This window comes from Nyctibius grandis, chromosome 2 (assembly GCF_013368605.1).
Source record: "Nyctibius grandis isolate bNycGra1 chromosome 2, bNycGra1.pri, whole genome shotgun sequence".
NCBI lineage: Eukaryota > Metazoa > Chordata > Aves > Nyctibiiformes > Nyctibiidae > Nyctibius > Nyctibius grandis.
In genome coordinates, this window is record NC_090659.1 from 120672984 (window position 1) to 120806689 (window position 133706).

At 40.6% G+C, this 133706-nt stretch overlaps 2 protein-coding genes across 9 annotated transcripts in view; one reads left to right on the plus strand and one right to left on the minus strand.

Moving 5' to 3' along the window:
- The window catches only part of CCDC83 (coiled-coil domain containing 83), a 21153-nt gene extending 20310 nt beyond the window's left edge, over positions 1–843 (plus strand). Inside the window, exon 12 of the mRNA XM_068395339.1 lies at positions 670–843. Coding sequence (XP_068251440.1) covers positions 670–843 — 174 coding nt within the window. The remainder of the gene's footprint in view (positions 1–669) is intronic.
- A 6183-nt stretch (positions 844–7026) lies between these two features.
- Positions 7027–80812, minus strand: PICALM (phosphatidylinositol binding clathrin assembly protein). 8 transcript variants are annotated; one of them, XM_068419914.1, is made up of 23 exons: positions 80520–80812; positions 49272–49414; positions 46970–47045; positions 45623–45725; positions 43005–43098; positions 42371–42482; positions 40939–41045; positions 39691–39732; positions 38889–38974; positions 37501–37624; positions 37014–37150; positions 34528–34628; positions 29480–29629; positions 27481–27561; positions 24728–24835; positions 23659–23790; positions 23539–23569; positions 22674–22773; positions 21106–21129; positions 19029–19088; positions 16748–16852; positions 9578–9680; positions 7027–8516 (listed from the first exon to the last, which is right to left on the minus strand). In XM_068419914.1, the coding sequence occupies exons 1-22, from the start codon at positions 80647–80649 to the stop codon at positions 9588–9590; spliced, it is 2139 nt and encodes a 712-aa protein (XP_068276015.1). In that variant the 5' UTR covers positions 80650–80812; the 3' UTR covers positions 7027–8516; positions 9578–9587. The 8 variants fall into 8 exon arrangements, with proteins under 8 accessions (XP_068276015.1, XP_068276007.1, XP_068276065.1 ...); XM_068419906.1 differs by having other exon boundaries at positions 7027–8642; XM_068419964.1 differs by lacking the exon at positions 80520–80812 and adding an exon at positions 48328–48379 and having other exon boundaries at positions 7027–8642; positions 49272–49315.
- Positions 80813–133706: the final 52894 nt, after the last annotated feature.

Genomic DNA, 133706 nt, shown 5'->3' on the forward strand with positions numbered 1-133706 from the left:
GCTGCTGACGTTCTTGTACTTCGTAACAACGAAGGTCTAGTTGCAAACAGTGGAGTTGCATTGGCAACTACTATGAAAGCATTTATCAAACAGAGGTCATTCAAGAGCTTGCACCGTAGGGTTCCTGCTTCCCTCTCCCCAGCCTTGCCTGTATGGTCCTGCTCCTGCCCTTAGGGAACCTGTAGTGCACATTGGCCTTTTCCGTAGCTGATCCACTCACTAACCCAGCACAAAAACTTGCCTTTTTTTTCCCTCCTGAATTAGTTTTCTGTTGGGTTAGTCAACTGAATTGACTCAGAGGTTTGGAGAAGACCAGAGCCAGCACAGACGTGGTGGAAGCACATGGCTGGACTTGGACCTCTCTTTTGGCAGTAGTGAGCTGTTGGATTAGTTTAATTCTTCTCACAGAACTGAATTTGGGAGCAGAATTTGGCTTGCAGAGAAAGCGTTATTGGTGAAAACACACGGGAAAAGAAGAGGGCAGCAGGGCTGCAGCCTCCTAAGATGAGCTGGCTTATAAACCAAGGCCATTAACACTGACATTACCAAACATCGCAACCCCAGGGCAGCAGCTTTACAGTTGCTTTTAAAAGGAAAGTTGCTGGTTTTTTTTGAAGAATGACTGCTTTTCGATTTAATTGAAGAAGAATAATATTCTCTTTTCTTAAGGAATACTCAAAACTGAGTTCTCTAATGCGTGTGGTTGGAAGAGCCATGCCTATTCATAAACAACCAGAAGAAATGCCAAGCAGGAGCCACAAAGAAGATGGTGTTAGTGGTAAATCAGATGGGCGCATCACAGCTCGGATGATCAAGGCATTATGTAAAGAAAAGGTTGGTTAAAAATTGCCAAGCTGTGCTGTTAACATAGAAATGTAACATTCTCAGTTCATTAAATATTTGCTCTGTTCTTCAAGGAGTGTGTGGCACTGGGCTTTGTGGAAACTTAGTTTTGAGTAGCCGAATCATAGAATCATTTTGGTTGGAAAGGACCTTTAAGATCATCAAGTCCAACCATTAACCCAGCACTGCCAAGCCCATCACTAAACCATGTCCCTCAGCACCACATCTACACGGCTTTTAAATCCCTCCAGGGATGGTGACTCCACCACTTCCCTGGGCAGCCTGTTCCAGTGCTTGACAACCCCTTTGGTGAAGACATTTTCCCTGATCTCCAATCTAAACCTCCCCTGGCACAACTTGAGGCTGTTTCCTCTCGTCCTATCACTTGTTACTTGGGAGAAGAGACCAACATCCACCTGACTACAGCCTCCTTTCAGGTAGTTGCAGAGAGCGATAAGGTCTCCCCTCAGCCTCCTTTTCTCCAGACTAAACAACCCCAGCTCCCTCAGCTGCTCCTCATCACACTTGTTCTCCAGACCCTTCACCAGCTTCGTTGCCCTTCTCTGGACTCACTCCAGCACCTCAATGTCTTTCTTGTAGTGAGGGGCCCAAAACTGAACACAGGATTCATGATTTACACATACAAGTTTAATGAGAGCTATGTCTGTGTGCAGGTGGCTAACTGAAGGGTTGCTTTCCTTAGTGCCGTGAGAACTCTTGTGCACTTCTGGGGCTTCTCAATAATAAAGGATATGAGTTAATATTTTGGTTTTGTGGTCCTCACTTGCAGTCTGCCTGATGTGGAATTCCCTCTTGATCAGACACAGAATGGGTAAATGCAGGCTGCCATAAAATCTAGACCTGTTACACAATACTTAATAACCCTGCTAAAGCAGAATCTAATTTATCCAAGTGTAATTCAACTATTGGTAGAAACAGAATGTTTGAATGCATTTTATCTGTCTCCATAAACCCCTACTCCATTATATTGAAATAACAAAAGATTAATTGGAAAAAAAACAGAGCATAAAAATCATCAGAGTCTTTTTTTTTTTTTTAAATCGGCCAAATGTGTTGTGTAACCCTGTACCTTTGGTTTGTGGCCAGTCTCTGTGAACATGTATCTTAGTGCATTGGTTCAGTGGGGTGGTTTTTTCCACTCTCACTGCACATCCTGGACACCCTGTCAGCAGTACACGATGCAGTTACTTCCCACAGGCACCTGCAGACTTCTGACCTATGCATTTCCTATTTGTGAAAGCATTCAATACTCGGATTGAAACCCTTGATATGTTAATCAGCTGTTTGGAATAAAGATTTTTAGAACACTTAAACATTTTAAATAACCTGTATCTATGCAGTGTCTCAGCTTATCCTGTACTTCAGTGCAAACGTTTTTAATTTTTCAAGAGAGCTCAGATACTCCTGCCCAGCAAGTGTATCCTTGAGCTGCAGGTGAGGTGAACTGTTCTCGGGGCTCCACTGACTACAGCTCCTCAGAAACAGGCAGACATGTAAAGGTAGGAGCCTCAATCTCGGACTGAATCTCACTTGCGTTGCCATGTAGTAAACAGTTAAATGAGTTTGGACGTGTCCCTGCCATAACCCAACCGAGTCACTGCGAAGACTGAGGTGACTCCTAGTGCTCGAGTGTGGACCCGTACGTGTGAGGTGGTAATGTTTTCAGCACAACAGACGCCTCCCCTTGGCCACGCTGGCCTTGAGTGAAGCACAAGCCCCGTGAAATGGCTTACTTGAAAGAGAGATTAGTTCTGCTCTGTGATTAGTTTGGCTTTTCATTTAGTCACAGAATTAGAATATGGCTTATGCTGAACAGCTTTTCAGTTAAAGAAAGGCCTCTCCTTCTCACCCCTCCCCAGAGGGCATTTACCTTTCCTAGCGATGTAAACGTAGGGCCCATCTCTAGGTTTCTCTTTGCTCATGCCCACAATGCGCACCACCACGTGTAGGACGTATGGCAGGACAACAGACATTTGTACCTTGGAAAAAAGAAACTTCGCCTCTTGAAGTCCCTGTTTAGCCTTTTACCATAAATGCTTGCGTGGGTGAGAGGGAGTTAAAAAGAAATCTGAGACATGGTAATGAGGGTACAAGCCACAGGCAGCCTGCACAAGCCAGCAGCAACAGCCTGGAGGAAAACATGTTTAGTGAAGTGTCCCAAATCCCCTTGATTTCTATAGGATTAGTATTAAGGCCAGTGTGAGGCTTTTATATGGAGAAAGCCAGGTCTGCAGCACATGAGGCATCTGGATTTGATAATTGTGTTACTGGCAAAATCTCTCAGAAATGAGCAACATTTGGTACAACAGAGGGCTGATCAGTCCACTTCCTGGCAGCACAGCCAATGCTTCTAACTCCTACTTTAACAATGGGAGTCAGGGTTCACTACTCCAGTTAGGACAAAACCTACAGGAGTCACCCTTAAATTCCCAGTGTTATGAAATACCTTTTCTTTACTGTGTTTCTGTTGTGCAAGATAACTCTAGGACACTAGTCAGGCTACAAGATGCAGGAAAGTGGCCATGTGTCCCCACAACTCTAACCCAAGCAAAGCGTCGGGTAAGCTGGAGTTATGGATTTCACTGGCACACAACTCTAAGGAACTTGCAGTGTCTATGGGAAAAACACCTCAGTGTTCACTGGAAATTCAGAGTTAAAAGAAATAAGTTGCATGTAAGTGTGTGGTAATAAAAGCCATTTTAATAGAATTGTAGTCCACGTGGTGGAACTGAGAAACAACAATCCATCAAATGCCTAAAAAGCACACTGGAGTGGGATGTACTGGTAGCCTGTAGCCACTCAAGTGATTAGAGGAGCTGCTGACCTCAGCACACCGCTGGGTTGAATCCTCTGAGCAATTTCCCTGTGGAGTCAAGCAGTTGGATTACATTGCTTTAGAGCCTGGCTGTGCAGCCAGAGCTGCGGGGAATGTAGGTTACTTCACTTTTGGTCCGGGTTTTGAGAGGTTTGCAGCCTCCGCTGCAGTTAGGTTATACAACAAGGCAATCTTTCCACAGGTTCAGACCTGTGTGTTTTGGGAAAGGAGGGTGGGAGACTTGTTCTGCAACATTTGTTCTCGTTTGGCTGCTGAGAGAGAAGTTATTAAACGCTCTGCTTCTGTGGGCTAAAAGGAATTTGCCAGAATAAGGTCAAGGCAGAAGCTAATGGACTGAAAAGTTACACCATAGCGACAAGCAAGGAACAGAGGATCTGATGGTATTAGCGTCTTAAGCCACTGATGTTTTACAGCTGGGTGTTCCTCTTAAAGACTTTCCCTTGGATTTTGAGCCCACTGTACAAGTCAGGATGTTTCTCTGTAACGCTACACTTGAGAGCTCGTGTTCTGCAGCCCAGCACAAACACTATGTTGTTTTAGGATGTAACATGGTAACAAGATGCCAACAACTGTTCCCCTATGTGGCTCATCGAACATCTCCACTGAGCCGTGGAATACTGGGATTTGAGATGGTGCTGGATCTTTTCCTCACTTTTAGCGATTAAAGTGCAGCAAGAGGCTAAAATTGTATCAAATGCTGCTTTTCTAGAAAAACAATCCTTGGGCAGTTGCTGTAGCTGGCACGGGGAAGTTCAGCAGTTACCACCGAGAACAAAGCAAAGATCCATGCTATGAAAATAAACCCGAGCCCTCCGCTCTCCTCGTGTACCGCAGCTGCTGATACCCAGAGCAACACGCTCGCATCCAACACGGTTTCAGTACCATTATCGGCTCACGCAACAGAACTTCTCAGGAAGTTGGCTGTTTGTTCCGAGGCTTTTTGATCTTTGCCTCAGGAAATTTCAGCAGCAGAGAAGCAAGAAATAAGATGTGTTTTACTCAACTCACAGACTGATTTGTCATCTTCGGCAAGTCATCTCCCACGAGTGAAATGGATAAAGTATTTACTCAGCCTTCAGACACAAAAGGGTGCCAGTGAGTGGCAGCAACGTTACACCTTCAGAGGAACCTGCTCAGGGTTCTCTCCTCCTCACTCACGCTCCTGACCTAGCCACGACGTAGTGGACTGATCAGCCAAGACCCTTCATGCTCCAGTTTGACCATGGAAACCACCAGTAACTCACAGATTTTTCTTGTTGGGCAAATTCGACAAAAGATGTCAAGACTGTTTCTGCTCTCCCCACTGCAGTGTGAGCAAACTCAAAAGGTCAAGTCAAAAGCCTGCCAGCAGGCCAAGGAGAAAGCTCTGACTTAGTTTACATATGCTTCCATTAACATCGATTTTTCACCTGTATTCAGCACATTTCTTTGCTACCCCTCACATTATCTTGTCAATCTTCTGCTCCCATCAGCATTTTCTCTCTCTCCCAGTGTTTCTGGCCCCTAATTCTCATTTTTCTGCCACAATCTTTATCTCAATTATGTCACGGCCTTCAAGTTGCAATTCATTTATGTCACTACAAAATTTAGACCAGGCTCTGAAAACAGACATTTTTTTGTCTAATAAAAGATGCAAGGTTTGACCCTGTCCCTTCCTCTTGCTGAAGGGCTGTTCGGCAGCTGGGAGAGTCTGTGCCTTATTCCAGTAGCTGGTTGAATGGACCATCTGATGTCATGTAAATTCATGCAAAGACACTTTTAAAACACTTCCTGAGGTACTGTCAGTGTCAATTTACTGCACCGAACAGTTCAGTTTGTGACTGAAACAAAGAACGGAAGCAGAGACAGAATTTAGATTTGTCTTCAGATGAAGATTCTACGTTTGGGCTTTTAGAAAACACATGAAGTTCCTCGCTGCTCACGTTCTTGTTCTGGCAAGAATAATTGTCTCCAGAGGTAAATCCAGTTGTTTTAATTATACAATTCTCTGACTTTTTAAAAAAATTGAAAGTATCATGATGTTTCTGACACACCAGTTTCCTTCACAACACTCTAATGGGGACCGCAGCCCTCTAACAGAGCACTACTGGCTAGGAGCAGGCAGCTTTCCCAGGCGGAGTTTGCTCTTCTAGATTAAACAGCCTTTGAACTTCATTTTGAAGAGAACTGGGTTTTCACAACCCTCCCAATTATTGAAAATGGCCAGTAATTCAACAGAAACACATCTATGAGCTGTGCTTTTTAAATTAGGCTGCAACTGAGCGTTATTCCAGCGATACTAAAAGCAAACATACTTATTAGGAACAAAGTAAATGGGAAAATAATCCTCAGGAAAATTCTCAAGCCAGTTTGTCTCTGAAGAGCAAACCAAAAGCAAGGTTTACGAGCAAGGCCTCCCACAAGAAAGCTTAACCTGCACAGCAGCTGTGGTAAAGAACACGGAGCAACTATGAGCGAGCAGTAAAGGGTAACAGATGAAGAATTCATCTGCAGAAGAGGTGGTTGGGTTTGTTTGGGGGTTTTTGGCACCTGCCTGATTTTCAACCCCAGGTCCACAGCCCCACAAAGGGGGTCCGAGGTATCAAACAGATCTACAAAAGCAGATTTATCCTCAGTCAATGGCCTCGAAACAGGGATTGAAACCACAGTGCAGAGAGCAGCACAGACCTAAAGAGATGACAAGGTTGGTGTCTGTTTTTATCACAACCCAGCACACTGGGCTATGGGCGAGGAGGAGGAAGGTCTACCTTCATCTTCCCCACAAGCTCTGGCCTGTGTTTCAGAGCAGTTTGTACCCTGGCAGTTACCGATTTCGCTAACAGGACACAAATGTGCACCTCCTTCCCAGCTGACCCCTGCTTCAGACAACTCACAGTGTTGGTACTCAGAGTGCAAGCAAAAACTAAAAAGGTGTTGTTCTCTGGTGGTGCAGTCCCAGAAGGGAGCCTCAGTTGTAGGGAGGTGAAGATTTAAGTAAACTGTATATGAAACTCCCCAGAGCAGTTACTCTAAAAGCAACAGGTTCAGGGTTTTTTTTTATTCATGTTTTCAGAAAGAAATTGTAAATCTATCAACCTGTACTGATCCTTTTATGATGCACATCCTTCAGGACAAGCTCATGCAGTTGAGAAGAGGAAAGTTCCAATTCCATCAAATCTCCTTGTGATGAAAAGTAGTGTCTACTCGTAGGTGATGGTCTCAGCAAACCGTTCACAGCTTCTCCGGCATTACCTTCTGCTGGAAGATTAGGGAAGACACCTAAATAACTTGTTGGGGCACATTTATGCTTCTTTCTCAGTTATAAACAGTACAAGTTTATTGCCATATATTTTGAAAAACTAGAAGATCGTGAAATATATTACGGAATCCAGCTCGTAATGAGTCAACTCATCACAGGGGAACTGAGGCCGTCTACTGTAGCACCACCAGGAAGGTGCTGTACAGATCACGTCATTCACAGACCCACAGTGCTGCACCTCCTCTGATACAATATGCACATATGAAATACATTTGGTATTTTATTAAGTAAACAAAGCAGTGATCAGTGCACATTTTAAGCAGCAAAAAAGAAAAGAAGCACCTCAGACTTTCATACCGTAACAAAAGTTCTGTGGAAGCTGCATTTTATTTGAAAATCCACCCATTTTTGCTAACATACATTTTTTAATATTTTAAACAAAAATAGAATCTGCAGAGACAATGCAGCAAGTATGCTTAATTCATGTACAGAATTGCTTTCATATCAGTGACTATCCTTCCGAAGGCCCCACTCCACCCAAAAGTTATGATGTATTTACACAAAGCACCGATCAACAGTGCGACTTTAATTCTTCATTAACTAAATACCCACTAGACACGTGTAAGGGAACTGCTTCCCCTTTTTGACTTTTAAAAGGTACATGATCATGAACATGGCACTAGCCAAATGAAAAGGCTTTCACCCCCCAACACACACCACCTCACTTGATTTTATTTTTTTTTTACAGAAAAGAAGGAAAGTCTTAAAGTGAAAGCAATTCCTCACATTCATTTTGGAAAGGCCTTATAATGTCAAATGTAAAAATAATGACATGCCAAGCACAAAGCAATAAAGTTCCTTCCCAATGCACTAATGCTGAATTAAAACTGTAGTGCTTCTTCTAGTCAGTTAACTGTTCCCTTGCAAAATCCTAGGCACAGAATTGACTATAAGGATTAATGCATTTTACAGCTCTTCCCTAATTCCCACATACACTGAGAATTCATGAGATTCAGACCTTGAAAATATTTAGTGCTCTGTATGTCAGCTGAAAAGCATTCTGAATCAGATTCATTCCGTGTGGATAAAAATCAGACATACTGTATACATCCATACTCATTTTCATAAGGAGGTTTTTTTTGATACAATATTAATGTTAAATTGATAATCATAAATAAATACAAACAATAATACATAAGGAATGTCTACTGCAAACTGAATATATAATTTTTAAAAAAAGTTAATTTCCATTACTGCTGTGCCTACATTTGTGAGGACTGAAGGAAAGGTAACTGCAGAATTAAGAGTTAGGATTTGACTCTCCCCTACCCAGAGTCTTGTTTCGAGTTACGGTAAAGGACACACCTCCACTCCAGACAGCATTTCCAAACACCAATTTCCAGAATAAAGGCTTCTCTTTGTATGCTACCGATTATGGATATTATTAGAAGCTGAAAGTTAGTCACCAGGACAAAAAATAGATCTTGGTCTTAATCCATGGCTTGTTTGGTATATTGATGTTTTCTGATGGAGTTGTCCCAGGTTCCTTCATCGGTCTTCATCATTTCACTGCATCATCTAATGGAAGAGGAGAGTTTGAGAGACTGAAGTTCATTTTTTCCTGGAAGTGGGGATTTACCGGTGAGCACATCTTTCTGTAAACGTTCCTTTCTCTTCCATCTAACACAGTTACATAAACTGAATCTGGAAAGATTAAAAACCCTCGTGTTAGCATCCAACAGAAGTAGGACTTGACTATAAACCTGTGTTTTCTTCAAAGATTTCTATCCTTCAAATGCCCAAGCTACCCCAAGATATCAAGTTTTGAACAGAAATAAAAATTTTACAAAAATCAGGGCCAGGAAACAACCAAAAGCCATCAGGATGCTTTTCCAGCCACACCAGCCTTTGGAACATCTCTTTGCCTTAAGCTGGTTTGTCCAACAATAAAACACACCTACGTATCCATGCAATATTGTCACCAGCAGCAGCGTAACACAGATCAACAGCATTATGAAGAGAACTCAAGGTCACTTTTTTACGCTGAACCAGAGAACGTGCACAAAGAAAAGCAGACGCTGCATGCAATAAAGCCTACTCTTTCTTTACACAAAGTATTCTTGAATTTTTCGTGTTTTCATGAAAATTAAATGCCTCTGATTGATAAAAAAGAACTCCATCTGTACCAAAATTTAACCCTCGCACACATGAACCCAAGTATCTCCTATGTAAATTGAACTCTTTGCTCACACAATGTGGTGAAGTGCACGAGCAGGCTGCCAGCAGCAGTCAGGTGTTTGCTGCTAACCACGAACACTAAACATTTTCCTGACGAAATGGTAAATGCCAGGTAGTACCAGTTCCTTCTCCCCACTTGCAGCATGTACCACCTGTGCTGGCTTTTGCAGGTCAGAAGGGAACTAGCAAACTGAAACACAATTACTTGATCAGGCCTTTAAACCCCTGCAGTTAAGCACACCGAGTTTCCAAGCCACTTCCACAGTGCTTCCAACTCAACATGACTTGGTTTTTTGTTTTCTTCAGAAACAGTTCTAGTTGTGTTAATAAAACTGGAATTAGAACTTTAATTTTGTTTTATAGCACAAAAACCAGCATCTCCCCAGAATAACGGACAATACCTAAGTTGTTCTACAAGAAATCCTGGAGAGAGAGCTCTGCAAAGGGATCCTTTCCTGAGGCTCTGTGAGGACTCTGACTGGAAGGGCTGGATGCTGCAGACAGCTAGTAGGAAAGACGACAGAGAAAGGGAAAGAAAAAGAAAAAAAGGTCTCAGAATGACAGAATATGAAAGCTGAACGTGTAATGAAAGGACAAGGGGAGGTTAAGAGGCAAGCTTGGCAGAAATCAACTGTTAAAACAAGGTGTTTGGTCATATGGAAAACAGAAAGCGTCTTCCATGGTTGGTGTAATGCAGAAACAAGCTGGACATGACCCTCCAGAAAGGAAACTTCAGCTGGCATTTGCCAAACGAGCAGATAACCTCACACTTCCATCGCGGCTTCCTTCAAAAGAAAATACAAAACATTACGCCTGATGTTCCTGTGAAACACATTAGCACTCTCCCTGCTTTACTGGCAAAATTATGTCCTGGCAGGGAGAGATGAGGCTGGGGTCTGGCCAAGCGTGGCAGCTTTCCAGATGCCTTCACCAGAAGACACAGCTCTCAGCATCTTTTCCTCTCCAAATAGGATGTGTATAAAAAGAGGCTGGAGAGCAGAGAACGGATAATTCTCCATTTGGGGCCTAGAAGGAGAACACGGGATATATTCTGGGAGTAGGAAGGCAAAAAAAAAAAAAGATGAGAGTTCGTCAACTGTTGCCATCTTAGGTGAGAACTGACGACTGAGGCCAATAGCCTACACACTAACAAAAATCACATCCCGTAGCCATGCAGTTAAAGCACCACACTACAAATTCAGCCATATAAAGCCCCTAATTTACAAGCAGGTAATACTGGCGTTCCAGCTGCTGCTGCTGGAAGGGACCGATGATCTGCAGGCTGTCATTGCAGGAGTATCTGCTATCTGATGATTTTTTTAAGCTGTTTTCCTTCTTTGTTAGTGCTTTCCCCGTTCTAAACGGTGCTTTATTAAATTCTCTTTGCCTTCCCCCTCATAGAACTTGCCTGGTTTTGCAGCTACAAATAAAGGTCAGCTTTCTCCATTTCAGGTTCATCACTTTAACAGTTTACTCATAATCGAGTCACTAATCACCCGTGTGTACCTGCACTTCATACCCACTGCAAAAAACATCCTATGAAGACGTATTTCCTTTGGAAATACTGAATGTCTGTGAACCTACACATGAGAGGGAACATGCTTATGGGAACTGCTTGCAGAAGTGCCCAGAGTGTAAATATTGCCATTGCAAATTTAAATTTTCCACGTTAATGCCTATCTCAGAATCCACGTGGGAAGGAGTTCTTTCAGGATCAGTACTCTCCGTCTGGGTTGGAATCTTTACCTCCCTCCCGAAACCCCACTCCCAGTGGGGCACTCGGATCCAGTCCCCATAAACAGGTTATGGAAGAGCCATGAGACAGAATGGGAAGCGCTCGAGAAGCGGTTTCAGGATGTCAGAAGTTCCCCTTCTAAAGGTGGTTCTGCCCTTTGGAAAGCCGTAGCTCACACACCCCACCACTCTCCAGGATTTGAGCCAGATTAATGACAAAGTCCAACAGAGTCAGACCTTGAGCAAGGCACGCCTGCTGCGCCTTGATGTCAGGAGACATTCTTCCTCTTCGTGGTCAAATGGCTTGAAGTCACAGATTAAAAAGTCCTGTTAAACTGAGCTGGCAAACCTCCAACTGATATCAAGTCCAAAGCAATGTCCCAGTTTGAAAGCAGTGTGGAAGACTGGTAGGTTTAGAGCTCTTGGCATTTGTGCAACCATCAGCGTGTCACCAGAAACAGAGCTGAAATTTCAGGAAGCCTGTTCAGGTTAAATACTGGGGAAAAAACTTGACAATGCTACTTCCTAGATGCCCCAGCCAAATTCAGACAAGACACAGAACCTTACAGTAAATACGTATTTTAACAAGACTCCTCTAATTATTAAAAAGGAGGCCTAAAAAATAACTGTGGCAAGTATAGTTAGAGAGTTTCCCACATTGCATCTATCCAGAATACTGCTTATAAATACATCTGAAAACCAAAACCTACCGTAGCAGTTTCTAAGGAGAAGCATTTAAACTCACAGCACTGGCCATCAGTTTCTCTAGCACTAATATGCCCAGAACTGGGGATTTAGCCTCCTCACTGCCCAGCGCTTGTGTGACCTGGAATGCTACGTACTGTGCTGGATCAGACCCAAAGCTCAGCCTCACCTCCAACAGCAGTCGTCACTGCTCGCTGCTTCCAACAAAGACAAAAACTCCCTAGAGTCACAGCAAGACAGAAGAACCCACCCATAAGTGAGTGTTGTGCTGATTCCCATCATTAGCTAGATACTGGTTTCTCATTGAACATGTCTGTCAAGCTGTTTTAGAGTATATTTTAGGATTAATGTGCCAAAAGGAGCACCTGTAAAGTCTACTTTCTGGCATAAGGCTGTCCTGAACTTCATAGCCTGTTCTTCCACAGTTTCAAACAGAAAACCAAAACAAACCCCCCACAACACCAACTTACTCGTTTGCACATTTACCTATTCCTCACCATCACCAGGCGATCGCTACTACAGCTTTTTCTGTACAGTTCAGTGACATTAACAACTGCAGTGCTACAATTCACACAGATGCTGGCAGTAGGCTGAGTAATTTCACAGAATCACAGACTGGTTGGGGTTGGAAGGGACCTCTGGAGATCATCTAGTCCAACCCCCTGCCAAAGCAGGTTCCCCTACAGCACGTTGCACAGGGTCATGTCCAGGCAGGTTTTGAATATCTCCAGAGAAGGAGACTCCACAGCCTCCCTGGGCAGCCTGTGCCAGTACTCTGTCATCCTCAAAGTAAAGAAGTTTTTCCTCATATTGAGATGGAACTTCCCATGTTTCAGTTTGTGCCCATTGCCCCTTGTCCTGTCGCTGGGCACCACTGAGAAGAGTCTGGCCCCATCCTCTTGACATCCACCCCTAAGGTATTTGTAAGTGTTGATAAGATCCCCCTCAGTCTTCTCTCCTCCAGACTAAACTGACCCAGCTCCCTCAGCCTCTCCTCGCAAGAGAGATGCTCCAGTCCTCTGACCATCTTTGTAGCCCTCCGCTGGACTCTCTCCAGTAGTTCCTTGTCTTTCTTGAACTGGGGGGCCCAGAACTGCGCACAGTTACTCCAGGTGTGGCCTCACCAGGGCAGTGTAGAGGGGGAGGAGAACCTGCCTCGACCTGTTGGCCACACTCTTCCCAATGCACCCCAAGACACCATTAGCCTTCTTCTTTATTCTATTTTAAAACTTACAAATTTTCACTACCCAGCTGCTTCCCCTCCTAAGGCCATGTCCTTTTGGTGGGAATCAGGCCAGAATGTGTAACACTTAAAGGCCTACCACCAATTTGTCAGTATTGTACCATTCTATATCAGCCAACATGATATCATTTTTGGTGGTGGTGAACATCCAAGCCCTGCTGCTGCACGTTACGACATTCAGTCCTTACAACAGGTAGTTACATTCCAGTTAACTGTACATCATTCAGATCTGGCTTGTCTGAAGTGCTTTGCATTTGCTGTCCCGTATCACACCTGCCATCACTCTGGCTACTCTTTAACCTTGCTTGCACCACTCATTCAGCCTGTCTCTTCCTCACAGACACCCACTCTCCCCCTCACCAGCTAAAATTTACTCACACAACTCCGACCATTCTCACTGTTCTGGGTAACCCGACATAATGCTTTGCAGTGAAGAAAGCCTGCTGTTTTATCATGATGAAAACTATTATTTTCTTTCTCCAGCAGGAAATACCAGCCCTAATGCAAGATAAGTGATGACAAAGAAAAAAGGAACACACCAGATACAAATATCTTCTGCAGCTAGATTTTCAAAGCTGCAACTGTTCTAGTCTCATTCTCAATTGTTTCAACTTATTTTGCCCTTAAAAATCCAAACTACCCTTGCTTTTGATAGCAACAATTGGAAATACAGTTGCATGCATGTAAACAGAACACTTGAAAGAGAGGCAAAATAGGTATGTCTAGAGGTAGGAAAAGTATATTTATTAAGACAAATCCTTAAGAGTGTCACTTTGGGAATACCAGTTTAAATTATAAAGAAACTGGACAATCCTGGGATGCCTATTTTACCAGTCTGCACACAAAGGAGGAGGAGTTCCCTACACGCTACAACTTGGCAATATAATTTCTCAGCAACAACTTCGTATCTGTCATTATGCTTTTAAGTACCTTCAAGTTTCTTTACCGTAGACAGCAACCAAGATCTATCAGCAAACTAGAGGTAAGTGATATAATCTGGTGCTTTAAATGTAAATATTAAAACCAATTTACTGTTTGGCAGTGACGACACCATGGACAAAACTTGTATTAGAATAATGGTGTTTAGAGTGATCCCCATGGGATGTGGGCAGTTTGAATGGTGTGCCTTTCAGATAACCATTATTAATTCTTTAAGATTTGTTTACTTACCCCAAGAACACACATTTTTATTTCTTTATTTTCTCATTTCTGGTGCAACAGGGGTATGAACTAAACCTAAACAGACAAACACGCTCTCAGAAGAACCTCAAGACTAAGCACACAGTCAATTTAGTGTAACAGAACTGCAATTCCCCTCCGTGGCTACACGTTAGTGAAGGCCATCTCTGCTGTTGTGCTGGTTTTGGCTGGGGTAGCAACTCTTGCGTGCAGCCTTTGTTTCATTTAAATTGCTTTCTTGATGTCAGACTTCTGAAAAACCCAACACCTACAAGCAATGCAGACTGTGTCTCAGGGAAAACCCCTCCTGGTCACACAGCAAACGCTGACTCAAAGGGTGTGTTTTCTATCAAATTAATTCAAACCTGTTGTCAGATAAGCACAATAAACAGAGCTCTACACACCTCACTTGTGACTAATTCCTCTCTCCCCTGTTATGACAGCCAGCTGGGATTCAACCAAGAGGAAGCCCTGCAAAATGTCAAACTAAGCAGAAAGGCTCACCTGGCTACTCAGACCTGCCCACCTATTTCTAACTGAATTAGGCAGGTAGGCAGACTATATATTTTTTTTTAAAGAGACATTTCAAAATGGATGTTTTGGGAATTGCAGAAAAAAACCTTCTTACCCTTGAGGATTCTTTAACTTGTTCTCTATTTAAGAAGTGTCATAAGCACATTTTTCCTCCTTGAAATAGTATAAAACCCACGTGAAAGATACCAAATCACATGTCTGAAGTGACAGTGAGTGTGCAAAGCAGCTCTGAGAAGTCCAAGAGAAAGTAAATTGAAAACTGCATTTCTAGCTAAAATAAATCAACAGCACCCCTTTCAGATAAAGCCCTTAAAAAAAAAAAATCTTAAAAAAAACCTACTTTGCAGAGAAAATGGACATATTGCCTACTGGCAGCACACAAAATAGCCTCTCTCCTGTTAAAGGACCAGGTTCAGGCAGTGGCGAAAGGTTTGAGGCTCTTTTCCTTTCCAACCTACTGCTGAATTCTTTTCCCTCCACACTCCAGTCCCAAAAACACACTTGCACCAACATAAACTTAAGTTATACATGCGTGTTTTTGAACAGTCACCTATAAAGACAAAGCTCTTTATAGTAAGATCAAAATACAGTCCCAATATATTACACTTTTCTATCAGAGTCATGATGCACAGTGTGAACTTTGACAAAGAAACATTAACTCGTAAGTAAAACCACTTAATACTGGAGTTCCAACCTGCCAGCTAAACTTGGCTCTGCCTCTAACTACAGTTCACAAGCACAAAGTCTTAATGATCTCAATATTTTCTGAAAATAGTATGAAGGTGTTCGAGGCTGTCCATCCCCCCCCACCCCCCTATTATTTTTTACTATTTTTCCTACTGCAAAAAACAACCTTCAGATGGCGACTGGGTTAAAAAAAGTGAGTTCAGATAGAAACCTCCCAGTGACAGAAGTTTGCAAAACAATAAAAGGTACATATTTAACTCCAGCATTGATAAAGTCAGTTCTTCTCAACGTTCACAGTAACCCTTCAGCACACTCTTTTATTCCAGTCCGTTAGGTGAGGAATCGATACACAACATAGCATGAGAAGCACAAAAGCAGGCAATTTAAGGAACACTCCATTTAACGTAACACCTTACAGAACCACAGAATGGTTAGTGTTGGAAGGGACCTCTGGAGATCACCCAGTCCAACCCCCTGTCAACACAGGTTCACACAGAGCACGTTGCACAGGGTCGTGTGCAGGCAGGTTTTGAATGTCTCCAGAGAAGGAGACTCCCCACCCTCCCTGGGCTGCCTGTGCCAGTGCTCTGGCACCCTCAAAGTAAAGAAGTTTTTCCTCATATTGAGATGGAACTTCCTGTGTTTCGGTTTGTGCCCGTTGCCCCTTGTCCTGTCACTGGGCACCACTGAGAAGAGTGAATTAACAGGGAAAGGCCAGATAGATCAGTAAAGCTGCTGACTATCTTCACTATGCTGTAAATAGTATCTTCTGCACAGACATGGAGGGATGCAGAGACCTTTGGAGAACACAATGGTTAAAACTAGATGAAAGTGCCATGTGCCTCCCACTGAAAGCGGTCAGTACTGACAACCAGGTGTTGGGTTGAAGTCTCACCAGGTTTGATATCGAGTTCTTTTCAAACCCATCTATAGCATTCATAGACTCAAAAGGCGACATACACCCTGTTTGTCCCCTGCAAAGTGCCATCATATAAGCATGTAGCTCACACTTAAAAAAAAAAAGTTTACAGCTACTGCCAGACTTGGTTACTTTATAATCTAATACTTTTAAGTGTAACAGGTCAAAGAACGGTGCCACATGTACTAGCACAATCTCACAAAGCCACACTTAGAGGTAAAGCAGCAGAGAATGCAACTTTGGGGAAGAAGCCTGTCTTCAGCAAACAGCACAGACATTAAGTATTCTTATCCTTTCACTAAAGCCTTGAGGATAACCTCAATCACATTCCCAGAAAAAACAATGCCTTAAAACACTATCCTCTTTGCTTCTGTAAAGCAAACTTGATGCTGCCAACCTGTATATAAGAAGTTAGGAAGCAATCCTTACACCAGCTACCGGGCTTGTGCAACACGTTTGTCCAACACAAGAAAACATTAAAATACTTTCTTTAAAAGTATTTTTAAAAAGTATTTAAAACTGACCCAGCTGTAATTTGTTTCTAGCACCAATTATTTTGAATATACACACCTGTGCTCCCGGTACAGGGCCAAAAGGGTTTGGTGGTCTCATGACTGGCTGGCTGTATATTAAAGTTGGTTGTGTCATTACTGGTATGCCTCCCATCTGTGATGGCTAAAAAAAAATCCAGACAACATCAAATCACATATAGCATTAACATATTGCAAGTATTTAAGGAGAGAAATGAAAATGGGAAATGGGTGAAAAGTCTTGGTCATATTTGATATGTGTAATCATGTGTAATCTTTCTACAATATTTGCAAATAAAGGTTACTAGAAAGGAACATGAGAGGATTTTTTCAAGGTTACTCTCAATAACAACTGAGCCTATTTAATCTCCTGCTGCAAAGATCTGAAACACTAAAATACTTGTTTAAGCACATTTGTGCTGGTCCTCTCGCTCCCAAAACTGAGGTCTGACAGCACTTCCCTGTCTGCCTTTGAAAGCACGAGAACAGTTTTACAGACATCAATGCAGAGCTGAGAGAGTTCAAGAAAAACTGAAACCTGAGAACTACACGTACAATTAACGTTAAGTCATTATGCAATCAAAGTCTAAAGCGTTACTGACACTCTGCCTGAGCCAAATTAAGGGTTTAACATATATTAATAGCCTTAGAAGTCAGGTTTTATTTAACATAGATGCCCATCTCTGGTTCTTCTTTCGGCACTCCCCTCAGGCTTGGGTTGATACCCAGCCACAATCCTCCTGAAGCAATCCCCATCCAAGCAGCTTTTCCTTGACTAATCCTGGTACTATCATGCCAACCAGCTGCTTGGGCAATCACATGGTGAACCCATTCAAGAAACTGACCCTGATGAAAAGACCCTACAAAGAAGTTAAAGATAACTGCTGGCACAATGAAGCAGCCAGGGAACGCTAAGGTACTAATGAAACTGCCTGTCCCAGTACGCCCTCACCAAGGGAAAAGCCTGCTACTAGACTGCCACTTAGAACCGGCCTCGCTCAGAACTGTGGTACCTACTACAACTTTTAGGAAAAATTAAACACAAGGGTTGTAAAACGGGTCAACATTTCAGACATTCCTAGCAGTAGATGTCCCAAGTAAAGCCAGAACAAGCCAGGACAGTTTTCAGGATGTGTTATAAAGGCTACTGGTCATTGTGTAATGGTCACTGTGTACCCATCTGTTCACACGTTGCACGGTTTTGAACAAGTAACAGCAACTCAGGATAACAGAGTCCTATTAATTCCAGTTTCCATCTGATATTGGCAGTTAAACCACGTGATGAAAACTGCTTTATGAAACATGCGAGATTACTTTCTATATACTAAATGTGTTACCTTCTCCAGCTGCTGAATCAAAATAAGTAAGAAAATGCTTCCAGTACCGTCAGTGCAAAGTTGTGCAGATCAAGTTTGAATCAACGCTAAACGTAGCTCAACCATGACTTTGCACAGAACATACTACAGGAGTTCATGGATGGGTAATGGGGCACATGATACTCTCCTCAAAGACCCTCAAGAACACAGTCGGCCAGTTTTGCAGTTCACTTACTGAGCATATACAAATTATAAATCATTAATCTAATTTGATTATATAATTAAACATTTAGCTTACTTTTGTTACACTAATCTGTGAGCCATTTAACAGTATAATTGTTCTTTCCCCTTTTATTCACCCAGCAAAGCTGTGCTACATCAAAACTATACTAATAAAGAAGAGTTAAGGCATATCATTTCAGAAATACTTTAAAAATTGAGATAAGAACAAATATTTGAACAATTTTTCAGAGCAGCAAGGTCAGGTTTATGTCAAAAGCCTTCGGGTACTGGTGTGTCACTAAGAGATTCAATTCTCAAATGACACCACAACACACAGCAGAGTGACAAACTTGCAGTTTTGTAGCATCGATCATTACAGATACCTTTTGCTGAGGGTTGGGAGCAAGTATTTAATGAATTTAAGGTTTCACTCCACCAATAAAACATTCCTGTTGTGAATGTAGCTATCTATATTCACATGATACACTTATTTCTGTGATACACTTATTTTGACACTAATAAAGCCCACCAAGAATAGACACTCTTAATTTAAAAAAATTTATGGAAAACCAAGTGAGGTAAGAAAGGGCAGACTTAATTTCAGACAAAAACCACTGAAGTAGTTCAGAAAACCAGAACTTAATGATTTGGTGAAGAACAAACCAATAGGAACTGGAATTCAGTCTTCAGTAGAATAATTCAGAAAAACAACTGCTACCAAACTACACGCAACCAAATGATATAGAGCATCTGAGTTCTCGGAGTCGCAGGAGTTTCACTCACCATCCCATAGCCCATCACTCCTGTCGGCGTTGTGGCAGGATATGCCATTACAGGTGGTGCCTGGTGTGAAAAACAGTGGTGAGCTGAGAGGAGAAGAGATCAGCTGCACACTGGTAAGCCATTGTTTTCTAAGGGTCAACTGCAGCACTTAGCTTCTTATGGATATAGCAAAGAATAAATAGGATTTGCAGTCTTGTGTTAAGAGTGTATCCAAATTATTTCAGATAGAATACAATACCTAAGGTAAAGCTTCTAGGCAATCTTGGCAAATCTAGAATTAGCTTCTAACCTGTTAGGATTCTGGCTCACTAAACTAAGCCGCAAGCTACCGTTCTCTCAGCATCCTGTTTAAAGAACACAGTATGAGACACAGAGGAGTTTGAGAGAAAATATTCAGGAAGCAGAAGCATTTTTTTAATCCCATGAAGTATATACTTATATTTCAAAATCAGAAGTAATGGTACACAAGGAGTCTTAAGAGAGAATTTTAAAGACTGGAAGACCAAATTACCATTGCTTCTGCCGACATTACAGAAATTCTCTTCTCTTTAGCCAGGATGTACATGCTACGGGGATTCTCCTACTATGCTTCAGTATAAATTCAGCTCTACCATGAATATCCCACTTGCATTCCCACTCACTCCCTTAGTACAGTGAATTTGAACAGGTTAAAAGTCCTCTTAGTACTTTGCAGATATGTTTATGTTACCCTTAACCTAAGTTAACTTTTATGAAGTTACAGTAAGATTGCTGCCAACAGACAAAGCCTGGGGTGAAGCTACGTTTTGGCAACATGTAGGTAAAAAAACAGCTGATAACTCTTAGAAAGAAAAATGGGTTAAAGTCAGTTCTTCATATTCTTTGTTCTACAGTTTCATTATCCACTTTCTAAATTAGTATTAAGTCTTACAAGGACAAAAAACAGGGTTTTTTTTCAGACTATAAATTGGTGCTTATAAATATTCAGATAACTTGCTATCCACTCAACCTCCCATTAGTCTCTCCTTTAAGAAAAAACAGTCTAATTTTCATGCTGTTGCTGTGGGGATTACTCTTCATGACAAGACAGAGACCATATGCATTTCTTGGTACACAGAGATTATTAACACAGAAAAGAGGAAAGTGACAAAATATTAATAATACTGGATTAATTAAAGCAGATAAATTGTAACATCATGAATAGGACATCAAAGCTGCTTCTGAATTCAGTTCTAAGGTATCAGCTGCCTTTTCATAGAGAGTAGCCAGTGTCACTGGCATTTCAATTGCCATCAGAACAGATTTCCCTGATCAAGAACTACCTGAGCTGTGTACTGTCCATATATTTCACACAGCTGCAAAGCTACCCTGAAAATGACTTTTTTTGTTGTTTTGCTTGTGTATCCACACCTACACACACACAAACATGCTGACTAAATTTATTTTTGTGTGCTCAAGTGTGGACCTACCATCCTTCAGTTACAGGGTTACCCTGCAATAAAAACAGAACACAGGGAAAGACCAATATCACTGCTGACAAAGAAAAACATCCTTTGAAATGAACGACTGCATTCCTCATACAGCAAGCATAGGTTATTGCTTGCCCTTTGTAAACTGTCAGTATGGATTTTCTTTTTTTTTTTTTTCATATGACATTAATGACATATTGGTCTCTCCCCACTAAAAAAAAAAAAAAAAAAAATCAAGATCTACCATAAATGCGGATAAAGTGCCAAGTGTAACAGAAGCCCGTGAGGTTTCATGCAGTTATTCAAACACAAACATTTTTATCTTCATTCAAAATTCACCAAGTGCATTGAAGGCAGCACAGACACACACCCCAGCTCTCTGGCAGCAAATGGTACAGTTTAAAGCAAGGAAAAATAATCTTGGTATTTCCCATGCCATCATTCGAGTCAAGAGCCTGCAGACCACCTATGAAGTTCGTGTATGCTAGGAGAAGCTCAATTTTTGGCACACCAAAGATTTTAAAATGAGAAATGTGTAAATAGCAAGAAGGTTATGAGATTCTGCAACAGCAGTGGTTAATATCAGCATGCCAGTCGATTGCAAAAAGGCTGTGGGTTGTTTCACTTACGTATTGTGGAAAATGCATGCCATTCTGTATTTCCCAGGGAGAACAATTACATAATGCAATAACACTGGATTAGAAGCAAATACTTACACAACGGAATATACACAGATAGCATTTTAGTTCACAAATACATTAAATGTTTACCCCAACACATTCTTGTGATTCAAGTCATTTACGGAGACAACATACACCTGTGATACTGTCACTGTTATTAGGTTTGTAATTGGTTTGCATAGTCCATTTACCTGGTATATGCCTTTTTTCCAAAGACAAGAAAGCCTTATTCTCAAAAGCATATTTATTTAGCAAGCAGCAGCAACTCCACAATAAATAGACCAGCAGAGGAAGACAACTTTTTTTTTCCCCCCTAGATTATTTCTGTTTCAAGATTTTTATGTCAATAGAACAGTTTCACAGGAAGAGAAGTGTCTCAACAGTATCTCTAAATAATAAAAGCTGTTAAGTGTAATGACTTATCACAAGAAGATGTATATACAGGACATGAGTTATTAAACAGATTCAAGCACACAAGTAAACTCAAACCACCAGTCATCAAAGCAGATGAGTAGTTATGGTTTCTTTAGTACCTACACACCTGGTAAGGTCCACAATCATTTCTCCCTACATAAGTGTAGTGAGTTGATAAGGGACACCCAGTAGGGAAGAGGTGGTGGATCCAGGGAGACAAGCTCTCTCTTGTCAAATCCACAATGGTGTATTATTACACTGTGGATTCAACCTCCCCCAGTCAGGTACAGTGAGATGCAAATAAATCCTCGGGGGCGGTTTGTTGCCTGTTCTGTCCATGTACAGTTCTCCAGGTCATTGGTGAAAGGGTAAGTAGGATTCACATGTAAAAATGTTCTGTTAGCATTGTGAAAACTACTCATAGAGACTCTTAACCTCTGGTGTTTTTTGGCTTGTAATTAAGGACCCTCACTCTACATACTACCCCCAAAATCCTTGCCAATACTACCTGCTACAACAGACACTATGAAGTTGATCACCAGAACTGACATGCGTTAAAAACGGTTGCACACCTCGGGGCAGGAAAGCAGTAGTTACACAGATTAAGAAAGCTGTAGCCCACATCACTGCACAGACACCTCTACAAGTAGCAAGAGGATTAATCTCTTGGCCCACTCTCACCCCTGGAGCAGGCCGAGTTGTAATGTTACACATACTTGACATATCAGTGCACCCGAAGAACATACTTTTCACACTTCTACTTTTCTACACTGCAAAGTGGCCCTCCCCCCACCCACACCACTGGAATTCACAGGTTTATGTCAGTTGAGCGAACCATGAAGGCTGTTACCTTGCTATGAGAGAGGCTGGTCAAACACTACTGAAGTTTACATCAAACCTGCACATGTCACACCACAAACTATTTACTAGAACTGCACAGCTAAGAAAAACAAATCCAAGCAGTACACACATCAAACTAGCCACATCTTCAATCTTCTACTACCCTTTTACTGCACCTATAGATCACTTTCAAATGCCTCACACATCAGCCTCCATATCTAAGTTGCAGGGAACTCACTGTTTTAAAATGAGTATTTGCTTACCAATGTTGGAGCATTCCACGCAGTTGTAGGTGCAATCTTGGGTTGCCAGTTGGAACCACCTGTTAGTTTCTTTTCACCTGGCTGAGTCCAGTTTACATCACTTCAAATAAATTTTTTAAAGAATTGTTAGAAAACATTGGATTTTCTTACAAAACTCCCTCAGGTAAACACCGTTTTCTCTTGGAAATGTGGCTTCTTTTGTTACTGATAAGATGTGCAACATGAGCCACCTCAGCTTCATCTAATCTCAGTCAAGTTCTCCAGCGTAGGTAAGTTAGTCTAGCTGACTTTTCCTGGGTCAAGATAGTTTAGTTAGGAACAACTGCACACTAGATTTCTGAATTATTCCAGAGTTGGCACAGATGGTCCCAATAAGGTTGAAATTTACTAATGACATTGTCAGCTTTGCTGCTAGGGCAGATGTTCACTATTCTACAATACAGCCTGCTTCCAAATTCACTTCTCTAAAGGTCAGCCACAAGCCCGAGGCTGTAGTTTCACAATCATTACTACAGCTCTCTGCACACACAGATCACACGAAGTATTTATAAGGTATGCTAAGATTACCTATAACTACAAAGAAACATTTTGATGAACTAATTTCCTAAATAGATACAAAGCCTGACAGGAATCAGAGACAGAAGAACATCTTGCCTGTTGTTATCACTGTCACTACCACTCAGTCTACAGACACCTTCCAACAACTCTCAACAGTTCATTACACCTTGTATGAGAAACAAAGTACAATCTCAAACATGCTCTGAAGGTTAACATTATGTTGTTATGCACAGGTTTGAACCTGTACTTTCATAAAAATTCACTATGAAGGAAATCAAAATGCTCAGCTTTTGATAAGTATACTCACTTTTTAGTAGTTCCATTTCCAATGCCCAAATCTGTTACAAAGTAGAAAAAGATACTATTGAAATTCTATTCATTTAAAAGAATTAAAAACATATTTATATGTTAATGGTTCAATACTTACTGCCTACAAGATTGGCTAATGATGAATCCAGATCATCTGACACTAATTTGTTAGGTGGTACTTTGGCAACTGGAAGACTCTGGTTTTGAGAGGCCACTGTTGGTTTTAGGAGACCACCTAGTTCATCAAAGCCTTGGAATGATAAACATAAAAGAAGTGATTTAAATCACAGGCCTCCCATGAATGTTGTAACATTCAATTAAATAAACAGCAAGTTCAACACAATGGTTAAAATACAAAATTTAACCTAGTGATGCTACACTATACAAGAAGGATAAAACTTATTATGCCTCTTGATAAAGGAGATATTTACTACAGAAAGGAGATGTCACTTTCCTAGTTTAACCTACGTGACATCAATTTTACATGGAATAGATTCACAATGACTGCAAAGCAATCAAAATGCAAAACAAAATAAAGAACAAATATCTGAAGTATTTCAGTCTCATAAAAACGCATATGTATTTGCTTTTAGCGGATCACTGGTTTGCCCAAAAAGAATCCTATGTCAATAGTCCAATGTCAAGAGACCAGGAAGTATTTACTTTCCAGATGCTCAAAAGAGCAGAAAGAGTACAAACTATGACTGCACTCCAAATTAACTGTGTATGTTTTGATAATTTATCATTCTCTGAAATTACCTTAACATCAGAAGGGTAACATGTAGGCAAAGAAGTGCCAAAAATGTCTTGCACAGATACATAAAATTAAGATGCAGCTTTACCTCTTCTGACCACACTCTACAAATACAGACTTAATTTCAGTTGACAGCATGTAAAAATGAAGGCAGTTCAGTGTGTGGAGTTTTAATGCATAAAATATTTAAGTGAAGGAAATCAATGTAAACTTTTCAGCAGGGTGCATGCAGAAATAGCACAAAAATAGGAAAAATTATTTGATTAAGAACGAAAAACTAGATGAAGAATGCTGCTATTGACCTTTTAAAGTCCGCTTTCTTCAGCTGGAACACTGTAACAGCACTATGAGTAAATACAGATTAAGAGATTTATACCTCGAGAATAAAAAAAAGTGAAAGGACATACATCATCTATTTTAGTAAAAGTCTTACCACCAGAATCTAGGACAACATTAGAAGATTTGTTTCCAAACACAGACTCAAAGTCAACATTAAGGCCAGCTGATGGCTGTGGCTGAGCAACAGGAGATGGAGTGAACCCTGGGGTGGGGGAGGAAAGAAAGTAGTTGAATGTTTTTATACAGCATTTCCCATGAATCCATCTTCTTTATGCAAGACAACCCAAATAAATATGTAGATTATTTAAGTACCGCAGACAGACTAGGAATACCTCAAAGGTCCAGATTACACCCTGACACGGACAAGCACGTAAGAGAAAGAGCTAGAAGCAGTTTATTTGAAGTTTATTTGGAATTACTCCTCCAAAGAAAGATTTTGTCTCAAAAACCGGCCAGACAGGCCATAAGAGACACTGCTCCTCCCCCTAGTTGCTATATCTCTGGACTAACTATTCACATCTTCCTTATTATTTTACCAAGTACTTACAATAAAATTATTGAGGAAATAATCACCATGCTTCTCCAGGAAAAGAAGCTGGCTGGGTACAGAATCTGTTTCAAGATTACTTGCCTGAAGATTATTCCCTCCATGTTTTATATTAGTTCAGCAGTTCTCTTAGGCACCTTGGGATGGTTTGGATCTTACTGCAGTTGTGTCTGACTGTAATGCCTTCGATTAGACATTCTTAATACTAATAATTTTTATAGCGCTTACTTAGTTATTTTTGGACACACATTTTGCAGGCGACCATGTTTTGCAAGGTAAGTTTCTAGTAATTATGGCAAGATGTGGGGACTTAAAGCCAAGTTTCAACTCCTATTCCTGTCTGAACTTACTCCATTTGGCTCCTTCCATGTATCTGCAAAGCAGCCTTCTCTAAATACGCCCTTTTTTTTTCAATGCTGTGAAAATTCATTGCAGTACAAAGCATTGTGCATTATGTTTGGCAGTATTAAGTTGCTAGTTCAGTAGTATGGAAGTGAATATTGAATTGTTTATAAAACTGTATTTTTCAATGTTATATATGATCAGGTACACAAGCGTGTACGTACACCATCTTGATACTCAGGCAATTACAGAAGTAATTATTCCTTTATATGAAAAGCACAAAAAAATGCAATGTCATCTTGAAAACTAGCTCTTCTGGTTTCTAACAGAAATTTTGATGATACAGAGAAATAAAAGAAAAGAATCACAAATAGTTCAGCAGTAAAACACCGCAGTGAGCAGAAATAACTGACCAAGAATACTTCTTGGATTTCATTTAGCTTGCTGTGACAGCACCTCATTTCAATCTTACTTTTTTCCTGAAATAAGTCACATTTCACCTAAAAAATTAATAACTATAGCATACCATCCTTGAACACAACCTTCACAGAAATTTGTATTACCTGTTCCTTCCTATTTGTCTTAAAGGCACATACATCTCATAACTCAAAAGCATCCATCTCTTAAGAATTTAAACAGTGTACTTTTCAAAGAAAACAGCATACAGCAAAACACAGGCAGCAGTAATGTGCGAGAAAGATAGGGAGTAAATCAACAGCAAAACAAAATGAGTATCTTTATGACAAGTGTACCGTCATGGTGTAACAAGCCATTTCAGAGACTCTGAACTGCGGACAGGAATTCCTTTGATGGGATGTCCTGCAACTCTTAAAACCGTGCCCGTACCTATAGAAAACTTGACTTACAACAGCTCCTATTTTTCTTTAGAAAACAGCCTTAACTGAAACAAGCCGACTTTCCTGCTTTCACATTTTAGGACATTTCAAGCTGTATGAAGCTAATGAGATGAGACCAGCCAGAAGACAAAACAATACATAGGACTCCTTTGAGTCAGCCTCTGAAAAAGATCAACTCCTACTCCTGGTATCAACCACCAGCCCAGGGCACTTTGTTTAACATGGATGTTTTGAAAGGTGAAAAGGTCAGTATTTTTAACGGAGTTCCTTCGAGAGAATAAACCAACAAGACTGGACAGAAACTAATCGTCCTGCTTTTTGGACATGGAACAAAGGGAACAGAGTCATGCTCACTATTTAACCTTTCGTTGAACAACTCTAGCTAATTCCTATTCAAAGACACTAAACCAAAATGTGACTGTATGGTGCTTTTAAGAACTCACTCTTCCACAAACCATTCATTGAAGGTAACCCTAAACCTTGCGTAGCAACAATGTTAACACTCCCTTGTTAAATCTGGTTTAGATAAGATTATCATCTGTCACAGTCCACAGCCTGTCTAGCTACTGTCAGGATGGTAGTTCAGAACCAGCACCAGTACTGGGTTACTACACAGGTACTACACAGCTGCACACACAACTAGCCAGTAATTTAATGCAGCAGTTACCTACCTTCTTTTCATGTTCTACTGCAAAGCTTTGTACTAGTTTAGTGCACCATTTAAGAGTAATACATCAGCAAAAATGCCATAAGCAGCAAGAACATCCCAATCCTTTTTATCTTAAAAGCAGCGAGGCAGAGTGAGATGAGACGATACTTGTAACATGCAAGTCTTTTGTGTGGTATGTAGTAACACATAAGCTACGAGAGATCCTGAAATGGGGAGATACTCATTTCATGTTTACACTAAATAAGCCTTAGTTTAGCACAAACTGAAAAAACATATGCCATTTGTGACAACACACCTAGCACAAGCACATGAGTAAAAGTTGGAGCCACCATAATAACACACTTCTGTAGCCAAGAACATACCTACTAGTTCTACACACACAACACATTCAGATTTTAGTGTTTGTGGTAAGGCTGTATCCCATTACCTACCTCCAAATAGACCAGCTACAGAAGAAGGCTCATTGCGGAAATGAGAAGCATTAGGGTAAGCTTGAGGACCACAAAAAGAATCTGATAAGGCATATCACACAAGAGAGAAAGGCAGGAAAGGAGAAGATGGAGAGTTACAGCAAGAGAACCAAGATATACTGTTTAGCTGCTATTCAAAAATTTAATTTCAGGTCAGTCTATAAATCCACATATACTCTAATAACATAGAACCAATGGGATGAAATCAATACACATCAGACATACAGGAAGAAACAAGTTTACATAATCTATAACACACAAGGGGAAAGCACGGTTTCAAAGTTACAGCTATATTAGGATAAATAATTTCTTTTTCAAGCAAATGCCATGTTTTACACCATTGGAAGAAGTGAGTGTAAAAGCTTCAAGGCATTTTTCTTATACCTGAAGTATAAGGATACAGCCCAATAGTGGATTCATATTTGGTTGCCACAAAGGGATTTAGTTGAGTAAATGGATTGTAATGATCTAAAGAACCAGAAAGAGTTATTTTAAATCCACATTCACGTTACCGTAGCACCTTGTTTGTGCTACAGCTAAAACTGCATTTACATTTCACGTATCAGTCTGTCAGGAGGCCACACTTTGGTTCTAGATATATCTTTAGAGAATGAGACACTGGAAGGGAATGCAATGTATCAAAGCCATCCATCTCCAGCGACTTCAAGGCTGCCGTGTGATGAACACGACAAACCAGCAAGTGTCACAAAAACCCACCACGCTCCTTGTTCACAGCCCTGCACTGCTGCTACTTTTTATATGACTGCAGAACAAATTATAGAGAGGAAACTGATCTGATTGAGTTATAACCATACTAAAAAAAGCTGTATTTCAAGTGATCATTCTACATTCACATGAGGCATACACATTTTATTGGAAGCATGAGAAAGATAGACTAGAAGCAGAGGCCAGATTGTTATGCAGTAGTACCAGCTTAAAGTATTTGTATACATACTACTGCCTCAGCCAACTAATCCTCCCTGGGAATTGGGGAGAGAAGATCACAGCAAGAGTTCTTGTGCTTGATCTTGCTTTCTCTCTCCGCTAATCAAAGACAAGCTAGGAAACTAGTTAGCTAAGGTGACAAAGTGTAGGTGGTATGAATATCTCTAAAGAGATCCCTTTGTTTTATCTCTGTTATCAAGGATCAGAGATATCAAAGATCTCTCCGTTATTAAGAGTCTGGATTCTTCTGTGATTAATTCTAGTGGGGTTCAACCTGCAAAAAGAAAGCCCTGTTGGTGCAGCATGATTGTCTTTAAACCTAGCTTTGCTTAAGAACAGACCTGACATGCAATTAATTGATTTTTAGTCTATGAAAGCTAACTTAATTCTTCATATTGAAAAGTAATCAAATTACTCTGTAGCTGCATCAACAGAAATGTTAGAAGGATTTCTAATATGACAGTGATGCTGAATCACCTCCAAAGAAAGATTTAACAGTTTTAAAAAGGCAAGGCATTCGTTTATTGCCTGGTAGGTAAACAGTTTGAGTAGACCACGCACCAGAATGTGTGTGGCTTTACCAGTTTCGTTAATGTCAACATGACTGGGGGAGAAACACCCACTACCAACAAAATGAGACTAAGCTCCTATGTTTAAAAAGAACGTTTAAACCTGAGGAACGAAGAAGTAGCATTTTGTTTTCATTCTCAGGCATATGTAGTATTTTACTTTAAAATTCCTAAGCATAAGAGACTGTGTGTAAAACTGCACTCAAACAACTGCTTTAACTATAACTAAGCTCCTTTACATCAGGCAGAATTCCATCTAGGTAGCCAAGCAAGGATTTTATCATCATTTTCATGGCACAATTACTAAATCAAGTTTTAACACAGCATAAAATCAGCCCCAAATGACCAGCCTTTAGTTTCTGAAAGGCCCCACAAATATACTTTAGAAACTAACATAATGTTAAAATTTTTAGGAAATAGGAAATGAGTTTAAAATGGTACTTTACCAACAAACATTTCATGTGTGGGTGTCCTACTGGTGAAAGTAGATACATCAGAAGACACAGACAGATGAGCAGCATCGTTAGTTTTTGTAAGGAAAGGATTTAGGTTTGGAATGGCATCATCAACACTATCAACAGTAGCAGAAAAAGGATCTGTTCAATTCCAGAGAGCAAGAGAGAGAAGAAAAGGGAGATGGATTTAGTTACATGCTGCTTCCTAGATACAGAAGAGTATGAGTTAAGAAGAGTCCAGGAAGTATAGTTTTCTCCTGACATCTCTAAACTTGGGATGACCTAGCTAATAGTTTAATTTTCAAGTTGTCCAGAATTATCTGTTCTCTGCTCAAGAAAAATACTACAGATATTAGCTACACGTTTACTTTTTTTCTTTTAAAATTAATGCCATCTTGGTCTTATAAAGCGTGCTTTATACTGAAAATTAGTACGTTGTTATTCTTTGAACACGATCACTTTTTGCTTCACTCAAGTCATACCCTGACACTTGCAACAAATTCTCTGGAGCGGAGACTGCCTCTTAGCATAACGGTGCTAAGTGAGGACGCGATGCAATACCATCCTGAGGACAGCTTTAAAAAAACAAACAAAACCAACAGAGCTGTACTGTTCCTTCTGCTTCAAACTGTGTTCATGGAATTTTCTTTTTTGTCACCGGGTATAATGAAATTTTCAAGAGCTATGAATACACCAAGGACAAAAGCATTTTCCTTACTACCTGGGGCATCAGGAGCAACAAGCTTGTTGTGGATATGCCGTTAGCTGCAAGCAAACAAAAACCTGCTCTGCTTTGAGAGACAACAGCCAGTGAGCAGTGACGAGGAAAATGTTCCTTCTTAAATAACTGTCAGATCGTACTGGGGAATGAAGGAAACACTGACCTATGCGAGTCACTTCCCAAGGCATATAGGAGAGTTTCGAGGTTTCCTGAGGATGGATACAATTGCCAAGCTAAAATACCCCTTACTCCAGGATCCAACAGATAAACAGGATAGGAAAGGCAGCTACCATACTTGCTGACAGAAGGAGCTGTGGTTTAGCTATCTGGCTTCAAAGCACATGAATCCTTGATGGAAAACTCATGAACTCGCTAGTGAGATCAGGAAGAGTTGCATCTAGCCCTATTTGTTTTATCACAGTGCCTAGAACTGCAACTTACTCTTCTAGGCAAACCACTACAGAGAAATGTCTCAATACTAATTATAGGAGAGACTTCTGGAGTACTTCAGTTTCTGGCCTCTTTTTTCTTTTTTTTTAACCTGGTTAGATTACCAGTTCATCCACAACTCTTGCCAATGCTACTGTGACGTGTGCAGCAGCTTCAAAGTGTAAGTTATTTTCTCTCCCTGAATCTGACCTCCTGATTCTTAGCTACAAATCCCAGACAGCTTGATAACATGTAGATGTCTGTCATATGCAAGTCCTAAAGAAAGTGAAATTTTAAAATCATAACTACATTATTCTTTGCAGGCTTAATACACACTTTGATTTTCTGCAAACTCAAAATATCTTGCTCAGTAAGACCTGACTTCTCCCTTAAACTGCCTGACTACACTGCAAGAATGAGCAAAGTACCTTAAAAAGCCTTTTTCTAAATCATTTAGTCATCAAAATGAGTGTCAAACACCAAATAAAGGATAAGCAGAATAAGCTAATAGAGTATTGGTAATATATAACAGCACTACAAAACTTTGTGTTGTCTTATGTATGTTTTAGAGTGTAATATTACCACCTAATGCACTTGTGGACGTGCCAATCAGCCAGTCACCTGAAACCAAGTCCTTCCTTTTAGGTACTGCTTAAAACTGTTGTCTCCTCTGAATGCTATTCTAGAAGCTGTAGGACAAACAGATCTGACAATAAAACAGGTCAGATTATCCTTTAATCAGCTCCTGCTTGCTTTTTCTGTTGCTGCTTCACATTCTTCTGATTCTATTGGTTCTCCCTGTAATTGGCAAAAATCCAAACAGGCAGGTCAAACTGATTATTTCCACACTGATACATTTGTTTTGCTTCTGAGGTTTAGGTACAAACTGATAGCTGGCAAATATACCAGACAGCTGGAATGGTCTCCGAACAATCCCAATAAACAGCTCAGATAAAACAATATGAAAGAATCTAAAAAGGACAAAAAAGTTTTAATCATATTTGTTTGAAACTACTGTTCACCGGAATTATTTTACACATGCACTCAACAGGAAAAATACTACATGCTACTTTCTGTTCCCAGTTCCCAAGGGAGCTCCATGTGTTTTGACTAGTAAGACAATACAATACAACTTTAGATTATCAAAATTTTTCCCAGAAATGTTATCTGTTCTCAGACTCTTTGCTCATCTGCCTCATTCTAATTCTAGCCAGTGTGTTCAATCTTGTCCGAGTCTCAAAATTTGCCAATGCTAGTGACAAAGGTAACTGAAAATTAATTGGGTTTGGGTAATTTATATCCTTGCATATTCAGATTTTTAAAATTGCCGTCTCTCCTGGCAGCAACACCTCCATGTTTCTAAAGCCCAGTTTCATCCTTGAATACACATGGCATCTGTTTGTGTCGATGGAATCACTCTGCACCTTCAGGCTACCATTAGGTATTAACGATTCAGGTGCATTTAAAAGAGTAATTTGAATTTTGCAAACTTCTACCTTAACATCATCCAACTAGAAGTATTTTACCTGAGAGAACAGTGACAAAATTTTTTTAGTGGCATCTCTTACAGTTTGAAAAAAGTAAACTGAAAACATACAATTACAGAACCCACTCTCTGGGAGTTTTTAACCTCGTTAGCTTTAACATTTTTGGAAGCACAAGACAAAAGGCAGCAACAGAAATATAACACCTTTGGAACAATTTATCCTTTTATTACACACCTAAGAGGTGCTGCATAAAATTTTTAACAGCAAGTGATTTTAGTCCATTGCAACTTGTAGCTGGTTCGATACTCTTCTCAAAGTCACCACATACACCAAATACAAACATCATCATGTCAGAAAATTACCTAAGGGAGGGATGCTGTGCAGTGGTTAGAGCACAGGACTGGAAATAGCTCAGGTTCCATTCTTGGCTCTGCCACTGACTTGCCGTATGACTTCGGACAAGTCAGTTAATTGCTCAGATTTCCCCATCTGTAAAATGTGGAAAGCACTTCTTATCTACCTCACCTGTGTGAAGTGAGTGTTCATGTCTGTAAAGCTGAAGATTTTTTTTTTTTCTGGTGAAAGGTAACATAAAAAATGGTGATCTCAGAATTTTAGCCTAAAATTTTAGCAGACAATCCTAAAATCTTCAGTTAATTAAATCTTAGAAGTATTTAGAAATGTGTCAATAGTAAGCAGATATATCAATGACGATCACTGAACACTCTTACCAGGAGTAACACAACACTGAACAAACACAGACTTTCAGGCTCAGTTCTCAGGTTAATAAAGAAATGCTAGATTACAATGTGACCTTCGAGAGGAAGGTAATTTCCTCTTTTATCTCTCACCCATGAAACAAATAGAACAAGCTGAAACAGAAGATATTTTCCAGAAAGCAAACAAGACAAGCCAAAACATTTTTCTCCATTTCTAAACTCTAAGGCTATGAAACATTGAAATTTGTATGCGTAACTCGATACGCTCCTCACTGCATCTTTCTCAAAGGATGCTCTGCTCAGCAAAACTGAAGGACAAGTAAACTGCTTTTATTTATTTCTGAAGCTACCACATATATTAGTATTGCTTCTGCCCCCCAAAATTGTGTGTTATTTCCCTACAAACAAATGTGAGAAGGTACACAAAATGCAACGTACACAGCAAAAAGTAGAGAGGACAGTAGAATATATACACTGCTTATTATGTTAGATAACTGGAAAGATGTTTAGGAAAAGCTATAGCTCATAAGAGGAAATAGTGAAGTAAAATTTCAGAACAGGATTATTCCGATGCCTCCAAAGCTTTCTGAAGCAGCAACTCCCAACTGTTCACATCATAAAAGAAAGCACTTTTGCAAGCATGTGAACCATTAAAAAAAATAATCTGGAAATGGCCACATAGTTCAGGAGTTTCCCATTTTATTAAGTGTCATTTATGTAGAAAAATAGAAACAAACATCTTTATAAGAGATTTTTAACCCTCCACGACTATAACCAACTGTGCAAGCAGGCAATATGTTACCTCTATCAGATGTATTCTGGAACACTGCAAAGCAGCAAAGAGAAAAACAGCTTTGAGTAAATGACTAAATGCTCTAACACACAAACTAATCTTGGAAGTAACATTCACGACTTTCCAGAACGCTCTTGCTTGCCTCCCTGGTTTAAGGACTTGCCTGTATCAGTAAGACAATCGAACATCTCCTTCAGTCCATCCCAGCAGCTAGGCAGAACAATAAATTTGTGTTTTCTGAAGTAAATTTCAGAGAGAAGAGTTCCTTATAAGTTTTGTCTGTTCACTTAAAGAGATCCAACCACAGCTTTCTGCTAATTTGCCTTTGTAGTTAAATGAAATACAGCAGAGCAGTTGTAAAGAGGTGTCTTATTTTGTTTTCAATAACTAACTCTGGATTTTCTTGCTTTCTATGCATAGTTGTCACAACTGCCTCCTTTCAGGCCTCATCCAAGTTCTGCTCTATTATCACCTGCATATTTGATTCAACATTAGACAAAATTTAAAATGCATATTAAAAACAATCTGCATTCAAGTTCCTGTGTATGCAACACAGGCTATCTGGCAGAAATCTTCACAGACCTGACTTCTCACAACTGACTTTCTGTAGCTTCCTATGTGACTCTTGAAGGCAGCAGTTATGAGGCTGACAGAGCTGGTCAACAGTTGAAGTAACTTTACTCCTAAGAACTCTCATATCAAAATTCTCTGTAATCACCACATGCTGCCACATTATTTTAATCCACACCCAGATTTGACTTTTTCTGCTCCCTCATTCACTCATAGCTTGTCTTTGCAAGATCTCAGTGTTTAAGTCCACAGATTAGGGGAAACATTTACAGGAACATGGCCATAACAATTAGAACCTTAATCTGACTCAGAATTCTTACCTCCCCAGGTACTTCCGACTTGAGGAGCAGCAGATATAGGATGTACAGACGGATGAAAAGTTGGTTGCAAATCAAGCAGATCATTTGGCAGCTTTGAAGTGCTACAAAGACAAATTAATACAACTGTTTGAAGTACATCACAGTTTTCAATACAAGGCAAATGCTAGTGACTGTTAACAGTAAGGAAAGCTTTGGTACAAATTGGTTGTTACAAAATTCATAGAACTAAGCCAAAATCAGGGAGTCAGGTGAACTTCACATTTTCAGTTCTGTAGAAAAGTATTAATTTAACAAGCTAAGTTCTATGTTATGCCTAGTGACTTCTGTCAAAGCTGTCTAAGACAAAGACAACCAGTCTTCTCATCTTCCTCACAGTCCAACACCAGGGCTAGAGCATGTTATGTTCAGCAATCTTCAGCAACTTTTAAAATAACCTCATGAAAGCCTTACAGCATGACAAAAGCAGACTGACAGAATGAACTCTAATGTGCTGCACCACCCAAATGTTACATCTAAATTCCACAACTTGTATCTTTCCACTATCAACCACTTCTGAGAAACTGGCTTACATCTACGAGCTATTGAAGAAATTTGGGGAAAGCAAAATATAAGAAGCCTTGAAACACTTTCTCACACATCAGCCATGTGAAGACTCATTTAAATGTACACTTTAGACTATTCAAAACCAAATTGAGACCCAAGAACATCACATGGAAATGAAGAGTGAAGTCTTAAATACAACCGCTGCAATAATTTCAAGAGTCAAACAGGAACAGTAAAATTCATCCTCTTGCAGAGAGTTCATTACGCACTGAAAAAAAAAAAAATGGAGTATTGGTGCTCACCCAGAACTTCTTAGCACACAAAATGAACCAAAATTTGCACGTACAGCTACTACTATGGACAGAAGTTAAGTCACTGTGGCATCCAAGAACCTTTCAAAATGACACTGGCACAAGAGTTCAAAGGTTAGTAGCCACATCTTGATCCCCGTATGTTCTCTCACGGACCCAATCACTTGTATCATTCAGTTTTTACTATTTCATTTCAACAGTGATTGAAATCACATTTTGCCACTACTGCTCCTATTAAAAAGTAGCATGGTCGGGCACAGCTCTGCAATGCGAGCAGCAGAACCAAGATAGTTTTCAAGGTAAAGCTTGTTCCAGTTAATGATAGGGATTAATCAGACACATTGCATCTAATAGCAAGCAACTGAATTTATGACCCAACATATCCTCTTCATGGCAGCTCCTGCTATAAAATCTGTTCCTTGCTCATACCTGTCATACTGCCAGCAATTGCATTTTTAAACATGAAGACAAACTACCATTTGTTTTTTTTAGAAGAAAATGCTCTTGTCTTCACTATGTAGCATTTCAGGCTGTTTGAAGAAGCTTTATCAAATGTTTCTATGTTTCAGACCTCTTAAGAAGCAAGACCAGATATGCGAAGTTCCTAGTTCAAGCATACGCCCATTTCAAGTATTTTGGCCTCTAAAAAGCAATTTAAAAGAAAATCATTTTTCAAGGAAGTCTTTCAGTTACTAACACTGACAGATCCTCTAGCTCCTTAGATGCGATTCAGCTATTTTCCACATATTCAGTGTCAAGTAATTTCCTATAATAGCTTTCTAATGGGGAGAGAAGGCTGTCAAAGTGCTGACTACTTTCAAAGAACAGCAAAAAGCTAAAGGAGACAAGTACATTCTTATGTGAGCTCTAGCAGAACAACTAAGCAATCCTTTAAGTTTAAGATCACACCCAAAGCAAAAATATGTCTTCAGAGAGCTATTTAGTTCTGTACTGACAAAAGCACCGTACCTTCTGCTACTGCTTGATTTGACAGGTATTTCACAGAACGAAGATCACACACTTACTCATACCAACAGTTCCTGCTAGTCAAAGGCTAGGATTAGAGACCAGCGAGTACTCTTTCACTATCTTTGCAAGTCCTTGCACAAAGATGTTCTAGATACAAATCAAGACTGCAAAACCTGCCTCTCTTCTTTCAAATCCTGTTTCAGGCTTTCTTTTTTTCTGAAAATCTACCAAGTACATTTGTTACCACTCTATTTTTAAAGATCTAGACATGCAACACTAAATTCAGTATTATCTTTATGACCTCCCAAACCGAATTTTTATTTTACTTTTCCCAAATTAATTTGCAAGGTTCTTTGGGGACAAAGCATGTGTGTTTTACAGTTCCAGGCGTCTGGCTCGCTGACTAAGAATAGCTACAAGGGCTGTCAGCAGTTGGTCCTTACCAGAAACTATTCTGCAAACAGATGATGAAAACACACTTTTAATGTTACTTATGGCAATAGGTTATTTTCCCATCAACTTTATCCAAAATATCATTTCTTATCACAGCACTAACATACTCTACACCCAACCAACCTTCTGCAGTGCACACTCTGCAGCAGAAATTTAAAGGAAACTCTAGCTGCAGCACAACTCACAGTGAAGCAACACCATTAAGCATACCTGTTTGAAGAGCTAGGGGTAGAAAAAATATCAATGGCTGGTGTAGTCATTACGCTTCCTGCTGCAGTCGACACAGGAGAAGCTGCAGTTGTTAAAGAGGTATGAGGTTTCTTTGCAAGTTCTTTTAGACGTTGCTCCTGTTGGGAAAGTGAGCTGGCATAAGAAATCCAGAAACAACGTTTGTGTATATGGCTTTGGAGGTAAATAAAGAAGAACTTACAGAATTCTTTTTATTTATTCCACACACTAGTGTCAGCTACTTGTAATTGCAAGCATCAGTGGTGTTACAAATCCTTCAGAAAATATTTTAACAAACTTTTCACAAGTTGTATGGTATACGTACATAAGATTCTACTTCCAGTGCTTTGCCAACAGTACCCGTTCAGTATCAATAACTGTTTTTTCTCTTTGCTGCTTTAAGAATCCTAATAAGCTATCAGAAAGAACACAGGAAAAGTGTTTTCAGTTAAAAATTCTGTATGCCTACCTTTAAAGCTTTCAAGCGAGCCTGCTCTTCCTCTAACGCAGCTTGCTTTTCCCTTTCATCAACTTTTGTAAGGGACAGGCCAGTGCTTGCAAGGGAAGAGACTGCATTGGAAAGGGTGGTAGCCCTAAAGTAATTGGACAGGAGGAAAGCTGGCTGTTAATAGGTGACACGTGATAGGACCATCTAAAGAACACTTCGCTTGTATCCACCCAGTCTCCTTCTGAACTCTTTGTAACATCGGTTATATATTACACTGTACAATACAAAGTGATAAGTTTAAATAAGATACACTGTATGAACTGCAAAATGGAAACAACTAGAAACCTAGGAGCTATCTTCTCTTACACATTGGATTTTGCATTTTCCCCCTTAAATGTTGCCCCTCCAAACCGCATCACAGGATTCATGTTTGAAGCCTTTGCTCTTTTCCTCTTTGCCTAAGATGGCACTATTTGTAGGTACATGTGAATCTCTAATAATCTGGGCTCCAGTTCAAATTGTTGCTAATTTAACAGGTTTAGTTAAGAAACTATCAATGCAACTAGTACATCTGAGAGGAAAAGTTTGCAATTTATCATCATATTTAAGAGTTTAATGATTTAAAACAAATACTTAACTTTTAAAACAAACTGAAGTAATCTTACAAAAGAAAGCAAATGTTCTAAAAAGTAGCTAACAAAATGGTGCTAAGTCCTAATATTATCACTACCATAAAAAAAGAACATATAAAGTATTACTGCCTTATTTTTTGCACATGTAATAGAGAAATGCTACTTCATTTTGCAATATTAAGCTTTTTAAAAATTTAAACAATGAAGTTAGTTGTCTAGAGGACTTCTCTAGGTTGCACTTTGTGTTTTAGCAAGCACTTAAAATGAGTGACTGCCTTTCACCATAAACAGTATGGCTTTAAGCCCCAATTACTTTAAAAATCCATTCTTAATTTAAGGACTTCTGGAAGCATTTTCTTGCTTTTGACAAAAAAGGGATTAGCGTTCATATATAAGAGTCTAAAAACTTTAATAAATAAACTTTGCATACCTCATAGAAGTCTAATTACTAACACAAAATGAACGTTTGATGGCAGTAAGTGAAAAAAACCTTAGTTTCTCTTCAGAAGTTTGAGATTAGATGTTAAAAGTATAACTACTACATGAAGGATTCTACAGCAAGTGCTTGCAGCTCCTCAGATTCCAGTTCTGTTGACCTGGAAGAAGCTGTCTTAAGTACTCAGCAGAAGATAGGATAACTTGCTATTCTATCATTGCTACTATAATACAGTCTTGTGTTCAACATAGCCTACACAAACCTCAGTTTATAATGAAATAGAAAATAATGGATTTAACATTTGATTCAACAATTGTTTAAAAGGACAAGGGCATAAGCACCTGCTTGCAGCTGTGGAATCTTTTATTTTCTTCCCTTCTAGAGAAGCTAAATGTTGTTCCAAAGCATCAAGAAGGCTACTCGGTGCCTGCAAAAAGACACACCAGGGAACAGATTTGAAGAATTTAAGGCAAAGCAAATCAGTAGTTAAAAGACTTTCAGAGAACGTAACTGTAGGGCAACTGGTACAACAGGTCATAATACTTATAGCGCATCTTGGCGTCCTATACATATTTAATTACTTAAACTACCAGGTGATGTACTCTCCTCATTACATTACTCTGTCATAATGACTCACCAGTAAGTACTGAAATATGTCAAGAGATGTTAAAATTAACAGTAAGGAAACAGCAAGCAGACAATCAGAAGCAGTCAGTATTTCAAGAGACACTAAGAAGGAAATTGTGCCCAAAGTCATTTTTATGTGCACGCTCTGCAAGCCTTCACAACGATTTAAATGGACATACAGCCAAAAGCAAGCTTGCTAAAAACCACAGCTTCATAGTATCATCTAAAAGTCATTATGTGAACTCACAGATATAAGTTGCGCCTTATGCATGACAGAAATAAGGTTGTCTTAAAACCCAATTAGAGTATGACAGAAGTGATCTATAATATTTTACATTAGGATCACTGCATATAAAAGCCAGGCTGTGACAGAGGTTGGATTTAATCACAAACTTGGAAATAACTTGGTGACAATGTACGCAAGAAAGCATAAGTGAATGCCATAATGCCAAGTTTTTCTGATTATGCAACCCCAAAACAGACATGCACTGGCAAACACATAATGGGTTTATCTACCTGTGAGAGATCTGGTATGTCTCCTCTGTCAATTCCAACTTGCTGTAATAAAACAAACGAGCTTTAGAACCTGTTCGCATTTGTTAAAGGCAGAGATGCTCAAAAAGCAAACAATATTAAGATGCAGTCATGTAAAAAGCACAAGTCTGTCTACATACATTTTAAATCTTCACAGTCTGAACTCTATAATGGTTGGTTATAATAAATTCTTCTGCTAAATGTATACACGTTTGAAGTAGGCATGTTACAGAGATATTTTAGCAGATACAACCTTAGAAATGAAACAGAGTAAGAACCAAGCATTTCAGAATTTCAAGGCTAGAGAAGTTTCCCTGTCTCACAATTTACGTGGTAATTCTCAGACCTACTGATATACAGCATATATTTGCTAAAACAAAGCACCTTCAAAGTTTTGTAAAGAAGCTGTTTTCTAAAAGGTAGATCACACTTAAGATGTTCTGCAGCAGGATATACATTGTTACAACAGAAAGATTAATACTCTCAACTTCAGTTGATAGTGTTCATCAACTGAAGGCAGCTGAAGGTATCTGATAGAGATACGCTGTCAGGACAGACAGCGAGCCAAGCTCTACAGCTTATTCTTTTGTTAAGAGAGATACAAATAACGAAGGAAAGGAAAACAAGAACAGGAGCACATCTCAACTGAGAAAATTCCATTATACTAGGGCATCAATTGAGCAATGCTTCAGAAGCAAGAATACAAGAGACTAAATATATTTAAAAAAACACAAAAAATTTTGCAAGTTAACTGCTTTTTCCTCTATAAACACACCTATAGCTAAGACATCTTTAAAAAAATAATCACATGTTTATCTACTTGTCTCAATTTCTTATTTGTGAAGCTGTTTCATCTAAAACTTATGGCAGAATTGTGGGTTTCAAACTAGAATACAGCTGGAATCATAGAAAGCAGCACATCACCATGAAGTTACTTTATTTAAAGCAAGGCTATTCTTCAAAGAAAGCTCACAATTATTATGTAATCGAGGAAATTTTAAAATGCATATTTATACACCCCCAAGTAAAAGATAAGCCAGCAAGTATTTTGCAGTCAGGTTTTTTGATACAGTCCTCAAATGAACTAATCACCAGGGCAGAGAGACTGACAAGATGACCCTTGATGGAACTGCAATTAGGCTGGAAGGAAGAAGTATCTGCTTTATGAGAAAATAAGCACTTTATAAGCTGTTTAAAACAAAGGGCAAAGTTTGGTTGATTAAAATTTACCTCTGCAACTTTAAGGAACTCCGAGATCCGTGTCATTCTAGTGAGGAACTTCTTATATATATCAAGGCCTTCTTTGCACTGGTTCTTTCTCATATCAAAGTATTTTTCTATAAACAGAAAGAATACTTGCATTAAATAAGAAATCAAGCATTCTGCAAAGGATGTGCAAAGTAAAAGCATATAAAACAAGACAAACAGAAATGTCTGCCGATCTGTTTTATTGTAACTGCAGAAGTCACTGTCTAACTTGCACCAAATGACAAAAGCTCTGTCAAACATGAGCTAATGATCCCATGCATGTAGTTACACCTTACCTTGCAGGTACCAGATCTCATAAAAGCACAAGCACTGAAGAGGATAATCAGGTTTAAGAATAGTTCACCCAAAGAAATGTAAATTCATCCTCTTGGGGAAAAAAACCCCACAATTTTACAATGTGGTAGTCAAACATCCACTCTGTTCCAGGGGCCACATATCAGTCAAGATTTTGATATTCTCAGCCACACTGATGCCTCTTGTTATGGTGTGGCCTACAATGAGGTGCAACTAATGACAAAACACCGGTACTGAAAGCAAGAGGGTCCCACCCTCCTTGAAATAGTGCTTTCCAAGCATGTTTCTATATTAAGCTTCATTCAAAAAATGAGTGAAAGCAACTGCATGCTAGTTCTTACTGAGGGAAAAGAAGTAGACAGCTGCTTCAGACTGGAAGTATGACTGTCCTTCACTGTCTAATTCTGGATTTTGCTTCCCATTTTGCAAGCATTGGGTAATAACAGCAATCAGGTAACTTGATCCAATCAAGAGGACAATCAAACCAAGTAAATCAACAGATTACTTTCAACTTAATTATTTTCCCCATTTAGGTTTCCCTGCATCTCCAGTGTGTGCAAGTGAAAGGGCTTGAAGCCTGAATTTGTAATTCCCCTTAAAATATAAGATATGCTCTAGAAACATAAGCCAACCAATCATTAAAGCCAACCAACACTGAAGTTTTGATAGCCAAGCAATCACAGATGCTGTGACTGCAAATTTGTAACTGACCATAATTTACTCCACTTAAAAAGAAATAAAACCTGATCTTGTTTCTTAAAGAAAAAAACATCAATGGCATGATTTGGGTTTGCCAAGCAGTTCAATGAGACAAAAAACAAAACTCAAAACAAAACAAAGCAGTGCAAGAAAAGAAATTAAGTGAAGAAAATCTTGAATTGGCTTTGCTTTCAGAAATTTACCCATCCCTGTATACAATGCAATGGAAAATGCAACTGGACAGAAAAACCTTGGAAATAAATCTGACTTGGAAATAACAGTAATATTTTGATGTTTTACAGTAAGACTATTTCAGCTTCTCAAAAAAGAGCAGCTCTTTGCGATTGTTTACTGAGCTCCCTCCCCAAAGTTTAACATGGCAGAAAGCAGTTATATTTACCCAAGAGGTTAATAATCCCTTCGTTATATGCCGCAAACAGTCTAATGGCATCTTTGAAGAGGAGCATGAAGGCAGCATTAATTACACCATTTGTAAGTTCATTGCTATTGACCTAGGAAGATCAGAAAAAAAGTTAATTTAACTGAACTGATGCCTCATTGGAAAACTTTTAGTTGAACTCCAGTACCCTGTCCCAACGCATGCTTTCCAATCATCTCGCTGGCTATTAATGGAAAGTAGCAGCATAGCAAATCAGCCCAGCATCACTCAGCACGGAATTAAATCAAATCATTTTGGCAGACATTTTTGTTAACTAATGTTAATGTTAACTAACATAATTAAAAGACAGAGGGCAGAAATAATCAACTTTGGAATGAACAAACAACTCTTATACAATGTACACAATAAACAACATTAATTCAGGACAAAGCATTCAACCCAGTGAGCATCATATTTCTTTTTTTCTGTTTTCTTGGGGGCATATCAATGAACAAAATTATTTGTGCTCTTTAAGCTGGGCAGATAACATGGAAACAAGTTCAAGAGCTTTAATCTTGACCTATTTTACAAGTTTGTGCAGGTTTGTACAACAAAGTCAATAGTATGTTAGATATGTACATGCTGCTAAACTTACATTGAAGTCAAGAAGTGCATCCATTTGATTTTGTATAATTGGTACAGTTTTTAAGAGTTTTTCTGTGCTCATTGTTCTCATCACTCCATCAGCCCTGTTGTGCAAAACAAAAGAAAATTCCTCACCTGAATTTTGAAGGCAATTGTTAGTGAGAAACATAAGGTAGAAAATAAAATAGGTCATCAGAGAAAACATTTAAATCATGGCCATTCAAAGCAGGCATTTTGATGTTTAGGAATGCTGTCTAGCCATACAACTGTAATAACTGCAGTGTACAAAAGCAACAACTTTTATGTGGCCAAAATATGAATCCAAGATGAATTTTTATTCAGAGGAAATGAAACTGATAGTGCTCAGAAATATAGCAGAGCTATGATGCATCAGGTAACCAAAAAATGCTCTGAAGGTTATTTCTGAAGCAAACTTTTACCTACACATTTTCGAATCACCTGATTGTTGTTTCTTGTCAGTTTGGATGGTTTTCTTTTCAACCAAAAGCAGTAAGAAGGAACAAACAAATGTGGCAATATGGTTTTCAAGCTTTTTCAGAAAGATTAGAGACTACATGACACTTTTAATGCCTGACTACCAATATTTGGTTGTTCATTAGTTGTCCAGATTAAACAGACTAAAACCAATAACATCCAAGAAAAGCAACAGCCAAGGAGATTAAATCACCTCAGTGAGAAGAAACAACTGCTTTCTGTCAGACAAATCAGATAGCCTTGCAGTTGCATCAGCACGCACAGAGCAAACCAAGTGTTTCCTGCAAAGGCAAATCTCAGTGCATCTGCACAACAAAGGCTGTGGCTGTTCTCCAGGCTGGAAGGCAACGGGGAGCACGATGCTTCCAGCTTTCTACTGGTGCTGTATACTCCCTCCTAACACCAAACAGCAACTGTAATAAACCTAATGTGGCTGGACATGGGTGCAGAGCCCCTGAAAAAAACTGAGGCGTGGAAAAGGTAGATTGCTGCCACCGAAACACTTATTCCTGCTCGCTCACAGAAGGACCTCCAGGCACGTGCTGTGGGCTAAATCATTCACCTCATTAGGCCTAAAACACCTGATTATAAACCAATTCTGTATCACTCTAGTGTATCTGCAGCCACCTGGCCACACACACTATACGTGGAAAAGGCGAAGTGCTTTGGTTTGCTGGGATTTTAACCATCTCTAAATGCAGAAACAGTGAAAGGAACCCAAGCATTCCCCTTTTACTTTACCATCACATTTCAAAACAAAATAGGCTGTACAGTATTAGCAAGGAGGCGTAAGGGATTTGGACAGTGTCCTCAGGCCAGTTTCAAATGGTTTTATAACACTAATGCAAGATATCATTAGGCAGCCCACTACTGCAGTTAACTCATTGAACCGTTTTAGGTTGAGATTTTTGTGGGTTAGTTAATTCTTAAACTTTTCATCATCAAGATAAATTATCCTGCGTATGGATGATAACGGATTCCCAAATGTAAAACTGAAATCATGTTTTTAAACTTTAAAAAGCACTGCATACAGAGATAACGGACAAAGACGGAAAGACTTCCAACTGTGACCAGTACATCCTCTCCAGCCTTCCCAATAAAGCAGATCTCCAAATTCCATCATTCGCTGTAAGTTGCAATTTACCCAATTACTGGTTGGAGAACCTTCTAGCAACCTTCCAGTACCTGAAGGGGGCCTACAGGAAAGCTGGAGAGGGACTTTTTACAAGGGCATGGAGTGATAGGACGAGAGGTAACAGTTTTAAACCGGAAAAGGGGAGATTTAGATTAGATATTAGGAAGAAATTCTTGACTGTGAGGCTGGTGAGACACTGGCCCATGTTGCCCAGAGAAGCTGTGGCTGCCCCCTCCCTGGCAGTGTTCAAGGCCAGGTTGGATGGGGCTGTGAGCAACCTGGTCTAGTGGAAGGTGTCCCTGCCTGTGGCAGGGGGGTTGGAACTAGATGATCTTTAAGATCCCTTCCAACCCAAACCATTCATGATTCTATGGTGCTCCGCACTATGCTTTTTTACATGTAAACAGGTACCTAGTCTGAAACAACCGATTTCTCTTAAAGGAGCTCACTTTCCAGGGAAAATTTTAACTCTTGTAGATGAATTCAGACTAGCATCTACTACAACGTTCTGCTAAAAGTATGAACTGCACTACCTTTACAAAGGTAGTAAAATTCATGCAGACATTTTGGGACAAGAACACCAGGAAGGATTGCAAGGTGTTTCACGAAACACTTGTCATTTAAACACTCCAGAGCTAGAAACAAAAGTAAATTGCATAGTCCTCTGCACTACATGAAAGATAAAGTAACTTTGTGATATATCCTGGAAGATTGGTCCAAACTTCTACTTTTTTTCATACTTTGATGCCTACCATTTTTAATTTCTTTATATTAAACTGTTTATGTTCAAAGACATAAAAATACAACAACTGAAGTAAAATATTTTTGCAATATACATAAGTGGACAGTTGAGCCTTTGTGTGTCATGGAAGATATTCACCTGAGAAAAGCAAACATTACTGTCTGTACTAAGCTGGAGCCAACACTGCTATTTCCAATTTCAATTACCGGACACAAGACAAAACCTCAAGATAAGGAAAACAAAATACAGTCCTTACCCTCTTTTTACTTTTGTGAAGTCAAAAGCCACTTGTCTGTAGGAAACTGCCTTTTCATTCAGATACCTACTATACCGTCTGATAAACGTTGACATGTCATAACCTAAAAAGTTTCAGAAGCTTATTATTTACCTAATCAATTAAAGAACAAGAACCTTACTCTAAATAAAGTGCAAGATACTAACACAAGACAGCTTCATTATACCTTTGCCTGATTTTGTATAGTTAATCTGTGTTATGAAGAACTGAGAACGTCATCATATTCACCATGTAAGTCAAACAGACAATATTGCAAATATCTAGAAGACCTGAACTACGTAGACGTTTACACTTCACTTCCTAAGGAAATTACTTCCAAAAGCAAAACAAAGTATTTTAATGCAAATTCTCTCATACTATGGTAGAAATTACTACCAAAAAAATTACATTATGCATTCACAAAGATGTTCGCATCAACTCCACAACACACTCTCTCATTTATGAATGAATAGAAAAAAAATGGTATTGAAGGAACCATTAAAACACGACAAGTTTTATGTTGAGAGTGGCAATAGGAAAAATTTTTATAATTGTTAGTCTAAGGATACAGAACAAGAAAAAGATCTGTTCATGATCTATACTGAGACCATGGAAGTTAAGACTTAATAAAATGAGGCAATTTGGTAGACCCTTGGTTATCACTGATAAGGTTTCTGTCCCCAGGCAACCACCCTGTGTGCCTGTTATAGTACATTTGTGGCAAAAATTAGAAGCAGCTATATAAAAAGTAATGCAGAAAGTAAGACACCACCTCAGGAGAAAAAAAAAAAGACAACTGCTACATATATGATCAGAACTGCACTGAATTGCAGCACAACAGTTTGGAAGGGTATTTCAGGTGAAAAATCTGAACCAGAGAGAAACTTATTTGCCCATAGAATTAGTCTCAAAGATGGATGGAATAGTCTCTGAATAATTTCCCAAAAAGTTATTTTTTTTTTTAAACACAGTTCTTGTCTCACTGACAAGCTGCATCTGGTGTACATATGATGCATTTTTTGAAATTTAACTTACTAATCAAAATATGTCTCTCCAAATGGAGAAATCTCTTCAGAAATAGGAGGAATACTAAGTCAGATCTGTTTAGCTAAGAAAGTTAGAAGCATTTATAAGTATTTCCTAAAAGATGCAACAAATTCCTCCAGCAGACAGCTTTTGTCATGCCACAATAGCATTTTAAATTAAGAAACGCAGTCTGGGGTAAAACAGACAAAAATTACTTCTTAATGACACGGTCCATTACAGTTAGCAAGTTGTATTTACTGTCCCCCAGCACACCACTAACTTTTAATGAAAAAGACGCCTTACCTTGCAATCCGCTTTTGTCTAGGAAATTGCTCAAATTAAACAATGTGTTTCTGGACGCCAGATACTGGATAAAACGCTAGATGAAAGGAAAAATTTGAATGCTTTTATTATATTTACCAATGAGCTGGAACTGAGCTAACAGTACTAGAAACTCTTTTTATCCAGCTTATGAAATTCAGCTTTTATGCTTTTAAGACTGATTTCAAATCTGGAATCTATTACAAAATCTCAGCTAAATTTGCAAATGAAGTTAGTTATTACTTTTTTTGTAAAAATTTGTGAACAAATCAAAGTCATGTAGATATTGCATGAAGGTCTCTGACCGAAAGACTTTGTCTATTTTAAGCCAGAATATGGAACTGGAAACTTCTGAAAAAATCCCTCCAAATACATTCTCATTTTACATGCTCACAATTGTTCCACTGACTTCAATTTTCTAACAGTTGATTTCATTCTACCGATTAGCCAAGGCATCTTTACATGGCATACAACTGTAATAGTACTTAAATATGAAAATAACGTGATATAAAGATTAGTTTGCTTATAAATCAAAAGTTAAATAAACATAAGAATCCATATAAAACATTAACACAGTATCTCACTGAGTACACCTCGTTAGTTATATAGAATTCTGAATTACGTTTCACAAAAATGATTGATGCTATTTTGATCTTGTAAAGCCACATTTCAGATCACTGGCAGCACATCTTAATTCAGTAGGAAGAACAATTTTGTCTTATGAACCATTATACAGAGAACTGCTACAAAAATAAACCAATCATTCACTTGTAATAACATTTTGACAGAGGGGAAAAAATAGTTCTGATTAGTGTAATATATACTACTGAATTATTTTCATTAGCATAAATAAATAGTTTACATAGAAAAAAGATTGGAGAAGGGTAAAGGCACTCAGTACTTAGCTATAAACGAATTGAGCAAAAGCTGGAGGACCAAACACTTCTCAGGTGCTTGTTTTTTTTACAAAGGGATTTACAGATTCTCTATAAACTTCTAGACATTTTCATAAGCACTCATTTTCCATGTTCATTGTTCAAGTACTATTTCTAGCTGTGAAATGTTTCATCTTGAGTAGCAATGTTACCCTCATTACTTCTGTAACACATTTTGCAAGTAAAATTCGTTTAGCAGTTTTGTTCTTAAAATTCAAACTATTTCAGACAGTGGTCCCATGAAATACCTTTAATTCCTATGAGGTGTATTGGTATCAGTTTAAAATTTGTATGACTCAGAAAGTGCAAGCACAGCAAAAGTGTATAGACTATTTTGGAAAGTGTCAATTATCCCAGTGATAATGCTTAAAGTCAACATGAGAAGTTTGCCCTCTTGTGGCTTACTTAGCTTGAAAGTAGAGATTTTCACCAAGACCAGAAATACTCTGCAGCTAACCTGCAAGAGAAACCAATATATACGTATATATATATTTTTAAACTTAAAACCCCTCACAATGCAGCCAGTCAGCCAGTGGAAGCAGTTACACGACCTAGAAGAAGTCTGAATGCAACCTGAAATGAAAAGTTTTGGTCCTCTTTACAAAATCCTACTTGCAATTTTCTAAAGCTATCCCTCTTAATTCCAAAATTCATATAGCTTACATTATACTGACGGTTTGCAGTAAAAAGGTATGTTTACAAACATGTTCTAGGCAATCCTTAAAAGTATAGTTTGGTTGGTTTTTTTTTTTAAATGCAGAAAATTCAAGCGCTTGGCTTGGTATCTCGAAAAATAAGGCCCCATAGGAATTCAAGCTGTGGAACAAAACAAGCTTATTCCTTTTTGTTTAAATTGGGGTTTTGTTTAATTGTTCTGCAGTATTTGGTGTTATTTAGACACTCACACTCAAAGCCAGCTCACAGGCACACATTTGCCTTCACTGCAAAAGGTCAGGGAGTGATGGCAGAAATCCATTCAAAAGTGAGTTATCAGGGAGAAAAGGCCAGCTGGATTAGCTAGAGCATGAACCTAAAAACGCTTCCATTTTCAGCTTTCAGAATCCCCTTCAAGACAATTTCTGTTGGTTTTGTTTGTTTAGTCTTTTATCATTAGATTAACACCGCAGAAAAAGGTACTTCCAGCATTCAGGACACTTACTTTTGACAAACTTCAAAGTAGAAACAAATTAAGTAGACAAACATATAATGAGACCTGTGTTCATGCAGAGTTAGACACAAAAAGGTAAAAAAAAAGATTCTCTTGCAAAGATAATCAGTGGAAGCATTTAGCTGACATTGCAGGAATGAAGTGCTGTAACTGTTCTCAGACATATCACTTTTTGTATTACCTCATTTCCATACACCATTAGATGATGGGTTGTGATAAGAGATTTGAAGACCACTACCCAGCTACTGTTGGTAGTTCTTTCAAACAAACTGTCTGCCAGTTGTGGGATGTTCACATTCATCTCATTTGTGCACTGGATTAAATCTGCAATACAGAAATTTGTGTTATTTTATTATGAGTTCTGTGAAGGAAGGTCAATAACATAAAAATCAGTAGACTCGTTTTATATAGTAATATTTTCTCTGAAATCTGAGGGGCTTTCTAGTAAAATAAATAATTTCTTGAAAAGCACTGTGGCAATGATCTACCAGAACCTCACAATACAAACTCCACTCTGCTCACTGCCAAGATTCCTGGTCCTCAATTGCTTTTGCAGTTGCCTTAGAAGGTCCTGGAACAGAAGTACCATGACTTACACTACCTCTGACTAACAACTTCCAGCTTTCAAATATCTAAAGCATTAAATAGCAAAATAATTCTTACATGCTATCATTTAATCAAGTTTTACTGGAAGACTATGACTAGAATTAACTGTAAACCTCAGATTTCTCACCTCTTAATGTACCACTACACCTTTCTAGACATTGGTTCAATGCAAGTAATAAAAGATTCAGTTACTGATTAGCCTTGCTACAATGCAATCAACACCTTCAAAAGGGCAGAGGAAATGTTAAGTGAAAAAATGAGCCTCTAGCTACAATACCAGAAGCTGACAGATGAATTTAGTTACAACAAAGTGGGCTGTTAACTGAAAAGATGGTTAAGAGCACAGCAAAACCGGAGGCTGGCTAGCTAAAACAGAACTACCCAATTTTTGTTCAACCTGGACTTCCAGTAGACAAGATCTACTGACTCTTCAAATAGTTGTTGAAAGAAATTACCCTTTCTTCTAGATTTGCTGCTCTCACAACTGTATAAACACAAGGAGCCATACTTACAATACAACCAATATAATATGTAATAATCCAGTAACTTAATTCCAAATACTGATGAAGGCAGCGATGACTTAAGATCATGATGGTACAGTAACAAATGCAACACAGGCAACTATACTAACATCTAAATGGGATATAACACAGCCTGCTAGCATTTAATATGAAGCTTAAACTTAATGCAACATAGTACTGATGACATTTTACTACTATTTCCACCCCAAAAATAAAACAGTAATTTTCACTCAAACTGACAGCCCTGCCAAAGGCCATAGCTCAATAAGGATCAAGACCTGAGTAAGCCCTACTTAGCAGGGCTACCTAAGCCTTAGTAGCCTGTCTACGGTCTACTAAAACTAACTGGAAACATCTGTTTAATCTGAAGAGAAATGTTTAACCTTTGAAGACAGTTTTATATCCTGCTACGAACAACCATCATCAAGAAGGACTCCTGAAAGACAGGACCTTCCTTCAGCCAGAGCAGCAGGTAAGCATGCCTACCACAAACTCAGAACTAGTACGGTCAGAACTGAAGAAGCTGCTATTTACAAGTTCAAGTATTAGAGGAAGCATGCAGGAAATGATTTCCACATTCAAAGTGTAATGAGATGGAGAGATTAGCCATTCCTTTATCTACAAGTAAAATTGTGATGACTACAGGCATTCATGACCTCATTTTTAAGTCACGGTTATCTATTATTGGATGATGATTTGGGGCTGTTAAGACAATGCTAGGATATTACTCAGCAAGAGAGGTGCTCTGAAATGGATCGTTAAAACCAAGCCCTGCAGCTTCTTGATCTTCAGGTCTTCCCACCTTAGTAATACCCACAAGCAGTTTTGTACCAGGCTATCTGTCAGGAACGCACATTAAATACAAAGGGATATGCATCACAGGATGTCAAGTCATCTACTTCGGCATAAGAGGTGCAAATGCCTATCAGAAAGTAAGAACTTCTATTCTTAAATGCAACATTCGCCAACTAGTCAACAGTAATAAAGCAAGAGGTGTCACTTGAAAATCCACTATCTAAAATTACAAAAAAAAAATTATCCATTCTAGATGATATTTTGTGCCAGAAGAAACGTTTTCTAAAATGCCATTGGACTTTCAAATCATGTTTTGGTATCTGTTGCTGTGTGTAAAAGAAAACAGGCTCTGTAACCCAGCATAAAATCATCCTTCACAGCACTGATGAGTGTTTATGTGAAAAGCATACGAATGAACTTGAGGGGGGGGAGGGAGAGAGGGCAGGCACATTAGGAAGGAGAACTAGTAGCCAACTGGGAGAGAACATAGTCAAGGACAGAAGTACGCAAGCAAGTCTAGCCTTGACTGGAAGGAAGTAAATTTGCAAAAGCGAACACGGGAAAGAATCACTGCGATACCAGTTACTACAAACTAAGTTTAACAAAACACCAAGTTTCTTCCTCTACAAAACGCAGGTTGAGCAACACAGGTGTTTATTAATCTGCTATGTCCTGATACTCCAGAGTGCCTACATCACATTTCAGAAAAGCTACATCTATCTAAAAGCTTCTTTGAAAGTATTTGCATGAGCAATGCTAATCAGGCAAAAAAATATTTGTACAGTTAAATCCAAATTAGATCAGCAATTTTTTTGCTAACCACAGCATAAGTAGCATAGTACAGACACAGCAGAAGACAAGACAGTACCCTGCATCCCATGCTGCTGCACTGCCTCTCCAGGAAGACTGTCACATAGAGTGTTCTTGCTTATTTATCCTATTCCCACAGACACCCTTCATTAAGGGACAGGAACAAATATATAATTATTTTCACATCCTACACTTTACGCAACTTGTCTCACAGCCACCTACGAAAACACTAGCTACATATTTTGAAACCTAAGTGCCTAAAGCAACATATCTCAAGACTGCTAGTTACTGGGTATAGTATGAGCAATACCACAGGCAGGTATATAAACAAAGGGCAAGGCACTAAGGGGAATTGCTTTAACCTTAGAAAAGAACAAAAAAAGAAACAAACAAACAAAAAAATCAAGCAAACAAAAAAAGGATAACCCTCAGTGAAAGGGTGACCTTCAGGGTTATGTTTCATCTTTGATCTTCTTGTCGTAAGGGAGGACTGAATATTCACCCCCATCAACACTACAGAAAGGAAAGTCACTCTATTAACCTTCTGCATTAATGCCCACACCACCTAACAGCTGAAAAAGAAACTCTCCTGGGAAGTACAAACCACCTTCCCAACTCTAAAAGCTGCTACGACTTCCACATCATAAGACACAGCATACAGGTACTAAAGAAGAAACATCAACCATTTATTCACAGAAGGCAGCAGTTAGCAACCAGAATTTTAAGTTAAGCTTGCAGCTGGCTGGGAGAGCTGCATGAGGGAAGCTCAGACAGCAATTAAGGCAGAGTCATATCCAAGGATGTAGCTGGAGACAGCCCACAGAAAGGCCATCGGGATGGCCAGGGCTTGTACATGATGCACAAGAAGTGGTTGAAGGAGGTGGGTTTATTCCATCTGCAGAACAGAGGGCTAAGGACAGGGAGGAGGAAGAATATAAACGCTGTCTTCACAGTCAGATGTTTCTTGGAGGTTCACAGCAAAAGGATGACAGGCAGCAGTCATGCTGCAACAAGGGAAATTCCAGATCAAGAAATCAAAAATCTTCACAATGAAAGTGGTCAGGCACTAGAGCCCATAAGCAACCAGATCTTTTAAAGTTTGCCATGGTTTAAGCAGGGAGTTGATTAGAAGACCTTCTGAGGCCCCTTCCAACCTAGAGTAATCTACAATTTTATGTATCGTCTATGGAAAGAGAATGAGAAAATGGAGAAAGGCAAAAACAGAGACATGACTTACAAAGTAAGTTGAAGTCCAAAAGAGTAGTCCAATAGGAGTATATTTCTACAGATTTCAAAACCTTAGACCTATTTCAGTGATTGATAAGACTTATGAAGAGCTCCATTTACCTACCTACACTAAATCATACATCAAATTTCAGCAGAGATGTCAAAACTAGATTTTTCCTAGAAAACAATTCTAGTTTGTTATTAAATAGAAGAAACTAAACCATATTTTTGTTCTATCAGTTAAAATTTTTACCCCTAAACGACTTTTACATAATTCAGTTCTGTTTGGGTTTATAGCTTTTTTCCAAAGCAAAGATCTTGCCAGGAATCATAACAAAGGTCTGGTCTACAGATATCTCAGTAACACTGAAGACTTGCAACTGCACCTGTGTCAAAGCAAGTGTATCACCTAACCCTGTTGAAGTTAACTAGTACACAACGTGCAGTAAAATACTGTCTAATACTCTGCGTAAGAAAGAATATATTTGCACTCCCAACCAAGATATCTACAGTCTTTACAACTGTTCAGCCTTCATTACAGGAAAGAACCAAATGATTCATTGCTTTACACAATTGATAGTTATTAGGTGAGAGAAGTATAAAGGTGAAAAGTACAGTAAAACTGCAGCAGGACTGAAGATTCATACCCAAGAAACAAGCAGTGATCACCTACACGAAGCAGCTACTACAAGGCTATGATGCTGATTTGAAGTACAGCAGTACAGCATCTGCTCCTCAGTAGGCACATAGATGTGGATTAGCCAATCCATGGTAAGTGATCATATGAGTCTTGACCCATAGCGAACAGAAGGCAGTCAGGCTAGATAATAAAACATCAAAGGCATCTGCCACAAAGTATCCTAGAGTATGTGTGTGCTTTCAACATGTGCCTGTGACCTAACTTCTTGTGCAGAACCTCCTTCTGCACTAAGCAGTCTCCTAAAACAAAGCTATGAAAAAACAGTTTACTTCTCCACAAAGAGAACCACCAGGTAATCTGAACAAGTTTTAATATTTTTTTTCCCCAGAATCTTACCCATATTAATTCACAGTAAGATTATAAAAATTTTGCTTGAAAATAGCCTTCGCTAACTCAGACTGTATCATTTGCAGTAACTTGACATGTAAACTGAACATAAGCCAGAATTACATACTTCACGTACATACAGTATCCGAATATTTCCAGTGGTTTACCTGCACCTCTCATTTTGAGCAATTCTCCTATTCATAAGTATCAACTTGAAGATATTTACAAGAACTAGACCTTCCAGGCCAGAAAGTGTGCCCCACATCTCTAGTTACTCCAAAATAGGTCAAGCAACTGTGACAGATTCCCATCTTGCTAACTATTGCCTTTTCATTATACCACAGATGCTCTCTAGAGTCATAACATAACTGGTTATATTCTCCAACGTGCTGATAGCTGGGGGTTTTTTAATAATCTAAGAGACAGTATCCATTCAGTAAGCACGTAACTGAAATATTGATCACCCAACATTAGCAGGCACAGACAGTGCCAAGAGTTAAACACATTACATTCTTCAGTTAAAAAAAACCAAACAAGCCCAAACCATAAAGGGAGAGTAAGGTAATTGACATCCCACTTAGCTAATTCTTAATTTATATATTCCCTCAGAGACAGATGAAATTCTTTGAACTCCTCATATAATAAGTTTTGGCCAAACACCAAAAAGCTTGAAAATGCTGAACTGCTTTGTCCTGTAGTCACCTGCCCATTTTCTACATCTCATTGAATCTGAATTAATGTTCGCTAAAATGACTAAAACCAAGATGATTCTGGTGCAAGATTCAGCAGTTGAGCTTGCCCAAGACAAACTGCTACAAAATAAATTTTTTTAAATCCTTATGTGGAAATAATTTGGGAATAGGAATTATTCTAGACTACATATTGCCTTCATAAATCGGGAAGCTACAGCAGAATAAGTGATTTAGGGAACAGCATCTCCAAGTAACAGTTGCAACAAAGGAGCTCATTACCCCAGTGCTGATAGTTCTTCCAGATTGGCTACGTTTGGCCTAAAATAGGACCAAAAAATCTTCAGAAAAAGAGCACTTTGCTCTTCATTCACACGTGTACGTGGATATTGAAGTTTTATGAAGTTGACTCAAAAATGATTAGGAAAGAAGTTCTGCAATCCTGGGAAGCAGCTCATATACAGTATTCAGACTAACTACAAGTGAAAAGAAACTAAGTCACAAGTCCTGCCAGAAACTCAAGAAGTTTGTATTGTAAGAATTAGCCCATTTAATTTATTTTAAAAAAAATATTAAAAAAACAGAGCTCAAAAAGAAGAGCTCCACAAGACAAGCAGGTTACTGCTGCTCCTGTTTAAAGTATCCAGTTTTCACACTGAAGCTATCCAGCGTGTGAGCGGCTTGGCTTGGATGGCAGGTTTTCTTTTGCTCCCTGCTAGAGGTTGTACTGTTATAAAATCTGTGTCCCCCATAACAGCTTCTTACAGGAGTCAGGCCTGTGTTTGATGTCCACCCACGGTCACAGAAATCGGTGACACAAATGCAAAATTGCAACTTAATGCAAGATTCAATATGGGAAGGGTTGTTTGAACAACAGAAGGGGCAAAATTTGCCTTAATGCATATTTTAACTTCAGAAACTAACAAATACTAGAAGTACAAGGCATGATTAAAGACAGGCATGTATACCTTCACCACATTAAACAAATACTTCATTTCTCCCAAGCCAACATAAAATCAACATACAAAAACCACTACGGATGATTAATCAAGTAAACCACATGTTAACAGCCTGAGCTTCCATACTCAGAACATGCACATACTTCGCTCCACGTCAAACAGGAGTCTCCAACTTACTCTGTGATCTTCCACAAACACACATTTACACAGCTATGCCCAGTAACAAGCCTTATATATGAATAGTTCTTTGATTTTTTTTTTTAAAAGATTATTAAAGTACTACCCTATTAAATTAAGTGAATAGCTGATTTCTTTGTATCATTACCTTTGGGCAGATGTGCATGTTATGTATCTCTGCCTTATCACAAAGTATTGTCAAAGCTTAAAGGTCATTCCAAATAGACTACACACTTTTCAGATAGCATATGCTGCCTTGTTTCAGATAAACTCAATGCCCAGACAAGGAAAATGCTATGATAAAAGGGGTGCATACATGATGACACACAAATTAAAACCTGAAACACGAAAAATTCTTAATACCCTACTCTTCCAGAATAATCATGATCTAAATACTCTAAAACACAAACTACCTGAAGCTCAGCATGCCAGGAAGAGAAGTGAAGTTACCCAACAAACTCTACGAAGTCGTCAGGAAGCTCTCATTTGCCTTAACACTTCATCTTTTCTTAATAGGATGAAAGCAAAAAGTTATTATTAGAATTAAATACATATCAATAGATCCAAAGCATAAGCCCAGTGTGCACCAGATCAAGTTTACCTAATTGGTAAATTTATAACGGAAGCCAAAACACATAGCAAAGCAGTTTCTTTTTTAAATATAAAAGGAAATATGAAACATTTCTTGAATGAGTTGAGTGATTATTCTTATGAAATTATGTCCACATAGAGGAGTTCAACAGAACACAATCCATTTAGCACATACAACAGCTTTCAAACAGGAGAGTTAACACACTGGTGACTGACATTCTACTTGCACAAGGGAACACTTGTGGCTAATCATTAATGGTGGAATATGGGACACTGTCTATACTTAAAATAATTATACTAAAGAGTGTCCATTCACTTATGATCCATCTTTCCCCCTTTCACCTACAACTACACAAAAGGATTTCGTTAAACTCTTGAACTCAAGATTTTAAAAGCTATAGATACAGGATTTTTTTTCCCTCTAGAGGAGCAGTTTCTCCATAAGATGACATTGAAAGCTAACACACCTGCATTTTATTACATTTTTTAAAGTCATGTACAGTGGGAAAAATTTTGGCGTCTCCATTTAACCCAACAGCTGAAACAGCAGAGCAGACTTTTTTTTTTTTAAGACTTTAGCTCAATTCCCTTCCCTTCTCTAGCTGTCTAGATTTCAATTCATATCTTACAACTCCCAAGTTACGCCACTTTTCACTATGCTAGGGTCTCATTTTCTTATGTTAATACTTCTCGCTCTACACAAATATTCGATTGCTGAAAGAGCAACAAATGGGAAGTGTTCCCTCATTTGATAAGCAATCTTAACTGAAACGTAAATGCTGAATATAAACATCTGTTACACAATTCCACAGGTAAGGCATTACTAAGGGGTGGAGGAGAACCTCAGCAGAGACATGACTGTTTCCCACATGACACACAGTGTAGCAGCAGCTAACGCTGTCAACTTTAAGAACTTGGTTAAATATTTCAAAGATCAGAAGTCAGCAAATTTGCGTCAAATTGGTTAATGATCCGAAGCGATCGGGTTTATGTCAACAGGAAGTTTGCCACTAGGCAAAAAGTTCTCTCCTTTGATTTTGTGTTAGGAATACAGTTACATCAAGCACTACTGGTGGAGTAAAGTTTAATTTACTATTTCTACAGAAATTCTGTGGGTTCAGGATTAACTGCCCCCCATCCCCAAAACAGCTAACACGATCTGTGTACCCATGTTGATTTCAAATCAACCTGTCACAGGTTCTGGCAAGGCACACATGCCTGCCACATCTTCCCTTTCCAGGAGGACATGGAAAAATTTTATGCAATAAGGAAAATAGGTGTTATTGAGGAACAAACAACCAAACAGACATTCCAGTTCCGTTAATGGAACATTTGACAGTAGATCTCGAATGAGGCAGAAACTGAATGTAGGCACACACTGCAGCAGCTGCAAAGTTTTCCATTGTCAGTTTTTATTGTCATGTGCTGAACTAAAAATTTCTTTTTAGCCTGGGTGGTTTGTGTGAAGTCTAACATGAAAGATTAGAATTACCTAGTCTCTCTATATTAGATATTTTTTCTAGTTGCATTGTTTTCTTCAGATTTCCACAAACAGATCATCTTCCTACTTTGAACAGAAGGCAAGTGAAGACAGCACCTTGTTTTCAAATGTCCAATATAAAGTATCAAGGAGATGAGTTTTTCAAGTGGCTGCTGATGACAAAAAGTATTTTGGATTACGGTGGTTATTTTGTCCACTCACATTGACAAGCTGATTATGAAGGTAACAAGCACTTAAGATATTTCTTATTCTAATTTTATCCAGTTTCAAAAAATTTTTTTTTCAAAAAACACAAAACTTGAAATTCCTTCACAAATACTTACCAGTTTTATTTGAACTCTAGCAAAACCCCTTGAAAACATTTATAGAACAGTTAACATGTACACTTCTTCAATATTTAAACACTAGAGGATTTTACTGAGCCATGAAGGGATTTTGGACACTTACAAAAACCACAAGAAAACAGAAGTATTAAAATAAGAACAAAATAGAGGTTGGCTGTAAAATCCGTTATTAAAATCTGCTTCTACAGATTAACAGTTCTGATGACTGTGAACCCTGACACATTCATAACTGATTCTACACATTCCAACTAATAATTCTAAATAATTTCCCATCTCTTCAATAGGTGATGTCCTTACTTAAATATGGAAAATAGCATTAAGAAAGTTCCCGGATGTAAACAAGTAATTTTCATAGAATCATAGAATGGTTTCGGTTGGAAGGGACCTTAAAGATTATCTATTTCCAACGCCCCTGCCACAGGGGGGTCCATTAGAGACCCAAACAATCTGTCTAAAAACAATAATCAAAGTAGTTTTGAACATGAACTCATGCCTGCAAAATTGACGATTTTTTAAAAATTGATTTCTTCCTCAAAGAGACACATTTTCTAACTGCAAATGAAGCCTGTGCCAAAACAAAGAAACCCCAAATGGCATACTTACGCGATCAAACTAGAGAGTGACGTTAAATTTCGGTCTGAGCCAGTAAATGACATTTAATCTGCTGGAAGAATATTATATAACCCGCATGTATTTGAAAACTGACTGAATACTTAAATGTTTTCATAATTACCAGGAAATACCCATATTTGCAGTTTAAAACAAAATATGCCATAAACAGTATTTGTTCTAAATATAGTTTTGTTTCTCTTCTGAATAAACCCATTTGTACCAAACTGCTTTACTAAAAGGAATTTTCTACAGTAGACTTCCCCACTGGCTTCACCAAGTCCTCTCGAGAGGGTGGACAAGGATATCTGGACCACACATTTCTCATAACTAACAATAAAAATTCCAGTTGACAATTCTTCCTCTGTATATAATGGTATCTTAAGAGCCAGAAAACAATTTATGGAAGAGTTAAAGAAATCTGAGAAGACCCACTCTGTTCAGGGCTTTCCATGTTTAAAAAGAAATGCAATTTAATCTTATTTATATTAGATAAGCAGGATAAAAGATGCAGAAGGCAAGTTTAATATAATGACGAATAACTTGTTCTACAGCCAACAATTTATATTTTCGTTTCATCAAGTTGCATCTTGTCTTTTTCTTCCAATTCAAATGAGACGATCATGTTCTCTCTCCTACTTAAAACTCCAGTTTCTAATTGCAATTCTTAGAAACTACTTTAAATCTCTATCAGTAACCCTGTGAACTCAGCATTACTGCCTCAGGTATCTCTAACTGTCTAGGTTTACTCCTATGGCAACTCTTTGACTAACCTTTACTTCTTATGTTTGAGAACTGTAAAAACTGATTAAGAGACTTTCTGTGAAAAATAGAGTAAAAATGGGTTTGGCTGGACAACTCTTCAACAAAGACTTCTTCGAGTAACATTAGGAGCGTCTACCAAAACTGATCAGCAAACAGAGCATCAATAAATGAAAAAGTAAAAGCAGTTAAAAAACGAGGAAAGTGCAACTCAAAAAACAATAGGTAAATCACACTGACAAACAAAATTTTGTTTTTTAATTTTTCATATTAATTTCCACATACCAGTAGGTGCCAAATTACCATTTTGATCCAACATTCATAATGATTATTCAAAGTTCTCCACGGTTACAAATACTGGGGAAATGACAAGTCTGGCTAAGCTACCTTTACAGAATCTATTTCTCAAGACGTAGCAGAACATTGCTTCCCAAATCATTTCTTACCTTTAAACTTGCTGAGTGCCCCCATCACACTTTAAAGGTTAACATTAAAATATTGCTAAATTTTGTCTCAACGGTTCCGGCTGCATATTTAAATACAATACTCTAATTTCAACTACATTTGTCTCATTAAACCAGAAACAGTTACAGGCACAATTACACAAGCGTAAGTGTACGATGACTGCACATAAACAAATAAGAGCGGTTTAGAAATTGCATATACCAACACCACGATCCTTCCTCTTATCTGCTATCTAATCAGATACATTTGTCCATGGAAAAAAAATGAGAATTTTAAGCTGTTCAGTTCATCCTGCAAGCATCATCACATTACACAAGTTGCTGGTATAACCTGAACTGCCAGATCATCATAGCAGAACACATAAAATAAATTATACATACTTAGGATCACCAAGTTATAAAATAATTTGTGTTGGGCAGAACCTCTGGAGGTCATCTACTGTAATCCCACATCTGAAATGGGTCCATTTAGACCAACTATGCTTGCTAAGCTCTACTTAGCTACTGCAGAGTCTTGACTAAACCTACGGGTTGTTGGAGCCTGGATCCCTCAGAAACGAGTTTCTCAAAGACATCCGCTTGTGGAGCCAGTGACAAAATACTAACAACTAGTTTTGATAATTTTTATGACTCTTCCTCTCCCTTTTTATATAAGGAAAAGGCTATCGAGCTCATAACTGAACAGATTTGGAGCTAATTGATCCGGCTTACATGGCTACAGCTACAAGCTGACTCATTCCTCCATTGCCCCAACATTTCTACTCTTCATGTTGAATACAAACCATAGCTTAATTCACCAAGATCTTGATGCAAGTTTAACACATCATGTAAGTTAGTTTTTTAGACCAACACAAATTCATAAGAACAGATCAGAATGGTTACATGAACAGTTAGACCAGGAGAACCATCAATGGGGAAGCAAGAGTGAGCCTTAAATTACACTTTCCTCCTGACTCCCTCAACTAACTACCCTTTATGCTATTTCAAACACCAGCTACTTTATTTGTAAAGCCCATCATAACTTCCGTTCAGCCTATCACATCTCAATTGCTACCAAATCACAGAAATAATAAAGTTTGGAAAGGACCTCAGTTAACATGTAATTCCTCTGCTTCATCTTAGACATAATTATGCATAGGATATGTTTTCATGACAGCTCACTGACACGAAACAGGGTGGTCCCATTCCTGTCTCTAGCTGCTAACAGCCACACACTTCCATCACTTATGTTATGCCAGCTCTGAGGTACTTCTCTCCGAACCATATTAATTTCTCATAAAAGAAAAAAAAAAAAACAAACTAACTTAAGCAGCAGTGAGCGGGATGACAGGGGACGACACACAGAGGGACACCATCCCTCATAGTTTTTCCATTGTCCTATAAGATAAAACATGACTCACAGAAGACCAAAACTGGCAAAACCCACTATGGTAGAAGAGACGATGACATGCAAGAGTAAGAAGAGGAAAAAGAGAAGCAGACAAGTTCTCCCACTTTCAGCAACAACGAGACATTACGTTACTCAACCGTCCAAGTACAGTCATCCACTGTTCTCCAAAGATGCCTGCCTTGGCCTTCAATGGTTACTCCACAACATCTCCATAATTCCAAGTTTCCTTAGACCTATCTTACATCCCAAAAGCCCGATGTTCTGGTGCAGATTAAAAAAGGAACTTCCTCTTGTCCTTCTCAGTGGAGACAGAATATCTGCCCTCTGCATAAAAGCCATCAACACAATGGAAAAACCACTATTATCCGTTATCCACTTTCTTAATAAAATAAATATTTTTCTTCCAAAGTTTCCTAACTTTCCAGTCGTCTTAATTCAGCTGATCTCTTCTGGATTCTTTACAGTTTCACTATTTTTTTTTTTTAATATAATGCCCCAAGCTGGATACTGAAGCTCGCCAGCACCAAATATAATGGAAACAACTTTCTCTCTAATCATACTTTCTTCTATAGACATACAGAAGGATGCCCATCTTTCCTGCAGCCTCACATTAGTGGTTTATAACAAAAACAAAATGAGCCAAAGCCTCTCGTAGTGCTCCTACACTCTCACATAATCCTTTTATACTCAACTTTGACATCTTCTTTACCCATTTCGAACTTCGCACTTGCAAGCATTCATGGAGTACTACTCCAATTTATCAGCATAACTTTGTCTTCTAATCTTGGTCCGAAGAGCAGCTGCAAACATTCCCAGCACAATGTTATTCTCTATTAACACACGGTGTACTCCAATATACCGGTTATTAATAAAAGCACCATTAGAACCAGACACGGACATATTCTCCACTTCAAATACCCTCCAATTTGATGGCAAAATGATGTAAGCAGCCTGTAACGGAGCAGCTCTCCCATGCACTACTTAGTTTGAGAGTCACTCAGAGAAAACAAGCCAAACAACATGCTTGTTACTTACACCCATCAAGATCAGTTGCTGTAACAGAAGAGAACTATCTTTGTTAAAATCTTAAATATTAATCAATAGAAAAGTATCTAAAAGGTATCACTTATCTTTCCAAAGATTAATTTTCCAAGTCCTCTCCTCTCCCTACAATTCCTTTTTGTCCACTGTTCTTCAGTATTCACATTTTCTTAGAGACAGTTGTCAAAAATTTAAGATATTATTTAAGCTAGAATCAGAAATTTCATTTCAGAAAATGTTTACCATGTCCTGCCCATTTGTATTAAATACCTGGTCACAATTATCTCTCTTGTGAAGCTTAAAGAAAAAAGGCCTGTTAATGTTTGAGCCATCTCAGTAATTTTTCTCCCCTTTTACACAGGCATGTTTTTAAGTTAATTATTTTTGGATGCAGTTATGAAATTAAAGGTTATGGATCTCTGGAGTGGATGTGGCATACTGGCAAAAATTTCTTTAGATGAATAACCATCTGAGATTCCACATGTTTCTGCAAAAGGACTGTTTTGACACAATAAGCTACGTCTCCACTAGGGATTTTTTGCTGGTATTGGTTTTTTTTCATCACAGCTTTCTTAGGATGCCATTTTAAAGAGTGAGTTATAAGCTCTTTTCAGTTCAAAAATACACATTTTTATTACAAATCCAACATGCAGACACAGTTAAGCATATATATATATATATAAAATATATATAGTGATGATGTTTATATATGGTGAAGTCACACTCAATGAATACAAGCTAAAAAGCCCAAAGAAAAGGAGTGCACAGCTATAACTGGGCATAAAATGAGAACAGCAATTCTGAACTCATGTTCTTGCCAGTGGAGGTTTCTGTCAGCTCAGCCTACACCAGATAATCCAGGGCTTGCTAGAACTGTCTTGGCTGAGGATGTGAAAGCCTGACGTTGAATCCTTTCATACTTCAAAGTGGTAACATTGCTCTCCTTCTACATAACACGGTAGCTGTTTGAAAGATCTCTCAAGAATTGCAACATTCCAAGTGCAACACTATTATTTAACTGAAACATGTACACAAAGTTTAACAAATTTAAACTAGGGGGGGACCTATCAGCATGAATGATCCAAGTCACTAAGGTAAAAACATGTTCTGCCAAACACTTGTCAAACTTTTCTTCCTCCACACCATGTATACATTGTTTGTAATTTTCAAAGAGTTTGTGAACTTCTAATTGCCTGTATTTCACATAAAGAAGAGACAGATTTATAAGATTACTTATACAGGTAGGATTTTTCTCCCCCATGAATTTAAGTTAAACTTCTTGATGCATCCTGGGCTTCATCAAAAGCAGCATGACCAGTAGGTCTAGGGAGGTGGTTCTCCCCCTCCACTCTCATGAGACCCCACCTGCAGTGCTGCGTTCAGCTTTGGGGGCCCCAACAGAAGAAGGACATGGAGCTGTTGGAGTGAGTCCAGAGGAGGCCACGAAGGTGATCAGAGGGCTGGAGCACCTTTGCTATGGAGAGAGGCTGCGAGAGTTGGGGTTGTTCAGCCTGGAGAAGAGAAGGCTCCGGGGAGATCTTCTAGCAGCCTTCCAGTACCTGAAGGGGCTACAGGAAAGCTGGAGAGGGACTTTTTACAATGGCATGGAGTGATAAGACGAAGGGGAATGGTTTTAAACTGAAAGAGGGTAGATTTAGATTAGATATTAGGAAGAAATTGTTGACTGTGAGGGTGGTGAGACACTGGAACAGGTTGCCCAGAGAAGCTGTTGGTGCCCCCTCCCTGGCAGTGTTCAAGGCCAGATTGGATGGGGCTTGGAGCAACCTGGTCTACTGGAAGGTGTCCCTGCCTGTGGCAGGGGGGTTGGAACTAGATGATCTTTAAGGTCCCTTCTAAACCAAACCACTCTACGATTCTATGATTCTTATGACAGCTTTTCAGATATCCAAGTATTTTTCTTCTGCTAGAGCATTATCCTTGCAAAGTTTCAAGTTTTATCAGTATCACATTACTCTTTACATCATAAGTTCTTCCTCTAAACACGACAAATCAACTACTGCTTCAGCACCCCAAGGCTGAGAAATACACAAGACATGCTAAGACTACTGAACACTTTTGCTCCACATTCAATCCCTACAGTACCTTTTAAAAGCATTTTATCTTGAAATTTAGTCCAAAATAACTATTAGCTCCCACACACATGCTAGCACTTTATTCCCACTGAAAAGTACCTGTAAACTTACAGCCTTGATCCTATCTTTACAAACATGCTTAATAATGAGCCTATGAATCATATTCTAAAGGTGATTCTTGATTACAAGATGAAAAATGCCCGTATCGGCCAACTAACATGACAATTCCTGCATTAGCAGTACATTCAATCTGAGTATTTAACCCATTGGCCTGTTTAAACAGATACTCTTTTTCACTGATAATATGCTAGTTTCAATGCATTCATGAATAAAGTTATGAATGGTTTTTTTGTTCAACATTAAGCCAGTATTGTCAGAGCACAGAACTGCAAACACTTGAGGATGCATCCCTTCTTTAGGTTCTGACAAGCTTGAAAGCAGGTACATACCTTAAGGGTTCTGTATGAGCAGCGCTGCTTGAGAACACATTAGGACAGGTAGCTGGGCAGGCTTTGATTTTAAATGACAGCCATCTGATTCAATATTGAAATAAATATTTAAGTTCAATATATTAAATATTATATTAAATTACTATATTAAATATTATAATAAATATTTAAGTATCCAATAAAATATTTATAGTGTGGATAGTCACACACAGTGAATGAATGGAAGCACAATGAATTGCATTAGGTTGAACATTTCTAGTCTGATGAAGAAAAATTGCTTTGAAAATTGTATAGTTTTAAAACTACTTTTATCTCCTACTGCAAACAGGAAGCTATTTCCAGCAAACAGTCTGCGTACATGTGAGTTTATCCCATGTTTTTATGTTAAGGTGCATGGAGAAGGCACATAACATGGTTTGTAGATAGCTAAAAGAGATCAGCATGTGATGCCAAAGATATTAACCCTCAGGTCTCTTCATCACCAAGTACACACTGAATACGTTATCATGCTGCTCTCCATCTTTCTCTCTGCCAAGAATAGTGCCCAAGCCATCAGCCTTTGCATACTGTATATTTTTGGTTATAGTATGCACTTATAGCCCTTTCCTTCTGCTCCAAAGGAACTTAGTCTGTAAATACTCCACAGCCATTACATCTCCATACAATAAAAAGAAGCTGTGCTAATGGAAGAGTGTTAAAACAAGACTTGGGAAACACATGGACAAGCTGCTGTTGTGCTGCCAATAGTAGGCAACCAATCCTTGCAGACTGCTCTCAAATACCTCCTAGACTCACGCAAAGTACTAACAATACACCCTTACCTGGCAGCTTGTTAGCAGTGGTACAGTAACATTACTGTCGCCCAGCCTACTGAAACAGAGAAACCATTCTGCCAACAGCAGACACTGCAGAACAAAAAATCCTCAGTGAGCACAACTCTACAGTTGTTTTGCAGCAAGATGACTTTGATTTTTTCAAGAAGGTGGGCCTTTACTGTACTTAGGGTTCACTTCAGTATCTAACCCTCCTTAGTCCTGCAAAGAACTCCTGAACTCAACTTGTGGCTGTAAGTCCCGTCGTTGTTGACATTTGCAATGAAGTTAAATAGCCTGTCTTCAAAGCTTCCAGTTCCAGAGCTCACCTGGTCCACACAGGATTCAGATCAAACCTGTTGAAAAGCATACCCAAACGCAGCCAACGTACCTATGCCGCCTTCCAACACCTGTGACTTCCTTAATCCTGGATTACAGAAAAACAAACAGAAAACACGCCTGACTTCATGGACAGCACATTTTGTCTGTAAACAGCTCTAGCACAGATTCTAAATCTAAATACACTTATCTTCTAAATGTACAAAGTATTCACACAAGTGTAGTTTAGGTGTTTCTTAGATGTTTAACTTCCACATCAATTTATTCTAAAAGATGTATCGGAAAGTAATTTTGTAGTAGTGGTGTAGCATCACTGCACAGCATAATGACACTGAAGCCACCATTGAGCGTTAACGCCAGCCTGATCTCCTGCCACCACATCTCACTGAACAGATTTTCAAGCCAAAAAATTCTCCTGATCTTTGTTATTTTAGAACTAATCACACACATGTAATTCACATTTTTTCCCTTTGAATGGCAGTGCTGCATCTTTAATTAGACAGTTTAACAGACAAAACCAAAGATTAAACAACCAAAGCTATCTGATCTGAATTTTTCCTACTTCAATACTTGTCTCATTTCACTAGCTCAAAAGTCTTACTCGCTCTAGCAAAGTTGTTTGGGATATCTGTTATTGTCTCCCATTTTAAAAAGACTTTGGAAATTAGATTTCCTTCTAAACAGAATCTAATTCAGAGCAAGAATAGCACATTTCACCTGAATGCCTTTGGGAGCTGTCAGGAAACATGTATTTGAGTTAAAGGAGTTATGCTTCTGTATTTGCCTACTTCCATCAGTGCTGAAACTGCAGATGAAGATGTGTATATCCACCTCTGTACAGCAAAGTTTTCTGGTCAGACTATGACCTTCTCTACATCAAAGGTTTTCCAGTTTCTGGAAAGCACTCATGCCAAAACACATCATCTACTACGCAGCCTCCCAGACTGTGTAATGCCTGCAGCACACTAAGTGTACTGGTGTCCTCAGCAAACCAGAAATTATGGAGGACAATAAATTCAATGTAATTGTAAAAATATTTAAATGCATAGTAGGACATATTTCTTGGCAGATACCATCCTCTACAGCTTCACCTACAGTAAAGGGCTGTCTAGTTAACTACTGGCAAAAAAAAAAGAAAGCCAAACCAGACATATCATTTTGTGGAAATATGCCTTCTTTTGTCAAGAGTTCATGCTAGTTTGTTGTACAAAATAAGCCCTACTGTCAAGAGACACTAACAGTGCAACAGCACCTATTATAAGTCCTTTTGCCCCTGCAGTATATCGGCTAAAAACCAACTCTCCACATTTAACTGCTTTTCATGTGCTTACAGAGAGTAGCAAAATTGAGAGTTTAACCTGATAAAGGGAAAAATCTGGGAAACTTTTGCACCTAACGCCAAAGAAGTTTAAACTATATCCTAAAATGGTATGATTATTAAATCACGCTCTTCCAATATCACAAAGATGCAAAAATGACTTTAAGTAATTTGGGTTCGTTTTGATACTGCTTGTATTAAAAGTCCACTACATAAACTTACCGAAAATGGTGCATTTTCTGGCATTTGAGAAACAGAAGCAAGTCCAAACTATTTAGAATTTTTTTTCATTAGTACTATTTATTACCTGACAATGCTATATGCTTTTCCTTATAAAATAAGATGATCACCTGTTGGAGCAAAACTCCTCAGACAGTAGGCTTCAGCCCAGATTCTCACTATGCAGAAACTTCACACACATCATGCTACTATCCAGACGTGCAATGTTTCCTCTTTTGTGTGGAAAATCTGTATATCTTACTTTTCTGTTGAACTCTCAGGAAATACCCACAGCATGCCTCCACAGTGCCCTGTCAGATGATTGTGTGCTGGTTTAGCTGACCAAACAGAGCTTAACAGGTCTTAACGAAAACTAGCTCTGATTTAAGAGGTTATAAACCATGACATAAGAAGTAGCCTAACAAAAGTGGAAAAAGGGGAAAAGTGGGGAAAACAAGGCAAAGTCAAGAAAATCATGCTGCTAATAAGCAACAGCTCAAAACAAAACACACATTTCACGAGGGAGTTTTGCTGAGGAATCAAATTTTTTTCTGCAGTTTCTATAAAAGAAGCTGGTCAACCCCAAACCAGTAACCCTCAAGATTTTGCCATCAGAGTTCTCTCTCCGCTGACAATGCAGGGGCAATAAAAACACTTGCTCAAAGCTTGCTGCAAAGCTTTTCTTACCAAATCTCACTTAACAGACTAAGGAGGAAAGCAATTTAAATTATTTGCCTATTATATCATACAATGTCTTTTCTTAAAGAAAAAAAATCCTGACAAATGATTTGAATGTGCAAAGTAGCAAATCTTCAAACTTCAAATATTTATCATTCAATGAAAATCAAACACCAACCTTCTCCTACAAAGTGACTGGCACAAAAATCACACCAGACAGCACGAGTTTACACAGTTGGCTATTTGGGCTAGTATCTCAGAGATCAAACAGGCTAAGTTTTGTACTCCCTGATGTTACACAAAACAGTTTGAATACAGTTTTGCAGAATGTGTCGAGATTTATCTTTCTCTATGCTGAAAATCTGAAAGAAAAATAGTTGGCTTCGTAACAAAGCACAAGGACTGAGACAACAGTATAAACTCTGAAATGAGTTCTAGACATGAAATTGTGAAATTGTGTTGCTTTCCTTCTATTCCTTGCTCTTTCCCCTAAATCCCACAAGTGGTTTCTTTATGTGAAAGGCCATCTACATACCAGCCACCTCTATACGACTTCTGTCTACTCCTAAGTGGGACTAAGCTTCATTTTTCCCAGCAGGAATAGGAGAAAGAAGCCTAGCAAAAACCACAAAGCTGCTCCTCTCGTGCTAACATATTTGGTGACACGCAAAATTCTAGTAATTTTCGTTAAAAAAGTGTCACTACTTTCTAAATTACCGATTTCTTTTTTTTAAGCAACTAAAATTCAAGATACCTGGATCTAGAGTACTTCTTGCAGCCATTCTAATGCAAGCTCCATCAATTCCATACCAACTATTTCATATTTTGCACTTGAAGTAGGTGAACTCATTAAAGGAGACGTGCCACTGACAGCCACTTTCATACCTTTTCCTGGCCATTATAGGATCAGATTTTGACACGAACTGTTAGCAAACTGGGAAACACAGAGCATTGGAGCTCAAAGAAAAAAAAAATTTTAAAAAATCACTTCTCTCCCCCATCAAAACACAGATATCTTCACAAAACTGTTTCAACTGACACTCATGTACTCTAAGTGTGCAGCTCTCCCATGAAGGGAGGCAGTCGAGGAAAGGAACAGCTAAAATCCTCCATGCTATTAATAGAAATGTTGGAAATGCCTGCCTAATTTAGCTTTTACTTCCTTCTTCAATTTAGACTAACATCTCCCATGAGATATTTGGAGCTCCCTGAGCAAACAAAACTCATCCTGGCTCATCCCAAGTACAGCTTCAACACACATTTCAATAGTACCCTTTTATAAGGGCACAACAGCTGAAGGATCAAAACCATCCTCTACAGCCCATGTCAAAGCCATTCAGAGTAAAAGTTTTAAAACAAACTGTGAAACAGGTTATGGTGGAGCAGGAATGGTCTTCATTGAAGACAGAGAGTGAAAATTAAGTTGTATTTTTCCAGCACCACACATTAAGCTTTACTGATTTTCAGTAGATAAAGGAAAGGACGTTACAAAGGGGAACCCATCCTCTTACAACAACGCTGTTACGTTTGAGTTTCATAAATCCGGATCAGCTCTTCCCCTCATCTCCCAGTTTTAGAGAACATTCATGAGAACTTTATTAGTGACCATGTGGTTATCAAGTTTCACAAAGTTTTAGACAAAACAAGGAGCTTCAAATCCTTAAGTCTGAAACTGGACCAGTAAGGGACACAGAAAGAACTCCGTGAGGGAATTTCTCTATTTACCATGCACAATGACATGTCCTTATCACAAACAGCCTCTAAGATAAACTAAAGCCAGAAGCAGAAGTAAATAACATTTGCCTTTTGGTCCTCAGTAAAAGGAAAGATGGTTTCAGCCAGATTCTATATTTAAAATGTAATTGTTTCATAAAGAAAAGCTCTAACAATGCAAAATACAGTTATTCCATTTGCTTCAAAGTAAGATTTGTTCATGGGTTAAAACCCGAGAGAGCTAAAAAGAATATGGAGCTACAGTGAAACTAGGTGTTATAACATCTTGTGTCAGCCCTACTACATACCAAGAGGCTGACCACATTCCTGTCTACAAAGGCTCCTAATTAATAGTTTAAAATAAGGACAAAAGTATCTCCTCTAATGCACCGTATTTTACTTACAGATAATTAACCCTGAAGAAAGTCTCCTCATAAAATAACTGTGTGTAAACAAAAAGAAAAAAAAAAACCACAACAAAACCAAAAATCAGCCCCTGGAAATGTAAGAGCTTCAAATTCACAGCAATGCAATTCCGAACATTAGAGGTTGAACTAACCGTGCTGTTCCCTGGTACCTGAGAACTAACACAAAAGCTTCTCTGGATTTCCACCCACTTACAGGCCAAATTCAGCACTGAAATAAGCTTCACATATTCCATATTTTTAGTGCAAAGTAATCTGCTAGGAAATTTACTTAATTTATGTTTTAGCTTTAATTACATTTGATAAGCTTAATGATGCTACTGTTGTGGTAAAGCATTCAACTGAACAGATCCAAAAAAGTCTGAGCTAGCTCCCTATTGACTATCAACAACTTAAAAATAAAAGTCTGTATGCAGACCATCATTTTCCCCCAAAGCACACCACAGTGTGCTAGTCCCTGTGTTTCAGTTTACAGCCAGGAGTTGTGCATCTTGAGCTTTTCCATCAGACAGCTAACCAAATGCAGCAACTTACTACGCATTTCATATCCTTATTATAAATAACTACAGCCCAGGAATGCAGAAGTGTTCATATTTGGTTTCCATTGACTTTTCTTTCATCCCTATGATTAAAATCCACTTCACGTATATTTTTGATACTCAAAATTTTATTCTGCAATGCTGTACTGTGACACTCGTGACTGAAATGCAAGCACTCCAGGGAGAAATAACTCCTATTAAATTTAAGACAGCTTATTAATATATTACAGAAAATTGTATTAGAGGATAATAAATCCAAATTCAGTAATTTGAATAAAAAACAACTAATTAGGGCATGTATACATCAATGAAAGCAAAGTGACATGGACTGTCACCCTGAGAATTAATTCAAAATTAAAATCTACCCAAGGCTTACAGTATAAATCACAGAATCACAGAATCAACCAGGTTGGAAGAGACCTCAGGGATCATCGAGTCCAACCGTTGCCCCTTACACCACCCTGTCAACTAGACCATGGCACTAAGTGCCATGTCCAGTCTTTTCTTAAACACATCCAGAGATGGTGACTCCACCACCTCCCTGGGCAGCCCATTCCAATGGCTAATAACCCTTTCTGAAAAGAAATTCTTCCTGATGTCCAACCTGAACCTCCCCTGGCGAAGCTTGAGGCTGTGCCCTCTTGTCCTAGCGCTAGTTGCCCGGGAGAAGAGGCCAACTCCCACTTCACTACAACCTCCCTTCAGGTAGTTGTAGACTGCAATAAAGTCACCTCTGAGCCTCCTCTTCTCCAGGCTAAACAACCCCAGCTCCCTCAGCCGTTCCTCATAGGTCAGACCCTCCAGACCCTTCACCAGCTTAGTCGCCCTCCTCTGGACTCGCTCCAACACCTCAACATCTTTCTTGAAGTGCAGGGCCCAGAACTGAACACAGTACTCAAGATGCGGCCTCACCAGTGCCGAGTAGAGAGGGACGATCACTTCCCTAGACCGGCTGGCTACACTATTCCTAATAGAGGCCAGGATGCCATTGGCCTTCTTGGCCACCTGGGCACACTGCTGGCTCATGTTTAGCCGGCTGTCGATCAACAGTATTAGTTGTAGCTCATGATGAATAAAAAGTAATTGTAAGTAAAGCACCTGAATTTCACCCCTAAAACTTACAAACTCACATAATCACTTATATAAATATTAAACTTAGGTAATTCTTGTAAAACAGAAGGACGAAGGCATTTCATGAGTAAGCAACACTCCACGAAGCTAGCTTTACATCCATACAGAAACGAAGAATCGCTTTGTGAACTACAGCTGTATGTAGCTGCTATACGTAATGAAGTAAATATTCCTAACAGACTGATTTTTAAATCAAAGTTATTTTTAATCTCTTCATAACAGTGTATTTGTCGAATTATGATCATCAATGGTTTCTGGCAAATAGGAACAGGGACAGACGATTCAATCCAACCAAATTACACCACCATTCTCAGTATGGCAGCTTAACCATCACAACAGTTTAAACAACTTTTAACATTTCACATAAAAAATAAGGTCAGGTCAAGAATACACAGAGTTGCGGATCAGAAAAATTCGTAAATTTTTAAATAGGTTGCAATTATGGCTGCAACTATTATGGCAATACTGGAGGGGAGGGAGGGGAAGAGGATAAATCAAAATTCAAATTCAAGTGTGACCCAATTTGCTATTAAATATCGACCCGTTTGTCAGCAAGAGCAGAGATATCAGCCAAATAAACCAAGTGCAACCGCAAACAAATGTAGGTGAAATGCTGATGTGATTTCTGAACATATGGGGAGAAGGGGGGAAAAGAGGGACACACCACCACCTAACAAAACTAAACCCAAAACAAAAAGCACACTTGAGCGGAAAGAGACAGGTACAGAAACACTGCCATATCGCATTACAGCTCGTTATCCACCCCAGAAGAATCCAAACATCGCCAACAGCAAAGCGAGCTACAAGCAGCCCTTAAGAATGCCAAAGAACATGAAGACACCTACTTCTACCGTTTGATAGCCAAGACACTCAACCTTTTGATTTGGCAGACAGAGCAACAAATCACAGACAGAGCTGCTCTGAGCAGATTTACTGCCAGATTAAAGGCATCGAAAAACCTAAAAAATAAATAAATTTAAAACATGTTTATGTCTGTTTGTAACCTGAGTTTAGTTTAAAACTTGGTATATTATTCATTCTGGGTCTTGAAATCCAGTATTGTAACTTTAGGAACTTACACTGTGCAGTAGAATACCAGGGGGTTGTTTTCATTAGAGCTTTGGGGCGGTGGAGGTGTGTGTTTTGGTTTTTAATGAAACTAATTGAAGAATGATATGAATTTCATTATCACCTTTTCAACAGGACAAAAAAAAAAAAGTCAGTTTTTACAAGCTATTGATGTGGAAAAACTTTTTTTATACACTAAATATGTGACTAGGAAACAGTGTTATTAAGGATTCATAATTCCTGCTTTAAACTGTATGAAGTTTACTAAAAATCGGCAAAGGTTACAAATAATAGAGATGCTTTGTTGATGTCACATCACACAGCTGGCAACTGGACTAGCTGAGCTACATGCTACTGCAAGTACCATATTTAGAGTAAATATGTGAAATACCAGAGTGCGGTTTCAACCCGTGCAAACTTATCACTTCCTACATAAGCAAAAGAATCACTGCTGCTAGAAGGGCTCCGCTGCTAGAGCTCACGGATGTTGTGACTGAAGGACCGCTTGCTTGGGAGGAAGTAATAAAGAACATTAAGTGAAGATTTCAAAAGTGTCTTTTCAGGAGAATGCGTGGAAACGGGAAAGAAAAGGGGCTGACATGGAGAGCTCTTCCTGAGGAAATTAATAGAGGTCTGAAGGAAATCATATAGGAGAGGTCAGACTGAATGTAAAACTCATCTTTCGTATTTTTTATTTTATACACCACATATATGTCATGACATAAATTACAATAAAACCATAGGATTTCCCTTTGTGCCACCACTGTTTGATCCAGTATTTTTTTTTTTATGCTTCATGCTAGGAATTTACACTCCCAAGTGAACTTTTGGTGTAGATCTTGTTATTTTACACCGTCTCTTTTGAGGTAAAACTTTATAAAGCCTAATTTACTCATGTTTAATATCGCAAATGATCCAGATAAGCATTACTTTAATAAAGCTCCTTTAGCAAAATAGCATAAGGATGTTTAGTCAGAAAATCCGAGTATTTGTTACGTCTTTATGAAATGCTTAACTTCATTAAGTTATTTTCACACAGTTAAATACAGCTTAGTTCCCTAATTTCCCAAATCTCAATACCCGATTTGTCACACATTGCTCATAACTTGGATTTGCCACTAGTAGACTTGAGAGTACAAGTCAGCACTGAGTTTACTAACATTATTTTAACATTTAGAAACTAACAGCTATTTGCTAAAGCTCTAATGTAAAGTTAGGGGTGAAATACGAAGTGCAACAGTATTTCTACTTAGAGTTTAGAAGGATACATAATTAATAAAGTTCATACCCTGCCTGCTCATGATCACATTTCACTGCCGAGAAAACTGCTAGAAGAGCAGGAAAAACATCAAACCCAACAATGTTATATCAACATCAGTTTCTTTCCTTTCCACTCAGTTGCAGCCTTTTAGCCAGTTATTTCTTGTTTACTTCTAATCTGGTGCAGACGTAATCAGTAATAAAATCTCTCTCCTACCTAAGCCTTCCCAAGGTAACATTCAGCTCCAAATTACAACTACTTCTAGTGTTAGGACTTCAACCAGGAGGAAATCTAAATGGTCAAACTCACACACTGATGGACAAAAAAACCCCATTTTTTTAACACAAAGCAAAGTTTTCATCGCTGCAGCAGAAGAGTTTGCTAAGATACTTAGAAGTAAGAACACATACTTGAGATTATTGCTTTAAACTTCTATTATGAACTATTTGGAAATGTTTAATAACTGTCCCAGTACAGGACTTCAAGGTTTTATAAACAAGTCATTTACAATACTTACCTGATTTCTTCTAACACGCTTGAGGAACAGCTTCTGCAAGGCTTACAGAAAATACGAGTGCGCATATCTGACCAGTAGTAACTGGGCTATTTTTAAAAAAGCAATTGATGTTTGAGAATTAACGAGTGAGAAGACTTTAAAGATATTGAGAGACTTAAATTTAAGGCAGCTGTTAAAAAAAAATTAAGCTTTCAAATACAAAAAGCGTCTCTGCTTCAGAAAACGTGTTGCATTTTCCAGGGAGAGCAAAGATGTCAGTAACATTTTATAAGTGAACTTTCCCAGCGTTCTACCAGCATCACTTGGTACTGTAGTTTACTGATCATGTACTTTACTCATGTACTTTACTTAAGGCAACACACACGAAGCAAAAAGGGAAGCTTCAAATTTCACGTTGGATAAGTCATCTCTTTTGTATTATTATGCAAACTAGTGTTACTTTGTGAGCCAAGTCACCAGGAACAGCTTAAAACTTTCACATCTACAGATCAAAAACTGATTTTAAGATTACGAACTAAAGACTAAAATAGATCATTAGGTCACAGGCTGAACTGAAAAAAATGCCTCTTCCAAGCATCACTTTTAGAAGATGTAAGAGATGACTGCACCATTAAAAATATCACAATTAGAGCTATAGCCCAAAGTTACATGACACCTAAATAACCACCGCTGATGGGAAACAATGGCAGTATGAAGATTCAGCGTAAGCTGATTGCAGGTGTCCTACAGCTTCTCCACCTTAGTTCCCGCCTCTTACTTCATCCGAAAGTAAAATACTGCTCCAGGCTAAGTAAAATAAAACAACAGCTGCAGAACTAAATGGCTATTCTTTCTGCAAATGAGCAGCTGTGGTAGAAAATTGGCCCTCTGGCAGTCTAGAGGAGTATGATAGTTCTCGTACTCTACTAAAAGGCACAAACAAGTAACCCAAAGGAATTCTAGTAAAAAGTTAAGAAAAGTTGGCTAAGGAAGAAATGATGAAGGAATCATGGAAGAACTCAAGAAAGAAAAATGAATACTTCAAAAGAAAGTTGTAATAATGCAATTATCTGTATTTGAAATAATTACACTTACACAGAACAGTTCTAAGCAAAAATAACAATGGACTGCCTCCAGAAATTTAAGTCAACTATAAAATGGGAAGCAAAGCCACGAGAAACTTCAGGTAATCCTGCCAAAACCAGAAAGAAAATATGAATTTGGTGAAGAACTACAATACAATAAAAGGAACACGGACAATCTGTTTCTATGGGAGAACACAGTAGTACCCACAGGCACCAGGAGTTAACTCACTGCATCACTGAAATAACCCAGTTATACTTCAGTAGGTAAAGCCAGGTGGGCACTTAAAACCTTGGTTTTTTTCCCAGCTTTACTACAAATCTCTTGTGAGATACAGGGAAAAGCAATGACCTTGTCCCTCAGTTCTACAAGATACCCTCTGCGTACCATCTCATGTGGAAAGGGAACCTCTCCCCAGCACAGACGTAAAGCAAGTCTTTATTTGTACTAGTAGTAGCCTCTAGACAAAACCAAAACAGCCAACACCAGGGACTCGGGAAATAAGTTCACAAAAAGCTCAATTAAGTTTACTTTCACTTACATAGCTTCTCACAAACATTTACACAACACAGGGCAGGGAACTGGTTTACCATCTTCCTTAAAAATACAACTTTTTCTTCACAATAAGAAGTCAAGGAAGTTACACTCTGGCATAACTACAGAGATTTCCTTTTAAGAATGGATAATTACAGCATTGCAACTTCCTTCCAAGCCATCCATCCACATTCTCCTTTAAAGAGAGCTACTCCATTAGCTACAAGTAGATAGAGTTACTATGCCATACTCATTTAAGAGCCCAACCCTAAATGTGTTTCACACCAAAGCTGTTTGAACTACACTCCACAACATGCACAGATACACAAACATTTTCATGATACTGAGATATCACTGCTACAGCAGTTTCACTGAACTGACCTAGTGAAACTTCCTACTTGGCATTAACTATGTATCTTGTGGTTTTCCTAATATGAATTATCCGCCACATTTACCTGTGGGAGCACCACTCACCACCAACAGAATCACGTAAAAAAGAAAAGTGAAATCTAGCAACAAGTTTTCCAGTACCATTTACATTCAAACAACATAAAGCACTTGTTCTTAGCATCACTATACAGCACTGAACACAGCAACCAAAAGCTAAACAGAAAAGAAAGGGCTGCATAAATCACAGCATACAAGCTAAACCCACAAACCACTTTTGAGCCATCACTGCTCAGAGTGGTGTGAAAACTAGGACAAAGTCCTAGTGAAACTAGGTTTTCTGTAAAAGAAATTTCATGAACTATGCGCTTTGAGGGTTTCAAGACTATTAAACCTGTCTGATTACTGTAAAACAAGTAATACATCATTACAAAAGAAGCACCTACATTACAGAACAGAGAATCCTTATCCCAGCTATAAGACTGGGTCTCCAAAACAGGAGAAAAAGCACATCCTGAGTGCAAGTATATGACCATAAGGTGATTGTTACTACCAATCACAAGACACATCCACTTGTAAATCAGAATTCTAACTCTTTCTCCCTCAAACCAAACAACCAACTAACTTTGTATGTGGAAAGAAAGAACATTCTTTGGAATAGATTATATTTTTATTATTACGGGCTAAGAATACCTTTTTGCATTCTTTGGTTATTAAGGTAATGGTCACTGAGGGAAATACAGAGGGAATATACAAATCTAGGATGAGGAGCACTTCAGTTTTGGAACTCCATAGACAGTCAAGAGCAAGATAAATAAGGATAGTAATAATCATGTGCACGGGTACCTATGTTGGATTTCCCTCCAATTGTATAAGTTGAGATAACGTGAGGCTGAGATACTCAAATGTGTTCAGGACGGCGCAAGCTTAATAAAGAATTTCAGAAACAGGACAGTCAGAGATTTTGAGACCTGTACAAGCAATACAAATACCACATTAACATGAATATATGTCATGGTCACAAAAAATGCTACAAAACTAAGACTTCATTCCAGGACAGTGTTAGAAAACTCAGCTTATTGACTTGTTCAGAACACAAGTAAGTTTTAACTGTCATTATCACAACAAACACTAATCAGAAAAATATTTAAGAAACATGTCACCTATGAAGACAGGTATATTAATTGTCATTCACAGCGAGATGTCAGTTCATAGGACTTATCTAGCACTTAAACTGTTTGTTTCAAAAGGAAGATATGTGCAAATAATTCAGAGGTGTGGCTTGAGTCACAGCTTGTGCAAAAAGCATTCATTTTTAAACATACAACCATAAACGGTATGAACAAAGAAAATTTTCAAAATATGAAACCGTGTGTCATTTCCTGACAGCAGGAACAGACACTCCCAACAAACTTATTAGGGACAGCAAACAAAACTTACGTACCCATGTTCTATTTTAACCACTAAAAAAAAAAAGTGACTAGTAGTAAAACTAATTTAAAAGTCAAGTTTGCTTTGCTCTGATAACAGAATTCTCTGAGAAAGAGGCAGGAACCGTGACTTTTGACAATCTGGAGTAGACAAGGGAAATACAGAAATGGTCTTCTCATCCAGCAACCACCAGAGAGCTTTCTAAGGAAGTTCAAGCACCCTTCTACAGCAGCATCTAATAGGTCTCAATTAGGATGTCCCCCAGCAACCCTGTTCAGAACACCACCCTTGTATACATATGCCAGTCTGAAGAGCAGTTGTCTGGTCAGTCTGATGTTCTTTTTCATAAAGCTTATACCATGAAATAACTCAGCTGCTAAATGCCCTATTACTGAAACTGTACTTTTAGCACTATTCCAGGCTAAACCTGACAAAGTTCTTTTCCAGTAAGTCACCCTTCTGTTGTGTGAAATCCAGTAACACCATGATTTCATATGACAGGGTGTTTTCTCTACCTGAGACTAAGTTACTTAAGAGCCCAAAGATTCCCTCAGCCTTCTGACACCCTGGGCTGACCAAAAATAACAAAGCCACTCAGTTACTACTCAGTCTTCATGTGAAAGACGAAATGGAAGCAGGAATACCAGAAAGAAACTGAGGCAGCTGTTCTGGGGCTACCCTAAAAAATGGATCACATTCCTCTCAGGTTCCTCGCAGAACAAGAACTGCTTAAACCCTTAAGTCAGACATGTCTTAGTGGAAAGAAGAAATAACTACAGTACAATTAATCCTAGTACTATCATCTGGTCTTCTCATTTGGATATAGAGGGACTCAGGAGGCACAACTTCAAGACACATGAAGACTCGACCTTCTCCTCACAGACGTGGGTGGGAGGAAAGGAGAAAGCACGCATACAGAAGGCATCGCCATGCAGCTCTCCCCAGTATCTTTCATTACATACTGGGGGGAGTGAAAGGGGGTGGGGAGGGGAGAGAAGGGTCCTTAAAAGGCCTAGAATAAATAGATGCAAGATAATCAGGTATTCAAGCCAAGAACATCCTCAGTCCTGTGACCTTACAGCTTAGTGGGAGACACACCAGTATGAACTTTGGTGCTCATCATTCTCTTCATAATCACTTGGATGGAACGGAGTTGACAGAAAACCTTTTAAGCCTTCCCACCTTGGATCTATTTTTAATAGAAGTTGAAAAATGGCCAGTCCTTGTATGGGATGTTAAGCTCAAGCACTGAAAGTCTAAAGAAGTCCTCTTAGGCCCATCTTCCCAAGCGGAGAAGACAGACTAGAAAGGATAAGACTAAGAAGAACACCCTTACTGAGAGAGATTAACTCCTCAAGCACTCATTTCACATTCTTCTACATGGAAGAGTTACAAGAATGACAGAGAAGCAATTTTTTTTTTTTTCCTAGTAGACTACGTGGGAAAGAATTCAGGTAACTGATCAGCTATTCCCCCTTGAAACTCCTGCACCTCCTCTACAGAATGGGGGAGTGCTGCCCTAGCAAAACACAAATGAGATCAATTAGTAAGGAAATTACAGCCCATTGCTCTGCTTGGCCTCCGTCGTTCTCTCTCTCCAAGGAAGGGGTATGGGGCAAGTCCTGTCCTTCAGAAGCTCACATTCTCCAGGCCCCTGTGCATAGGGAACAGCTAATAAGGCCCCTTCTGGAGAGCACACAGACTGAACAGCCTCTCCCAAGCTCTTCATCGCCACGTCCCCGATCCTACCCCCCGCCCTGAGAACGTCCTATGCTGAAATACACAGAGCTCCTCCGCCTGACGAGGCTTCACTGCGAGGCCGGTGGGAAAGGAGGCAGCCCCACGGCGGGTACCCCGCTCCACAGGACCCCGGGAGAGGGGGGAGCCCGGCGGGACGCGCGGGGAAAGCCCCTCGGCCGCCATCCCTCCCCGGTACTCACAGTCCAGGTGCTTCTTCTTGGGCCCCATGACCTCGTGGGTCGTGGCCTTGCAGACGGTTTTCGAGACCGCCGAGCCGGTCACGCTGTGCTGCGCCGCCGTGATGCGGTCGGTGAGGCTTTGGCCGGACATGGCGGGTTGCTGGCGGCGCTGGAACCGAGAGCGGCTCCGCTCCCTCCTCAGGGGCCGGGACGTGAGGACTAACCGGGGGAATGGAGCTGCGCGGACTCCTCACCCCGCCGTGCCGCAGGCGGCCCCCGCTCCGCCCTCAGGGACGGACCTGTCACCCGAGCAGGGACCCCTCCTCCTCCTCCCACCCCCCTCCCCCAAGCCGCCGTCCCCTCCCCCTGCGCGCCTTCCGCTCGGCCGGGAACAGGGGACACACACTGGGCGCCGCAAGGAAAATGGCGCCGGCGGAGCTCCTCCTCGGAGCCTGCCGGGCCGCCCGCGTCACGTGACTCCCGCGGCGCCCCGCCCACGTGACACGCGCCGCCCCTCCTCACCGGGAGGGGGGAGGATGTCACGTGGCGCCGCGCGCGCCCCCGCGCGGGTGTGGCGGGCTGGGGCCGCGGCAGGGCGGGGCGGGGGTTGGTGGCGGCTCCGTCCCCTCAGCGCCGGGGGCCTCGGGAGAGGGCGGCGGGGAGGGGGACAGGCACAGCCCCCCCAAAGCTGGGCCATGGCTGGGGGCGGCGGTGTCCCTTCCCCTTGGGCAGGCAGCGAGGGGGGGTGGGAGCGTCTGTGGGCCCCACTTCGGGTTCAGCGGGGCGGGTTGAAGCGCCATGTAAAAACCTCGTTGGAGTAACTGGGGTGCCACCGCCCTCAAGGAAGTTTTTTTGTGTTTCTCGGCTTGGAAAGTTTTGTGGAAACTCCTTCGGTATCACCTTAAGACAGTGAAAGTGTAAAGGAAAAATCTGTTCACAGGCAGTGAGGGGTTTGGAGCTGTGTGGTTGCTGCGATCGTGCTTCTCCTCGGAGTTATTTTTAGTTGAAACCTTGCCAAAAATTTCTCAAACGTACATCACGGCAATCACAAAAAATCAGTGGTTTTCAGGTCTTCCATGGTCAGCCTCCCACTGTTTTGCGACTCAGTGAATGCTCCTCAGGGCTCGTGGACTTAGTCCGTCGCTCTGTCCTTGGCTTGTTGGGATTTTGTACGAAGTTACTTAATGTTTCTGTTCATAAAAGTTAGCTAACTGTTCCTTAACGTGCCTTCTGTAAGCCTGGTACTTGTATGACCCAGACGCAGTGGTGGACAGTGAGGAACATCTACTGGAGTCGTTACCTCCTACTGTGCATTGCCAAAGTGCAGTCACAGCCTCCCACCTATCTGCAACTTTCACTACTTGTTACAACAGGGCTCAGCAGCAAATAACACAGCAAAACCACAGGATTCCAGCAGACAAATGTTCTTCCTCTCCCAGAAGTGCCTCCTGATGAGTCGTCTTGGAACTGTCCCTCATCCATGAAGCCACTGAAACATTTATTAGCCAACTTAAACAGAAGCAGTATACAAATGGGCTCTGTCTGCTTGACAGGGTATATAAGTAGGATTATCTGTTTATAATGCGTAAGGAAAATCGGTGTCAGAGGAAGGACATCTGGTGAAAGCCGAACCCAAATAATGCCATTGCTGTGTGTGTGGAAGGAGCGCTTGCACATGTAGAGCTTGCTTCCTCAATGCCAGGCTCTTTGAAGATATTCTTGTGTTTGTATTTCTTGGCTCCTTCTGAACTGCTTCTGGAGTCCCAAGTATTCATGCTGGGGAAATAAATCACTGACATGTACAGCAGTGGACTCTGAGATAAGGCAGCTTTAGCATAAAGCTTCGCACCATGAAAACCCTGACACTGCTATAGGCTATTGATACAGCAACACATATCGCCGTGAATACATCATCTTTTTGTACTGTTTCCAAATTATACTGTAAATCAGAGATATAAATAATTTTGACACTGCTGGTATTTTTTATGCTAACTTCAGCTAGGACCAGGATTTCAACACCCCATTTCAAGTTGCTGTTTGGAGAAGTTCCACGGAATTGGCCTAAGTAATTTAGGCTCCATTAGTTGTTCTCTGATTATGCCCGTTGCTTTCTCCCGGAACAGTGAAACTATCCAACAGAGGAAGCTTGCGACTCTAGGAGTTACTGAGACCAGATTTGGGCAAAATGTCTCATTCCTAAGGGGACAAAAAGTGACCTCGGTCTTAGAGGTCCAAAACCAAAAATAAATTTAGCCTTTTTACAGCTCTTCATACGCACAGAAACCTCAGAGTTTTACCCCACTCCGTTAAAAATTCTGCTCGTTATTTTTGTTCATAAGCAGAAACGGGAGAGAGAAGTGATGGGAGAACTTATTTTTGTAATTGTTTGTTGCTTTTTAATTGCTTGGGAGCCACTTGACACCATTACAGTGAGGAGATTGAAGCACTGTGATAGATAGTATCTGAGCACCTCCCAAAGATTTGGAAATTGAAATCAAAATATTATCTCTTTTCCTTTCCAACCTGAAGAAAACAAGTTTGATTAGTTTATAACTCATTTGTTTTTGTTTGTGTGCCTGGGTGTGCTTGAGAAAGAAAGGAGAAAGGAGTACGTATCTGAAGAGAAACTAATGCAAAGATAGGAGTCTTTTATATTTAGCGAAGCGGCAAACCTAAACAACATTCTTTTCTCTTGTGAAAACTTCTTCCAGAGTCTGGATCCAGCTCCTGCGAAAACGCTGTGTCTTGCATTCACAGGCTTCCGAAATTGTCAGTGTTTCACTGGCATCCAGCTATCCTGGAAGGACAGACCAGGTGACAGGGCTGTTTCTCCCCATGAGTATCCTATAGTGCTGAAAACCTTGCCACAGCCTGACCTCTGTAATTTATTATGTATATCACTTTCTTGCAACAGTGTAGTTTCTGCTCTGTGTGGTGCCTGCCACGCTGTAACGCCTGCAATCCAACTGGGTGCTTTGGCATTCACAGTGCTGCTGCCATCCACGCCCTTCTTCCATGCAAATAATTAGGAAAGCTGTGGGTTGGGGAGCACTATTAATTGGATGTCGCTTGAGATTTAAAACAGGTGTTTTGGGTGAATTTCGTGTCGATTAGAAATCAGCCCTTCTGTGGCACAAAACTGTCTCAGCACAAAGCTGAGTGCAGGCTAATAAATGGTAGCAGGCTCATTACCCAGGATTTGAGGGCATATCTGGAAACAGCGACAAAAAATCCCAGTAACCATAATCTGGGAAGTGAAGGGAGCTGTTGAAGGCAAAAAGTTTGAAATAGGGCTGGGCCGATGGAACAGAGATGGAACTGCTGAAGGGACTGGTGAGAGGGACAGCAATAGGGCAAGCAGGCAACGGGGAGGAAAGCCTGAGGCAGAAAAGCCACCTGAATAAGGTTGGGAAACACTCTTTCAGTGTTGTAGAAATGATTTGGAAACACGTTACAATCCAGATGTTTCCCATGACCCATTTCAAGGATCACCATAGTTTCCTTTGCTGTTAAGGGTTATAGTATTTTTCCCAACTTTTAAGGAACGGTGAATTGCATGTCAGCCCCACGAGTTTAGCATCTGTTTGAGTTAGAGACATAAGATATAGAAAAAAAAATACACTGTAGGAAACAGAAAACACCAGCTCTTTGGCTTCCTGAATGTAGCTAGCTATGACATACGCCCATGTCCACTGCCTCTTAGGATTATATGGTTCATTGCTCGTGCACCTCTGGCAATGCAGAGCTCCAGAGCAGCTGCACGGCTAGAACCAGGCCACTCACTGACTGTATGCAGCAATCTAAGGTTATGGATGCACTTCTGAGCAGCCTAATTTTGCCCAGCCTAGTAGAATTCTGCCCATTTAACTGCAGTACAATAATTGCAAAAATCATTTTCAAAGAGTTTGGCAAAGATTTACCCAATGTTGCTTTTCTATGAAAGACGTTTAGAGTCATACTCCAGCTTGCCTATAATAAGAATTCAATATAATTTGCATCACCATAGCAACTTCATCAAATAATTTTACGGACAATAATTAATTTGTTCTTGTAACACCTCTAAGAAGATAAACATAAAGAAACTGGGACATACAAAAGTTACAGTCAAAGAGACACTTGTTAGTGGCACAGTGAAATAATGTAGCCCAGGCGTGTGGTTCTCATTACTCGCTCGCACTGCCAACCCCATCAGGCAGCCAGCAGAGCTATGTAAAGTGGCCAGATTACATCCGGGGGGACGAGGAGGCACGACCATTGAGGACTGCTGAAAGATCGCAAAATACCCATAACACACAACAGCACTGGGCTCCTTTTTTAATTGATTCCCCTTCCCATGACTCCAGATGTGCTTTTTTACACCTTCAATATTCCTCATGCCCACATGTAACATGATGACCTGCCAGATTTTACTTTTGTTTCTCTTGTATCCAATTTATATGAAATGGTGTTTCTGATCCTTCAGACTTTAAGTACTCAGCTCCTTCCTTTTCTAATGACCATTACTCCATGCTCAGTTCATTCCTGCTTCAAATGCATCACCCCCTTCCACCTAAATACCCACCTTGAGCCTATCCAGAACGTTCCTGTTGAAATCACCTCTTGCTCTGCATTCCTCTTACCTGCTTTTCTTCTAGCTCCTCACTGTCCTCACATCTAGTCCAAACCTCTTGTCCTTGCAGACAAAGCCAACTTCCTCAAGTCCATGTTGAATCAGACATCTCTTTTTTCAATTCTCTTCCCTCTTTCTGGAAATGGTGCCAGCTTTGATGTTTCTTTTGTTCCTCTCACATTTCCTCTTTTGTGCCTCTCTGTATAAGACCAATATCCACCATCCTTCCTTGTATGTGGTATTCTGAGCTCTGCAGCTTGTGTTACCTTTTCATGCAGCTCCAGTTAACTAGCAGTTGATGTCCCTTGCTGTTCTGTTCCCCAAAAGGAAGCTGACTTTGACAAGGAAGAAAGCAGCTGCCCAAGAGCTAACATAATTTTGACATGGGAAAAGCAGGTAGGAAGGGAGAAAAGTGAGTCAGTACTGTTTCATAGGAGAGGAGCAATCAGAACTGATTTTACTGTGTTCACTTAGGAGTAGGATATCTGGGTAGGAGCTCCCGTGCCATCTGAGAAGATCTAAGTAGAGGTGGAACACAAATATGGTGCTTCTGAATTCTGTTGTGTGTTATAACACCTTTCTCTCCTTGCCCTGACATGAAACTTGCACATTGCAAAACTGATCGTGTCATTAATGCTATAAACAAATGCCTTCAAAGCCCGGATTGCTACCTGGCCGACAAATGCGTGTGGCAAATGCGTGTAACAAATGCCTTTTCGAGTGTGAGATAGAAAGGAAACAAGCTCCCCTGCATTTTGTTCGCACTTTCCAGTGGATGTGTCAAACACTGACACCTCTGAAGAGCGAGAGTTGTGCTGTCCCCTGTGTCTGCCATGCATTGCCCATCACGAGCATTCCTAATACACTCGCGCTGCTCTTTCCCAGGGACTTTTTTTTACACATCCTTTCTCGACAGTGGGCACTCTCACAGTAACTCACTCAGATGCTCCAAGAGGAAAACCAAACCTTGCAACACAGCCTTTACCAGCATGATAAGTGCACCGATATATTTCCCCGAGATTTCTGGAGACCATCTTTCGTACGGGGAAAACAAGTGGCCCGGTCCCAGCTAGTGACACTGTCTCCATCTCTTCCCCCTAGTTTCATCTCAAAAACCTAGGGCCTTGCTGCCAAGTACTTTTCCCCATCATTCCAACCTGGCAGCATTCGTGAGACTTGGCAGGAGATAGTATCTGATAAGAATCCTTCTCTGGGCACTTCTGAGAGGGCACTGTCATTCATTTCATTCTCCTGCCAGTTCACAAGCACCAATCCAGCGGGGCGAGTGCAGGAGGAACTGCATTCCTTTTGAGCTCCTGTAACTTGGAGGCAGCTCCTATCATTTTCTTCAGTCACCTTTGAGCCAAAAGCAAGCATAACACACTTCAGCCCCACAGGAATATTTTTAAGGAAAGTTATAAGCAAATGAAAACGCAGGGTATGAATGGAACAGCTACTTCAGCCTGCTGCCAAGCTCTAATTGGTACTTATGCTCACACTCTTGCACACACATACGTGCAGCAGAGCTTAATATATTCCCTCATTAATGTTGAGGCTCATGTGCTCATGCTCTGTGTCTGGGAAAGCTTCACACCCACATGAATTTTGATGTGGAGCTGAAACAAAAATGTTGATGCTGGCAATGCCAACTATAGAGAGTAAATAGCTGGGTCCAGTCCTGCCAATGCTGACTTGAATGGGGCTTCTCACCCAGAAGAAAACCTATGTGTGAAAAGTATTCTCACAATCGGGTTTGTGCAGCAAAAGTAAATCCTGGTTCCCTTCCTCAAATGAATGAATCCATTTATGCCAATGAGTTGGTTTCAAGCCTTGTGTAGGTAGGTCCCACTCCCTGCTCTTTATGGGAGATCTGAATCTTGCCCGCTGGAGTGAGTCAAGCTATCAGTGTTTGGCTCTGTGCTTCAGGGGTCAGTGACTGCATTTACACGTGGGCAGACTTCATGCTGATTAAATCAAACTGCTGCACTGAAAAGGACATTAACTAAATGCCTCCCAACATTCTGGTGGTGTATAAGCTCTTCTGAATCTTAAAATCAATAGAGGATTAGTCCTAATTCGTTCCAGTGCACACAAGTAGATAAATGAAAGTGCTTTCCATTCAGTGAAATGGAGGAAATGCATAAAAAAAAGAAATGAACTGGATATTTAAAATTGCTTTGTTTTTCACAATCTGAGAAGCAAAGAATTAAAAGTAATATCAGTGTGAGTGTTCTCACCTTCTCTGTCATCCTGTGCTGCCTGGTTTTGTTTCTCAGAGCTCAAAAAGGAATACTTTCTGAGTAGCAGCGGTGCAGGCTTGTCTTGATAACGTGCTTCAGCCACGACCCCTGTCTAGAAGTGATCAGATTATACGTTCTGCTTCTTTCCTCCACTGAGGCCAGGGACAGATGCAGGCCAGATGTGAATGGCAGGGACACAGCACTCCCTTCTCAACCATATGTCAGGCAACCCACCTTTCTGCCAGCTCATCGGCCTCGGGGAGATCCCACAGTGGAGGGCCAAATGCAGGAGAACACATACAGTTCTGTCTCAGGTTGTGCCTTCTCTCTGACTCCCCACCGCTTGCAGATGGGGCTGAGGTGCCAGAGAGAGGATGAGGTGATACGCTGGGAACAAATGAATTGCCAGCACTACAGCAGTGGAGTGGGAGAGGGGCTACAAAAGGCTATAATCCCCTTGGTAGCCTCCTGGTAAATCCATATCGCTTTAAAGCTACAAGTGAATCTGGCAACAAACTTCTGTGATTTCAGATCAGAAGACGCCTACTGTGTTGGAAGTTGTGTGATGTGGACCTTTCCACTGGCAACTGGCTGCAGGCCAACAAATTCCCTTTCCATGGATCACAAAATCACCAGAATTTTTACTGGTCATTTTTATCTGAATGCAGGAGCAAAGAGGGGTAGAGGATCTGTATCTCATTCTTAATATGCTCACCTATCCAGTGCTTCTCTTTGGACCACTTCTGTGTGCTTTCGCTAATCAGTTTAAGCCCTCCCTTGCCTTTTCATGCGGTGTCCCTTTTCACTGGAAAGCCAGACATGTTGGCAGTGCTTGCTACTGGAGGAATAAAGAAGGAATAATGATCCAAAAGAAAGGATTATAGTCTCTCAAATTGCACTGGGATATTCTCAAGTCAAACACTAACCCTGCATGTGTTGGTATTCACTTGTAACATTCTCCAAGAGCCTGTTCATTGCTAAAGACTTTGTGCATTGCAACAGCAGCTGAAACCTAGGAAGAACTACAAAAGCAAGGCGCTGATGAACGTTTTGTACACCTGTGGGTTTTAGCCCTCACAACCCAAAAAAACAGCAAAAGGTAAAGGGCAAAAATGAATATCGGAGGCATTGAACTGATTCAGATTCCATAACCCAGTTGGAGGAAATAGGAGAATATAAGCAGTTTGTGCAACAGCTTGTTGATCTGAAAGATCAGATGCCTAAAAGAACATTTAACTAAGAACAGCTGTAAAGAAAACAGTAGTGGAGGCAGGTAAAACCACAGATCAAATACTTTGCAGGTCCAGATTTCATCACACGCAGTGTGCTTTCAGATGCCAAATTCTGTTCCTATTGAATCTATGGCAAAATGCCCACCAACTTCAAATAGAATAGGTTTTGCCCCTGTAAGCTAAGAGTATGGCCAGCAATACCAATGCAGGAGAGAAATAAATTGTGTAGGTAAGGAGGAGGGAGTTGGTACTGCAAATTTAGTGCCTGATCTTAATGCTTTTATTTTCAAATTAACAAAACCCTTCTCCTCTTGGGACATTATATCAATCATAGTTTTTAGGTCCACAATATTTTAAAGTTTGTTGGCTGGAGTACTTGATGCTAATAAATATTATTTAGTGGATATTTTAAACAATGGTTAAACAAAGTTTTCAGAAACATTTGAAACATTCTTTTCAAAACAGAACTTTTTGGTATCATGGCAAGTTTTGTTCAGTAAAGGTCTTTAAACCTTGGTATTGCTCTTGTCTTTCTTTTACCTTCTCCTCTGTTCCATGACATTCTGTTTACTGAAGTTCATCCAAATCTGTATTCTTAAGCCTTATCCTGAAAGTGGATTTGATAAATCTCTGTAATTGTTTGACATCTCTTAGCATTATGGCATGTATCTGAGTGTGGGCCTGTGCAGGGATGTGAAAATGAATAGCAGAAAACAACTACCAAACTTTTTGCACAATTAACTAATTTAGCATCTAAACAAGTAAAGTTGCCAGCAGTGTATCTGTAGTATTTTAAAACCAGATAAAAATAGGATTGTTGTATTCTTTAATTAGCATAACTGAAAGTTAGCCAAATCGGCTTTGGACACAGCAGGAGATGTACAGTTTGTCCTGATTTTGTGGAGAATGAAAAAATGTAATACTTGGCATGTGAACTAACTATGCTAACCGAAAATGTTATTAAAACATATTCAACTAAATCAAATATGGTGGTTTACCAGAGATTAGTCACATATTTTATCAGAACAGAAGAGCACAATTCTAAAGTCGTGGACTACTGAAAGAAACAGAATCTAGAGAATGTGATTATCAGTGACATGAAAATTTTGAGGAGAACTACTTACATACTGAAATCAGTAAGCTCCTTTTGCCAAACCCTGGCATTCTTACTGGCACAGAGTAACATCATCCCCTACGGATAGTTTTGTTGATTTGGGAATCCAGTCTTTTATTGCAAATGAAATTGCAAGGTGTTTCAACTTGAGTGAACATTTTCAAGTGTTAAGATGTTAAAAGCAACTGCTTTTTAATTTCTCTGTGACCAGTTGCATGAGGTGGGTTTTGATGAGGTTAGAGGTATAATATTAACATTGGATAAATTGTTTATTAAACAGGAACAAACATCAACTGAGTAAACATCTGATTAGCTCTTACAACGTCTAGCCTAGATGTAGTCCCTGCCTGTGCATGATGGAACTGCAGTGTCTTACTAAGCAGATACTTTCTTGTGCAATTTTATAGGCAGAAGTCTGTCATTCTCAAACACACATCCTTAAGCAAAGGTACTCTCAAGAGGAATTAAAAACTTACGAAAAGTCCAATAAGAAAGCCTCTGATGAAATCAGATGAGGGCTTCAAACCAGTCTTGTTACAAAAAGGTGAAACAGATTCTTCCTGAAGCAGGGAGGACTGAACCCAGAGAAATTCCTTGAGGAGAGGGGCATTGCTACTCTCCCTGCAAAGTTTTACTGCTTTAAATTGCAATTTGAATTCCTGCCAGTAAAGTTATGAGGGATATTCAATAAATTAGTGCATGTGGCAGCTGCTCTCACCATTCACTTCTCAGCCCAACTCAATTTGGGAGCAACGCTGTCCCCTATACTAGAGGGCTATGTGCAGACAGCTAAAAAAATTACTGTCCTTTTCTGTCTTTAGAAACGCTTACTAATTTTTTTTTCCAAGAACTTAATTATGAAGATAGATTGCCTCCTTCCCAGGTGTGACATTTCACAGCTTTCAAAGAAACAGTTACCTGAAGAACTTTTCCAAATTGCATCACAGAACATATCTCTTGCTGTTTCTCTAATCCAGATCATTCTGTTTCCTAGAAAGGACAGCTCATCGTTTCATAGGACTGACTTTCCCCTGCACAGATGGTTTGCCTGTTAAAAAACTATCCTTCAGAAACCACAGTAGAACATGAGCACTCTTAGGCAATGCTTCCCAAATTTGGGTTTCTGACCCTTCATGAGGTTGTAGCAGTCCTGAGTGAGGTTGCGATTATAGCCAAAATTAAATCTTTTAGATAGTTCTGGGGCTGTGAGCCAGATTGAAGGGGAACTTGCAATCAGGAGAGGAGTTACTTAAAAGCCAATTGGACCACATCTTTGTCTTGTACCAGCTTCCATCTTCTGAGACATTGATGATTATACACATCAGGCTGTCTATAAGATATATCTGATAGTCACAGTGGGTGATTATTATTATAGCCTACCCATTTTACAGACAATAAACACCAAGACATGAGGCACAAAGACAAGAAAGGCCCCAAAGACTTGGGGGTGAGGCAGAAATCTTGCCTCTCCTGAAGTCAGAGCCACTGATTCACTCTGCAGCACACTTCACACAGCTGTGACCTCTTTAGGTGAGAGACATTTGTTGGGCCTCCTTCCTCAAAGACCCTCAGATCTCTTTTTTTACCCCAACCCCATATCCCATTGGTGGGGGGAGGTAAGATGGCTCAGTCACCCCACAGGCTCTCCGTCACTTCTTCCTGATAGGTACTCTCAACAAAAGCAGAATGCATCCAGGTTCTTGGGTGAACAAAGGAATGTGTGGGAGCATTTGTCCCCTTAGAGACTTGCTAAACATCTCATGGGTAGATGGAGCATAGCTGAAAACACCGACCTAATTCCAGTGCTCTTGCAAAAACTTCTGGCCAGCAACTGTCTCTTAAAAAAACAGACTTGAGGAATGTAAACATGTGTTTGGCCAGTAAAGGAGTCGTTATGTAAATGTTAATTAGGAAGAGGATTTCCCATGAGTACAGGGCTTTTGACACAACTTTGATCCCATGCAAGACACAAGCCTCAGGAGTCACATGCTCTGCCTTAGAACTGTGCTGACACTTCTCCGAGCCCTAAGAAGCTGCAAGGTCATTTGCTGTAGCACATGAACAGAAGAAGCTTTGATGATTGAAACTGAAGCTTGCACAGCATCATGCTGAAGCAATCCTCTGTTTAATTAAAAAGTTCCATTGGTCAGAACATGTGAGTATTTAGCTATGATCCCCGGGTGGCCCATACAGGAAAAAATTTTCTAATGAGACTCCCAAACTCTCTCCTGTTCCCCATAATCTAGCTGAAACCAGCCATAAAATCCATGTATCTCATCTGCTCAGCCAGCTATTATCTTCTCCCCAGGTTTAAATGCCTGCCTTTGGTCTCTGCTCACCTCCTGCATCTTCCCAGAGGTCTTTATTTTTCTTTTCAAGGCCAATACAGTTCTGTCTACACCTACAGAGCACACGTAGCCGACTAAGCAGGTAGTAGCGAGAGGGATTGCTGAGCTGGAATACCTGCAGTGTGTACTGCAACCCAGCCAGTTCATTTATTGTACGGAGTAAATGTACCCTTAGGTCTTCTCTGTGTCCTCCCTGAGATTTCTTCCATCATGTCCTTGCTTCCTATGCCCTTCTCTTTCTTCCCTCTCCCCTCTTACCTTCCTCCCAAAACTGTTTGCCCCTCGGTCTTCTTGTGCCCCTAATCTGGACATACATTCTGCTGCTGTCCTCTTGGGACACACTTTTTTTAAGTAGGATGCATTGAAAGCCGCTTTTCCCTTAATGAACAGCAAACAAAATAGCTAATAAAAAAGAATTAAATAGAAGACATACATTTGGCATAGCATGGACTATGGAATTGTTACATTTTTGCTGTTACAAGTGTGAGATTTTTCTCTTTGCTTGTAGCTTTTTGGGCGGTTAGGATCTGCCTTTCATGCTTTTTGCCTCCACAGCCGGGAGGGATTCAAGTGAAACAGACCTTTCCAAAGGGATGCTGAGATTCTCACAATGGTAACGTAACTGCAGGCTCCCACAAAGATCACAAGAACTAGGGACAACCTTTGGCTTTCTTTGCTCCCAACAGTGCCATTTAGTGAAGGGAATGACTTGCCATGTCCAAAGTGAAGCCTGTCCCCAGACCATCGGGGTGAAGGCACCAGAGGACTAGTTTAATAATCAGCCTGTCAGCGTTGCTGGTGGCTTAAGCAGACACTGACATTCCTCTCCTTCTCCCGCTACGGCCACCCGCATGTGCTGCCCTTGTGCACGCAGCATTTGTGCTGCTGGGTGATGAATCTGACCAGGGAACAACTTAATCTGACCAAAAAATACAGCTGGCCTTTTTTGCAGGGTTACTTTTTCAGTCGGAACAGAGCTCCCTGATCCAGTTTGTGATGTGGCTCCAAAGCGTGTCAGCACAGAGTAAAGGCGATGAGAGGTGGGAACGTGCAGGCAAGAGTGGGAGTTTGGGGATGTGAAAATTGTGCAAGCGGTCTTCGGCACTCCAGTGACTGACTATTGAACCATGCTTTGGGACTGAAACCTTCTGTCTGCTGTGCCTGCTAAACTCTTATTGCACGTGGTGCTCTATAAATAATGTCTTTTGAAACTACTGCGAGGCTATGTTAAAAGAGAAATACAGTTACTGAATTTCCACTGTGATTTATCTTCCAGCCCTCCTCCCTTCCCAATCCGCTGCAGCTGATCATCTCATTTATGTATTTAACAAATGCAAAACAGAATACTCCGCTGCTTTTCTCCCTGTTCTTATATAAAATGGTGAGAATTCAGCCTTTCAAAATGACAAGGCAACAGGACTTCTGCTCAGGAAAAAAGACAGAGATCTTCCTTTGAGGCTTTGGAGGGTTTCAAATAGCTAGAAAGAGTTGAAGCATTTAAAAAACAGAATTCTAAAGCAACCTTTTAATTGAAGGAGTGTTTTGTTTATCAGAATTTCTGCCCATATCCAAGGGGCAGTACAGGAGTTCTGTATTGGCATCGGAGAGAGTTTGTAGTCACAAGGTAAATGTGTGCTTTGACTTAGTTAAAATATTAATGTTAAAAATAGGATTTTTATCCCAAAGAATAACATGTGAGTTACGGTTCTGAAGGCAACAGAATTTGAAGCATATTTATTTGCAGTAAAAATCTGCCTCTGAAGGAGGAAATAATGGTTTGTTGATAATATTGATTCTGAAATAAAGAAACTCGATGGTGTCAGAGGGCCAGCTTTTCCAAGAAGAAGATTCTGTGAGTGCCATTGGTACGCACAGAGCAGGCAATAAATTACGCATCCTTGATCTATGGCTTCTAGCCATGTTACCTTTTCTTCTAGTGATGTAATAAGAAGCTCCAAAAAGGAGTCAAAGCCTCAGCTGTATTTAATATTGACTCACAAGCTTTTGTCACAGGTGAGCATGGTTCCCTGATGTCTTTGACACCCAGGAAAGAAGGATGACTGAGCACCCTATAAATCTCGAAGTCCTGTTTTAGACATAACAGAGCGAAGGAGAGAAAATTATGACAACGTAGCATTTACATGGTCAAAGTACTACAGTTGTAATAACAGCCCCAATGCCCTTGTAAAGCTAAGGAGTAAACACTATTATCTCCATACAGAAGCTTGCCAAAGGTAAGTAATTAAGACTGAACTCTTCAGTTCATCTCTAGAAACTAATAAGCAGTTGCAAAGCAAGCCTGTAGCAGCAATAAGAATAGATCCTGGGACTTGCTGGGTTTCAAGCCCACACCACCACACAACCATCAAAATTTCCTGTACAAGAGGTAGCTGGAAGCTATATTAGAAGCTGGGGTTTATTGTGTTGTTGCTGCAGAGTGGACCAGTTGTCTGGAATTTGGCTTCTGCAAATTGTCCTTCATTTGGTGTGTCCCTGAAAAGAAGTAATCCTTGTTTCCACTTCTGATGAGAAACAACAAGTTAAAACAAGCAGGTATTTTCTTGAACGCCAACCAGCTATTATTATACAATTTGTTATCAGATCAAAGCAAACATGACCTTAGCCCTCAGACAGTGCATCATAGCGCCATACCTTTCACATGGCAAGGAGGAGGAAGGGGGAGGAGAATACATACCCTGCTTTGCTCTCCAGATGTGACTGCAGGTATTTTAAAACATAATTATGGAACCGGCTAAGCTCTTTGGCTTTCAGACTGATCGGGTGTCTTGCCTCCTCAGGCTATTTCTGAGTGCTGTAAATATTGCTGTTCATGTAGCAGGAAAGCAACTGAGCCACAGCCTTGCTGGCTAAGGACTCAAAAATGTGAGGACAGATAGAAGCCGTACCTATTTCTGAAGTCGCTTGCTCAGCAAATCGGTACAAAGCTATGCAGCCTTTATACCTTAGCAATAGTCCTCGCTGCACAGAGGTGATCTTATACGGGAAGGTTTATGTTGTGACAGGCGTCCTTCCCTCAACCTGCCCCTTTCTGTGCATCATGAGAAGCAGACAGACGAGAGCCCAAACTTGCCACCTGTAGGAAGCCTTTGCCAAGAACAGAGGATACTTTGTCAAGCTGTTAGCTCTGCTGTTGACATTTATAAATCTTTGTATTTTACATTAAAGCCCATCTTCTGGAATTGAGTGGTTACGTGAGCAATTCAGCTTTTCTTTATTTCTTTGGAAGGTTTCTGGTGTTCAGGTTTGCAAAGAAAGGACTTATGAATTCAGGGCTCAGAAGTTAGAAGGAAGGGGAACCCCTCTCCACAATTGCTACCTATAGGAAATGTAGAGATTTTTAAGCAAATTTCATGGTAATGAAATTTGAGTCATGATGTTTTAAGATCTGGGCAGCTGATAGTGCCTCTTTTAATGTCCTTTGCATAGTCCCACAGACTCATTCACATCTGGTTGTAGACCAAGCGCACAGTTTGTGCTGTGTAACAGCAGTTCAACAGGTTTCCTGATACCTTCTTATGTCTCAAAAGTCATGTCATGTAGGCACTGCTTGCACCTCCACAACTAGTTATTTTCCTTCTGAGCAAAGGAAGAGCTTTAGGCTGACGTGGTTGGCACTTCCCAATGGGTGGTGGCTTTTCCCCACTTTCATAGAATCATAGAATGGTTTCAGTTGGAAGAGACCTTAAAGATCATCTAGTTCCAACCCCCCTGCCACAGGCAGGGACACCTTTCCACTAGACCAGGTTGCTCAAAGCCCCATCCAACCTGGCCTTCAACACTGCCAGGGAGGGGGCATCCACAACTTCTCTGGGCAACCTGTGCCAGTGTCTCACTACCCTCACAGTCAAGAATTTCTTCCTAGTATCTCAACTAAATCTCCCCTCTTTCAGTTTAAAACCACTCCCCTTTGTCCTATCACTCCATGCCCTTGTAAAAAGCCCCTTTCCAGCTTTCCTGTAGGCCTCTTCAGGTACTGGAAGGTTGCTATAAGGTCTCCCCGGAGCCTTCCCTTCTCCAGGCTGAACAGCCCCAACTCTCTCAGCCTGTCTTCATAGGAGAAGTGCTCCAGCCCTCTGATCATCTTTGTGGCCCTCCTCTGGACTCGCTCCAACAGCTCCATGTCCTTCTTGTGTTGGGGGCCCCAGAGCTTTCCTCAATACAGTGTTTTCATCAGCATTAAGAGTGAGATCAGTATACAGCGCTGATGCTCTAAAAATGGCTCTTTCTGTAAGGCTTCAGCTCAGCACCACCCGGGCTCTGAAGGTGATCCCTTTTTCACATGCTGCTCACACTTTTCATTATAACATTTTGAGCAATTACAGAACGCTTTACAGGCAAGAACTCATTTATCCCTCACAACACTCCTCAGAGGTCTGCAAATGTGTTTTATTATCCTTCCGTTACTGATGGGGAAACCAAGACATGCAGATTAAAGGTGATATTCTCTCCTTTGTTTCCATTCTTGGAAAAGAGCCAAATTTATTAAATTCTGGCTGAAGGTGGGGGAGGAAAATCAGGATGTGGGGGCAGGTCTGGGGCAAACTCCTACTGTTCCTTGGAGCCTGTTAAAAGCAGCTCTGCCACAGCCTTTGGAGGTCAGGTCTCTGTGAGGTCCTGGGGATGACAAAAAGAGGTAAGAGGGAGTTTTGTGACGGTATAAATTTTCCATCAGTCTGAGCTGAAGGTTGCAGTTTGTCACTGCAGAGACATGAGGCAGCCAGTAAGTGACACGGAGTTTATAAGGAGCCTGTATTTACAGGGGCAGTGAGGTGGCTGTAAGAAGTGACAGGGCTTCTTGCAAAGTTCGCTGAATTGAAGAGGACCTTGAGAGGAGGACCTGCTGGTAAAGGAGTGTGGAACAAACACCGTGAACAGCAGGATGGTGGAAGGTTTGCTGTGACACCAGCAAGCCCTCCCTGCTCTCGCTGCAGATGAAATCTTGCTGGCTCACAGAGGGAAAGACCAATCCATTAGGAAAGAGAAAATTATGCTGATTAAATCAAGCAGAATTTGGAATGCATTTACAAAGACTAACTCCCAGTGAACAAGATATGTAATCTAAGTACAGGGTGCCAAAACAGGGCCTACACCTTGACTATATTCTAGTGGTGAATGTCATAGTGATAGATAGGTATCTTCCCCTCACTCCTAGGACAAGGAATTTCTTGTAGGAGCTGGAGAAGATTCCCCAAGAGAATTATGAACTCTGTGTAACTCCTATATTTAAAAATAATCTGAATGAGTCTCCAAAACAGCTGGTACCTGGCAAAAAAACTGTGTTCTTGCACTTAAATTTAAGCCACAAACTGGTCTTCCTCCATCCAGCTGTCTGTCTCAGTAAAGACTCCGGTTTCTGGAAAAGGAAGGAGATGTCTCTATCCATCATCTGTTTAAGACTCAGTTCACCTACCACTGTCATTCCAGAGGAGCAGAGAGAAATATGTGGTTCCTCTGAACTCTGTAATTCTGTAATTTTGTTTGGGGTTTAGAAAACAAGTTGATAGATGTCTTCTAAATGTCACGGATAAGACAGATAGCTGTTCCTTCCTTAACCTACCATTTTCTTTTACAATCTCCCCATCTGTTTATTGTCTCTTCTTGTTTCTTGTATTCATTGTGGACTTGAGAGCTAAGGCCTGCTGGCGTATACAGCACTGGCAGCCCTGCGGCCAGGATCCCTGACTTCTCAGCAGTACCAAAACTGTACTAATAACAGTGCCAAGCTCTGTTGGAAACACATGCAAAGAGAATCCAGTCATCATTCATGTATTTCTGTGCCTTCATTTCCTATACCCAGGGGAATCACTAGCCAAGATGTTCTGTCCTGAGAGTGAGATTTCTTCTCTTCGTGTTTTCTTGTTCACTGATCTTAGCTAGCCTGGCATCCAGTCTCCCAGTTTATATTCTGATCTAATCCCTCTGATCACTATGGACATAAACTAGAAAATTCCCAATCAGTGAATTTTTTTTATGATGAGGGTGGTGAGACACTGGAACAGGTTGCCCAGAGAGCTTGTGGATGCCTCATTCCTGGAAGTGTTCAAGGTCAGTTTGGATGGGGCTTTGAGCAATCTGATCTAGTGAAAGATGTCCCTGCTCATGGCAGGGGATGGACTAGAGGTTCTTTAAAGGCCCCTTCCAACCCAAACCATTCTATGATTCTATGGTTCTATGACACAAATATGTTTATAGAGCAGCTCAAGATGTTTCTTGACTTATGCCTTTTTTGCAAGGTGAGGCCTAGCACACATTTAGATCAAGTTTGCCAGGCTGCATTCCCTCTTTCTGCTCCCCCAGAATCTCTTCCTGAGGCTGCACTTTTTCCCTCACCTTTTTATTTACACTTGTCCCAACTAACACCCCACCACATTGTGGGACCTCCTCACCTACCTTCTTCTGGCCTTGGCTAAGCCAGCCAGTTGTGTTAAGAGGAGGATTAAGCTTGACTGATCACCAAGACTGTGAGGCTTTTTTCTGTTCCTCCTTCTGCTCCTGGACAGAATAGCACTGCTCTTTCAGCAGCTCACCACAGTGGCATGTGCTATTGGGAGTCCTTTGCTCTTTGTCTCCCTCCAGTTCCTTACTTTTACATTTGTAAACTTTTGTTGCCATCCCTTTCCTTCTTTTCAGTCACTGTTCCCCGTAGTCATTTGGCTTCTCCTTTTCTCTGCCTTCTGCCTTTCTTCAGCCCCCCTTAGTTTCTGAGGGAGGGCTTTGAAGTTGTTTCAGAGTTGGGCTAATCCCTGTCCCTAAAACACAGAGACAAAAGGGACAGTGGCCAAACCATTGAATGAAGAGCCATCATCTCCTTTTGTTTGTTCCACACCTGGCCTCTCCTACCTTCACCTGAAGCTCTTGCACCCATGCTTTTGCACTGGAAAAGTCAGTGGAGAATGGCCTAAAGAGCTTGTCTGTTCATTGTCACCCGTGAACCGTAAGGTGGCTTTCAGGAGCTCTCAGCTCTTGTGTGATTTCGGCTGGGTGTTCAGTGTAGAACAGTTCTCTTGCTGAGAGCACAACAATATGAAGTTTTTGTGGGATGCAGGAAGGGGGATAAAGACAACACTCAAATAAAAGCCAGAGGTGGGGGTGACATGAAGACATTTTCTTTGTCTCTGCGCTCCATTCTCAACTTTGTCCCTCTTCTCTCCTCCACCTGTCTCCCCACCAAGGCCAGACTGTCTGTCCCGTGCAGTGGTACGCTCCTGCTGTCACAGATGGAACATTGTTGTTATAGCGATAGTGAACTTTCAAACTCCTTATACAACTCTGTGTCAGATGCTTTCTCTGCATATTTAAATGCACAGCTCTTAAACCAAGCTACGGTCTGTCTTCCCATCCCTTATACATGCATGTGTACCCTCTTTTTCTGAGGCAGATTTACCAGCATGTTCTTGCTGCCTTGTGCTGTTTTATATCACACTGGGCATCTCAGTAGACTTGTGGCTGCTGTGCATGACTGGAATAGGGCAGCCAACATGCACTGGGGCACCCATGCAGCTGAGAGAAAGACAATTTACTTTTCTAGGTTTACTTTATGGTATTATTGTATATGCAGTGCTCCATATGAAATAGCTACGTATTTGTAATGGGTCAGTCTTATGCCATTTGAACAGCTGTTTAAACAAAAGCCCCCAACCTAAGAACCACTTAATTCTGGCTGCTATTACATTCGATATCCACCCACAGTCACTGTTGGAAACCTATTGCTTTTACAGTGATTGCTAATGACTGACGAGGTGCCCAAGATGAGCTATTCCCTGGGTCATATAACGCCCACACTGCTACTGATCTTGTTAACATAAGATATTGGTGAGTGGAGTTGAATATGCTGCCTTGAGATCTCCAAGATGCAGCTTTTAACAGATGCTAATCCTGAGCTACCAAAAAACCCATAGGTACAGGAAAGGCAGATCATGTTCTGCAAATCATACGCTGGGATCTAGCCAAGTACAAAAGAAACTAAACAAAAGCCACAGCCAGGCCTTTGAAAGTAAAGCTGTGTGAAATATTTGCTTCTGTTAAAAATACTCCAACTGCTTTTTTTTGTGTCTGTGTCAATCTTCCTGCAAAATCATTTGCCTTTATGGTCTTTTTTCCCCCAACTTTGGACACAAAATGCACACGCTGGATGGCTGCCAAAATGGTGAGGTAGCTTCTCTTAGGTCGCTTAAAGAGGACATCTGAGCATTATTGGTTGGATTTTGTCGCACAGTGAGAGGAATATCAGATTTTTCTGTTTCCCTAATGGTACAGCCTCTTGCAATGGTTCAAGCAAACTGTGTTTTCATTGCTTTTCTCAGAAGGGGCTGCGTTATGAGCTGGCCAGAAAAGTAAAGCCAAGCTGGTTATCTCACACAGCTTGCAACATTATTAAGAAGCTGGTTCCCTTGTGGCTAAGATTTTCCAAAGATACTGATGATTTGAATGCAGTAACAACTTTAATATCCAAGTGGCCTCCTTGAAATATCTCAGAAAGCCTGTTTTTGGAAAAACTGTGCTCCTCAGCTGTGAAATTGAGCCCTTTTCAGTTGTCAAAATGTAAATGGGTAGTACCAAAAATCAGACACTTCTGAAAATCTTGGCAAAGTTAATCTTTGCCCTTACAGTTACAATATATATTTTTTAAAAGACCCTGCAAGCTTGTTTGTATTATTAGAATCCACCTGCATTGATCCTGCACCCTCCTCAGACCTATCTTATTTAGATATGAATTTAAGCAAGCAAATAGGAGCCCATTTAATATAGAATATGGGAGTACTTCAGCAGAACTACCAGTGCTGGCTTTAGCCTATTTTCTGAGGTATATATGAGTAGTATCTTCCCTCTCCCATTAACATCCTAGCTGCTCAATAAAACACTAGAGAATTAGATTCTTCTTTGTTGCCAATTTGAACAGGAAACATTTAGTGCTGGTGAATAAGTATTTCCCATATGCAAATTTGCTTATTTGCTGCTCATAACTTCTTGTTAAGGGAAAGGGTCATTTATTTTGTTTAAAGCTTTCCCTGGGAGCTATTCAAATTAACAAGATGCTAAGTGCTTTACTGAGGAGGGTCTTTAATTTCCTCAGCTGGTACAGCTGGAAAATCCATGTTTTTTTATTCCGTGCTCAGAAACTACTGGGACAGAGACATATATTTGCTATGCAAAATATATTGTTGGCTTCCCAACATGTATCATCATGCTGGGTGAGAGTTAAGAAGGTTAATGGTATGTTTAAAGTGAATTTTCACATAGCATTCTTTTAGTATTGTAACGGATGAACCACAAAGCCAAGAGCGTGTTTATGTAGGGTATCTAATCAGTTGTTTTCATGCTATATAATGTATAGAGGCTGTTATTCAGATGTTCTTACACCATTTGGACAAGATTATGCTCTTTAAAAATACTCTTTTAAAGGAAAATTTGAAATTTGCTTGTAAGGTTGTATTGCTAGAGTAATGAGCAGCAGAGCTGATGTCTCTCTGAGTGTGCTTTAATTTATGCTACAGGCCAGACTGGCTCTACTTGCTTTTAGGATTGAGATTTTTACAGGAGGCACCTGTGTCACCCCTGTCGGTCCAAAAATCAGTGGCACTCAAGAGGTCTATCTTGTGTAATACAGACAGTATTTCTGGCTAGTTTCCCTGGTCCAGGACATCCAGACCAAGGCATTACGTAATGGTGACTTTTGTCTCCCTGTATTTCTTTGCACAACTCCTCGAGCAATGGAATTTCTCGAATGTCGTAAAAAGAATTCAAACCCAGATGTGGGCTGTTCCTGCTCGAGATGTCAGAAGTGAAACCACCTTTCTGTAGCTTCCCAAGTTGCAGCGAGACAAGGATTAAAAACTAAGTTATTTGAACACCAGGAAATTACCCCCAAATGGAGCAGTGGATATGTTCACGAGGGCTTTTTGCAAATAAACATATAAAAATGTCACCAGTTTCACACAGTGAGGCTTGAAAAGAACATGGCCAAGATCAAACAGCAGCTGCTCCCGCTGGAGTTGGAACTGAAACAATCTGATCCACTTCATTTGCTACTTAACAAACAAGAAGCTTGATTGATAAAAATGCTCTTAAGCCTTTCTAGCTCTGTGGTGGATACCAGATCGCTCCAAAGTGACTTTACAGGAGCAGGCTGTACTGGCGGAGCATGGTGACCAGTTGACATTTTCTAAGCAGTGGCTTTGGCATCTGCTGAACAGATCATAGAATCATAGAATCATAGAATGGTTTGGGTTGGGAGGGACCTTTAAAGGTCATCTAGTCCAACCCCCCTGCAATGAGCAGGGAGATCTTCAACTAGATCAGGTTGCTCAGAGCCCCATCCAACCTGGCCTTGAATGTTTCCAGGGATGGGACATCTACCACCTCTGGGCAATCCGTGCCAGTGTTTCACCACCCTCAGCGTTAACAATTTCTTCCTTACACCTAGTCTGAATCTCCCCTCTTTTAGTTTAAAACCATTACCCCTTCTCCTATCGCAATAGGCCCTACTAAAAAGTCTGTCCTCATCTTTCTTATAAGCCCCCTTTACGAACTGAAAGGCTGCAATAAGGTTTCCCTGGAGCCTTTTCTTCTCCAGGCTGGACAACCCCAACTCTCTCAACCTTTCCTTATGGGAGAGGTGTTCCCATCCCTCTGATCATTTTTGTGGCCTCCTCTGGACCCGCTCTAACAGGTCCATATCTTTCCTGTGCTGAGGACTCCAGAGATGGATGCAGTACTGCAGGTGGGGTCTCACCAGAGTGGAGTACAGACATGAGGACCAGCACTACAAGCCAAACACATAGTCGGAAAAAAACCTTGGGAGGCCAGATTTCGGTTTTATTTCCATCCTGCATTTAGAGGCAGAACCTGCCATCTTCAGTGGACTTGCCATTAGCAGGGATGAGAATGATACGGGGCAAGTCTCTGACCCTGTTTCTGTTACAGTAAAGCTAAAGCAATTCTGACTGTAGGGATGTTTTTCTGTGGGTAAGCACGTTTAGACATTTAACTGTTTATTTAGTCCCTTCAGTAGAATCACTGATGTCAACAGCAGCCAAGCATGGCCCCAGCTGGCCAGTTATTAGATAAAGAAGACAAGATTGCAATTTCAGGGGAATTTGACACACACAGAACCACTGATCTTCTCACAGTGGTGCAGTGCAGAAAGATAAACCGCCCTGGTTTTAACAATATAAGAACCAGGCATCTGGGACAGAGATGGTTTCACTTGTGTATTTTTAGAGGCATCACAAGCTATTTGTTTGGGAATTTGTTTGATTGTGTTTATCTTTTAAAACTCTGGAAATCAGCTTTCTCCTTTGTTTCAGCAGAGAATTTTTCAGCAGTTTCAGCTAAATAAATATAAGGCATGGGATCTTGAACAGATACCTTTCTTTTCAGGGTATGTGCCAGAAATTGGAGTTAATGGGTAGCAACAACAGAAATAAATGAAAATTCTATGCTTTAAACAGTGGACAAAATACTTTTTCCTTTTAAGACTTATTTTTTGGTTACTTTATGTAAGACTTTTGCAAGTTCTACAATCTCTTTTCCAGGATAAATGTAAACCAGACAGACACAAACTCTTTTTATACCTTCTGCAGTCATCATAAAAAACAAAGAATGATATCAGCCTTAAAAATATCCAGCTGACCTAGATTATCATCTGAGAAACATGTTGCTAGGACCAAAAATTTGGCCAGCAAATTTGAAAATTCTGGTAATTCGTAATCACAAATAACCCAGCCACGATAGTCAGAGCACTCAATATTTTTTAATGTTATAACTGGATATGCACAACAAGTCAGTGTGTGCCTTAGCAAAAGTGGGCGACAGGAATCCACCAGCTTAAAAAGAGGATTGCATTACGCACGAAGGGGGAAAAACCTGTTCAAGTAAACAGTTTCATTTGTATCTCACAGCAAATGAGATTCCTTCAAAATCTCCTCAAGGGAGTGTGGCATCACGAAGCCTTTCATCAGGGGCCCCAGACTAGGCTCCGCTTCAAACTTCTTCAGAAGAACAGAACAAACATCCTCCTTCCACTGAGCCGGATGTTTTCTGAAGGTGGAACAAGGTACCCACTGTAACTCAAAGGGAGGAAGGATCACATAACACCAGGCGTAAATGTGGAGTTACCAGTTTTCACAGGCTTTTTTATTATTATTACTTTTTTAAATCAGGAAGCTTTTCCACAGCCCTGTTAGAGCTATGAAGTTCTTTGGGTTTCCTCTGCTTTGGATCTACTGACATTCAAATCCCAGGCTCTCAACCACAGTCATTATGTGCCGGGCATCCCAGCACAGAGAGTGGCTGGTAGAACATTTCACTCTCATAACAGCCAAGTACAGAAACAGTGTACATGGAAAAATATTTATCAGGAAGCATTTGATGTATTTTTAGGTTCTCCTTTAAAGCAGTTTAGTGGCTGGAAAGCAAGGGAGAGGAGAGCAAGTTCCCTGAACACTGCCAATAACTTCTCTGTAGACTTCAGGTTTGGAACTTGGTGTTGATCAGCTACACCAAAGCTTCTTGGGAATTGTCAGCAATTCAGATCAGGGTTGAAGCACCTTTCGGCACCATGCAAGCAGTGGTTCCTGCTGTTTTCTTCCCTTAACTCCGTGTGCTGTTGTTACGCAATAGAGCAAAGTTTCTATGAACTTCTTCCTACTTTTGATCACTCTCAAGAATTAAACAGGTTTGTATTCTTCTTGTAGCGTTCTCCAGGATGATGGAACAAACCCTGTAAAGGGTCTTCTTCTCTAGCAGACTGCATAAGTTTCAAGAAGGAGCCTCTGTGACATTCGGTCACTTTAAAATAGCTCACATTCCTCTGGACTTTTCTGTCGTTGCTTTAATGGTTTTGTATGTTTTGTCTGCATATGCAAAAATACTTAGATGGAAATGTTGTTTTAAGCATTCTGGAAAATTATTTTCTTCATTCATGCCCAAGAGAGGAAAGGACCTGATCAGCTCAAGGGATTGGTAAAAAGGGATTTGAAGTTTTTCACCTCCTGGTGACTCACTTCTAGACTGCAAGTTGTAATGATTTCACGACTGGCCAGCAGCACACCGAAAAATGTTTCACACTTGCAGTCCCATTTACCTTTGTGGGCAGGTGTCTCACAAACCTCATACTGCCTGGCATTTTATATGAGTTTGTGGGCATTTCCAAGCTAATAGACTAAAAAATGAATGGCAAGGAGGTGACCTACCTCTTGACCTGTAGAGGTATGTCTCAAGGGCAGAAGAAAGTCATTCTATGGTCCTTTGTGATGGATTTATTATATTGGTAATGGAAGTTGTTTTCTCTTGTACACCATCAGGTTGCCCCTGATGTTAAACTGATGTTGACAGAATAATGTGTCTTTTTGGAGTTTATTAAAGAACAAGTACTGCATAAACAGCAGCAATGGAAGATTTAACATCTCTTCTATCCCACATGTTTCAGTCTGTAAGTGGAGGGACAATCTTTCAGGGAGAGAAGACAATTTCATTAATATGCTGACTGATTGAATATTGGCTTCTGTGTTGAGATGTTAGTGTATCCCAGAACAGTGACAATGGTACCTATCTGCTAGGAATGAGATAAAATTCTCTTTGTAGAAGCTGAAAAAGATATTTATATTTTTAAGTAAGTGCCTATTTTAAACTTCTGCTATTTACTGTAGAGGGAATGTACCAAACTCAGCACTGTGAATTATGTTCCCAGAGCCAAGCACTTATCTCAAGCTATGATGAATATAATAACTTGAAAATGTCTTTCTAGACCTGGACTACAACCCAGACATGCTGAAATCAATATGAATCTTTCCATTGACTTCAGTAAGTGTTAACCTAGAACAATATTGTGAAGTTCAGAACTTTGGCTTTGGAAGAGTAACCAGGTGGACCAACAGAATGGGAAAGATGGGTGGAAGAATAATCAATAATAACAGATTATTAGCAGTCAGTTAAGAGTTTGAGTCATTTTTTCAGATGGTGATCAAGGTTCCTACATCTGACAAGATGCAGGCTATAGCAACAAAATGAAGCTACAAAAAAATTAGAAGTGATGTCCTGGACCAAATTAGAGCAGTTTCCCAAGCAGTCCCAATCATTAGCTTGAAGTGCTGCGTGGAACTGGTATGAAAAGGAGAGAACAGACCAAAAGGACTGATAAAGAACAGACTCTTGGCTCAGCTGGCTTCAGAAGATAATCACAAGCTTTCTGGAAGCCAATTTAAGGGCCATGCCAGAGCACAGTCTAATTTCTCTGTTAAGCCCTTTGCCAGGAAATAAACTATTTCATTCAAGAGGTTATTGCATTAAGCAGAAATGACTAAGGCTGAGATTCTGAGATCCAGCTCAATGCTGAATGTCACCTCACTTGACAAGCAGACCTTAAATAACAAGAAAGGCATTCAAAAAGCGAGCTTTTAATTCAGTTATATTTTTAGCTGGGCCTCCTGCTTACCTCTAGATATTTTGTTTCTTATCAGAATGAGTTAAAGCTTCATGGAGCATAAGATGGAGGAAAGCTCAGCTGCTATGGTGCATGACTTTATTTACTGAGTAAGGAACAAATGGGTGAGAAACCAGTAATGATGGATGGGAAATAGGATTCCCTTCTCTGCACAGAGCAATGCCCAAGTGTGGTAGTAAGCAGAATCTATTGAAAAATACAAAATACCAAATGTATTCACAAATCCTTTAATGAGTTTGTTTTACTCTGGGTTCTGCAATCAGAATTATTTGCAAATAGTTGGATGACAACCAGATTTTTTTCAAAAGAATGCCATTTCATTGTTCTGCTTTAAAAATTTCCGTCATTCAATTAGGGAGCTGAAACAATGTCTTGGACAAAAATGACATGTTCGCTGCAGAGCAAACAAAAACCAAACACAAGCCCAGTGTTTTTTTCCATTAAAATAGCTATCTTTCTCCAGCTGGCTATCCCAGTATAAATCCTAATGGAAACAAGGCACAGTGGTTTCTATCTCTGTAAACTCAAGGAAAAATGCAGCTGAGGGGAGCAAAGCTGATCTGGCCCAGGTACCTCCCAGTGAAAAATAGAGCCCTTCTGCAGTGAAGACAAAGCCTTAAGCAATTGGCCACACAGCATGAGTAATGGATAGTAAAGTATGCAAACAAATGATTCACAAATAAACCATAGGCTGAGAATTATTAATTGATTTACTCACTCGATTCTGACACACACCACATTTTTAAAGATTTCCTAACCAAAAAAGGTATCCTATTTGTCGCACATTTTACCCAGAACTTTAGTGTGCTAGAAAGAACTGCATTTCTCTGAATTTCGATTTTTTTTAAATGGTAATTAAATTGAAAAACCTTCCTTTGAATAAAACACGAGGCCTTGACCACTTTTTTTATCATTACAACTACGGCACTTTTCACAGAAGTAGGGTGTTAACCTCCGAGACGTGGCTACGTTCCAACTCAGATGTTTTTCTTTCTTCCTGAATTTTCTCTGTAGTTTCAGTCGGATGACGAATTCCTCATTTCCCTTCCTTTGTGTAATCCTGGTGGCACAGAATGGGAAAGGCTGCTGTGTTTCCCACCGCAGAGGTTGCCTGCTACTGAAATGCAGCTAGAGAGTGATAACTGCACAGAGAACCACACTCATACTCTTCAATACATTTAAGAGAAGCTGCATATCTAAGAGACAGACTTTGCCCACATGCTGGCATCCTCCTTAGGTAACAGCAGTGCAGAAATGGGGAGCGGTGTTATCCTGAGGGTTGTTAGTTGTCTGTTCTTCATCTGGAAAACAAGAGGTTTTTTTCGTCATGCCTAGAGAGCACTGTGATTAGCTGATGAGCTATTAAACTCCAAATTAAAAAAAAAAAAAAAAAAAAAGACAACTCTGCAGCAAGATAAAGGACAAAAACTCCAGAGGAACAAACAACTTGTAGATGGACCATCTTTATGATACATAAAAGAAACACCAAAGAATTAAAAAGGAGGCCACTCTGGTGTCCACTCCTTTCTTCTACATTAAACCTTCTGCTTATGCCTAAGTATGAAAGTCTTTATCACCTTTCTCTGCCATGATGTCTTGTCAGTAAGTGGAGCCTTTTGCAAGCAAAGATGTATTTCTCACATATTCCTGCAGTACTGTTCTAAGGTGGAAGACTACTTGTCTTTTTGATAGGCAGGAATCTGAGGCACGGGCAAGTTAAAGGCCTTTCCAAAAGGTCTCTGAAAGGTCGGGGCTGGCATTTTTCCACTGAACCACAATCTCACTCCTAATACAGCTACATATCTGGGCCTGGAACGAGCTTGGTTGATATTTCAGCAGACCTCAACTTAGAAGTAAAGGATGAAGAAGCACTCAAGATACTTCTCAGAGCCTAAGAAGCCATTCAATAAAACCAGGGTAAAGTCAGTCTTGATACTGCTAATATTTCATAGAAAATCTACTTCATCCCAAGATCTTATTTTTATAACCTTTCAGGATTTCTTTGTGTACTATAGAGAGACACATCCATAAGTCCTTGAGGATAACTTCTAAAGCTGCTTCAAAAACGTACTGGGGCAATACCCCAGGATCTAAATGCTTCAGACTTTTGAACAACTCCAATCTGACATTTGCGGCTTAGGCCCATCTCTGCTCTGAAGATTAGAAAGCTATTCCCATTCCACCGGTGTGATTTTAATTTTAAAAGCAGTTCTTCTGGCAGGCTGCTCTGCCCTCAGCCCATTACGTAAACTATTGACATATGCAAACCAGTTGAGGCCATTTTCTCCGTTAAATTCAAACCTTGTTTTAAAAGTGCAGTTTTAACATGTTGTTCTTTCTGAACTGTTCCACAATATGTGCTTTCACGTTTGGTTATATAACATTACATTCTTTTACAATAATAAAGCCGAGTGTATTTTGGAATTCTTCACAGACTGAAGCAGTTTAGCAAATGGGACACATCCAGATGTGAAAACGTTCTGCGGCTTGGCTAGACATGTTACTAAACCTTTGACTCAGACAGCCAAATGATGCTCAGGATGAATTTAGATTTCCTTTCTGAAAGGGACCTAGCGCTTTCCTAGTATGCACAGGGGGAACCAGGCATTCCTATTTCTGAAACCAGAGTTATCATAGAATCATAGATTCATAGAATGGTTTTGGTTGGAAGGGACCTTAAAGATCATCTGGTTCCAACTCCCCTGCCATGGGCAGTGTCACCTTCTACTAGATCAGGCTGCTCAAAGCCCCATCCAACCTGGCCTTGAACACTGCCAGGGAAGGGGCATCCACAGCTTCTCTGGGCAACAACTTCTCTGGGCAGTTCTGCAGTTTAACATAATTTAGCATAAATTTAACTGAATGTTAATTCAGTAAGAAATTAAAACTATTCATGAGCTTCATGAACATGGGGATTGACCTGCTGGAAAGCAGCTCTCTGGAGAAATATCTGGGAGTTCTGGTGGACAACAAGTTCACCATGAGCCACCAATGTGCCCTTGTGGCCAAGAAGGCCAATGGTATCCTGGGGTGCATTAGGAAGAGTGTGGCCAGCAGGCTGAGGGACGTTATCTTCCCCCTCTACACTGCCCTGGTGAGGCCACATCTGGAGTAACTGTGTGCAGTTCTGGGCCCCCCAGTTCAAGAAAGACAAGAGAATCCAGCGGAGGGCTACAAAGATGATTAGAGGACTGGAGCATCTCCCTTATGAGGAGAGGCTGAGGGAGCTGGGTCTGTTTAGCCTGGAGAAGAGAGGGGGGATCTTATCAACGCTTACAAATACCTTAGGGGTGGGTGTCAAGAGGATGGGGCCAGGCTTTTCTCAGTGATGCCCAGTGACAGGACAAGGGGCAACGGGCACAAACTGAAACATGGGAAGTTCCATCTCAATATGAGGAAAAACTTCTTTACTTTGAGGGTGACAGAGCACTGGCACAGGCTGCCCAGGGAGGGTGGGGAGTCTCCTTCTCTGGAGATATTCAAAACCCGCCTGGATGCGACCCTGTGCAACGTGCTGTAGGGGAACCTGCTTTGGCAGGGGGTTGGACTAGATGATCTCCAGAGGTCCCTTCCAGCACTAATTATTCTGTGATTCTGTGATTCATTTAGGTACTTAGATAGTCTGCTAATGGTCTTGATACAGGAGACTACATCATTAAATAATAATGTGGTATTGAACCCGATGTCTTCAAGCTTCAGACTAGGGGCAGAACTGACTGGTAATAATGTGGAAAGAAAACCCTGTTTGGTAGGTTTTCATGTATGGGCAAATTGCTATGACTTTTCCAAATTTGTAGGTGGGTACTAAAATGTAAGCAACAAGGGAATCTGCTATTCTAACAGAATGAATAAAATCATTTGTAAGTAGGTGGGATTTTCTGTTTCAATAAGCTCGTGAAAGGATGTGATGTAGGCAGGGCTACTGCTATGCAGCACCCTCTTGGGTGGAGATGGGCAGCCAATGTGCTGCGACAGGAGATTTTGCCAGGGAACACCTCTTGCCTATGAAGGCATTTTCATGACCTTGTGGAAGAGAAGGCAACTCAGGCCAAAGCTGTGGTCTGTATCTCCAAACAGCCATTTGAGAGTACTTACACAGCTCTGCCAAGGGTGTGACATCATTGACATGAGTCTTGGCACAGAGGATCTCTTGTCCTGATACCATCCATTGTCTCCTTCTTCATTGTCATATGTTGCCATCCCTCGTGCAGCTACATGACCTGCACATCGATTGCTATAGCATACTGCTTCACTCTGGCCCTGTACTGTTGTCCACTCAAATTTAGGCTTATGACCTCCCAGGATAGATCCTAGAGGACTTATATATATCAGTCCTGTATTGTCTCTGCACAAGGATAAATTCAATGGACTTCAAGAATTTCGTTACAGCCTCTGTGTGCCACTCATTGCTCTGGTCCTCCCTCTCCACAGCTACCTGAAAGGAGGCTGTTCTTCCAAGTAGCAAGTGATAGGACGAGAGGAAATGGCCTCAAGTTGTGCCAGGGGAGGTTTAGATTGCATATCAGGAAAAATTTCTTCACAGAAAGGGTTGTCAAACATTGGAACAGGCTGCCCAGGGAAATGGAGGAATCACCATCCCTGGAGGTATTTAAAAGACGAGTAGATGTGGTGCTTAGGGACATGGTTTAGTGGTGGGCTTGGCAGTGCTGGGTTAACGGTTGGACTTGGTGATCTTAAAGGTCTTTTCCAACCAAAACAATTCTATGATTCTATGATTCTATAGCAGCTACCTGACACTTGATTTATCTATGACCTGGGGAAGTTAGAGTACTAAAAGATCTCCACTAGGATCAAATAATCTGCTTCAGTTGGCTTGTTCCAATCTCAGATTCTGGTCTGAATCAGTCAGGACCTGTCCCATTAACTCAACAGCATTTCCGCTGGTATGAAACAATGGGTCTATGTCAACAGCGTGCTGGTCTGGCTTTACATCACATGGAAATCAAAGCAGTCATAATGTCATCGGCCTGTAGAAACACAGTGTTGAGTCCATCCACAATAGTTATTTTAAATCTGCCTATTTTTTTTTTCTGAGCTGACTTGGATGGAAAACTCTGGGCTGACTGCCTTTGAGTTTGCTATTTTATGTTGTTTGTTGTTCTGCTTCCTGGTTATTATTGATATCCCATCATTATCCAAATACTTTCTAACCACAGGAATTAGTGCAGCTACAAATTCTCTCTCTTTTTTTTTTTTATTTCTCCCCTTTCCCTGTAACTTATGAATCTCTGTTTATTTGTAGAGGCCAAAAGTCACAAAGTGTTTTCATCGTTTCCCTGCATATAGGCACGATACAGTGATTTACCATGCGACCAACAACTTCAGATTTATTACCTCACAGCATTTATTGTTTTATTTATTCATACAATTCTTGTTTCTCCATTAAAAGGATTCATCCTGGCACAATTCAGTTTATTGCAGTGGTGAGACTCTAATTCAAATGTTGATCTTTGGCTTTCTTTATCAAAGTTACTACTTCAAATACATGCTTATCTCCAAATACCCTTCATCCATAGCTGTGAGATATCAGGGTGGGAAATGAGAGACAACTTCAAATTGCATGCCAGATCTGCTTTATTTACAGCTGTGCCATGTACACAGAACAGCCAGCTGTCCTAGCCAGCAGTAAAAGATGTATATTAATGTCTGCACTCAGCTTTGCAAGGACAAAAGCTTTCTTTTCAAGGAAAAAACTCTGGACATTTCATGCACTTATATGGTATTTTGTAGCCCTAGTACTTGAGAGCCAAAGGAAATGTACATGTCCAAGAGAGTTTGCTGGATACACAGACAGTATTCTTGGAACTGGGCTTAACTGTAATCATCAGGGAAATCATTTTGTTGCTTTCCTTATGCTAGTATAGCCAATGTGCAACGCAGTGCGAGCCTCCATCCAGAGCAGGAACTTTTCCATTCTTCCTGAAAGCAACAATTTCGTGCATGATAGATTGATGAGCAGCACATGCACACACAAACATACAGACTTCTGCTCTCTTTGCACTTTATCTGGATGGGGCCAGACTCCTTTCAGTGGTGCCCAGTGACAGGACAAGGGGCAACGGGCACAAACTGAAACACGGGAAGTTCCATTTCAATATGAGGAAAAACTTCTTTACTTTGAGGGTGCCAGAGCACTGGAACAGGCTGCCCAGGGAGGGTGGGGAGTCTCCTCTGGAGATATTCAAAACCTGCCTGGATGCAACCCTGTGCAACGTGCTCTAGGGGAACGTGCTCTGCTTTGTCAGGGGGTTGGACTATATGATCTCCAGAGGTCCCTTCCAACCCCAACCAGTCTGTGATTCTGTGATCTCTGGAAGTCTCACACTCACATGTGTATTGATCTACAAGGTCTATTATGGAGACTTCCACTTCTGCTTCAGATCTGCCTCAAGGGCTGGAAGTCATCTCACCTAACATTAGGCATGTGTAGCATAGATGTCTACAGCTAAACTAGGTGTCTGAATTGTCTTTTGTAGTCACTGGAGAGAAACAGGCATTTTTAGGGACCATTTTATTCAGAACAGGTCTGTGTCAGATATTTAGCCTGGATGAAATGGATTTCACCCTAAAATCCACTTGGTAGATCTCCACCATCTACAAAGGGAACTTGGGTGATTGACTCAGATGTAGACATACGTGTTATAGTGACGTCTGAGTCCTATTCCTTCCATCCAGAGTAAAATCTCATCCAGATTTGACATCTTCTGTGGATGTGTGGGTTTATACTCCATCTAAGGGAGACATTTCAGCCTTTGCTACCAAAACCTATTTATCATTTTCTCAGTCACCATGTACTGTGTCATGATCTTGCTTGTCAATCATCAGACCCATATACTGGGTATCAGTCTTGACTTCCTTGACCTCTATTGAATTAATTTCAATACAGACAGTCCCAATTGTTTAGGTTTCTCTAGGATAAAGCCTTTCCTATGCATATAACACACAAAAACTCTGTGCAAGCTTTAGGTCTTTTTCATGAGGAAGCTGTAGAAATTGTCTACAATCAATCAAACTACTTAAGAGTATGAAACTCATACATAACTTTACTTAGAATATGGGTAACTCTAGCTATGCAGTTGTTACGTACAATCTAAATATTAGATGCATAGCCACATCTATGCTATTTTACTGGCTTCCTCTTCTGTGTTCATCAAACCTCGGCTGTATCTCTTCACCTTCACTGATGTCCACAGCTTTTCCTTCCTATCATCCATATTGAGACAGTGACTCCTGTTTCTACCTCATATTTGCCACGTTTTCAGAAACAAACTATTCCCATTAAATATCATCAGCCCCATTCATTGTTCTCCTTCACATTCCTCCTTGTAGCTCTCCTTGGCCCTGCTGCCTATAAAATACTTGGCAATACACGCTGTCTTGCTGACTAATGCAGTTGCATTGTTTCCTCACTCTCCATATAGGTCTGTTGTCTTTTGTCTTGTATTTAGATTGTAAAGTTATTTGCCCACCTATATACAGTGCTGAGCTCAACTTCTCCCGAGTCACCATAGTACAAGGAGTAAATAACAACAATCAATCAATCAGATCAACACATTTTAAAAAATCAGGGGTAAATAACTTTTCACAAAAACTTCTCTGGTGGAGATTTCCACTGTCCTCTTTCGTAAACACAAGCACTGTGCTCCTTTTGTTACGAATTTTTCATTCTTCTGGTTTTGATTCTTTCATGCTTCTAGTTGAAAAACTTCAGCTAAGTCCTGAAGCCAACACACTGTTGCAAGCATGTGCTTTTTGGGTAAAACTCTTTTATTTTGTTTGTGTCTGTAATTTACCACATTTTAGGAAAAAAGATCACTACCTTTTTTGAATATGCCCAAGGGAGGCAGAAAACTTCCAGGCTGCAGCAGGTTTCTACCACCTGTTGGTCAGAGAGAAAGCATTACACTTCAGTTGGGTGTTGGTGAGACAAGGTTTATTGGTAATGTTTTTTATTAGACCAGCTGGTATAGCTCGAAATATAAGCCCTTCCTATGTCCAAATATGTCCAAAATGTAATATATATAAAATGGTCTAACATATGCCATAGAAACAAGAAACAGATAAAACACACCAGGAAAGGTGCAATATACAGCCAAGCCCTGAGATACCACGATGTTTGGGCTAGAAAGAACACAGACAATGCTACATCTGATCTAAGGATTATTTTTAGCAAAGGATGCCATTCTACTTAAGCAGATGGAGTTCTTGAAAATAGGTACTTAAACACCTCACGAGGTGTCTAGTTTGGAGAGCAGGAGGCTGAGGGGCAACCTCATTGCTCTCCACAGCTTCCTGAGGAGGGGACATGGAGAGGGAGGTGCTGAGCTGGTTTCCAGTGACAGGACACGTGGGAATGGTTCAAAGCTGCACCAGGGGAGGTTTAGACTGGACATTGGGAAGCATTTCTTTATCAAGAGGGTGGTCAAACACTGGAACAGGCTTCCTAGAAAGGTGGTCGATGCCCCAAGCCTGTCAGTGTTTCAGAGGCATTTGGACAATGCCCTTAATAATATGCTTTAACCTTTGGCCAGCCCTGAAGTGGTCAGGCAGTTGGACTAGATGATCGTTGTAGATCCCTTCCAACTGAAATAGTCTAGTCCTATTCTATTCTATTCTATTCTATTCTATTCTATTCTATTCTATTCTATTCTATTCTATTCTATTCTTACTTCAGAACAGAAACAAAACCTCCACTGATTTTATGGAGTGGCCAACAAGTGCCACCCTAGCCTGGAACCCACACAGAGCAGTTAAGGCTGTGATTACAGTCTTATGAGATAAATATCCAACTTCAAAAAAGTCCTTCTAGACCTCCTATCCTACCCTCAAACAACCCTCATGTTTGAAACTAGGGTGTCATTTACAGAAATGCAGTTTCTTCAGGTCTTTTGTCTTGTGTGGTGTCTCATTTCTGTTTTATCATCTCCGGTGAAATCTAGGTGAGGAGATAATAGGTGGAAGAATTAAGCTACTACATGGCAGTAACTAATAATGCAAATATCTTTGAGAAGAGAGAACTATGTATTCACTGAACTTGATTTTCCCAGAGGTATGAAAACTGAGCACTGTCAAGAGGCAAAAACAGTCGATTAGGGAACCAGCTCAGGTGCCTGTCACCATTAAACACCTATCTGTGCCTGCTCTAGGGCTAAAGCGTCTCTCAGTGTGGACTGTGGCTGAACGGAGCTGCTCAGAAACAGAGATAGATGGCTCTAGGTGTTTCATCAGGAATAGAAATCCTTACGAGCTCCATTTCAGTGCAATCAGTCAGCATTCCCTCTGAACTCTGCCAAGCCTTTTGTAGGCACCTCAGCAGCTTTGCCTTGTCTCGTGTGTCCTGTTCCTCTGGCTAACTGTTTTCTGCTCTCTGCTAAACATGCCTTGTGTGTTGGGAAATGCTGTTGATCTGGCATGATGCCCGAAAGCTTTTGCAGATGGGAAAAAATGTTTTATTCTGATAAAGAAAGGGCTCCAGATGCAAGAATAACAATTCTCAAGAAAAAGGGAGGAGAATACCTGGTGGAATGGAAATAACCCTCCTTTTCTCAAGGACAAGAGATGTGCTTAATAGTTTTTTGTAACTCCCTTTTGTGCTCGGCAGCAGCAATGTGTGCTCTACCCATTATTTTGTCTGTGGAGGAGGACCTAATCTTCAGCTTGGTGTTTTATCATCCACCAAGTAACTTTGAGGAGAGGCAGTGAACTTATCTGCTGTTAGTCATTTGATTGCAGTGATTGCTGCTGCTTCAAATCTGTTGATCCTGACATTCTGGTAACATCTGCACACGACTTCCCCTATGACAGTGCCAGGCACTGTCACTCTCCTTTTCTTCACCAACATCTTGATCTGATGCAGTGTCTATGCAACACTGTGAAATTAGTCACCTTTATGTAATACAGCACTGCTCCAAAAAGCAATCCTTTTTCAATTTATTCTTGAAAATATCAGACTTTATTTAATAAGATCCACTCAATAGGGGTCTATTCACATCGGGTATGAATGTGGTCTGAGAGGAGCTAAAGGCTGTAATATTAAGCCCTAAGTTAACTTATTTTTTTTTTTCAATTGTAAGATTAATAGTCTTGGATTGTATTGCATCCCTTTACTACACTGTTAGCAAGATACATAGGACAGAAATCACCCCATCCTACAGTAAATATCTAAACCAGAGTAGATGAACAGTGCTGCCTCCTCCACTGATTGCACAGGGACTCCAAGTGATTAGCTGAGACAGAGTCACCTCTGCTATGGACACGGGGCACTGGGGGCAATGAATCCCATCTAAATTGCCTGAAAATACCTGAAAATACTTGAGTAACTGTGTTCCAGCACAGAGTACATATGTGACAGTTGCTATAGGACAATTACCTCTTTGTACTGCCAACGAATACAGGTTGTCCCTATAGCTCAAGCAGCCTGAGCAGTCAAGCAGATGGGTCAAGATTCATGATGGTTCTACATGCGCAGTATTTGTTTCTTTCTTCACCCCTGAAAACCTAAGGAACAAAGGTACCAGTCGTTCAACTACAGTATATATGTTAGGGTTACATCTTTATTTACATAATCACATGCTATTTTGTCCCACAGAACAGGGTACAGAATGATTTCACAGGAGGAAGGAATTAGGACAACCTTCCATCTGGCATCTGCTTAGCTTTCCAACCTAAATGCATGATGTTTTGCATAGGATATATAGGAAATGTAATGGTAAGTTGCTTGTGAATCCTGTTCATGGTGCAGTCAGGGAGTAAGAGGAATTGTAAAGGATGAGAAGACAGTGCAGCGAAATGAGGTTATTTTTTAGCATTGGTTTTCTTCATAAAGCATGCTGGGAAATGGCAGAGAATAGGAGAAAAAAATGAGGTTATTAGCAAAGACTGATGAAGGAAGCTACGGGAGCGTAGAATAAATGGTAGCATGACTCAAAAACTGTGGATACTCATTGTAGAGCTTTGAAAGGGTTTAAGATTCAATGAGATGCCAAAAAACTATACAGCATGCTTCTGGATGGTCATCCAGTGTTTTAGCCTTGAGAAGGCAGGGGAATTTGTGTTTATTTTGTGCCTGGAAACTCCAATATTGGTCTCTGAAAAAAAGCATCAGCAATATGTGCTCCATTTACCCTTTCACTGCTTTCTTAGGTGTAAAATAGAGGCACTGTAAGCCCCATCGTTGCTCTAGTAGCACGTCCTGGCTAGACTTAGATCAAGGTCCTCCAGCTCATGCTCTCCTCCTGAATGTTTGTCTATATTGCGCAGACGAGCACATCTACTAAGTGCTGATCCATACTTGCAAATCCATGTAGTAGAGATGTTCCTGGTCCTATCCACTGTCATTTTGCTGGAGAAAATGCCCTGCAGAAAGCAGAAGCAGAAAAATGCATTCCATATGACAGCCATATTGGTAGACCAGCTACTAGGTTTAAATCTGCAGTGCGATGTTTTACGTTCTTTCCAAAAACCTATTTTGGCCTTGCCTACGTGACAACTTCCAGTGTCACAGCAGAATCTAGAGGAAGGTATCAGGTCACAGACTAAAACTGCCTATTACACAGAAAGAATGTGGGCAGCTGATGTACACAGCTAGTAGTGAAGCCATGCTTCAGTGCCTGGGATACTGGTTAAGCTACAATTCAAAATGGAATGAAAAACTAGAAAGACGATCAAAATAAGACTTACACATCTTTTCTTACACATCTATTTTATACATCTTTTGAAAAGGAAATTTATGTCTCACCCTTACATTATAGTACTCTGCATCCACCAATAAAACAGGAAGAGAAGAATGAGGTAACAGAGAGTTGGACTTGAATGAGCCTTTGAATAAGTTCTTTACAAGGAACAACTAAGCTATCCAAGAGAAGTAAAATACCATCACAGGCCAGAGATGGGAGAAATCAGTACTTACATACTCCACCCCTGTTCATCACGGCCAAGGGTTAACACTGAGTAGCCAAAAGTTCAGAGTAGAAGCTGTAGTACTCAGCACGGCCTTGCATGCTACCAAAGGGCAGGAGACATTCTGGTCCTCACAGCTTGGTGTCCTACTACAATACTTGCACTTTTGTTGTAATAACGTGTTACACAGCCCTGGGAGTGATGGTGGGGACAGTGTCACCTACTCTGTCGTAAACACCAGAAGCAATGCTGTCCCCAGATCTGTTCTGGTGACAAGGACTAAATGAGAGAACAAATGCTCTTTCTACTTGCCATGACTCTTGCAAAGGAAGAGCATCATAAAACAGACATCAATAAAGCATTTTCTACCCAAACTAAACTCTCGCTTACGTAATAAGAAAAACAACTTGTATTATTATCTGTAAAATTGCCATCTGGGGGCTACTCATGTTATATTCCTTGTTTGGAGTAGTGTCCATGGATTTATTTATGAATGTTCATTACTGAGCTGGAAAAGAGGTGAGAAGAAACCTGCAGACTAGTCAGTATTATTTAAGGAAGGAGAGACCCGGAGAAAGAGCAAAGAGTTTCTGAGGGGATATTCTGGAATAATGTGCTCAGCTTGGCCACTGTGTCTAATAAAGAATATAGCTGAGAGAAAAAGGTTGAGAGATGGGCAGTAAAAATCACGTAAGAATGGAAAACCATGGGTATTAAAGGAAAAATGCTGAAACTTAATTTTAGAAACAGGACAATGAGGGGAGACTATGATGAAGTGCATGAAATCAATGCTTAAAAGAGGGACACTGGGATTCTTCCATTCATGTGCTTTTCACAAGAAGCCATTCACTGAAGCAGAATAGCATGAAAGGAAGTAGGAAAATATTATTTCAAACACTATACAACCTCCATTGACTTACAAGGTATTAGGGTGAGAGATTAGCTGTGATGAAGAAAGTATTTTCTGAATTTTTCATGAGTATTTTCTGAGCTTCTTCATGAAAAAAGCCAACATTCACATTTAAAGGAATAGAGATCAAACTGTGGTATGGAAGAGATATAAACCCTAAAATTCCACGGCATTAATGTAGCGAAACTGTAAGTGATACTGTTAGGGTGAAACCACTAACCGCAAGAATTCATGCACCTGGTTTTATAGGATCTGGCCATTGCCAAGGATGGGATACTTAACTAAATAGATCACAATTCAGATCCAATATGATAATTCCTATGCAAGCACCAACACTTTGATGGGCATCTTGATTAAAGATGATGTCAGAAAAATTTAGACATCTATATTGAATCACCTTGCTTGGCCTTGAGTGTCAACAGCATGAGACAGTGGGATCTGCTTCATCTTGATGCAGTGTTTGTAATTTTTTTTGTAAAAGACCTTCAGATCCTCCCTCTCACTACAGTGACAACTTGAAGTGTCTCGTGCTGTAGATATTACACGGGAAAATGTGTGCAATAAAACCTTTGTCCTCAGATGTCTCTGAAATGGTGCACTCTCGATACAACAAAAGGCTCCCACTGAAGGCAGACTTTGCTGGGGGGGTTCGATTTCCTTCTTCTAGCCTTTTTGTCTTTGCAAACTTAGCATAATGTTAAACTCTTTGATAGAACTACAGCATGTAATTACAGCTGAGAAGGTGTGGAAATGCTGTGTATATAACTACGTGTGTGTATATGCATTTAAAATTAGCCATATCTTTAATTGCTGTGAAATTGTAAAGCCAAGTACAATCTGGTTCTAGTACTGAACACACTTCTTCAACCTAGAAACAAGGTAGATGATAACTCTGTTTTCATTGCTTGTGGTAGCTGGCTATATTCCAACATCTATTTAAAAAATAAAGCCATGCCAACATGAGCCACAGTAATTTCTGGGATTATATTAGAAAAACAGATATGTGAATTATTTTCTTTACTCAAAACCTTTTGAGACTTCTCCTTCTGGAGGATGTGTCACCAGCTTTTGGTAAGGAAATTATTACTTTACAAATTGCTATGAATCAGAAGTATCATGCATATTAAATGAACATGCACAAGGGGAAGACAGTCGATCGTGACCAGTAGCCTGATGGCTAATGCCTGTTTAGCTGCTGTGGGGATCTGTGTACGAGCATTGAGTATCATTAAGATATTACATCTTCTTTAACTGTGAAGTGCCATTCCCTGGGTAAAACAAAACAAAGGCTAGATTAGGTGATCACCATTGCTGCAAATCTTAAACCAAAACAAAGCAGTCTTTCTTCTCTTTTCCAGTATTTAAACATCTCATTGTTGAGCCAAGAGTAAAATAATGCTGTTCTGCAGAAGCCTACGCATTCTCCTGATGTGCAGCAGCTGAAGATTTAGTGAAGGTTGCTAACTGGGACCTTCTCCCTGAACCTCTGGCCTCCAGTTCAGGTCTTTAACAAAGTGGCTGCATTCCAGTGGGTGCCTTCAGGGACCTTGAAAATATGCTGATCTCCAGCTTTCTTTTTAGTGTGTAGTCCAAGATGTAGGCAGGGGTCCTCCAATGACAATTTGAAAATGCAGTCTTAGTATTACCTCTTCCATGCATCTGTATTGTATTGAAACTTGGCATTATAAATAAAATGGTCAGCTTTGGGATGGTTTTAGCTCGACAGATGAATTGTGAGAATGGTGCTGAACTGTGGCGTTTCACTATGGGGTCAGAGAAACTTAGGGTTGTGACTTAGTCACATGCAGATTGAAAACGGCTGTAGGGGCTGACACCTATAATATGAACACAGATTTCAGTGTCCTCCATTGTGCTGACATTGTAACTTGTCCTGTCCCTTGATGAGCTGTTTCTGGGCACCAAAGTGGTAGGAAACTACTTCAGGGGGAAAAAAAAGTGAAAGTTTTCTGCTGACTTATTGCCTTGGAGTGGGACATCGAGGGTCATATGAGCATAAGAGTTGGCACTAGGAACAGGATGGGACCATATAGCCAGGGACTGATCAGGGCTGTGGCAATTAGATTGGCTTAAATTGTCACAGAATTATCACCAGAGCTGGACAAACACTGTGGGTCAGAGCCCCATGGCTGTGGATGGACATCCTTCCCTGTGCTCAGCTGAGCTAGCTGCTGGTCCCCAGCCTCCTCCTCCCACCAAACAGTGCTGTCGCCCAAGATCCGTTTGGGCACAGCGAGCCAAGATACACACCCATTACAGGAACTGAGCAAACCAAACTATTTGGGACTGAAGTGGGCTGGGAGACAAGTCTGCCAGCGGACAGGGGACAGGAACCTCCAGAGGAGGAACACGGCAAGAGGTTTGATGGGCTGGGTACACAGGGTACTCGCAGCAGGTACTCCTGTGGTCATAGCTGTTTACAATATGCATGCTGGGTTCTACCCTTAAAGAGCCTGTATGTTTTATCTTTAAAAAATAAAATAAAAAAACCACAGAGACAGATTACTAGGTGGCTTGATAACAAAATTTATTCTTACAGGGAAGAAATACCAGGTCTCTATTTTAGCAGAGAGAGACATAGCAAGAAGAGATGGTAAGAGCTGAAGCCAGGCAAATTTCACATGAGAAATAAGGCACAATTGTTCAACTGTGAGAGGGATTAACCAGTGGAACAGACTACCACGGGAAGCAGTAGATTTTCCATTTCTTCAAGTCTTGAAGCTCAGGACTGGATGCCTTTGTGGAAAATATTTTAAATAAACACGAGATTTTTGAGCTCAACACTAACTCACTCAGTAAAATTCTGTTGTGCTTATGAAACAGGAGATCAAGCTGGATGATATAATACCCCTTCTACTCTTAAAAAATCCATGAATTGTAAATGAAACAGCTGTTGAGCTCCACTATGGAACTGGTTAGGGTACACATTCATACGCTTTCCTTGTCAGCAGCAATGTTTTGGCTGGAATATTGCAGCTCTTGATCACCTGGTGTCCAGGACAGCATCTTACTCCTGCTGAACCCTCCTCTGAGGTCTGTCTGTCTCCATCTGAAGGCCCTTAGCTATGATCACCTCCAATTCAACACTCTCTGTGTCTAATTCAGATTATGTTATATAAAAGCAGAACTACAACTTATGGGAAAAAGAAGTATGCTTTGGTACCAAGTGAAAGGTAAGTAGAAAGAAGTAAATGTAGTTAGATACAACAGATGTTACATGTGAATGAAGGCTGAGTAACAAGCTTTTCATGCAGTCTTAAATCTGCGATTTTTCTCAGCAAGTCATCTCAAAAGCTCTCAGAGTCCTTAAGAATCTGATTTTTTTTTTCTCCTGCAAATAACAAAGCAGCTCTTAAAAGAGCACTTTCCCTCAAAAGGGTCCAAAGTCTATTAGTGAGGAAATCAGCATTATTATTTCCTTCAGTTTTATACATGGAAGTGAAAAAAGAAAGTTGTCCAGAGCTAATCAGGAACTAGTGACAGTGATCCTGCTGTCTATATCTCAGATAAGTATCTGACAAGATTACAAGAATACAAATCTCTTTGTTTTATTACAAGAAACCCAATTTATTTTCTTAAAAGGGTTTTCTGTGGTTGTCTTTTGATAATAATCCTGAAGGAAGTGGGCTAATGGATTCTCTTGCTCATAGCTGGATCTGGCCCTGATGATTTCCACCAAAAACATCTGAACAACAGACATGTTTCATGGCGTAGGCCATGGTACACAGAAAGGATCTGAAGGCTCCACAGTTTTCACGGTCAATTTTTTTCTACCAGCCAACTTCATAAACCACTTCCCAGCAACAAGCCAGCATACTCACTGTAGAAACATTAACTCCGAAGTTTCTCAAGGATTATCAGAAATATGTAGCTACCCTGAGCTCAACTCTTACCTTGGCACTAAAGATGAAGGAAAGAGGCCAATGAGACTTTCCCTGATTCTGCTGCTACGTATTCTGTTAACTATTTTAATCTCTACTAATCCCTGTTAATTCTGTGCTTCCTTCTTGTCTGCCCCACACCTGGAACATGCCTGTACAGAAGGGAACTCAAGAGGCCATTGGCCTCATTGACCTTATATAGGATCAGTTATGCCTAAAATATTCCTGACTGACATTTCTTTAACTTTAAAGTCTCCATGTACCACCCTCCATAGCAATCTATTCCCATTCATTATCTATTCCAGTCATTTTCCCATACGCAAACTGAATCTTCTTTACTGTAATTAAAGCCCATTGCTACTTGACCTATAGAAAATAAATTATTTCTTCTTTTCAATGGCCTTTCATTTCATTCATATCTATTATCACCTCTCTCCTCATTTTTTGTTGTTTAGGGTAAGAAGTTCCAGTTTGTTCCATTCTTCCATTGCAGGTCATAGTTTCAACCCTCTCATCATTCCTGCTGGTTCTTCTCTGGACACTCTCCAGCTGAGTCATATTGTTCTTGAATTGTAGTGCCTGAAACTGGATAAACGGATGAGACCTTAGCTGCAGTAGTTGACATTATTTAACTTTTTATCTGTTATAATCCCCTCAGCCTCCTTCCTGAAACCTGGCCCTTACTCGTGTGTCCTCTGTCCCATGCTTGTGCAGTGAACATTCCTGCCTAAGTGTAGTATCTTGAGTTTACCCCCATTAAAAAGCTATTTTCAGATCCTTTTAGAAATATGTGAAGTGCTTTGGGTATTCTAACCGCATACCCCAGTGTATTCGCAGTCCCCTCCCACCTCTTTGCAATTTCCATGTGGAATGAAACCATTCTATGATTCTATGATTCTATGATTCTATGATTCTATGAATGTGCCCATTTTCCATTCCAGCAGCTAAATTATTATGGAATAGATTCAAAAAGACTTAACGAGGGAGAGTCCCACTTAGTAGAATCATAGAGTGTTTTGGGTTGGAAAGGACCTTAAAGATCATCTAGTTCCAACCCCCCTGCCACAAGCAGGGACACCTTTCCACTAGACCGGGTTGCTCAAAGCCCCATCCAATCTGGCCTTGAACACTGACAGGGTGGGGGCATCCACAGCTTCTCTGGGCAACCTGGGCCAGTGTCTCACCACCCTCACAGTAAAGAATTTCTTCCTAATAGCTAATCTAAATCTACCCTCTGTTTAAAACTATTCCCACTCATCCTATCACTACACGCCCTTGTAAAAAGCCCCTCTCCAGCTTTCCTGTAGCCCCTTCAGGTACTGGAAGGCTGCTAGGAGGTTTCCCCGGAGCCTTCTTTTCTCCAGACTGAACAACCCCAACTCTCTCAGCATCTCTTCATAGGAGAGGTGTTCCAGCCCCCTTTGTGGCCTCCTCTGGACTTGCTCCAACAAGTAATAGTAACAGTAATGCAACCATACAAATAAAGGATGGCAGCAAGGAACAGTACACCACAATTGGAACAGCACTGTCCTAGTCTGGTAGTACCCAACACAGATAGAGATCACGTTTGTCATCTCCAAACCTTTTAAGGTCTTCAAGTGGAAAAGTGGCGCAAAGTCATGTTGGGCCATGGTTTAACCTGTCATTTTTAAAAGCAGCATCAGCTTATGTATTCTGTTCCCTACCTTCCCTTTGGCACTTGCTCGTACGCCTCCACAGCCTCTTCTGTCAGGCCAACACAACTATTTGTGCAGCCAAGTGGTAAAAACCAGGTTGGGGGAAAACCAAAACAGCACAAAGAGCAGAAGTACAGCTCATGGCTAGATGCATGTCCTGAACCAGGTCACTGTGGAGCTTGCGCCCACAGAGGGAAGACGACAGGAAAGGGTGACTGGAAATGTATGCTCACAACAGTTTAAGAAAAACTCAGCCCTTGCTGCTGCTCAGAGAAATGGCCCCATGCACTTCTCTGCTCTTGTCTTCTCTCCGACGCTGGGTGTAGTACTTAAAATTACTCTATCTTTTTTGGCTTGGTTCGTTTTCAATCTGATTGGATCAGTGATCTGGTTGACCCATATCTAAACAGTCAATAATGTTGGCTCAAGAGGGGTCCCTAAAAAAAGTGGTTTCATTGACTGGCTTTCATCCAGCTAAAAAGATGTTTTGGTTTAGAAACAAGTCTTGCCTTTCACCACTTCAGTGTGTGGCTGCGTGTCTGATAAAAAGGACACAGCAAGTACCAGCAGGGTCTCCTGGGGCTGTTGCCTTCTGTATTGCTAAGGGCCTTCCATCATAACTCCATACCTGGTTTCCACCCCCAGCTCCGTGTCCTCTCACCCCAGCTGCCTTGGCAATGTTTCCCAGAGCCTCTGGGGCACTATCTTTCCCTTGTTTTTCTCATGCTGTTGTTCTCATGCTGTTATTCTCATGACCTTGCACCTGCAAACCCTCGATAGTGTTCTCGGCAGGTTCTCATGGGAAGCGATTGCCACCAGCGTGAGAATCACCCCTTCTTCCCCCCTTTTCCTACCCTTTGGTTGTAACTTTTGGTTTACATTACAGGGGGCACAAATCGTAACAACCATCCAGTGTGCAGCACGTACAACAGAAGTGGTTACAACCAATAGCACTTGAGTGTGTCCCAATAAACATTATATCGTTACTCTGGTAGAAGTGCTACAGGTGGGGCTTGGAGAGGAGTCCAGGAGAGGATGTTTTTTGGGGACCCTCCCCTCTATTTTTTCTCAGCTACCCACTTCTGAGTTCTCCCTTTCCTTTTGCTTTCTCAGTCTCTCTCTCTTTAGTTTATTATTTTCACTATTAGATTCAGTGTATGCTCTCAGCTGTGAATGCCACTAATAAACCTTTGTGCACGTGAACTTGTCCCCATACCCTATGTGTGCCGGGGAGAAGGCATCAAAGGCCGGAATCTCCCCGACAGCCCCCTGGCTTTAGCAACCACACAGTCTGAGACAAGCTTTGCAGCATCTCACAGGTAAGAGTGCAGTTACACGCAGTTTAAATTAATCTAAATTGGGTTTGCTATCGAAACCTGTGCTCAGTTTTGGGCCCCTCATGACAAGATAGACATGGGAGTGCTGGAGCGAGTCCAGAGAAGGGCAACGAAGCTGGTGAAGGGTCTGGAGCACAAGTGTGATGAGGAGTGGCTGAGGGAACTGGGGGTGTTTAGTCTGAAGAAAAGGAGGCTGAGGGGAGACCTTATTGCTCTCTACAACTGCCTGAAAGCAGGGTGTAGTGAGGTGGGGGTCGGTCTCTTTTCCCAAGTAACAAGTGATAGGACAAGAGGAAATGGCCTCAAGTTGCACCAGGGGAGGTTTAGATTGGGTATTAGGAAAAATTTCTTCACGGAAAGGGTTATCAAGCATTGGAACAGGCTGCCCAGGGAAATGGAGGAATCACCATCCCTGGAGGTATTTAAAAGCTGTGTAGATGTGGTGCTTAGGGACATGGTTTAGTGGTGGACTTGGCAGTGCTGGGTTAACGGTTGGGCTTGACGATCTTAAAGGTCCTTTCCAACAAAAAGGATTCTCTGATTCTGTGTGTAATGGAGGGGAGGGAACACATGGCTGAGGCAGGAGGGAGAGTGAGAGTGGAATGGGAACATGCTTTTTGGTGGCAGCCTGCAGCTGCGCTGGACTGGAATACAGTGAAGCCATACTCTAAGTGGGAAGAAAAGCCATTAATTAATACCCAAGACTTTCCTCTCTGTAGAGAGTTAACCAGTTTACATGAACTGGTGTGACCTGAAGAATGTTTCTGGAACAGAAAGCTGCCAGTCACCACAGAGGCAGGTAGATCCTGGGTAGCAGGGTTCTTGGGAGAAGAAAGAGCAACAGCAAAGCCAGGAGGTGACAGGACACCGGAGCTGCTCCAGCAGCTGCTGGTGTGGACTGTTGCTCCCTTAGCACTGGTGGCAAATATGTGCCTGCACCCTGTTACGAGGTTTCACAGTTACCTTGGAGTTTTTCCAGTACAACTACTGAAAAATTAATCTGAAATATGAGCTAAGAGAATAACCCATTTATTTAAATATAGATTAACCTTAGGTGTCAGACCATTTTTCCCAGCAAATAATTCCCATGCAGCTAAAGAAAGCCTGAATTAGAAAGAATAAGTATGTCTCTAAGGCATTTCTCAATCATCAGATTTTGTTGCAGCTAATCATTGCACTGATATTTTAGCACGGTGAGTAGATTCTGAAGATGATGCCAACACAGTCATCATGGCTGTGTGTGTTTCAGTGGAAAATATTTTGGGCTAAGTGTTGTGCGTGGCTATTTCAATAGAAAAATGTTTAAGGGAATGTGTATTGTCATGGTAAATTACACAGAAAAACTAGGGTGGGGCATGGAAAAAAAGGCAAAAGTTATGTACAAATAGGAAAAGGCAAAAGCCACATTTTACAAAATTTTATTCAATTATCCATATATTTTTTGCACTAGCTGCTCCTTTGGAGAGTGATCCTTACACAGAACAGACGATGCGGCGCAAGGCCTGGGTCTGTACTAACTTCCCCAGGGACTGGCTGTGTAACAGGGTTGTTTATCTAAGAGGATTCCCTGGTGTTACGGACAGAGTCAGGCAAGAGTAGCCTGCCCAAGAGGCACCAAGAGGTGATGGAAGCACGGGTCTTCCCTAGATGGTCTTGACCTGTTGCATCTTTCTCAAGTTGAACACAAATATTGGTGGGGATCACCCTTGTAGTGTTTTTTGGGAAGATGTGGAGAAAATTCTGGGGAAGGAGCTGCACACACTTCTGTTCACTACACCGACAGTGAAATGCAGTTTCTCTAAACATTAGTTGCTTATACTGGCCTTTCAGATTCTTTGATGCTATGGTAATAGCCTTAGTACTTTACTATTCACCCTTCTAGGAACAAGTTCTGGGAAGGCCCAAAAGATGGACATCAGCCCTTAGGATTTAGGACATTTTTAATTGCTGCAGAGACAAGCATATCATGCCAAACCAGCAGCTGAATTCCTGTTGATGGAGGTTGCATTGCTGTTGGACTTTGTCACAGAGCCAGCATGGGGCTGCAGATCCCCCACATTTCTTCCATACACTGGGGTCTAAAGTCCCTCTGTAAATATGCTTCATACACTGTAAATGTGCCTTGCTGATTCAGTGAAGGCTCCTTCACACACAGAACAAGCTCTTCCGGAAGAAAGGTCACCTTAAACTAGACTAAAGGCTGTTCACATGAGCTGTGGGTCCATGAGGATTTATTTGGTGACGATACCGGCTTAAGTAATTCTGGCTTTTTTCCTCCCACCTCCCTCTCTTCCCACCAGTTGTTCATGTGCCACTCCCTGCACTGCGCCAGCAGAACTGCTTGTGTAGCTGCTTCGTGAATAAACGAAGGAACTGATCTAATACAACGAGGCAAAACGGAGAAATGTTGTTTGTTTTCTTCTGCCAGATCGTTTGACCTGTGTGATTCATTACACAGCTATATAAATCACTCCCTGGCAGAGAACAGGAGGGCAGGTGGAAGTAGAAGAAATCAGATGGATGGGGTGGGATGGGACTGCCTGAGTAGTGCTGTTGTTGACCATGAAACCACAGCCCGAGTTGAGGCTTTACTGATGCTAACTGCACGTTGTTGCCCCTCTGTCATCATAGTGGCAGAGTTTGTTAGAGTACCATAGAAAATCCTACACCTTGGGTCAAACTCCTTCATCCTTGAAGACAAAGCACGAACTAACGTGGCACACAGGTAGACTTCAGGAGATTGCTGAGCTGTAGCTCACCGCTACCATCATGATGAGATCTTGTGTCTCAGCCATCTTTCACTCCCAGCTGCAGTTTCCAGCCTTCCTTGGCACCAGTTCTGGTGGTTATCAGAGAGTCTTGTCTTGTTCATTAGCTAAAGAGAAAAGATTGAGTTACTTTGTGTTTGATCAGTTTTCTTCTGGGTTAGCAAGCTGAACTGGCTCATTGACAGTCTTTGGAAAAGCAGAGCCCATGGAAAGTAAGTGATGGAAAACCAGAACTAGGAACAATGGAGAAGGTTTGGAAAGGGGGGTGGGTGAGATATCCTTCCTTCAGGAGTGTTGAGCTGTTAGATCAACTCAGCTGTCTCATCTTCTGATTCAGACACACCTTCCATTTTAATGCAGGTTGTTAGTTCTAGCAGATGGATAAAATACATGACTTTCACCCATATCATCCTGAACTTCTGCAGCAAGATTTAAATGTGTGAGCTGTTCCTTGCTTTCAGAGCATGAGTCAGCTAAAGGTTTGACCCATTAATCTTTCAAAAGTGAGAGGGGAAAAAAGACTGCAGCCTTTTCTGGCTGTGGCATTCCTATTATGCAGAAGGGATGCTACGGGTTTCTGTGTTAATGCTTTTTCATTGGTTTCTAAATTTGCTGTTTTCATAAAGCAAAAACTACGTTAGCTGTCAGACTTACAAACTCAACTGGTGTTCGGAAAATCCAGCTGTGTTTTCAGGTTCTTAATAAAAATACCAGTAAAATGGTCTCTGTAATTGGAGATTAACTGGCAGGGCTCTTGACAACACATGGAGCAGAACAGAATCCACCTCAGTTGCCATGGCTATGTTTTCCCATCGAGCTAATAGAATTTAAAAAATTACTTTTTCCAGTTAATTCAGCAATTCTGACCTATACACACATAGAAAACAGTTAATACCAGTAAGAAGGAACACTTTATACAGCAGATGCTGGCATCAGGTAATTTAGGTGCAGGGCTATCTCTGTACACAGATAAAATAACTGTTACCTGGGGCACCATAATATCAGGGGCAGCACAAAGGTTCAGGGCCCCACTGTAAATGCCGGAGCTCAAAAAACTCAGACTCATAGCTGCTCCACTGAGTAGCAGGAGAGGTTCGAAGGCAACAGGTACTGCCTGAGGAAAATACCTCTCCAGGCTTTTCCATGCTGCCTGTGGCAGTGGGAACAACAAGCTTTGTTTCCCAGGGCTCTGCTCCTGATCTATCTGCCCGCTAGCTCTGTTTCAAGTATCCTCCTTTCCCAGCACAGCACAGCCCCTTCATCTTTAGGATGGCAAAATTCAGCATTACCTACGCAGCTGAAAAACCCTGAGCTTACTCTTAGCCTCTTTAAACCACCACGATTTCTTACATTCTTTCTTAAGTATCCTCTACTGCCTACTCTTGAAGAAAAAAGTACTGGGCTACCTGGACCAGCTGATGATTGCCAAAATCACCACCAGAAGAATGCAGGAGGATGGAGGTCCTTCTGTTTTATATAGACTACCTGAAGCATATCAAGGAAGAAAGATGCCAGGGGAGATGTCTTGCTGGACCTGTTACAAACAAGAAAGAACTGGTCAAAGATGTGAAGGCGCAGTCTTGGCTGCAGCAAGCACAATACTGTAGAGGTGAAAATCTGGAGAGAAATGAGCAAGGCAAGTAGTAGAATCACAACTCTGGAGTTTAGGAAAGCAGATTTTGGTTTACTCTGGAATCTTCTTGGCAGGATCCAACAAGAGACTGCCCTAGAGAGCATGGGGCCCAAGGCAGCTGGTTAATCTTCAAGAACAACTTTCCTCTAAGAAAAAGAGCAGTTCATTCCAATGTATAGAAAATCAAGCAAGTGTGGCAGAAGGCCAGCATGGATGTACAAGGGACTCCCAGCTGAGCTCCAGCACAAAAAGGAAGTGTACAGAAAGTGGAAGCACAGATGGGCTGCTCAGGAGGAATACAGAGACATTGCTTGAGCATGCAGGGCTGGAGTTAGGAAAGCCAAAGCTCAGCTGGAGTTGAAACCAGACAGGGAGGTGAAGGTTAACAGGAAAGGCTTCTGTAGGAATGCTGGCAGCAAAAGGAAGGCTGAGGAAAACATGGGTTCGCTGCTCCATGGGGCAGGGGACACAGTGACAAAGGACATGGAAAAGGCTGAGGTATTCATTGCTTTTTTTCCCATGGTTTTCACTGATACAGTCTGCCCTTAGGCTTCCCAGTTCCCCAAGCCTAGCAGCAGAGTCTAAGGCAGTGAAGCAGTACCCAGCACAGCAGTTAGGGAGCAGTGAAGCCAACTGGACATACACGAGTCCACAAGACCAGATGGGATGCAACAAAGGCTGCTGGAGGAGCTGGCCAATGTCACTGCATGGCCACTATCATCTTTGAAAGGTTATGGAGATCTGGGGAGGTTTTTGATGACTGGTGGTGGGTAAAGGTCACACCTGTCTTTAGGGAGGGCAAGAAAAAAGACCCAGGGAATGGCAGGCCAGTCTGCTTAGCCTTAGTCCCTAGGAAGGTGATAGAGCAAATCGTCCTGGAAGCCACATCCAAGCATGGGAAGGCCAAGAAGGTGACTGCGAACAGCCAGCATGTATTATTTATCAGGGCAAATTGATTGCTTTCTACAATGAGATGCCTGGTTGTGTGGACAAAAGGGGAGCTGTGGACATTGTAAACTTTTTGCAAAGCTTTTGTCATGTTTTCCTATAGAATCCTTACAGTCAAATTGGTGAAATATGGCTGAATAAGTGGACTACAAGGCAGATGGAAAGCTGGCTTGGCCATTGGCTCAAAGATGGTACAAAGTCCAATAAGCTGCAGGTTACTAGTGGCATCCCTCAGGGATGGATGCTGGGGCCAGCACTGTTTAATGTCTTTTATTGATGACCTAGATGACGCGATGGGGGGGCAATCACAGGAAATTTGCAGACAATACTAAACTGGGGGTCAATGACTGAGAAGCTGGAGGTCAGGGCTTCTATGGAGAGTGTCCTAGATGGGTTGGAGGTATGGATTCACAGGAACTTCATGCAGTTCAACAAGGGCAAATGTAAGCCCTGCACTGGAGGAGAAATAGCTTTATGCAACGGTAAAGGTTAGGGGTCAACAAAGGAGCCAAGCGGAAAAAAGTCTCCGAGGTCCTGGTGTACAGCAAGTGGAACATGAGTCAGTAGAGTGCCCTTGCAGCAAAGAAGGCTAACCACATACCCGGCTATCATTAGAAAGAGTGTAGCCAGTGGGTTAAGGGGAAGCAGTTCTTCCCCTCTATTTTGCACTTGTGAGACCACACCTTACGAGTGTCCAGTTTTGAGCTCCCCAGTACAAGAAATACATTGATATGCTGGATTGAGCCCATTGGAGGGCCACCAGGCTGGTCAGGGAACTGGAGCTCAGGATGTGTGAAGAGAATCTGAAAGAATTGTGTCTGTTCAGCCTTAAGAGAAAGCTAAGGAGGGAGCTTATTGCTGTCTACAGCTGCCTGATGGGAGGATGTAGAGAAAACAGATGCACAGGGGAAGGATGAGAGGCAAGGATGAGGGGCAAGGGACACAAATTGAAGCATGGGAATTTCTGACTCATTACAAGGGAAAAAAATGATTAACATGAGGGTAGACAAACAGTGAAAACAGGGGACCAGAGTGGCTGCAAAAACTCTTGCCCTGAACGTATTCAAAACTGGACTCAAGGAGGCCTTGAGGAACTGGCTTTAAGTGGCCCTACTTTGAGCAGGGGTTAGAAAAGATGAGCTTTGGAGGTCTCTTCCAATCTACATGATCCTATGATCCTGTGAAGAAGTGTGCCTTGAAGAGAATGAATGAAAGGAGTGAGACTGATTTACTTTCAACCCACATATATAAAAAGTATTTCAATGTCCCTGAATGATCCAGAAATATTCTGGTATGTAAAAAAACCCAAAACCCTCCAAAAAAAAAAAAAAAAGCTCATCTCCTAAGACCCCATGTCTTCAAGGCATTCCAGAAATTCTTCTTTTTTGACATTTACTATTGCAACCCTTTGAGAACTCACATTTGGCAAAATCCTCCCGAATCTGGCCCTCCCAAGTACCCACCGTGTGCTTTTAAAATACCATTAAATCATCGTTACTTGAAACTGACTGCAGTTTTTAAAAAATATTTTATTGTTCTCCCATTTTCTTCTATACACTATTTCACGGGTCCTATTACTTCTTAGTTAATCTACGTATGGTGTTTATATAGCAGTATCGCTCTAATTAAACAAATCATAAACCATAACATACATATTTTTTTCATAATACCCCCCTGGGATTTCTTACATTTCTTACAGAAACGCTTCTCCCATAATACAGCTGAGAAACTGAGGTACAGCAAAGCACGGGGGCTTTCCAAAGAGAATCTTGGCAGAGCACAAATGGAAGGAAATTCTCTGAACTTTCAAGCTTGTGTTTAACCACACAATTAATTCTTTAAATAGAAGCTTGATGAAGTGTACTATGACTTTTGGAAACTCATCTCCCCTGGTGTACCGGCCTTTCATGTCTTCCAAGACAGCAAAAAAGGCAAGTGGTTTAGGCTAAGAACGGTCTAGAGAGGCCAGCAGGATTGTCACCTGGTGAAGGAAGTCCTCTAGTATGCAGAAGACAGGAGAAGGCAGAGACCAGTCTGGGCCCAGTAAGTTGGTGATGGAGACTGAACTGGTTGATTCTGGGTGTGGGTGGGGAACCTTGCTGCGGGCAGGC

Bases quoted from the DNA above. Each gene is read 5' to 3' on its own strand.
- PICALM (XM_068419914.1), bottom strand. From the start codon at position 80,649: ATGTCCGGCCAAAGCCTCACCGACCGCATCACGGCGGCGCAGCACAGC. The intron at 49,415-80,519 runs GTGAGTACCGGG...TCTGTATTGCAG, and splicing joins CAAGAAGAAGCACCTGGACT to ATTTAATCCAGTGCACAAAT. The intron at 41,046-42,370 runs GTAAATATAACT...TTCTGTTTATAG, and splicing joins AGGGATTATTAACCTCTTGG to AAAAATACTTTGATATGAGA.